At 45.2% G+C, this 134,483-nt stretch overlaps 1 protein-coding gene across 1 annotated transcript; it reads left to right on the top strand.

The window, feature by feature from the left end:
* Positions 1-17,581: 17,581 nt before the first annotated feature.
* LOC138577494 (C-reactive protein-like) lies at positions 17,582-88,355 on the top strand. The gene is made up of 3 exons (XM_069649630.1): positions 17,582-17,740; positions 84,376-84,447; positions 85,070-88,355. The coding sequence occupies exons 2-3, from the start codon at positions 84,390-84,392 to the stop codon at positions 85,726-85,728; spliced, it is 717 nt and encodes a 238-aa protein (XP_069505731.1). The 5' UTR covers positions 17,582-17,740; positions 84,376-84,389; the 3' UTR covers positions 85,729-88,355.
* The last annotated feature ends 46,128 nt before the right edge of the window (positions 88,356-134,483 follow it).

The raw sequence follows: 134,483 nt of genomic DNA, 5'->3' as shown, positions 1-134,483 counted from the left end.
CGCCCTCTGCAACTAATCCAGAACAGGACTGCGAGACTTATCCTTGGCCTCAAGCCCAGGGACTGTATCTCTCCAGCCATGAAATCTCTCCACTGGCTCTCGGTGGCTGCAAGGATCAAGTTCAAGACCCTTTTCATTGTCCACAAGGCTTTCTGGGGCTGGGATACGCACTATATCCAACGCTATCTGCCAAAATAACTTCTTTCTCGAGCCCTAAGGGTTAGCTGCTTCTCCAGGCAGAGAGTGGGGGGGTAGATCCTTCTCCCCTGCAGGTGCCTCCCTCTGAAATGGCCTCCCTGATCCCTCCCAAACTTGAGCCGGACCACCTGACGCTCTGGAAGCAGCTCAAAACGTTCTTCTTCTCCTCCGCTTTCTCTCTCTGCCTCCCCTGCTGACCTACCTGTCCGCTATACCAACTGGTTGCTTGGCTACCCTCTGTCTCACTGAGTCAAGGCTCTTTCTTGATCAGTCACCCTTGCACTGCCTCCAGGCCTACCACGCATTTAGGGGCTGTAACTGTAACCCTACAGTCCCTTGTTCTCCTTGCACTACCCAGAGCCACTCTGCCCTGGCGGCACTTACTCAGAGCATTGCTGCCGTATTTTCCCCTCCCCTCTCCCTTGCACTTCCCCCCTCCCTTTCCCCTTGCACTTCTCGTTCTCACACTTGCACGGTCTGAATGACACAAGGCTTAGTAAGATCATTTGTCTTGTCCTCCCTCAGTTTTCCTTCCCTTGTCTTGTCGTGCCTAAAAACACTTGTGTACAGGTGTGTTATATATGACTTATCATATCATAACATATCATTTTATCACAGATGCCCAGAAAAATATACAGTGCCGCAGTAAGAAACGGCTAGACTGGCAGAACCCAAATGTCAGTCTAGCCAAGAATTACACTTAGCAGGACTGCTCTATCAGAAATGCCCAGTTAAAAAAAGTCATACCAAACTGAGGAATGACTAGACTGGCTGCACCAAAATGCCTCTCTAGCCACTAATGCCACATATCATGCCTGCATAGCATGGACATGGGCGACCATTATTATTTATTGCACAACCCCACGCCCCACACATCCCTTCTCCCTCCCATCCCCAACCTTCAAAATCAGCTCATTGGCCCAGAATTACCTGCATGTCCCTCTTCCTTGTCCCAGTGCTTACGTATGAGGCTCCTTGCCTCACTGGTAAGTACTGGGATGGGGCAGAGTGGGACTAGGAGTAATGAAGATTACAGGTAGCTAAGTCAGGCATTACCTTCATGTACCTCTACCTTATCCCAGTACTTGTGCATGAGGCATAGTGCATGAGGCATAGTGCCTCATACACAAGTACTGGAATGAGGAAGAATAGGCATAGGTGAAAGATGATTACCAATAATTAATTAATTAATCAAGGCATTAAACACAAGTAGTGGTGCAACACCATTGAGCTGACTGGGTTTCAGCACTCCCTCCCCCCACTGAAATTGTGGGCTATGTTGACTTGACCTGGCTGACCTACAGAGCAGTTGCCGGACAGAAAAGGACACAGATGTTAAACGGCACCTGGGTTTTTCCGTTAACAAGGGTCCGGCCCAGCAATTACTAATGTACAGCATTTCACTGTTAGTACCTGCATTCAAATACCAAATTTTCTAAGCAATTGAAATTGCGATGTGGGTTTAGTACTTGCTTGCCTGGGGAGTGATTGGAAGGGTAGAGAGGAAACAGGAGACCAGTCATTCTCACAGCAGCCCATAAGTGGGTGCTTTCAGACCTAAAGGAGAGATTTAACTGCTTGTAACATTGAAGCTGCACTAGAATAGTCTCATTAAAATGCGTAAAGAAGTTAGATGCCGCCACATAAATACGTTTTCTCCTCCCCACCACATGTGAAGTTAGCGCCTCTCCCAACATTTGAAGGGTTAGCCTCCCTGAAATGTAGGTTTTGTTGTGCCCCTGAATACAAGCACACACACCATTCACCATATATACACACACACACCCAGCCATCCATATATTTAAGAGTGCACTCTTTCACCATACAAGCACACCGAGGCAGCCACCCGTACATTTAAGTGTTCTCCCTTTCACCACACAGCCACACACACCCAGCCACCTGCCCATACATTTAAGTGTGCACGCTTTCACCATACAGGCACACCCAGGCAGCCACCCATACATTTAAGTGTAAGTGTGTATCCTTTCACCATACATGCACACCCAGCCACCCATACATTTGTGTGCACCCTTTCACCATACACTCACACAGTCAACTATACATTTAAGTGTGGACACTTTCACCATACAGGCACACCCAGGCAGCCACCCATACATTTAAGTGTACATACTTTCACTGTACACACACACACACACGCATAACCAGCCACCCATACATTTGTGTGCACTCTTTCCCCATCCACTCACACATGCACACGTCATGGGTTGAGGGGAGTCATAATGCTTCCAAAATTCATTTGGCCTCATTAGGACCCTGGCGGTGACGGTATGAATGGTGGCGGTAGGGCACCGGCACCGTTCATACTGTCCCGCCGCATTGTGAGTTCTGCTCGCAGGTTCCCCACCTGTGTGGCACCAGCGAGCATAACTCGTAATTGCGCCGTCACCGTTAACAACGGTGCCGGCACAACCATGCTCCCCACCCCGATTCTGCCCTATAGGGGGATCGTGAGCCCGGCAATACCGCCACCCGCGAATGGGAAATTACTGGCCCATTCAGCTTGTAATGGGCCGGTTATTGCCTATTCGCAGGAGGCGGTGCCATGCTCGTAATGAGACTGATTGTTTCTTTTTGAAGTCACTCTGACTTCATAAAGAAATTATTTCTGTTAAGGACTAAACCATAATGGAAATAATTTCTTTATGAAGGCAGAGTGACTTCAAAAATAAACTATTTATTTTTGAAATCATAGGCTTCCCCCACCCCATGACATGGAGGCCTCCAGCCTAGGGTCTTCATGTCATGGGGTGGGGGTAGCCACCAGACTTTTTGTATTCACTCTGCCCTTCATGCAGAGTGAATTAAAAAGAAAATGTAAAAAAAAAGGTAGACATTTTTTTTTCTTTCTTTTTTTTACATAAGTGGGGGCCCCTTCCAGAACATGTGGTCGCGGGGCCCCCCGCACCGCAGGGGGTTGAGGGGGCCCCTGTTACACCAGTGTCCCCAACACGCCCCCACAACCACCACCCAATCATATTTCTAGCACTTCTCGTTTTTATAAACTGTATATGATCTAATTTGTGCCGTTTTGTCTGTGAATCTTGGCATGTTAATTCAAAACAAGCGTTTGCTCTCATTCATATTATATGGCTTGCTGTACAGCCATTTTCAATGCAGTCTCTGTGGCACAGTCAATAAGTGCTGTGACTTATACCTGAAAGGTTGGGGGTTCAAGTCAAACCTCCAGCTCTAACATTTTAAACGTGTTAACTACAATTTTAATTACCATAGTCGCGGGCATCATATTTCCAGCACTTCTCCTTTTCATAAACTGTATATGATCTAATTTGTGCCGTTTTGTCTGTGAATCTTGGCATGTTAATTCAAAACAAGCGTTTGCTCTCATTGATATTATATGGCTTTCTGTACAGCCATTTCCAAGGCAGTCTCTGTGGCACAGTCAATAAGTGCTGTGGCTTGTACCTGAAAGTTTGGGGGTTCGAGCCAATCCTCCAGTTCCAACATTCTGAAGTGTTAACTACAATTTTAATTACCATAGTCGGGCACTTCTGCACCAAAGAGGCCCTGCAGACAGAGGCCTACCGGGGGGTGTCCCGGTGGGGCAGTCCAGCCCTGCTGCCAGCTCCCGTGAAAGGGATGGTATCTGTATGGAGTCGAGAAACTCCTCGATTTGGGCATCGCCACCGTCATATTCAGAGGCATATAGTGACTCGTAGTATTGAGGGGAGGCTTCGCTTATATGGGGGGTGTCATAACCTAGTGTTTCCCTCACCTCCTTCACCATCCTGCTTCTCTGGACCTCCCTCTATTTCCAGGCCAGGATCCTATCCGCTCTGTCCCCCTTCTCGTAGTATTTCTGTTTGACCATTTGGAGGCTCTTCTCCGTTTTATGGAGGAGTAGGTCTTTCAATTTGAGCCTGTAGTCCTCCAGGGTGGCCACGTGGTCTCGCTCTAGGGTCTGTACCGGGGAGCCCCCAAGTTGGAGGCGCGCTATTTTTTCCCTCAGAATCCTCTCCTGGGTCTCCCTTTCCCTCTTCTGTCGGGAACCTTGAAGGCGTCCCAGAGGGTGTGCGTGCCCACCTCCCCGAGGTCGTTGAGCATAAAGAACTCTGTAATGGCATCCATGTCATGATCTCTGCTTCCAAAAGGTCAGGGTTTTCCTAACTCCCTTGGAAGCAGATCCATAACCCAGGTTCCGAGTGCCAACCAGTCCCAATTGGGACCTTTTGGACCCAGTCCTGGCGCCAGTGGCACCAGGCTCATAAATATGCCCAGTCCCAGCGCTGGAAGCGCCGGGCTCATAATGCTTGGGTGGACTTACCTTCAGCAGACCATGCTGCTTACCTGCCTGCCAGTTGAGCCTCTGATCCTCTTCTGTTTGGAACTACTTTTCCTGTTGGGTGGGGCTGGAGCCACTCCCTAGATTCAGAACACTGGAACTCTTCTGGAAGGCAGGAACTCTTTTCTTACCAGGAACTCTTTTCTTACTTAGGCGTGGCTGTGGAAGGAGACACCTAAGCACTACAGGAGGCTATTTAAACCACACCCGGTGGATGAATCTTGCTTTGCGTTATTCTGCAACCTCTGCAGCAGAACGCTCATCGTGTCTTCTGCATCCGGTCCTGGGCCTAAGGAAAAAGGCTTACCATCCTGAATCCAGTCTTCAGCAACACCTATAAAGGCAAGAAAGAACAGGTTAGCATTCCGGCATCTGAAAGGCAAAGGCTTACCATCCTGAATCCAGTCTTCAGCAACACCTATAAAGACAAGAAAGAACAGGTTAGCATTCCGGCATCTGAAAGGCAAAGGCTTACCTACTCTTCGTGCGCTCCGGAGGCCTTCGGCGCTGCATCCCGCATCTGAAAGACAAAACAAGGTGCGTTTAAAGACATTGGGGAACTTTAATACTCACGTGCCATTACTCCTTTCCACATCTAATCCAGTGGGTATTCCGGCACCCTGCAGCCGCTCCGAACTCGTACCTGCAAAATAAAAAGACAGTTAGAGCGCATAGTGAAGCAGGCAACAAGCGCTTACTTACGCGCTTCCAGGCGCTTCTATTCATCACACGGGCTCCATCTTCAACTCACTTCAGCCCGTCATCCGCCATCGCCGGAACCCTGCAAAACAAGAGACATCATTACTAAAGACTTTAAAGACATTTGAATGACTCGAAACTTACCGTTCGTGCAGTAAACGACGGACAGCAGTCCTCTGAAGTCAAGAGGCCTGCGCTACCTATCCAGTGAAGAAACTGGTTACAGCACCCTGCCCCGAGGCAGATGGAGAGCTCGGCATTCACTTACCTAAGACATCTTACTCTACACGTCAGGCATACAGTGCACAGAGGTCCAGCCAAAAAGAGCCAACCGGGTGCTACACATCACCTTTGAAGATACGGTAGTCGCCCAGTCAAGACCGGCGCCTCTGCGAGAATCAGGTGAGCGTTACAGAACGCAAAGCCTACCGCAAAACTCTCGCCCAGGCGCTATGGAAACCTCGGATACTGACCCCCTAGCCCGGTTACTTGGGGAACTAAGGGCAGAAGTGCATGCAGCTCGTCAGGAAACGAATGCTCTAAGAAGGGAACTAATTATTTCCAAGGAGAGAACAGACAATCTTGCTAGACAAGTGCTACAGTCACAAGCCGGACAGACCCCGTTACCCGCATCAGGGGCAAATCTTCCTTCAACATCCTCTATGAATCCAGTGCAGATCAACCTACCTGGGAATGTACCTCTGGCTCCGCCCGAACGATTTTCTGGTGACCCAAAGAGGTTTGCAGTATTTATCAATCAGTGCCGGTTGCACTTCTTATGCCGGCCAGCAGCCTTTCCAACTGATCAAGCAAAAGTAGCTTTTGTACTTTCGTACCTTAGTGGCAATGCGGCAGACTGGTCGATCCCTCTAGTTAATCAAGATGATCCGGTTCTCCATGATTTTCAAGCCTTTCAGCTTAGTATGGAAAAACTGTTCGCAAGACATTCACAGGGGCAGGCCTTGGACAATGAGCTTCTTTCGTTGCGACAGGGTAATCAAGACCTTTTGGCTTATATTGCATCTTTCAATAGACTAATAGTGGAAACTCAATGGCCTGAGGACAAAAGGATTACGCTGTTTTATAGAGGTCTACGTGGAGAGCTCAAAGACGTTTTAGCCCAAGTAGTGAATCCCCCACAAGACTGTTCGGATTATATAGACTTGGTCGTTCAAATAGATCACAGGCTGCAGAACAGGAAGGCCGATCGTTCCAAGTTTGATGCTCGAGTATTTTCCAAACCGCCAACTCCTTCCAAAGGAGTAGACTCCGGGGAACCCATGCAAATAGGGGGTCTGAAAGGTCCTCTAACACAAAGGGAGCGGGAAAGGAGGAAACAGTTGCAATTATGCCTATATTGCGGAAACTCAGGGCACTTTCTTCGAGACTGTCCGGTGAAACCTGCCAAGAAGGCAGTAGGAGCTGCAGTTACCAAAGTTACAAACTCTGAGCAGGGAAACGACCTCGCCCGACAAGAATAGAGGTCCTCTTGCCGAGCGTGAAAACCAGTTCCGTGACCTCGCATTTCGTGATACCTAATACCTATGGTCCTCATTAGCCCTGATAATCCGGATCGATTACATGCAATTGAAGCTTACGTCGACAGCGGTGCCATCGGCAATTATGTGGATCATGAAATGGTTTTGAGGATGAATCTAACTCTTTGTCCCAAGGCTGTAAAGGACGTCATTACTACGGTGGATGGTACGGAGATAGCCTCCGGGCCAGTAACGCATACCACTCAAGAGGTGACGCTAGTAAGTCAAGATGGACACCATGAGAAGATCGTGTTCGATGTGATCAAGGCCCCTTAGTTTCAGATTATTCTAGGAATACCTTGGTTAGAGAAACACAATCCTCTGATCGATTGGCGAGCAAGAACGGTCCAGTTTCCAGAATGTGTCTTTACTTGTCACCCTCCACCTGGTGTTGCACTGGCCGCAATTTCTTCAGAGACTCCCCAGTTACCTCCCGAATACCTAGAATACCAAGATGTTTTCCGGAAGGATCAGGCTAACTCTCTACCTCCTCATAGGTCTTATGACTGCCAGATAGACCTGATACCTGGATCTACTCCTCCTTGTAGTAGAATTTATGCCCTCACCGAGCCTGAGAACCTTCACCTTCGACAATACCTGGATCAATACCTGGCAAATGGGTTTATTCGTCCTTCCAAGTCCCCTGCTTCTTCAGCTTTGTTCTTCGTTCCAAAAAAGGAAGGAGACCTTAGAACTTGTATCGATTATCGCTCCCTGAACCAGATCACCGTTAAGAATAGATATCCGTTACCTTTGATCCCTGAACTCCTGGACCAAGTCAGAAAAGCATGCATATATACAAAGCTGGATCTTAGAGGAGCTTACCACTTGGTACGAGTAAAAGAGGGCGATGAATGGAAGACGGCCTTCCGCACCAAGTATGGGCTATTTGAATATCAGGTCATGCCCTTCGGACTTTGCAATGCCCCGGCCGCCTTTCAATATTTTATGAACGATGTCCTCAGAGAGCTCATAGATGTATGTGTTGTTGTTTACATTGACGACATCCTCGTTTATTCTTCATCGGAATCTGAACATCGGAAACACGTGAAAATGGTCCTCGAAAGATTGCGTCAACACAAACTTTTCACTAAGTTGGAAAAATGTGTTTTCAACGTGACTGAAGTTGAATTCTTGGGATTCATATTGTCACCTGGCGGAGTGCGTATGGATTCAAAGAAGGTCGATGCAGTTCTCAAATGGCCATCACCATCCTCCGTAAAAGGTGTGCAAAGCATGTTAGGCTTCGCTAACTTTTACCGCAGGTTTATCCCCGAATTCTCTCGAATAGTCCAGCCCATCACTGCCTTGTTAAAGAAAAACAAAGTTTTGAATGGTCTACCGAGGCGGAACAAGCTTTCCAGGATTTGAAGACTAAATTTATCTCTGCACCAATCTTAAAACACCCTCGCCCCGAACTCCCCTACATCGTGGAAACTGATGCTTCAAGCCTTGCCATGGGGGCAGTTCTATCACAAAAGGACCCGGTAACCAATCAGTTGCATCCCGTGGCATTTTGGTCCCGCAAATTCTCGCCTCCTGAAATCAATTACACGATTACTGACAAGGAACTTCTGGCTATCAAGTCTGCCTTTAAGGCTTGGCGGCATTATCTGCTGGGGGCCCGACACACCGTTACTGTGATTACGGATCACCGAAACCTGCAATATTTGAAGACCGCAAAAGCCCAATCCTCTAGACAACTCCGTTGGGCATTATTCTTTGCCGAGTTTGACTTCATAATTACCTATCGACCTGGTACAAAGAACGGTAAAGCCGATGCCCTTTCTCGGATGGGAGTGGAAGAACACTTGGTCAACCCTAAACCTGTACCAATCATTCCCGAACAAAGAATTCTGGGTGTAATCACCACAGAATCCATAGAGGAAGTTAAGGATAAAGCCAGGCAACTTGTAACTCCAGCAGACATACAGAATTGGCATCTGCAGGGAAAGGACTTTGCAGTAAAGGACAACTTATTGTATTTCCAAGAACGATTATACCTACCCAGCACAGATTTACAGAAAAAAGTAATCTCTTGTTATCACGACTCTTTAATGGAAGGTCATCCCGGTATAGCCAAGACCTCAGAAAAGATCAAGCGCTACTTCTGGTGGCCGTCTTGGAAAAAAGATATCAGAGACTTTATAATGTCCTGTGGAGTATGCGCCCAAAACAAGAGTCAAAAGGAAAGACCAGCAGGCCTCTTACGCCCTATTGACATCCCACCTCGCCCTTGGCATACGCTTTCTATGGACTTCATCACCGATCTACCTCCATGCTCCGGATACAATACGATTCTAGTAATCGTGGACTTATTCTCCAAGATGGCGCATTTCATTCCGCTCAAAGGCTTGCCAACAGCAGCAACTCTGGCCCGAGAATTTCTCGAAAACATCGTCCGACTGCACGGTTTTCCTTCGGTTCTAATTTCGGATCGAGGTAGTCAATTTATTTCTCATTTTTGGCGAAGTTGCTGTCGGTCGGCTCAAATTGATGTGAGACTATCGACCAGTCACCACCCTCAGACCGACGGACAAACCGAGAGGACCAATCAAACTCTGGAACAGTATTTACGCTGCATGCTGCAACAAACTGAAAAAACTTGGAAAGATATCCTTTGGATAGCCGAGTATGCCTACAATAACTCTGTCCATTCGGGAACTGGGAAAACCCCGTTTTTTCTTTTGTACGGCAGTCACCCTCGAACCTCGGAGTTGGATCCCCTCCAAGATCTTGAAACACCAGCAGTAGACTACCTGCATTCTACAATCACCCAAGCCTTTAAGGAAGCTGTTTCTCACCTTCAAAGGGCTAAAGAATAATACAAGAAAGGAGCAGATCAACATCGGAAGGAAGCCCCTCACTATCAAGTAGGGGATCAAGTCTGATTATCCACCAAATATCTATCTCTAAAAGGGCCACGCACATTCAACCCAAGATACCTTGGTCCCTATTCCATCACTACCATAGTAAACCCAGTAGCGGTCAAGTTGGACTTGCCCCCGCACATGAAGATACATCCGGTCTTCCACGTCTCTCTATTAAAACCCGTGCAACCTCAAACCCGACTAACCAAATCTCCAAAACTTATCCTAGTGGATGGAGAACTCGAGTTTGAAGTCAAAAGCATTCTGGACTCCAAGATCTCCAAATCTAAACTATTCTACCTAATTGACTGGAAAGGCTACGGCCCCCAAGAGAGATCCTGGGAACCTGCTGAATATGTCCACGCTCCTCGCCTAATCAAAAGATTTCACCGAACATTTCCTGACAAGCCAAAACCCCCGGAGAAGCCCGGTTTGGGAGGGTCCTTGAGGGGGGGTACTGTCATGATCTCTGCTTCCAAAAGGTCAGGGTTTTCCCAACTCCCTTGGAAGCAGATCCATAACCCAGGTTCCGAGTGCCAACCAGTCCCAATTGGGACCTTTTGGACCCAGTCCTGGCGCCAGTGGCACAAGGCTCATAAATATGCCCAGTCCCAGCGCTGGAAGCGCCGGGCTCATAATGCTTGGGTGGACTTACCTTCAGCAGACCATGCTGCTTACCTGCCTGCCAGTTGAGCCTCTGATCCTCTTCTGTTTGGAACTACTTTTCCTGTTGGGTGGGGCTGGAGCCACTCCCTAGATTCAGAACACTGGAACTCTTCTGGAAGGCAGGAACTCTTTTCTTACCAGGAACTCTTTTCTTACTTAGGCGTGGCTGTGGAAGGAGACACCTAAGCACTACAGGAGGCTATTTAAACCACACCCGGTGGATGAATCTTGCTTTGCGTTATTCTGCAACCTCTGCAGCAGAACGCTCATCGTGTCTTCTGCATCCGGTCCTGGGCCTAAGGAAAAAGGCTTACCATCCTGAATCCAGTCTTCAGCAACACCTATAAAGGCAAGAAAGAACAGGTTAGCATTCCGGCATCTGAAAGGCAAAGGCTTACCATCCTGAATCCAGTCTTCAGCAACACCTATAAAGACAAGAAAGAACAGGTTAGCATTCCGGCATCTGAAAGGCAAAGGCTTACCTACTCTTCGTGCGCTCCGGAGGCCTTCGGCGCTGCATCCCGCATCTGAAAGACAAAACAAGGTGCGTTTAAAGACATTGGGGAACTTTAATACTCACGTGCCATTACTCCTTTCCACATCTAATCCAGTGGGTATTCCGGCACCCTGCAGCCGCTCCGAACTCGTACCTGCAAAATAAAAAGACAGTTAGAGCGCATAGTGAAGCAGGCAACAAGCGCTTACTTACGCGCTTCCAGGCGCTTCTATTCATCACACGGGCTCCATCTTCAACTCACTTCAGCCCGTCATCCGCCATCGCCGGAAACCTGCAAAACAAGAGACATCATTACTAAAGACTTTAAAGACATTTGAATGACTCGAAACTTACCATTCGTGCAGTAAACGACAGACAGCAGTCCTCTGAAGTCAAGAGGCCTGCGCTACCTATCCAGTGAAGAAACTGGTTACAGCACCCTGCCCCGAGGCAGATGGAGAGCTCGGCATTCACTTACCTAAGACATCTTACTCTACACGTCAGGCAGACAGTGCACAGAGGTCCAGCCCAAAGAGCCAACCGGGTGCTACACATCACCTTTGAAGATACGGTAGTCGCCCAGTCAAGACCGGCTCCTCTGCGAGAATCAGGTGAGCGTTACAATCCAGGACAGTCTGGGCATGTACCTCGTCTCTCAGAATGGCGTCGTTACATCTCCAGCGTCCCCTCCGTTCTCTACACCAGTCCCCTGCCAGGGTGACCCTAACCAAGTCGTGGTCCGACCAGGGGACGGGGTCTATCCTGTAACCTGCTATGTGTGGTCGGAGTACCTCGTCCACGAGGATATAGTCTATCCTGGAGAAGGCTTTGTAGGTGGAGGAATAGTACGAGAAAGAGGGAGTCCCTGCTCGGGGGGAGGGTAGCGTGTCCACCAAGTTCAGGCCCTCAATTACCCTCTGAAAGCAGCGTGATGTGGCGTCTCCAGCGGGTCTGGGGTTTGGTGCACCCACCTGTTGTCTATCTCTGGATGGGTCTAGGACCATATTGAAATCACCTCCCACCACCAATGGGCCCTGGGCAAAAGTTTTCAGCCTTTCCCCCACTCCCTCCCAGAATTGGGCCTGGCCCTCGTTTGGGGCGTATACTACCGCCAAGGTTATGGGCAATCCCTGTAGGGAGCCACGTACGAAGAGGTAGCGGCATTCGGGGTCCCTTAGGATGGAGTCTTTCTCGAAACCCAACCCCCTAGCGATCAGAATTGCAACCCCTCTTTTCTTTCCTTTGTGGGATGCGTAGAATATCTCCTCGATTCCGCCACCCCGCAACCTGGGCTCCCTCCCCCTCGCCCAGTGTGTTTCCTGCACGAAGAGTAGGTCCAGCGTAGCCCTCCTGAACTCTCTGCTGATTAGGGATCTTTTCGTGGGGGTGTTCAGGCCCCGTACATTCGGGGTTCCCACCCCTAGGGCCGATCGGTCGTCAGCCATAATCGCTGTCACCTTTCCCTTTGGTCACCGATGTCGCATGGTTGCTCCCTCCCTGCTTACTGTGTTTTCCTGTTTGGACCTCTTTGAAATGTTTCCCCAACTTACCCCCCAACACATTCCCCGCCCTAGAACCCCCAACTTGTAAACAAACCCCCACCCCCATCCCCGGCGTCCAGCCATGTAGTTCTTCCATTCCTGGATTGTTGGCTGGACCACCAGCCGGTTCCCCCCGGCCAGGCGTCAATTACAAAGCTCGCTAACGTGAGCCCCCCCATCTCGTCTCCCCCCCGAACCTCTCTGTTTGGGCACTCTCCCGGGCCCTGATTGATACTACTCTCGGTTCCCACAGTTGTGATCCCCCCTATGCCCCCTTATACTTGCAGTTTGAGGGGGTGCAGCGAACAAAGCGTCTCCAGAGTCCTCCTGTTTTCTAGTCCTGATGATCTGCTTGGGGTCGCTGGTGTCACCCCTCTGAGTCGGCACGGTCTTCCTCCATTGGTGTTGGTGGTGTGTTCAATTTCTTGAACTTCCTCGTGCTGGTTTTTCTCCTTCTGGGGTTGGACTGCCCGGGGGTACCCCTGCTGAGCGCCTCCGGACCCACTGGTCCACTCCGGGGGGCGGGTACACCCACACAATCTTGAATAGCACCCATAATGTCTTCTTCCGGTACCAGCGTTGTGCGTTGGCCTGAATATTGAAAGGACAGGGAGAAGGGATATCCCCATCTGTAACGGACGCCTTTCTCTTTCAGTTGTTGTGTCAGGGGGCGGCACATCCTTCGTTTGGCTAGGGTGTAAGCTGAGAGGTCTTGCAAAATGTCAATCTGTGCGCCGTTATAGGTTATCGCCCCCGCCTTCCTCGCAGCCTCCTGAACTTTGGCTTTCTCCGTGTAATAGTGGAAACGGGCCAGAATCGATCTGGGGCTCCCCCATCGTCCCCCAGCCCTGTGCACCCAGTCGAACGTGAGTTCCATCGTCATTTCCTCTGCAAACAGGAGGGTGATGATGTCTCTCACCACTCGGGTCAACTCTCTCTCCGTCTCGCCCTCCGTCTCCAGGATCCCAAAGAACCTTAGATTGTTCCGCCTTTCCCTATTTTCATAGTCGTCCATAATCCTGGCTCTCTCTTCATCCCTCTTTTCCAGAGCCGCAAGCCATGTGTCGAATTGGACTTCCTGAAATGTAGAGGACGATTGATAGTTTTCCACTTGTAGGACTCTATCCTCAATTTTGTCTACCCTTTGGTCCAGTTTCTCGAACTTCTGGGCAATGTCGGATCTCATTTCTCTAATCTCCTGGAGGATGGAGGCAAAGCCCTTTTCCATCGTCATTGCGGGTTGGCCCACGGGTTCAGTGTGGGCCATGGTTCCGGAGGCAGTGGGGACCTCGGTAGTGTTCTCTGTTTCTTGGAAGCGAAACGTTTGTAGGGCCTTCTTCCAGCTCATGGGGTGTTGCCGATCCCCCGCCGCGGGGTCCACCGTGGTCTGGGGGGCCTTTGGGGGAATACCGTGCCGCCCCAGGACCAGTCCGCAGTGCGTCGCACCAGTGGGGTTTGTAGGCGATGGATTGTCCCCTGCGGGGGGGTGGGGCAGCCCTCCAGGCGGGCACTCGCCCCACCAACTGAGGACGGGGGCCTCTCTCCTGGGTCGCGGGCCGCCTGCGTGTTCAGGGTGGGCCTGGGGTCCGATAATATGAGGTACGCCTGAGGTGTGTTCCGATTCCCTTGAGCGGCGTGATCGTGGGGTCTCCCTTTAGGTCTTGAGTACTTATTGCCCCCCAGCTGCGTGGTGCATCGTGGCCCAGTGGGCCCCTGGGATTGTGCTGCGCTGACCCGGGGTCGTGTTGTTGTGGGTCTCCGGGGTGTGGGCTTTGGCCCTTTTGAATGATGGGGCAGCCCCCCAGGCGGGCCAGATGAGCGGGAGGAGACCTTCGGGTGGGCACATGCCCCACCGGGTCCAGGTGGAGGCCACACACCCGGGTCTATCTCCTTGGTTAGCTAGGTCCTGGCAGACTGCAGACGGGCACACGCCCCGTGGGCAAGCACGGGGTCCTCCACCTGCTGAAAGTGAAAAATGGATGAAGCCCACTCTCCCTCCTATTCTTCTAAGTTGGCGGAGCAGAGCCGTTCCTCAGCTTCTTGGGAGGGGGGGGCCTTGTGGGTGCGTGTCATGGGATGGAGGCCCACCGAATCACTGACCTTCTTTGCCGTTGTTGGTCTTCCCCTTGGCCTCGGGCCTCAATATGCCTGGGGTCCCTTCACCGGCGGGAAGGGGGGCCGCCACTTCTTTGGCCCTGCCGTGCCGCACCGGTCCTGGGTGGGCTCTTCGCGGCGCCCGCTGGGACCGTTCTGGGTGCTGGGGCTGCGGTCGCGGGAACGCCCAGGGACTGTCTCCGACGGGAGGGGACCAGCGCCCGATCCCCTCCACTCAGGGAGCCTAGGCCCGTCGCTGTGCGATGACCTCGTCCTCCTGCGAGTCTTTGCTAGGAGGCGGGCGGTCCAAGTCCGCGTCCCGATCCAGGACCGTTGTCTCCCGTCCTTGTGCCTCCCCGCGGGGATGAGCGGTGGGCTTTCTGTGGGGGTCACAGCACTCCGACGTGTGTCCCCCGTCTCACCGGGACGCGCCTTCTCTTCCGGGGCCTTGGCTGCGGAGTCTTCTCTCCAGGCCTTCTCCGTCACCCTGAGCTGCGAAGCTCGTGCTCTGTTTGTCCGTGGCCCCCGAAGTCCGCTCTTTCGAGCAAAGGCGGCACGGGGGGGGGTCCGACAGTTGATCCAGCGCTGTGCTGTCGCAGGGGGGGTCGGGGGGGCTCAATCCCCTTCAACGGCCCGACTTCGGCGGGAGAGCTACGCTCAGGCTGCCATCACCTGCGCGCCCCCTGGTGGCCTCTCGGATTGGTAGAGTTTAACTCTCTATTGTCTCTGTGTGCTTGCACCCCTTCTTCCCCGGGGTCCAACCCTTCCCTTTGATCCACAACTCACCTTGTTTTCTTGGAAAGTGTGCTCTCAGTCCTGCTTTCAGCGCAGGGGCGCGTTGATTGATGCGGGCTCGTTGCTGCCTAGTTACTTCACTGGCAAGAGTCCGACAGGTAAGTATAATGAGTCTTTTGAACAGTTCTCTAACTTCGTTCCTTTCCTTCCTTAGATGATGGCCGGCGTCCGGGGATGGCGACGTGCTGCTGACATGAGTAGCGCTGAAGGTGAGTGAGAGCGCGATGCGCGATGCGACCCTTCCGTATTTGTATTGAACTGAGTTATTTTTCTGTGTCTTTTAGGTGCCGCAATGTTTTCAGCGTGGATACCGGTTATGAAGAAGAAATGCGGTGAGTAAGCGCGGTATGCGGCGCCTCCAGATGTTTCCACGCTAACCTGGAGTGTCTTTTCCCTCTTGCAGATGGATGAGAAGTTCCGGAGACAGAGTTCCCCCAGAGCGGCTGGGATTCAGGTAAGCGTTTGAAGCTCGTACAGTCTTTAAAAATAAGCGAAGATTTGCTGAATGCTTACTAATGCCTTTTTTTCTGTTCTTTTCCCTTTTCCTTGGGAAGCGGCGTGCCGGGATGGGAATGACACCGCCGAAGATGCCCGCAGAACAGAATGAGCGATGAATGATGGGTAGAAGCGCCGCAAGGTAAGGCTGTTCCTAATGGTGTTCTTATTCTTACAGGAGCTGAGCGCAGAAGAAAGATGCAGGCCTACTCGAGACCGATCCGAACACGGTGAGTATCACGCTGCAGGTGCAGAAAACACAAAGCATGTTTCTCAGCCTGGGCGTGACTTAAATAGTCTCTAGGTATCCCAGGTGTCTCTGGGCTGAACCACACCCAAAAGACTAGACTGCACATGCAGTTCTGGGAACCGAAATATGTGGGGGCATCCATCTTGTCCCCATAAATGCACTAAAAGTCCAATCCCCAATGTTATCCTATGGGAGTGAGTGAGTCTGGTGCCACAAGCGCCAAGTCTGACTCCAAGTGGGTCTTTGGAGAGATGGAGAGGCCCTTGAGGGCCATGTAGGTGATCGTGGCCTGGTTCCAGCCTGACTTATTGGAGGGCTGGGGAGATGAGGGGCAGGAATCATGACAACACGTGACGCAGCTGAAGCAGACAATGGACAGTGAACGGTGGTGGGAAAGGAGAGCCGATCCCAGGCAGCTGGACGCAGGCTGCAACAAGTGTTGCAGAGTGTTGCGGCGAACGGGACATGGTCTCATAGGCAAAGGTGGTGTACACAAGTTACAATACAGACACATAATTGTTCACATCACCTTGAAAAGGTACACAGTGAGATGAGAACGCTTTCTGGTCCCAGGTGGATGGCAGGGGACAGGGACCAATGGTAAGCCCATTACTCTGCAACAATGTAGCAAGTTAGATTTTGGGGAAGAGACAGGCCAACCACCTGACATGTAAGAGCCAGTAGAATAACATACAGATGTACCCATATAGGTTATTAAACTCATGACGGACAATCCCAAGTAGCGATAGGTTTTTGGAGAAAGGCCCAAGCGATGACAAAGTACTGATGTGTTTCTAAGACAAAACCGGCCTGCGTGCAATTTACTGTGTAACATGCTGCAATCTTTCTGAGTTCTTGTATCGATCCCTGTTGGTTATGCCTGCAATAAACTGCAGTGTGTACTTGCCATCTGACTGAGTACTCCGCTATTCTGGGGAGCGAGTTAGGCCCTCTGAGTCCGTGGACCCCCAGCATCACTCTGGCCTACCTGGGAGTCCATCCCTAACAACCCCCTCCCCCGCCCCATTTGCGTTGTCGCTCCTTTCTTCAAATTCTATACAATGCTCCTGTGCACTGCTGCTGGCCGAGCTTTCATCTATTGCACTTTTTATTCCTGGTGTTGCCATTTATTTCTTATTCCTCCTCCCACAGTGCTTCTCTCAACAACTACAAGTAACATTTGACTCGGTCCAGGCCATATCTTTCTGCCCTATCTTTCTGTGCACACCGCACTGAGCGAGTGTAAATGCGGTGACGGTATCAGAGACACTGCCACTAATGTCAACAGTGGCTGGGCAGCCTGTTTGGGGCAGAGGGAGGCAAACTTATATTTGGACTTTTCCGGCCAACCCAGAGTTCCCTCTCAAATGATGTATTTCGCCTTTAGAAACCATTATATCAACACCTTTTCTGAATCTTGCTAGTAGAGGGAAATGAGAATTTCAGAAACTGCAAATGGGCAGTGCCCAGTCCTGTTTGTATTGGTGTATTTGATGGGGGAAGGCAGGTCAGAGGAAATGTTCCATTGAAGTTGGCAGCACTAGGGAGTGACGTCAATCGTGGAGTTTTAAACCGTCGGTCAGTGTTCTGTTGACTTTCTTCTCGCAAATTGATTTTCCTTTCATTCAACAGCTAAAAGTTGGATTTTCAAACTTGTATGTTCCGAATCGGATTGATTGACACATCAAGTTTACTGGCGCTCTATAAAGTGAATGGCTGGGCCCAGCCTGCTGACAGTCGGCGTTCGGAGCAAAGACTGGAGGGGAACATTTGAAAGGTAAGTGCAGTGTTTTAAGTGACCAGGGGCAGCGCCCTGGCAGTTTCCCAAAAGTTCTCCCGAGTCGGGGCCCTGCTGGGGCTCAACCCCGACAAGCCCCAGCCACAACGACACCTTATGCAGTCCCATGTAGAAGAAGAGCTGCATGGTTTAAGGGCTACCTGCATGTGTTAGCAAGTCGGATTGGGAAAAAGAAAAATCAACCTCTTCTTTTTTCTAATTCTGAAGTACTGACACCTGCAGTCAACCCTTTAACCACATAGCCTTTGGCTAAACTGGGTGCCTGATGTCTCTGTATTCAGAAACAGGGGATGGCTGGAGTACCCAGTCTCTCCTTTTGTTTCTGAGTAACCATGCAGTTAAAGGGCTTCATGCTGCATGATGAATCTTTACTCAGAAACAAAAAGAGAGCCGGGCCCTGCTGCGCCCTCCTGTCTCTGAGTACAGCAATATCACGCAGTAGTCAGCCCTTTCACTTAAGGAGCCACGTGGTTGAAGGGTTGCCTTTGGAAGTCCGCAGGCAACCCTTCAGGCACGCAGCTCCTTGAATGAAAGGGCGGGCTGCTGCGTGTGAGAGCTGGCGTGCTGGTGCACCCAGCCCATCATTTTGTTTAAAAGGAAGGGTTGGGCGCACCACATGTAATTATGCCAGTGCGGCACAGACCTCCTTATATTGGAAAGGGAAATCAGGGTGTAGTGGACAGTTTCTTGTGTTTTCGCCGACAACTGGGTAATAAATCACGTTGTGCAACCTTGTGCCATTACATTCTATGCTTAGTGTGTGGATGCTAAAATAAGGGGGGATAGCATGCATTGCAATGCAATTTCTATTTCTTTCATAAAATTACTGCGTTCTTTTTAATTTCTTTTGCATTTTTTTTTTACGAATGTGGCTCTCCATACTATTCGTCCTGCAGGGGGTTTTCAGCATTTTCAGTGCATGTGCGCTTACCAAATACATGGCGAGGCCAGGGATTGCACATCGGTGTAGGGGCCTGATTAGCCATCTCACTTTCTGCTACGAAGACTCGGATTTACAGTTTGTTTTGCATGCCCACTCCCCCAGACCCGCCTGTCCCCACCTTCTTTCCTTCCTCTCCTGAATATGAAGTTAAGGTTTAGCCGGATTTGGAGTGTTTACACGACTCTATCAGGTTCACAAAGCTCTGTGTATGTGCGCGCGCTTTCACCCAGTGCACAAACGGTGTCCCTGTTTTTAGAGTAAGTGACCGTATTGAGAACCTTCTGGGCTCTTTTGACAGTGAGGCTTTGACGCTGTTAAAACACTATTGCTGTTCAAGTAACTGTAGATTTTGGGTTTGGATTAGTAGAAGTGCTCTTGGTGTGGTTCCAAGGTCGGTGTATCACAGTACCCGCTTTAGACTTTGCATGTTTTCACATTTGATATCAAAAAGTGTTAAATTCTCAAAGAATAAATCTATCAAATGTTCAACAGATTGACAACTTGAGTTAATTGTTCTTTATAGTATTATTTATTAATTGGCAGCCCCCACCTCTCAGGCGGAGGAGTGGGAGGGGGGTGAGGCTCTCGTTTGGGGCATGTAATAAGCTAGGCCATGCACCCTAACGAAAGCCCCCCTCGAGTTAGCATCCCACTTACAGAAACCTGCTTAAGAATATTTCAGAACGTTTGTGAGGTTTGCTTTGACAGGAATAGTGGGAAGTAGAAGGATGCTTAAGAGGGCCACAGCAGAAAAAAGGCAACCTCTTTTATCAAAATAATGTAAACTGAAGGTCAATTAGGGCAGTGGTCTTCAAACAATTTTTGGCCGGGGCCCCCAGAGCTAAATTTGGGCAGGCTGGGACCCCCCAAAAATGCCAAATGGACAGTATATATATATGATAAGTTATTTATAACGCGCTTAATACCCAGAGGTTTCTCAGCGCTGACCCGGGGATCGAACCTCTGTTGCTTCGTGTCGTCTTGCTTCCAAAGTGAGCACGTTGCCGCTGAGATGTCCTCCCGGGCTGTCACCACTATTGCGTGCTGTCACCACACCCTACTCCCAGTATAGTCCCTGGGCTCCCCCACCTGCTCCCATCACAGTTGCCGGGCTCCCTCATCCCACTCCTACCCAGTCTCTGGACTCTCCCCACCCCATCACACACCATGGGCTTTCCCCACCCTGCTCCCACCACTATCCCATGGTTCCCGCCCATTCTGCTCCCACCACAGTCCCTGGGCTCCCCCATCCCGTTCCCAACACAGTCCGAGGGCCAGTGGCGGCTGGTGAATTTTTGAAGTGGAGTTGCATAACTATTTCCCCCAAAAATGCATAAGCGACTGAGCGCAATGAGGGAGCTTGAACCAATCAAGGGAGGATCTGAGCTTTTCCTCCGTGATTTAAAAAAGAAATAATGGGTTCAAATGTTGGATTGTAGAGCATACTTTAAAAAAAGAAATGGGTAAATAGCCGAACAGTTTGCAATTGGAGCTGGGGGGCCCAGGAGGCAGGCATGACATTTTTTACTGGACATCTATGATAGATGTCCAGTACAAAAATACCATCCCTGTCCTCTGGGCCCCACTGGGCCTAACACAATCAACATGATTATGTGTGTATGCAAGGCATTGGGGTGCCAAGTGGAAAGCATGTTTTTTTTGACTGGACATCTATGAAAGAAATCCAGTAAAAAAAATACCATCCCTGTTCCCTGGGTGCCACAGCGCCTCAGAATGAGAGCTGATTTTGGCATGTGGGTAGGGGGATTGTGCAACAAAGGCATTTAGGCATTTTTAAAATGCCTTTGTTGTACAACCATCCTTCCCCCTCAATCCATAACTTGCCAAAATCAGCTCAACGGACCAAAACAAACTAACACACACACACCACATTCATACAGCAATCACTCCTTCATTCACACGAGCGAGCATCCATCACCATACACTCACTCATAACACAAGCATACACGCATCCATACATGTTTAAATTAGAAAAAAAAATAGCATAAACGTACCTTCTGCATTGTCCTGCATGTGGGTGCTGAAACACCCTGCTCCAGGCTGCTCTGTATGTATGTGCGAGGAGGCGCAGCAGCTCACCCTTGCATACAGACATGCAGTGCCACAGCTAGCATTTACAATGAGCTATGCAATGCTGGCGAAGCAAAACACCCCAGCCTTGCATGGCTCAGTGAGCATGTGCAGCTGGGGCACCGAACTGAACTGTTACAGGGAAATAGTGTTTCCCTTTGACAGTTCAGCCAGCCCAGGAGCACTCCCTCCGCTGGAAAAAGCAGCTGAGGGAGTGTTCATTGTTTCACTTGGCTGGCTCCTTAGCTCCTCCATAATGGGTGAGTGGGCCACTGGGTGGGGGCCCCCTCGCCATTACGGATGAGCCACCAGGCTCAGTCTGGCCTATACGGCAATAGGGCAATGCATGTTTCAAAAATGCAAAATGCTGGTGTGGGCCATTTAAAATGGGGCACCTTTTTGGCCAATGTGGGCCAGTTTGATGAGTTACTTCACTATGCACTTAGATTTTGACCATTGAGCAGTTAGTAATTATGACCATTGTTACTGAATAATTATTCTTTAAATATCACAATTTACTTACACTTTAACACAAAGCACCCCCTTGGGTACTATTCAAAGAGTATGTGACTAAAGGAATGAATATCCATTTACAACTGCGGCCCACTTTCATTGGTGCCTGGGACAGTTTCATGCTTCTGCCCGACCATCCATGTGAGCCGCCCCAGGCATTACTTCCAATCCAAAAAAAAAAAAAAATATATATCTTTTTTATTTTATTGATTTCATGCTGGCCTCTCACGGGCCCCCCAGGGATGCGGCCACGGCCACCTGAATACCGCTGAATTAGGGGGTGATGCAATCGTTTCTCGTACACTTGGACCCACGACGGGGCCCCCATAACCTAAACAAGATATATTTATTTTATTGGAGTACTGTTTTGATTTGGCCAAAGGTGATCTTTTATAGGGTCACTTCATTGCATTGCATATTACACACGTTGCCACTGTTACTTAACTTTGGGGGTAATTCATAGAAATCAGCACACAAGTAGCGCACCCGGCTGGCGCACACAGTGAGGTGCGGCAGTCTGCGCCACCACTGTGTGCGCCAAAACCCATTTAGGCGCACAGCGTGTTCATGGATATTAACATCCATAAGCAGCCGTGGCGCAGATTGGCAGAGCGACCCTGCAGCAGCTCCAGTTATGCCCCAACCCCGCCCCATGCGCCAAAAGCATCGCACAAATCCAGTACATGGCGCAAAGGCCAGTGGACCAACATACAGCCCCCCAACCACGAAAACGCGTGTAAATCTCCCTGCGCACACCCCAGAATACACGTACCCCGCTCGTGCCAGGCCCATCGCGTGTAAAACTCCCCGCGCACCTTTCTGAATACATGTACCCTGCTCACGCTAGTGAAAATGCATGTAAAACTCCCCGCTCACCCCCTGGAATACACGTACCCCGCTTGCGCCAGGCCTATCACGTGTAAAACTCCCCGTGCACCCCTCAGAATACACGTACCCCACTCGTGCCAGTGAAAAAGCGTGTCAAACTCCCCACGCACCCCCTGGAATACACGTAAACCGCTCCCGCCAGGCCTATTGCATGTAAAACTCCCCGCGCACCCCTCGGAATACACGTACCCCGCTCGCCCCTGCAGAAAATGCGTGTAAAACTCCCTGTGCACCCCCTGGAATACACGTACCTCGCTCGTGCCAGGTAAATTGCATAGAAAAAGCACTCCCCTGTGGCGTGGGCTGCCTGTGGGGTATTCCCAGGGTGGATAGCCTGCCTGCGGGGCATGGGGAGGGTGAGTGGGCTGCCTGTGGGGCATGGGGAGGGTGAGTGGGCTGCCTGTGGGGCATGGCCAGGGTGGATGGGGTGCCTGCGTGTATTTCGGGGGTGCATGTGAAGTTTCACACGCGATAGGCCTTGGGCGAGCAGGCAACGTGTATTCCAGGGGGTGTGCATGACGTGGCCTCTAGGGAACCCTCGTGCATGGAAACACGGCACAATCACCACACATGAACTGATACACCAGACGCGAGGTTCAATTCCCAAAATCTGGGGTTATTGCAAAGCAAATAGTCTCAGTTGGCCGAGTGGGTCTCACGTCCCGCAACGTGTGTCACCCAGACCTTGTGGGACGCAAGAGAGCGAGCATTTTACATCAGTTACATATATACAAAATGATCACCAAATTATCAGTAGTGGCACATTCAAAACCGCCCATAATGTATCTTTCTTTGTAATGGTTTGATGAGTGACAATTATGATGAATGTGACACCCTTAAGACATTTATTTAGCAACAGTTGCAATTTGCAAAGATGCAGACACCGTTCTTTGTTTTAGGGAACATAGTGCTCTTGTTCTACAAGCAAGACACATTCCAGGCCTCACTATCTTCGAGTTTCTATTCGTGAGCTAGAGGTCAGCTCGCTCTAGAGGGGCTCAGTGAAGGGGGCTGCAAAAGAGAGTATAATTCAAGCCATTAACTGCCTATTTCTACAGTTTCTGCCGTTTCAGCGAGACTAGCTGGCATGTGCTTAGTGATTAAATGGCTTACTGCTTACTTCCAAGGACTTGTGAGGGAGGAAACAGGGGCATTGCTGTCTGGGCTGTCTGGGCTAGTTTTTCAACATGTAACTTGTGGCCTTGCTCTGTGCATAAGCAAAACAAAATAGAATTCACTTACAGCAAAGCATTTTGAACAGAAAAGCAAGGAAAGCGAAAATTACAAAATGGCGAATTCTATTACTACAAAATGGACCCTCTATGGTTATGCTGATGATTCTGTACTGACGATGCTAGATATATGATGCGGTTGGTTTGCAGCCAACATAATATATCGTCTATGCTATGGTAGGGTATTTTGTAGACTTACAAACCCTCCTCTTGGCCGTAAGCCAAACGCATGAACCATGCATCGCGTCTTCCTCTGACCATATGTCTGATTCTGAACTCTGCATACTGCTATAATCGTCAACTTCATCATCAATATTAATAGCCATCAATTCCTTCACAGTCTGCATTTCGTGTTTCGTGATTGTATTTACATTGGGAGTACTTTTTTGTGTCACCATGTGTATGCATTTCATCACTTACTTCAGGGCTAATTATTTGTAGACAGTGTATGCAACAACAACATGTTAGGAAGATTCCAAGGACTGCTGCTAATATTGCAGCTAATTTCCATCCCCATGAGCGTACTAATTCCCAAAACCAGGAGCCTATGTTCAGCTCCCAACTACCCGCTGGGGGGTGGAGGTTGGAACTCAGGACATGTAACTTTTTTATTGCCTCAAAAATCGTAGGGGAGGAGTCACTCAAAAATATGCAACACGATGCCCCCACGATTTTGCAAACACCTCCACGATCAGCCAAAATTATATCAAGAGCCATTCTATTTTGAAGTGTCATTAACCTAATATTAACCTAATAGCTTTTTCCTCCAGAGTCATATTATACAATGTGTCCGTTGTTCCATTTATTGTTCATTCTAAAATTCTGGACAGTTGTCTTATATTTAACAAATTAATTAATTAATTATTAATTATAAATTATATCATGTTGCGGTATGTGGGTGCACACCCAACCATATACTGGCTATAGCTTCTGCTATTAATCCTCCTTCCTCTCGTCGTGGCCTCGACCTAGATAGTTTGGCTATGTCTGATGTTTTTGAAAGGAACACTCCCGGGAAAAGGATCCCCAAGTAACAGGTACCTCCCTAATTGCTAGGCAACCATGGATAAGCTTTTTCCCCCACATATGAAGTAAACAGGATCGCCTACATATACTGGCTCCTCTTTTCTCTCAAGGACTGCAATATTCATGCACCTGTTGTTTGTCTCCACTAAATTGGAGCCTTTCTTTCGCAAGCAAAATGGAACAGTACGGTAATGTATGAGGGGAGCACTGTATCTTTACACCCTAGCTGGTTCATGTGAAACGTGATTACAGATGATTTATATGGCCATTTAATCTATCTTGTGGAGTTACTATCTGTGTTATCATTCTTGTCCTGTGGAATATAGAGCAGCCTACACGTTTCATTACCATTTCTTCAAATTCGTTCATGTTTGTTTTATCTAATCGACCCGTTTCACTCTTATTCCATTTTCCATAATATAATGCGCTTAATGATGCATAACATGCTGAACTTAACGGCAATGGCTGCACATACCAGCCTATTTCTTTTCCACCATGTTGCAGTATGTGGGTGCACACCCAACAATTGTTTTTCTCAAGATTGCGTATGTCATGTTCATTATCAGAAGTAACGTGTTACTCCCATACCCTTCCCTATGTCTTTCTTCCATTGGGGACAATGTGTAAGAAATTACATGGACTGGGCTCTCGGTGAAAGAAACATTCCTAATAGGCATTAACACCCCTATTGGATGTATTTCCTCTAAGTACCATAATATCAGGACTACTGATATCGGTGCTAGTGGACTCATTATGCACATGAATATCATAATGATTAGCATACATTTTTTTCTACAACTCTTTCTCGGCACACTTATTGTCTCTATATCTACTACATCATCAGCATTGGTGCAGGAGGGGGCAAAAGCTGGTGCAGGCATCTTCTTGATTCTTCTTCTCCAACAATGTTCGTCGTGAATACTTATCACCGCTGCATTTGGTGAAATTCCAGTAAGTTTGGAAATGTTAACAAAGTATTTAGGCCCGTTATCAGCAGCCTGGATTGCTAAACGTTAGGCAAGATTATCGTGCTTCTTCACATTGCTCATAGGACTCGAGAGCAATCATCAATTGCCTTTGTACCATATGAGCCCCGCTTGTCCGCACGGGGTGATCAACACATGGATTTTTTACACATAGATAGCACCGAGAAGCCGCGTTCAAAAGTTGTCAGATAGGCACAACCCCCACGCTCCGCTCCCCTAGGCCTCCGATTCCCACTTCATCCGTGATGGGAAATAGAGGCAACATAATCAAACACGAAGATCAGATCACTCTCGATTCTGAGAACGGAGGTTGTACCGCATTGCTCCGGGTACTGTGTGATCAATGAATAGCGCAGGCACACTTCCAGATTCAGGCTCAGTGTCAGCCTGTGGCGCAGCAAGTGATGGTGGCCGCCAAAACGTTGATGCAGGCTTCGTATCAACCTGTGGTGATGCAGATTCGACTGGGCAAATTTGAGGCACACCCAGCCCTTTCTCATCTTTAGCAATTCTTTCAGACTTGGTCTCAGGCTCAGACAAATTTTGTGGCAAAGAACTGGCAATTCTGTCCTTCGCGTCAGAGGCAGCTGCTTCTTTCTGCCTGGATCAGGCAGTTCTTTCAATGGCGATGGAACTTTCTTAGTGTGGGTGGCATGTATCCATGCTTTCCGACCGTCCTCATGAACTGCTGATTGCGTTGCCAGGAGAACTTGATATGGCCCACACCATCTTGGTGCAAGCAATGACTTTCTTTCGAAGTTCTTTATAAGGATCCAGTTCCCTGGTTGCAGAGAATGCCCCCGACCAGTATATCTGACAGGAAGAGCCTCCTGCACCTGCTGATGAATCAAACAAAGCTTTTGCATTAAGATGTTACAGCATGTACTAAGCACAGGATATTGCACTTCATTTAACCGTTTGGGCCGTGGTGCACACCATACATTAGCAGGTCTCCCATCACAATTTCACAAGGTCAGTGCCCAGTCCTCGCTTGCACCGATGTGCGAATGCACAACAAAGCTAAGGGTAGCGCATCCGTCCATCTCAGCTTATTCCCTGTGCATATTTTGCCTATTTTGCTCTTCAAAATGCTGTTCTGACGTTCAAAAAGACCCGGACTCATTAGGTGTCTGGCGCAATGAAATCGTTTATCAATCTGAAGGCCTGCACAAATCTGTAATATCATGGCGGCAACGAAGTGTGGGCCGTTGTCTGACCATGTGACTCGTGGCAGGCCGAATCTGGAAAAATACTCTTTTAACATCACTTTAGCAGTACTCATGGCTGTGCAATCCTTCATTGGATACGCTTCCACCCAATTACTGAATGCACCACCAAAATATATTTCAGGTTCTGACATCTTTCCATCTCTATGAAATCAAAATGGATCACCTCAAAAGGCATAGAGGGGGGGCAAAACTCCCTGTTGGAGAAGCTGTTCCTTTTCCAACATTGTGTTGCAGGCATACAGTTCTCAACTAGTCTTTCTGCATTCTTTCTTATGTGCGTGTTCTGCCATACCATAGTTAAATGCTGTACTATTTTTTTCGCACAGATGTGCGTGGGACTGTGGGACATGGTGACCATTGCAGTTACATAGGAGTTGGGCAGCATCCATTTTCTACTCTCCTTATCCACCCAGCAACCTTCCAAGTCTAATTCTGCAGAGCCCTCAGCCCACCCTTTTATTTCCTCAGCAGTTGTGTCAGCCTGCATCTCTTTGACTGTAACAATCCCATTTTCTATCATGCAGGGGTTCTATGTGATTTCATCGACGGACTTTTCATCGCAGGTTTTTTTGCCGCGGATTTATTTTTTAAAAAAAAACATCGATTTTTTTTTTGGGGGGGTTACCTCCACAAACCCCTAATCCATTTAATTATTTTAACATTCCCCTAGGCACACACCAAATGTATTTAATTTTTAACCCCAAAAAAAAAATCGATGTTTTTTTTTGGAAAAAAAAACCGCGGCAAAAAACCTGCGATGAAAAGCCCGTTGATGAAATGAAGGTATACCCATGCAGGGCACTTCCTCTGACTGTACTATCAGCATCTTGGTGCTTAAGTCAGTGGCAGTTTGTTTTGCAATTTTGTCTGCAAATGCGTTTCCTTCTCCCACTTTACATGTTACTTTTTTACGCGCTTGGCATTTCATTATCGCCAGTCGCTTTGGACACATAAGTGCAGATAGCAATCGCGCTTCAAAGGGCCATGTTGGATTCTAGTTCCATGTGATGTTAGGAAACACCTCTCCTTCCAGAGTCAGCCAAAATTGTGCACCACCTCAAAGGCATACTGACTGTCAGTATGTATATTTAGATTCAAATTTTCAGAAATTTCACATGCTCTTGTCAGTGCTATTATCTCTGCTGCCTGCGCTGAATTGTGTGGAATCCTTTTGCTCTCTACAATCGTTTTTAGTGTCGTGATAGCATAGGCAGCAGTTGATGTGCCATTAGATAATTTGAAACAGGAGCCGTCACAAAACAGTTCTCCATCTGGTTCTTTCAGTGGGGTGTCTGATAGGTCAATTCTTCCCTTTGTTTCTTCTTCAGTAACCATTAAACAATCATGAGGAGGTGATTCATTTTCACCTATTTCTTCACTGGGCAGGGGCATTAATTCTGCAGGGTTCAAAGTGCAACACCTCTGAATCTGTATATGTGGTGCGAATAGGACAATTTCATATCTAGTCAATCTAGGTGATCTGAGGTGTAGCGTCTGCATTCTGTTTAAGAGAACGTCTGTGGCGTGTGGCAACATCAAGATTAGAGTATGCCACAACACCATTCCTTCGGTTTGTTTCACTGACGCAGCAGCTGCAGCAACAGCTCGCAAACAACGCGGCAAAGCGCATGCTTCAGGGTCCGCCTTGTTCCTGTGTCAAAACAGCCAGCGCGCAGCTTTCATTTTCATGCACAAATAATTTAAAAACTTTTTCATAATTTGGTATGCCCAAAACTAGGGCGGAACACAACGCCGTTTTGAGCAGATCAAACGCTTTCTGACATTCCTCACTCCATGGCAAAGGCAACACAACATCCTTCTTTGTCAATGCCACCATTGGCTTCACAATCATTGCAAAATTCGCTATCCATTGGCGACAATAGGAAGCCATGCCTATTACGGCTCTGACTCACTTCTGTGTTTTTGGAATAGGCATACCAGAGATACTCTCTATCCTTCCCAGTGTCAGTCTCCTCCCCTCTTTCGAAAGTAGGTAGTCCAAATAAGCCACCTCCTTTCGACAATATTGGAATTTTTCCAAACTAGCTTAATGGCCATGTTCTGCTAAATGTGACAACAACAAAACGGTACTCTTTTTACAAATCTCCTCTGTATCAGCAGCAATTAACAAATCATCTATATACTGCAATAGTACACAACCCACTGGTAATTCTAACATCTCTAATTGCTCTTTTAATGACCTGCTGTAAATACTTGGACTCTCCGTGTAACCTTGTGGAATTCGTGTGAATGTGAATGAACGTCCTCCTAGTGTGAAAGCAAATAGGTATCTGCTATCTGGGTGTACTGGAATGCTAAAAAATGCATTCTTCAGATTGACTACACTGAAATATGAAGCCGAAGCCGGAATCATGGTCAGAATGGTAATGACATCTGGGACCAACGGGAACTGGGGATCAACTACTTTATTCAATGCACGTAGATCAATTATGAAACGGAACGGTATTTCATTACCTCCTTTCTTATAAACTGGAAGAATAGGGCTGTTACAGGTGCTGCCACTAATCTCTTCAATTACGTTTCTTTTAATCAAATCTGAGACAATACACTTTAATGCTTTTTCACCCTCAACTGAAATGTTATACTTGGGAATCTGTGGCAATGTTACTCCCTCTTTCAAAACAATTTTTATTGGCTCTATTTTCAGACATCCAACATCATTATCATTCTTCGCCCATATACAAGTCCGCACCTTACTTAACTGTGCTGGCAACTGTTTAGACAGGAACTCGGACACTGGTACATTTTGTAGTGCTATTGTCAAAAACACTCCATCAGGACTACAATGGATAATCGCACTTAATTTCTTTAACAAATTCAAACCTAACAGGTTCTCGCCACAATTTTGTGTCAACAAGAACGGGCAATATTCAGTGAATGGTCCTAGCGTTATTGGTACCGATTGGGACACAGGATTAATTACTGGGGTGCCTGCAAACCCTACTGAAACATTCTTTTGCCCTGGCAGTGGTATCCCTGGAACCAAATGGTGATCTATCAAGCATTTCTGTGCACCTGTGTCCATGAGAAAAGTGTGCTCCTTATTCCCAACTTTCATTTCTACGTAGGGTCCTTTCTGGTTAATTGGAATAGACACTGGTTCTGGCCCCTGCCGTGGGCTATCCTAGCGAGGGAACATTAAATCATCTGATGTATAGTCACCAGAATAGTATGTGCTTGGTTGAGTATCAAAAATGTTCCCGTCCTCACCTCCATTGTACTGATTATTATTTTGGTTTTGGTTCTGATTCTGGTTGCTATTCCCTTGATTATTCTGGTTCTGCTGCGTACTATTATTTCTATCTTGTCCATGTGCTCCCGGGCGACCTCTGTTCTGTCTTCTCTGGCCATACCCAATTCCTATTTTGCAAGTGCGGACATTGTGCTCGCCAATGATCTTCTCCCCTACAATATGCACACTGGTTTAGTCCAAGTGGACCTCCATGCATGTTCGAATTACTTCCTCTCCCTTGTGCATTCCCTATTCCTCTATTATGACCCGCTACCTGCTTTACTAACACCCTTGTTTTTAGATTCACCCTATCTTTCACTTCTTTCTCTTTCTCTGTATTTACTCTGTTCTCATAATACTGAGCCATGTGTAATACCTCACTCAGTGATTTTGCCTGCCATGCACTTTCAGATGTCATTATCAAGTTTTGGATCGGAGGTAACAATCCTCTCACATATTTGTCAAAAGTCTTTTTCCCGCCTCAGTACTTAAATCTTGCCCACTATAATCTGTAAATACTTCCTCAAATGTGTTGAAATAGTCTGTAGCCAACTCATCTTTGCCTTGTACACATGCAGTTAGTTTGTCCCATACAATTCTCTTCTCTGGAACTATAACCTTCAATCTCTGTATTATTCGTGCTGGTAATGCTGCCATATTTGACAATGGTTTTTCGTCTGCCTTCCTATCCGCATCCTCTTTTGCTAAGTTCTCCCACGTCTCGCCAAAACTATCCTCATCATCTACTTTTCTTATCTGTTTCCATATATCTGCTGGTACAATTACTGGGAATATTAAGTCTATATCGTTCATAGTAAAAATTGACAATATCAAATAGGACTCGATTTCTTTATAGAATCCCGCTGGATTTCTTCTCAAATCAGGGATTGTTTGTTTTATATTATTCACCTCTTGTCTGGAAAAAGGGACATGTACATACTCTGCTGTATAATGTGCTTCTGTCACCTGTGCTGGTTGATCACCTGTTGCAGGAATTTCGACTTTCGGCACAGAAGTGGGTGGAACCTCCCTCATGGGAAATATTGCACTTACCTTTCCTTCTCCCTCTCTTTGCTGACCGCACTACGGGTTAATCTAGCACACGCACTTTGTGCAGACCCCACTCCTCCCATTCTGTCTTCTCTGATTACCGTGGATTCATGCTCGGTGGGTGGAGGGGGGAGTGAAATTATGGGCAAAGGAGGGGCGGGAGCGGATGGTACAACTGGAAGGGGGAGGGGTAGCTGCAGCTGTAATGGAGGCTGGACGATGGGGGTGGGCTGAGGCAAAAGTTGTGCAATGGGCACTGGTACGATTATGTAAGTCTTACTTTTGGGACGTTCTTGTCTTTTTTCAATTAAAATTGTATTTATTAATTCGTCTGATGAATGCAATTCTTGTTGGGGATACATTTTATCTATTCCCATTTGGAGACTTCTATCGGCCCTTCTAATTTGCTCATCCCATTATTTTTCTTCCTGATCCAGTGCTCTATCTTCCTTTGACCTGTGCTTATGCGCATGTTTCTCCCTGCTCCTCAAACGGAGCATAGCTTCCTTCCTCCAGTCTCTAATGACGTCAAATGTCACAGGGTGTGCTTTCTTGCGCAATAATACTGATTCCAAATAATCTATACGCACATCTCATAACTCCCATTTTTAGGCCATTGCAAGTCTTCTTCGTGTCTAGTTTGCCTGTGCCAAATTTCACAAAACATTTTTGTCCCTATTCCATACTTCAAATACATCTCAGTTTCCTAAGATTGTCTACCGCAGTGGAAAAATCCCACTAAACAGGAAGACAATTTCCCGGGCATGTTTTAATCTTTTTCGTACCTTGCCCTGGGCGTTTGATCTTGCAAGAGCAACAATCAACCAATATCAAGGCTATTAGAATCGGGGCACGACTCACCTGATCAACCAAGTCGTCTCAAAGAGACGCAATTCGTCCTTATACCAATAATCGTCATATTTGCATATCTGGCTCACTCTGCCTCATTTCGGGATCCTCGCCTTCTCGCTCTATGGCCAGACACATCGATCAGGGACTGGTTGTGCACAGATCTGCAAAGGAGTCTCTCATCACTTTCACAAGGGTACCCCGAACACCTCTCGATCCCGCATCGACTGTCTCATCCTCGCTTCGTTCTTTCAGCCTTCTTCAAGTTACCACGTACATGATGGAGCAAGTGGGGGAGGGTCCCTATTCAGGCGCCATTTTGACGTGGCCCCTAGGGGACCATAGTGAATGGAAACAAGGCACAATCACCACACATGAACTGATACGCCAGACACAAGGTTCAATTTCCAAAATCTAGGGTTTATTGCAAAGCAAATAGTCTCAGTCAGCCGACTGGGTCTCACGTCCCGCAACGTGTGTCACCCAGACCTCGTGGGACGCAAGAGACCAAGCATTTTACATCAGTTACATATATACAAAATGACCAGCATATTATCAGTAGTGACACCTTCAAAACCGCCCATAATGTATCTTTCTTTGTAATGGTTCGATGATTGACAATTATGACGAATATGACACCCTTAAGACATTTATTTAGCAACAGTTGCAATTTGCAAAGATGCAGACACCATTCGTTGTTTTAGGCAACATAGTGCTCTTGTTCTACAAGCAAGCTATGTTCGTAGGAGAGACACATTCCAGGCCTCACTATCTTCAAGTTTCTATTCCTGAGCTAGAGGTCAGCTTGCTCTACAGGGGCTCAGTGAAGGGGGGCCGCAAAAGAGAGTATAATTCAAGTCATTAACTGCCTATTGCTACAGTTTCTGCCATTTCAGCGAGACTCGCTGGCACCTGCTTAGTGATTAAATGCCTTACTGCTTACTTCCAAGGACTTGTGAGGGAGGAAACCAGGGCATTGCAGTCTGGGCTGTCTGGGCTAGTTTTTCAACATGTAACTTGTGGCCTTGCTCTGTGCATGAGCAAAACAAAATAGAATTCACTTACAGCAAAGCATTTTGAACAGAAAAGCAAGGAAAGCGAAATTTACAAAATGGCAAATTCTATTACTACAAAATGGACGCTCTATGGTTATGCTGATGATTCTGTACTGACGATGCTAGATATATGATGGGGTTGGTTTGTACCAACATAATATATCGTCTATGCTATGGTAGGGTATTTTCTACACTAACACGCGGGGAGTTTTACACGCGATAATCCAGGCGAGAGCGGGGTACATGTATTTGGGGGGTACGCGGGGAATTTCACAATCGATAGGCCCTATGCGAGCAGGGTACGTGTATTTCGGGGGTGCGTGGGAAGTTTCACACACGATAATCCAGGTGAGAGCAGGGTACATCTATTTAGTGGGTACGTGGGGAGTTTCACACGTGATTTGGCATTGTGGGCGTTCCCGGGTGTGCGGTTTCCCCCCTCACCATGCCCTGCAGGCAGACCACACCACAGGGGACTACCCTACAACCCTCACCATGCCCTGCAGGCAGCCCACATGGCACCATGCACTTGTGAGCGCACTTGTGAGCCCCGACTCATGTCCCCCTCCCACCCACCCACCCTGAGAGACAGGCACCTGTCAGCAGGCCCGACCCATGTCCCCCCACCACACCCCCAGTGACGGGCACCTTCCAGCAGGCCCCGACTCATGTCACCCCACCCCCAGTGACGGGCACCTGCCAGCAGGCCCCGACTCATGTCCCCCAAACCCACCCGCAGTGACAGGCACTTGCCAGAAGGCCACGACTCATGTCCCCCCACCCTACCCCACACATCATCACGATCCACACTCATGTCCCTTATGGCCACCCAAATCCCACCCGACACCACCCCAGTCAAAACACCCAACCAAGCATTCCATCCTCTCCATATTGAAATCCCCATATCATGATAGATCACAAATGACAAGTATGCACATCAATACATGTCCGTCAGACACACACAATGGGGGCACGTGAATGAGAAAACCCACATTGTGACATGCACGAAACCAATGAGAGAATACCACACAAATGAAGTATGATACAAAAATGTATTATATACAAAATTGAAGGAATGAAAGAAAATCACACAAGAAAAAAAATAATAAACCAGAGGCCTGGATGCCCAAAATGAATGAAAAAATGTGAATGCTGAATCCAATTAAATCCAAATTAAAATGGCTCCAAAGCGTTCGTCCATTAAACCAAATCCAAAGTGTAAATAATTAAGAAAACCATTGCTCAATGGTAAAAATAAATTCAAGGAAGTCAAATCCAGTCCCAAACTATATACAATGTAAAAATCCAGGGTCCATGAGCCCACCAATCCAAAGGAAACCTACCAAAAAGCCTACCTAATAAATAAGTATATATCACTCCCCGACCAGATGACAACATGGGAGGGGAGCTAGGCCTTGTGTCTCCGGCTGACGGTGGGATCCCTGCCGCTTTGCTCCACAGCACCGTCTCCGCCCTCTTCATCAGTTGACACTGTAGACAGGAAGAGACAGAACACAGGCATCAGGGCACTGTACAATGGTCTGATACACACATGACAGTTGCGTATGAGTGGCAGTGTCAAACTTCACACATGGCATCACACTCCCCAACACACATATCATTTGAACCCACACACATGCGCAAATTAAGAGGAATGTTGCAGCAGGCAGCACCATCCATACACATACAACAGCATGAGCATCCGAAGGTTAGCCTGACGTCACATGCAATATGGGGAGTCCCGAACACAGGCACACACGCCACCAGACATACAAGCATCTGTACATCTACACCACCTGTCGCAGTGAAATCGTTGCCGTCCATGTTACATCTGCCAATCAGCCTCCTACATGTCGGTGTCACATACATCCATGGTGTATCACAGTGGCACACATGTCAAATACACACACACGCACATGTACATTGTGCACATACATGAAAGTGGAACCAGCGTCCATGTGTCACACCACAACCATGCCACAGTACATGCACATAAATTTAAACATGTGTGCACCAAGACATGCATTTGGGCACCATGTATTTGTACACATACACCATTGATGCGCCTCACACATGACTGGAGTCACATGCGGCAGGATCATGTCCCTGTACATACACATCCATACATGGGCCTTCCAAGACATATGTGCAACCTGCACACTCCTGCCACACCTCAACATGCACAGTGTCCAATCAGTACGCATGGACACTTACCGCTCGACTCTGGACGGGTCTGCCTCTGAAGGATCTGGAGGTGGAGCGCTGGGTGTATGCGTTCCAGGACCCTCATCTGGATGCTGGTAAGGCGGACCCGGCACCCCTCTGCATGCTTTGCCTTCAAGAGGCACCAGGCCTTGCTGAGGGTCATGGACCTGAAGTCCTCCCAGTGCTTCCGGACGTGTTGCATGTCGCGGGCTGCCACCCCCTCCACGTTGATGGCAGCCACGATGTCCTTCCAGATCCTCTTCCGTCCTTCATTGTCGGCGCGTGAACTTCCAAAGAGGGCATCATAATGCCCCAGGACTTGCTCCACCAGGATGCCAACTTCATTCTCAGTGAAGCTGACAGCCCTCTGCCTCTCTGCTGGGGGGTTGCCACTGGTGCCAGATGATGCTGTGTTGGACATGGCAACCCCCGAGGCAGGTGTGGGTGGGCAACTGGGTCCTGGGGCTGGGCTGTGGAGCGATGGAATACCAGTGGGGAGTCTACTGTTCCAGCAGGGGTGGTCAAGGAGTGATTTGGCACATGAAAGAAATGCACATCACTGTGTAATTTGAGGAAAGGCCCTTAGCGCGTAAGCACATCTGTGACATCACACATGCGGGTGTTTCCCTCCACACGGTGCATGTTGATTGTAGACGTGCAAAAACTGCACGTCCGGGTGTCACTGCATGTAATTGGAGGAAAGGCACTTAGCGCGTAAGCGTGTATATGATGTGACACGCGCGGGCGTTTCCCTGGCACTGGTTGAAGATCCCACGAGGGTTTCCATCGCTCTGTACGTGCTTTTCGTGGGAAGAGGTGCATGTGTTTTCCAGGCATTGGGGTTCACACGCGATTACTTCACATTGGGTGGGTGTTGGCTACGCGTTCTTCTTCTACACACAAGGCAGACGGTGAGTCGCACACGCTATTTTTCCCACTGCGGGTGTCCATGTTTGTCGTGTACCCCTTTTTTACAGGGATACAAGCCTGCATGTTGATCGCGTGAGTATTTTTTGGGCCCCTGGCTGCCACAGCGTACTGCGTGTGTTTTTTTACATGTACGTGGGCAACAGGGGTCGCTTATCTCTTTTTCTTGCTTTTCTGGGATGCCTTTGCGTTGCGTGACACGTCATTTCACCTAGGGGGCCACAGAATGGGACATTCATCGTAGCTGTATATACGTGTTTTTTTTTTGTGCACACTTTTGTAATGCGCAGGAACGCTACCGTCTGCCTTCGTGTGGTGGACGTGATTATGCCTGTGCATGTCTTTGGCCGTGCACGGGTTTCTTGTTGTTATGCATAATATTTGTAGTTCCTCAAAAAAGTGTGCACTTCTTTTAAACATCAAAATACAGTCATCATGAACCGGTCAGCATTCATGGGTCATTTCATCAAGCTTTATAGATCTCCACCCCCAAAGGCCATAGCAGCAGTTATGACCACAGAAGGCTGCTTTAAATACCCAAGCACAGTGGAGGCGTTTCATGAAGTTGCATGGGCCCATAATGCCAGGTACAGCTTGAGAGGGGGCATTTATAAGGCTTGTATACCCTGAGCCTCAAAAAAGTATCAAATATGTATACTTATTAATTTCACAACCAACTCACTGCAACTGCATAGGCTGCTTTAATATGTAAAGAAGCAAAACCGATCACATGGAATTGGATGCTCGGAGGTGTGAGGGATCAGAAATGTGAGGCAGACGCAAAGGCATTAATTAATTAATATTTGCCATTTATTAAAATAAATGTGGTGAGGTAAATGCCTATCTTTCCCTAGCCTAACAAAGATGTCTGTACCCGGCAAACTAAAACCAAGGAAAGAAGATCTAGTGTCAAAAAAGTCTCTGACCCTCATACTAATACATAAAACAAGATAATACAAGGAATGATCAGTGATGACGTTCTGATTCAACAAAGTTCTGTTCAATGCAACACAAACATGTCTTTTCCCTCCACTGTGTCTTTCCACTTAAAGTAAAATGCCTCTTTCACAAACAATTGTTCAGAAATCAAAACACGTGTTGTCCTCCATAATATCCTTCTTGGTAAGGCAAATGTCTCTCTTACCAAACTCAAGTTCATAAACCAAGGCAATGATTTTCTCTAGGATGTAAAGCAATTGTTAGCATATCACGCTTACTCTTCAAATTAGATACTTTTGTCAGGATAGCACAGCAACTACCTTTGGTGGGAAAACAGTTTATCAAAATGAGAATGAGGTTAGCAAGTTTTTTCCACTGCACCTTTTTGCCACAACAACACTTCTTAAAACATCATCTTCTTTCCAGGCATACTCACCTGCCAGGACTATCAATGATCCCTTTCCTGGTACTCACCTACCAGGAAGAAAATCTTCTATCTACAATAGTTTTTAGTGGCCATAATTGTTCCAAGATTCTCCACACCAGTATCCCCTGTGAGGAGGGCTGAATATTGGCTGCCTCCCTTTATAATCTCTAGGCTGTTGGTAATGTGGGTTACAAGTTTCCCCAAGGTGGTATATCGTAGAGGGGGTATTGCATTCAAGCTTCCCCTTTACTGCTTCTTCCCAGCCTCTTGGCTGTTGGCAATGCTGGTTTCAGGTTTCCTCATGTTGTTATCCCATAAAAGGGGAATTGTGGCTGTGTCGCTTCTTTATTTTATTTGTCCGGTATTCAAAATAATAGTTTTCTAACAAATATCCTGCTTGGAGTGCCCCGGTCTCACCTTTAGCTTCAGGCCAACTCACCAGTCTTCTTTGGTGCCTCCACTTCTGCTTCTGCTGTTGAGGCGGATCCTCTGCATTCTGCCTCCTTCGCTGACATCTCCCGTGTAACTTCAGCGGTCTGCACAACCGTTCTTCTCCGGAGCTGTGCCAGGTCCATTGGGCCAACGCATCCTCCCGCACACAAAAGGTGCTCACATTGACTTGAGAGCACATCACCCAAGCGGCTGGGCTTCTCTTCCCTTCACCTTCTATGAAGCTGCATCCTGATGGGTGCACTCTGCAATGCTGCACGCCTTCTTCTCCCGCGTAGGCTCCAGCTGGCACTCTCTGGCAATCCTAGGACTTCGGACTGCCTTTGCTACTGCTTCCACATCTCTCCAGCTGCCATTAATTTTGGGATTTAAATGTCCCGCTCAAGTGCTTGGTTCTACAACAACTAGGTCGCACATTCTGGTTATCAGTACTTCTGATCCTCATCAACTCCTGGTCCTTCTTCCTCGTCCCAGTACCACTGGCATTATGGATCTTAGAGTCCATAGTGGATTGTATAGCAGTTACACCAATTTGCTCAATTTTACAATAGTCCATCCATGCTGCAGGGAGAACAGGGGTATCATGAATTGAAGATGTCACCACTTCCCCCTGATATGAATCTCCTCCCATGTTATCCTCCCACATAATACTGCCCCGAGGGTCAGGTAGCGGCTGCCTTCCCCTGACTACATGAGAGGAGGCCCATACCGGAGTCTCAGTGATGATCTCACTAAATTCACCACAGATGCCTGTGCTGTTGGTAACCCTGCAATGTAGTGTTCTCAGCAATCTGCAGGCTCCTAGAATAATTCTATGTGCTCTAATTAAGTCTTTTAGACCTATCCCGTGGACCGTACCCAAAATTATGGGCCGTGAAGACCAAGTTAAAGACTTGTGTGGAGTGAGGGCTTTTACCAAGATATTCAGGGCCCTTAAATGCTAGTATGGTGTGAGGGTGTGGTCTATAAAGCTAATATGTTACAAAAATATTTTAAAATAAATGTTTATTAAAAAAAGAAGGAAATCCGCCTGGAGTCGTTTTTGGGAAATGGCTAGTTTCCAGCAACCACATCTAAACGTGATGAGGAGTAGGGGCAAAGGTTGATTAGCAGCCAGGGTGTGTCTGCCAGCTGTGACCGGCAAAGGCTGCAGCGAACAGAGCCTACCCCACACCCTAACAAGCAAAGTAGTGGGGAGAGTGGACAGTTTATTTCACATGCCCAGGCCGCATCTGTGAAGTGCGGCCTGGGTACAATGAGAGTGGTGCTGGGAGGAGGTCCTCCCTCCCTCGCTAAGAAGGTAAGGAGTTGGGGGAGGGGGGCATGTTCATTTATCTGCCCATGCTGCATCTGTCAGGTGCAGCCGGTGCAAGGTGGAGATCTTCGCTGACAGCATGGCTGTCAATGCAGTGTTCCCATGATGAGAGAGAGCACCTCACTAAGCGCCATGGGGTGCAGGCAACATGGCTCTCAGCGTAGCATTTCCGTGATGAGTGAGTGCAGTGCTGAGAGCCATGGTGTCAATGCAGTTAGCCCTGGGCCTTCCCCTGTTGGCTAATCTAAGGGCTGTATGGAATTTGAGAGCCATGCAGGCTCATTAGCACTGATAATATTTTTTATTTTATTATTTAAATGTATAAAGCACACTAGAAGCCCGGAGGCATCGAGGCACTAGTCCAAGGAAATGTTACATGGTCCAAAGATTGCTACTGGTTGCAATAAGGGTAGCAGTTAAGAGCAGACAGAACAACACTTTCTTTTGGTTACATGAGTTATTTATGGATATAGTGAGTGGACAGTGAGCACCCAGTCATAGAGGGTGATGGCCGGTTCAAACGAAAAGCATGGTCTTGATCGCTTTGCGGAAGGCTAGGTGGGAGTTTATTCCCAATATTGACCAATTGGATGTGCCACTTCACTCTCCCAGGATATAATGACTTTTAGAGCCCATAGATTGTTGAATGAGAACACCCATTCAACATTCCAAGGGATATAATTAAGCTTTATGGCTCCTGCCCCATAGCCTTACCAGGAGCAAAGGGTACTGAAGACTGAGTTAAAGGCCCAAGCACAGCAACAACATTTAAAGAGGTTCATGGGCCTGTAACCCTTGCCACGGCCTAAAAGAGGGTCTACAAAGCTATTGTTATCTGGATCTTTTTGTGAGGGGAGGCTATATGCCTGGATTGGTTGCTGGGAACTGGCTCTGTTGCCAGAGAGCATGCAGCAACATGATGACAGGAGAGGGGGAGGTGGGTTTTGGTAAACTGTGCTGGACTGTGTCTGCTGGATGCAGCCCTAGTGGCTCATAAAGACTAAGAATTGGTTACTGGGAAGATACCACATTATTCCCTCAGACCATAATTTACTATAATCAATAGTGCACAGAAAAGAGCTGTGTAAACCAAGCAACCTCTCTGTCTTCACAGAGGTGTGATGTAAATAAAAGTCAGGCATGAGAGCAGGGCTGCACTTGCCTGTTGGAGGTGGGGGCTCAGGAGTGGAACTAATTCAGAGGCTGCATGAGAGGGACTTACAAAACTGGGCGGGCATGTTAGGAACAGCAAAGCTGTGGTCCTTAACTCTGGAGACAAGGTTGACCCCAACAAGGATAATCAACTCGTGCCCCCTTCCAGGCTGCGTGCTGGACCCTCAGGTCTCTTACTGATGTTTCCACATGCTACTGCTGGCTGGGGTGTACATTGGAAGTCAAAGCAAGCAGAGGAACAAGATGTTGCCCCCATCCTCGTTTTCCCTTGCAACTTCACAGGGCTGCAGCCATGAGCAACGCATGAGGGGAAAGGCAGCCCAGTTACGTTCAGAACCATGTGAGAGACTTCCAAAATTCCAAAAGGGGAATCAGTTCATCCTCTATTATCACTGCAGCAGTGGTTCACTGTTGTTTCCATCACAGGACCCACCACTCTTGCATTGTTATAAGGGAATGCGACTGTGCGCTTAAGGGGCAGGATGTAAGAGGAGGAAGAGGAGGAGCCTCAGGGAGGAAGGGGCAGTTAGGAATAAAGTAGAGGTTCAAGCTGCGGAGTGTTGTGTGTCCTCCTTATTTTATATATATATATATATATATATATATATATATATATATATATATATATATGTATATATATATATATATATATATGTACATATTCAGTAAAAAAATGTTGTTAAAAGGACGTTATGGTTACAAGTAAAATCGAAAAACCCCTGAAATTCTCCAGTTATGGGCCCTCATTAGGACTCCGGCGCTAAACCATGGTGCTGTTAGCACCATGGTTCATGCCGGAGTCCCCCATGGAGAAAGGGGGAATTACCACCCCATTCCAAGGTTGACGGGGCGGTAATTCCCCCTTTCTCCATGGCTCTTCCCCATTCCCATTTTTGCCCTATAGGGCTCAATGGGAATGGGGAAGGCGGCAATTACGGTACCGCAAATTGCGGTATCGTAATTGCCATCAAGGTCCCTACTTTAACGGCTGGTCCAGACCAGCTGTTCAGGTTGGGAGCCGCAAAGGGACCTCGTAGTAAGGCGTTAAGGGGTTAACGGTGCTGCAGCCTTTTTCGGCGACGTTAACCCCTTAACGCCTGGGTCATAATGAGGCCATGGTAAGCTAAGCAACCATAACTTGCGCCTCCACCGTGCACTGCTAAGACTAACACCCAGGACATCAAAGATGACATCACAAATATCATTGATGACATCACTGATGACATCACATGTGCATTTACTTTTCATACAAGGGGTGTGAATGTAATGTTGGCAAAAAAGTATCAGGGATTATCGGGAGATGTGTAATAAACTACATACTTCATCACGCAATGTAGCGTTCTAAAGAACATTCCATTCAAAACCATTCAGTTTTAGTTCAAGAATAAAATTGCAAAATTACATGCAGTTTCATTGAGTGGCGCAAAAGTTATAAGCCATCCAAAAACTGCTTTTCCCCAACCCTTTAATGCAGAAATAGGTACAGATTTCCCAGGACATCAGAAGTGTCCGCGAACACCAAAGGGCTCTCCCAGGACATCCAGAGTGTTCGTGGAACTTTGGGGAGTGAAACAAGCAGTTTTTGGCTTTTTATGGTCATATCCAAGTGAATCCTCATCCCCCACCCCTCCCCAGAGATTGTTTGTCAAGTTTGACAAGTGAAATGCAGCTTTTTCTAAAAAAGTTTTCACCGCGCTGTTCGCGGACCCCAAAAAAGTCAGCAAATCCAATATGGCGGGGGTTTTCAAGAAAACAGACACATTTCACGTTTTCTCATCATCCAATCGGTGTTCGCGGACTACGCAAAAGTCAACAAATTTTTCTGGCCAAACGGAGGTCAGTCTGCGGACAGCACAGCCAATCAGAGGCCAGTCCGCAGACCGAACAGGGAAGTGAGTCCGTGGAGCGGACATAGATATCAACATTTTTTTTGCTTTACATTTTGGTAATTTAAAAAGAAACTACTGGACAGATTTACACCAAATAAAAAAAGCACGCTTTCGGGACCAAGCCGCCACTCCTGCTGCAAATTTGGTCTAAATCCGTCCAGCGGTTTGGGCTGTAGGCGTGAGCCACGTTTGTTCCCATTATGCCTATGGGAAAAAAATAAATTTTGGGACCCACCTATAACTTTGCCCCACTGGACCAAACCTCACCAAACTTTGCAAAAAAAATCAGAGTGGGCCATATACTTTTTTTTGCAAAGTTTGGTGAGAATTCATCCAGGGGGAGCGAAGTTATAGACCGCCCAAAAAGTGCTCTTCCTATGGAAACACCAACTTAACCATAACTACAAGGCCACGACCATAGCCGTGTAATATATATATATATATATATATATATTCAGTGAAAAAACTTTGTTAAAGGGACGTTATGGTTAAGTTGCGCTACTAAAAACCTATGAAATTCAGTGAAAAAACTTTGTCAAAGGGACGTTATGGTTCCAAGTAAAACCGAAACACCCTTGAAATTCTCCAGTTATGGTAAGCTAAGCAACCATACCTCGCGCCACCACCGTGCACTGCTAAGACTAACACCCAGGACATCAAAGATGACATCACAAATGTCATTGATGACATCACTGATGACATCACATGTGTATGTACTTTTCATGAAACATGTGTACAAGGGATTCTTATTATAATGTTGTAAAACAAGTTTCAAGGATCATTGCAATAAATATCATACCCTAATTAGTGCATTGAACGATGCATTGATATAAATAGCATTCTATTATGGGGTTCTATCTAGTATACTAAGCTACTCATACAGAAACATAACATTGTGTGCAGCGTACAAGATGAAGGTATAATATTCGTAATGTTAATATGTTGAATAATGAAATGATAATTGTTTTTTTAATACATTTTTGTGTACTGTGAAATATGTAATAAGTAGCTAATAAAACACATGTATTACATAATTGCATTACTATAGACAAAACACAAAGACACAAGAACACATACCAATGTGGGAATATACAGGGAAAGTGAAGTTAGCAAAAAAGCACAAGTAGTAACAGAAACAATTCATAACATAACTGATTATTTTCATTTAAATAAATTACTGCTCTGTTTCAAAGCTGCTATTTACCCTATGTATATGTATCACTTGATGTGATTTGACCCTAAGGAAAGTAGTGTGAGTACAATGTATACAAATATGATCATATACAGGGAAAATAAAAAACAACAGAACTATCAGAAAGTGCTCATTAGTCTATTGATTATCTTTATGCACAAAAAGGATTGCTGTCTTTCAAGCTTGTGTCTTCCCGTATGCATATGTTTCATATGATGTGACTGGACTCTAAGGGAATTACTGTAAGAACCTACTTGAAGGATACGTCTACAAATAAAATAACATTTTTAGTTTCTGACTGTTACTGAAGAAAACCATGTGGCCTAGACATGTCAGCAAAAGAAAAAAGAGCGAGCCAGACATGTGATGTCATCAGTGATGCCATCAATGACATTTGTGATGTCATCTTTGATGTCCTCGGTGTTAGTCTTAGCAGTGCACGGTGGTGGCACGAGTTATGGTTGCTTAGCTAACCATAACTGTCGAATTTCAAGGGTTTTTCGGTTTTACTTGGAACCATAACGTCCCTTTGACAAAGTTTTTTCACTGAATTTCATAGGTTTTTAGTAGCGCAACTTAACCATAACGTCCCTTTAACAACGTTTTTTCATTGAATTTCGTAGGTTTTTAGTAGTGCAACTTAACAATAATGACTTTCACTTTATATACATATCATATGGAACTGACTGAATCTCTTCTACTGTACTTGATGTCCGCAAACTAATTTAATGTTCGCGGACATGTTCGAAGAACAGTACCACTACCTAAAAAACTCTGGGGTGGTATGTTTGATTGTTATATCATAACATAGGAACATTTAACAAATTTTAAAAAAAGCACACAAACACATTATATGTACTAATACATAATAAATGTAACCCATATATACAACACACTAACCATTCATTTAAATGCACTATGTTCTAAAATGGAATATACCACAAGAAAATAAATTGGCTTCCAACATAATTACCTCACAAACACAACAGAACTGAGAACAAGAGCAGACCCACTGGGTACATAGGACATATCTTACCTGAAATAGTAAGTGTACTTAATTTTATTCATATATTTATAAACTTTCTGTATTAGATAAAAAAATATATTATCTTTTTTTTTTTCTCTCACAGAAATGTCTAGTACTCTGGAATGGCTAGAGGAACATTTCCCACATGAAGAAATGTCACAAGATAGTGAAACTAATGGTAAACACTTTATAATATAAACCATTTAAATATTATTATTTTGTATACATTTAACATATATATTTTTTTTTGTACAGAGCATAACAAAATAGAAACTACCTCTGAAGAAGCTGTTATGGAAAACACGCTTGACAACATAAAAGAAAAAAATGATTTATTGTTGACCAATTTTAATAATTTGAAAACTTTTGTTGAAGATCATTTTAAAACAAAAACGTCATACCATTCCCCCACATGTACTTGTCCCCCTCACCATATCCCAGTCAATTATCCCCAAACCCTCTCCATAACCCAAAACGTTTTGATGAGACTTCCATCCCTTCTTCACCTAATAACAATCATGATGAAACCCCTAATTCTCCTGTTTTTGTTTCTGTTTCTGCCTCACCTTCTCTGTCATAAATTATTAATATATGTTAAATAAAGTTTAATTTTTATATTGTGTTGTAAATAGTTTAGTTTTTTTAAAAAAAAAACAATGTAGGTGTCCGCGGACAGTGCAGGTGTTCTAAAATGTTCGTAAATAAACGAAAATGGAGGTGTCCTGAAGAACACTATACCTGTTCGTACTGTTCGCTAGCAAGATGAAACTATTCTAAGAACAGACGCGGTGTCCTGAAATGTTCGTAAAAAAAAATAATTAAAGTGTCCTAAAGAACACTATATCTGTCCGTAGTGTTCGCTAGGAAGATCAAACTGTTCTACACACCTGGTGTCCTGAATTGTTCGTAATTAAGCGAAAATGGAGGTGTCTTAAGGAACACTATACCTGTCCGTACTGTTCGCTAGCAACTTGAAAATGTTCTAAGAACACAATTGGTGTCCTGAAATGTTCGTACATAAACAAAATTGAACGTGACCTGAAGAACAGTATATATGTCCTTACTGTTCGCTAGCAAATTTAAACTGTTCTAAGAACACATGCAGTGTCCTGAAATGTTCCTTTCACGTGTGACGCAATTTTAATTAGTTCAGGACCCGAACAGTGTCCGTAGAACATCAACGCGCATGCACTAGCCAATCTCTGTGCATTTGGTGTCCTGCGAACATGCGCTTCCTTCGCGGACTTGTTCGCGAACGGATCATATGACCGCGCCCACGCTGATCGCATGTTCTGAATGCGGACACTGTTCGGGTCCCTGAACAAATTTAAAGTACATTTTCAATTAATCCTGTAAGAAGATTCAATTCAACACTACAGCTAAGTAAATGCGTAGTCTGGGATACTGAATGGAAACCCTTATTGATATATCTTTATGTCCAGTTCATGAGTTCTGGATGACTACCCCTATATAACACCCCTCTCTTAGAATCCACCTGACCCCACTGAGCCAAGAAGTAGTTCTGTTTTGCAAGTTTAAAAGGTTTATTTTAAAAAAAAATTAACAGTATATATATATCACACTTTTATAATGAATTAATAATTAATATCACACTTAAAACATGAGCAGTGATCAACAGTGAATAATGTCCTACTAGTACACTGATTTGGTTACCCAGGAGTAGTATAAAGATGAGGTAGCACACTTGTGAATAGGAACAGAAGAATAAGGTGGTAGAGAATGCTTTATATAAGTTCAGATGGATGCAATGTTGAATGGAAATGGAGTACAGAAAATACTCAATATGATTTCAACAAAACAATGTAATCACTTTTCTCTGGCAATCCACTCCCCCCCTTATGCAATGTAAGGAAATGAAGAGTAGCACACAGTTCTCAGACATGCAATCAAATGTAATTTAGTTCACCCCAGCAAGCTTAGACTACGGATAGAAGTTGAAACACAGGCCCAAAATGCTTTTATATGTGCTGGCAATGAAGTAAGGAATATGCTGAAAATGGTTTTAATTCCCTTTAGGAGGTTCAGGGTGAGTGAAAGATACTTGGGATGAGCTCAGGCTCCCTTTAACAATGCTCTAGGAGTAACCAGCAGGTTAAACGAATTTTTGGCAAAGGAAAGCAAGGAAGCTGCTGTTTTCACACGTGGCTGGATTTTTAACCAAATCGCGAATCGTGGCAAAATTCGCGAATGAGTGAATCACGATTACGGCAAAAGTATAAGGAGTAGCAAGTCGGTTCTAGGTTCATTGAAAAGCTAAGATTCTAAGATTCTAAGTGACAGGTGACAGCTATGCGGCTGCAGAATTGACAAGTGACAGTTAGGAGGCAGTTCTACTTAGATTTAATAGATTGAATTATATCACTGGAAACTAAGAGATTTGGTTTCACACCGTCCTAGCTGTACTCACAATGTATTTGGAAGGTCTAGGTCTCACGGATCGGGTCAAGATGGCTTCGGTTCTGGTTTCGCCCCGGATGGTCTCTGCGCACAGCGTCTGGTGTCTGCTCTGCTGGTCTGGTCTGACACTGCTCCTGGCCCGGCTCCTGGATCTCTGGGTACAGCGTCTGTGCACAGCTCCTGGATCTTTCTGCACAGCTTTCTCTGGACACAGCGCTGATCTGCACGGCTCCTGGATGCTGCTACCGCTGTTAGGTTTGCTGGATGCTGAGGCCTGCTGAGAAGAGTTCTCAGTTTGTGGGTTTAGGCCCTTGCTTTGAGTTCTGAATCAAGTTCTTTGGAGTTTTAAAGTCTAAGTGTTGGATCTGGTATCTTCTGGATGTTGTGTGGTCCGGCAGAGCGCGTTGCAGCAACTGGATTTGAATGTCTCTACCTGTCCCAGCAGTCTCTTTTTATGTGTTTTGAAAATGGGTGTGTGCCTGAGCCTAGCAAAGCCTACCACTCTCTACTTGTCATTGGCCCAATTCTCCCCTCTCCCATGATTGGGGGAAGGAAATGTGAGTCAGAGTGATGCTGTAGGTTTTATGGGTCAGAGGATCCTCCCCTGGTCAGTTTGCCCATAAATCTATATTTGATTCAAATACATATTGCACAGATACACATTTGTTTAAAATTACATGCACCCATCACATATCACATGAGGTATACTCTGTTCAAACTCTGCTCTTCCTGGGGGCTTGCATCCAGAAATGGCAACATTTTGCACTTTTTAACTGGTTTTGCAATATCGGACATTTACCCAAATTTACACACATGTGCGCAAGGAGTGTGGACATTAATTGATGAAGTGTCTGATTTTTAACATGCAGACATTTGTAGTGAAACCCTATTTTCTGCTAGCAACCCCCCAGATCATACCACCAGGTCCTAAAACCTCTTAAAATGTGGGCAGAAAAATCACAAGAATTATGGTATCATTTAGATAATTTTGACAAGTCCGCACCATGAGTTATACATCTTTCTTAAAATCATATTCTGGCCAACAGGGGTGTGTCTTCCCAGGTCACATGGTGGAGAAACCAGTCTATCCACTTTTTTTAAGGTCAGCCTGTCCTCAGAGGGGCTGCCCCTCCCCGTTTCTGCCAAGAGGAAGCCACTTTACGACCTCCCCTAGAAACCATCTGCCTGAGTCAAGGAAGGGCTTTGTTCAAAAGGAAGCCATTTACGACCACCCTAATAAACCATCTGCCTGGGCCCAGGACAGGCCTTTGTTCAGCTCCCTGTAGCTGCTCCAACCCTAATCTAATCAGAGAGGTGAGAACTCCTTTTGGCAAGGGGAAGAGTGGCTGAGCAGGTTTTAACTCCTGTGGGGGTAGATGTCAGGCAGAATTCAGTTTCATTAAGCCAGGTTTCAGCTAAATGTCACTTTTTGTCCCCCAGTTTAAGTCTATTACAATTTTTACATACACATTAAATAATTACTTCCTTCAAGTCATTTCAGAGTATAGTTTTACATTGTATCCACCTCTTAGAAAGTCTTTCCTTGGTCTGGTTTTGTTTCATTTGTTCAGTTTTACACACAAGTCTGGTGGTTTTAAAACGCCGGCTTTCAGATAGTGGTGAGTACTGGTAATGCAACCATTTTTGGGATTTAAGAAAATGAATTCCCCACAGGTCTAGGTTGCTTTTGGCAATCAGCATTGCCATTCCCAATGGTTTCAGGCTACTGTGTGGGTAGCCCAATGGTGGTTTTAGGCAGTCCCCTCCTGTGCTCACAACATAGGCAAAAATGGGTGGCAGCCTATTCTTCATGCATTTCCCTATGCATTTTCTGGGAAGTTCTGGCCACCATGATGTTTTCCATGCCAGTACTGCACAGTTTTCCTATTCTGGCATACATGTGGGCTTTTTGGCCATCTTGGATTTTCTAAGCCCACAGCACTAAATGTTGCAGCATGATAGCTCAAATGTGGGTCAGGACACCCAACAAAGCCCCCCCACGAGACTGCACTTTGAATTTGAGTCGATGGGGAGTCGGGTGCACAGAATGTTTTGACCCACGCACTGGTATGTCCGCATAATCTTCTTCCAATTCTGCAAATGGCACAGTTCAGCATCTTTTCCTCCATCCGGTACTGATCGATCGGTTCTCCTCGCCGGTCCTGATGGGAATATTGGGCGGTACCCCGGGTCCCTTGGGTCTCTGCTCCCGGTCTCCGGATCGTCCTCCTTGGCCAGTCTCCAGGTTTTCTTTCTTCTAGGACGACAAAGGAAGAGCGGCAATACCTATTCATGGACATTACTCCCCCACCATTGATATAGTGGGGTGGCATATATATTTTAGAACTCAACAGATATGAACATGCACATTTTTTTAAATTAAGAGACAGGAACACATAAACTTGAGAAACACAGAATTTGATAGGCTATATGTAGGATCGTTTAGGGTTGGAATTGAATTACTCTGGAGCGGTACCCTCTGGGATTACAGAGGACTCCTCCAGTTGCTGCAAAGTGTGCCTGGGATGGCAACACTTCAACTGGTTTATGTGGACCCACTTGTCTTCCCCCTCTGCCAAACCGCCTTTGGGATGCGGATCTTGTAGGCCACAGGGGAGATCTTGTCTATAATCTCAAAGGGTCCCTTCCATGTAGGCAAGAATTTTCGCTGTTTGGCCTGGTTCCTTTGGAAATTGTATAGATAGGCCCGATCACCCACCTGATATTCCTTTCGGGTAGTTTTTAAATCATAGTGGGTCTTCATGCTCTCGGCTGATCTTTCTAGATTCCGCTGAGCATAGGTAAAAGCATGCTGAAGGTGTTTCCTTAAATTCTCCACATACTCATGAGTTGTGGAGGCATTTATCAACGTTTGCTCTTGGGTTCTGTAGAGCAAATGCTGGGGAAGCACCATCTTGCGTCCAGTCATCAACTCAAATGGTGACATTTTGGTTGCAGATGAAGGGGTAGATCTGATGGCCATTAGGACCAGAGGTAATCGGATATCCCAACTTGGCCCAGAATCTGCCACAAACTTCTTTAATATGCTCACAATGGTTCGGTTGTATCTCTCCACTGCTCCAGAAGAAGCTGGCCTGTAAGCAATGTGTAGCTTCCTTTTAACCCCCAGTATCTCCCACATCTTTGTCATTACTTCACTGGTGAAGTGGCTACCTCTGTCTGACTCAATCCTTTGAGGTAGACCAAAACAGGAAAAGATGTGGTTAATCATCAGGGCAGCTGCTGTTTCTGCCTTCCAGTTTGGGGCTGGGAGACATTCCACCCACTTGGTAAACAAGCATGTCACCGTCAACATGTACTTATTTCCCCTAGCAGAGCGAATCACGGGTCCTACAAAGTCAATTTGCAAATCTGACCATGGGAGTGTCATTCCCCTCTTTTGGAGAGGTGCCCGGTGTGTGAGGGATGTTGGCTGAAATTGTTCACACACAAGACAACCCTTCAAATATTGGTTGAGGTCCTGGCCCATGTGTGGCCAGTATGCAACCTCTCTTAAGATTTCCAGTGTTGTGTGAAACCCCCTATGACCGGCGGTGGCCGCATCATGGGCGTGACTTAACATCAGGCTTCGGAATGAGGTAGGAACCACCCACTGGTCGTGGCCATCTTTGGATTTCCTTACCAGCAAACCGTCTTGGATTCGGAACATTTTTGGACATTTCATCAGCACTCTTAGGTCCTCTTTCCCAATGTAATCGGTATCCGTCAGGGGAAAGTTCTCAGGGTCCGCAAGGTGTTGGTAAAACTTACCAATAATTGGATCCCCCTTCTGAGCTATAATCAAATCAGCATCAGGGGTCTCCTTGCTCCATTGGGCAGTTGAAAGATCATTGTGAGCATTTGTCTGGGACCTAGTGATAGCAGTGACCTGGATTTCCCCCAACAGGAACTCTATTTCGATTAGATCCCCTTGGATGGCCCCGGTTTTGGCCAGCTGATCAGCTAAGTCATTTCCAGTTTTGTCTGGTCCCTCTACTTTGGAATGACCCTTGATCTTTTTCCAGTAGATGGTCATCCCATTCGATGTGACCAGATCATCAATGTTTTGGATTAACTTCACATGTTTCAGGGGTTTGTTATTAGCGCATAACATGCCTCTGGTTTTCCAGTTGACCAGGTGCTCCACGAACCCGTTCCGTACATAATCCGAATCTGTGATTATTACCAGTTCGTGGAGTTGATGCTAGACAGCAGTGAGGATGGCCTGATGCACAGCCATCAATTCTGCCACCTGACTACTTCGGGGACCAATTTTGTATCCAGCAGAGGGTTCTGGGAACTCCTTCACCCATGCATTCCCTACACCAGCCACCAGTTCTTTCTCCCCGTCGTTGTCAACATGGTAAGAGCATCCATCCACATAGACAGTGGGCATTTCCTCACACTTGTCTTCTTCAAAGACTTTGTGTGGGGAATTAAGGTATGCCTCTGTGTTGTCCTTGATTTTTAGACTTTCGTCCTCGAGACAGTTTTCTCTGGCACAATCATGCAAGTCAGCCAGACCTTGCGCGAGGGGACTCTTCTTGTTTTGGCCATATCCGACCTCCACAGGAAAGCCTTGCATTGACAGAATCCAGGAAGTAATTCGGGAATTACTCACATTTCCGGCCCGAATTCTATCACTTTGGAGATATTGCAGAGGCTGGTGTGGAGTCTCCACTATGATGTGTTCCCCCTGGATAAACGGGCGGTAATTCTTCAATGCCCACACCGTTGCCAGGAGTGCCTTCTCACAATCGTTGAATTTTTCCTCCACAGAGGATAAAGTTTTGCTCACATAGGAGATTACTTTATTGACCTTGTCATGCTTTTGGTATAATACTGCCGTCAAGCACGTATTAGAGAACCCCGTCACCAGGAAGAACTCCTTGTTTCTGACAGGGTAAGCTAGGCAAGGCGCTTGTGAGAGGCTTCTTTTGAGTTGTCTTACCGCCTCGGATTGTTCTGGACCCCATTCCCACTTGACCCCCCCCTTCAAGAGATGAATCAGGGGTCTAGTGATCTCTGCGTAGCCTTCAATGAACTTTCTGCTGTAATTAGTCAGTCCAAGGAGGCTCCTTAGTTCACGCAGAGTTGTGGGGTCTTTCAGTTTCTGAAGTGCTTCCACTTTCTTTTCCTGGGGACAGAGACCCTGAGGAGTAATCTCATGCCCCAAGAAATTAACACGGGTTCTACACCACTGTGCTTTCTGAAAGGAAAGTTTTGCTCCGGCGGCCCTCAACTGGGTCAGAACATAACGGATCTCCGCTATGTGTTCCTCCACAGATGAACTTTTGATGAGGACATCATCTACATAAGCCAGGTTACCCCTTGCACCCAGGTCGGGCATGGCCTTGTGTAGGAAAATGTTGAATTCATTGCCGGAGTTGAGGCATCCGAAGGGAGTCCGGGTCCATGTATACTGCTGGCCCCCAAAGGTAAAAGCCAGCTTGTATTGGTCCTCCCTACTGACAGGCACAGTCCAGTATTCATTGGTCAGGTCTATTGCAGTGAATACCTGTGACCCCTGGATCTGGGCCAGCCCTTGGTCAATGTAGGGCAGAGGCCATCGGGAAGTATGGACCCGTTTGTTGAGCTCCCTGAGGTCGGCGCAGAGTCTCCACTGGCCGCTTGGCTTCAATATTCCCAGCACCGGATTATTGAAGGTGCTGTGTATTGGACGAATTATTCCCCGGGTCTCAAGGTTCTTAATTATTTCAGTAAGGGACTCCATGGATGCGAGAGGCAAACGATATTGCGTCACAAACACTGGAGTCATTCCAGGGTCCGTGGGAATTGTTGTTGTGTGGATGTTGGTGCGACCACAGTCATATGAGTCTACCGCAAAGAGATCTTGGAAATCCAAGAAAACTTGTTTCAACTTTTGCTTTTGTTCCAGAGTCACACAGGCATCAGCTAGGTTGACTCTCTCTTCCACCATCTGCCTGAAGCCTGGAAAGACTTCTGGTTTGGCTATCTCAGTGGCCTCCTCCAGCTGGGTGGAGAGGTCCCTGGTCAGAGTGCTGATTTGGACTGGAGGCCTCAGGTGGGAAAGGCAACCCTCATGGACCTGGAAAATCACCTCATCCCTCCTGAAGTCACAAGTCACATCTTCCTTACCATAGGGGCAGGAAGTGTACACCAGGAAGTTCCCCCCATGCCGGGTAAAAATCCTGTCTGGTGTTGTACTGTCCTCACTGTCACTGTCAAAACAGTCCTTGGGGATTGGTCCTAACAGTTCATTTCCTAGATCAATGGAAAAATGTCGGTCATCAACCGCCATTCCAATAATGGTGCCTGCGGCTAGAGTAATACTCTTTAAGTCGCTGTAATCCACCTCTATTGGAATGGTGTCATGTTCTATGTTGACTAATGGTGTTCGGTTTACCCCCAACCCTTGCTGTTGGAGAGTAGCGTTTAGATGTATGTAAGCATCAGGGTTTTTCAAATGTTGTCCTCTTTTAACTTTCACTTCCAGGGAGAATTGTCGGGTCCTTTCTGGGATGGTGTCTTCCTCTTTAATCTGAATTTCAACTGCATAAGGTAGCAATTAAGCTGACCTAAATGCTTTTTCTGGATCATCAAAGCCCATGGGATTATCCGCTAATCGGGACCAAGCTTTGAAGTTTATTAGGTCCAAACTAATGGCAAAGCGATTGAGAATGTCACTGCCTAAGTAAAAGGCGGCAGTGGCGTCTCGCACGACCCAACAATTATGGACTATGCTCTTGTTGCCAATGGAGATTTTGAGCATACACCTGCTTGGCTGGAGCTGTTTGGAACTAGGTGCTTCCAGGTCCATTTCCCATTTGTCTATCAGTTTGAATGTGGGAATGGCTGGATCTTTTGGGAGTTGGCGGAACATGGCTTCGCTAATGAAGCTCTTACCATTGTTCACGCACACTCGAGCGAGAACAGAGTCCTTCCCATCATTTAACTGAACGGGGATGAACAACTGCTCTCCAATTTGCTGAATATCAGCCAGGCTCTGAGCTGATTTCACATCTTTCTGGACTATAGGAGTGGGAGTTTCTGATTGTGGATTAGTAAAGAAGTTCAGGGTGTTTCCTTCCAGTGTGGGATACCACCTTAAACTGGAAGGAAGGTTGATTTTCAGAAATAGAGAGGACCCCCCATCACCAGTCTGTTGTCCTACTGCTATTACTGTCACGTCTGGAATTTGGTTGTTCTGGAAGTGAAATTCTACTTGGTCAGATTTTTGTTCAACCATGTGGCAGGTGCCGTTTAAACTAACATGGTTGACACTCTGTTTTAATTTTATTGTTCGGCTAGTCTGGGTCCAGAGTACCTTGTTTACACAATCTATCAGGGGTGACAACCTTCTCAGGAGGTCATTCCCTAGTAAACAAGGGGTGCCCTCTGGAGTCACTACTATGACCGGGTGTTTCACCTTGTGTCACCCAATTTTGATGTCCAAATCTGCAGTCCCCTCGACAGGAATTTCCTTCCCGTCAAAGTTCTGCAGTTGTCCAGGAAGAAAGGTCAGAGGAATACGGTAATTCTCCCCCCTTCCTGCATTTAGTTCCTCAAAGGCCCTTTTTTCGACAGAAGGGTAGCTTGGGATCCAGTGTCCACCAGTGCCAAAATTGTACCCTGCCGCTGTACTTGTACCGGGGCATAGTATCTGCCCTCCTTCTCCTCAAGGGGGCACAGATAATGCACATTTTTAGACAACTGGTGGGCTAACTTTCTGGTTTTGGACATTGCTAGCGAAGAGATTTGGGCAGATTTCTGTGGAGTGCCTTGGGAATCTGAAAGAAAAAGTTGGCAACTGGAGATCAGAGCCATCGTGGGTTCCCCTGGTTCCGGTTCTGGGCCGTCCCCCCCTTTTTGGAGGCAGTCACCAGGATGGGTTTGAACCAGGGGATTTCGGTATTGTGGGTTCTGGGATGAGATGATGGGCGTCGGTAGCTCAGTCTCCAATCTCCCCAGTCTGGATTGGAATCCCTTGGGACCCATTTTTCCTTGGGAGGAGTTCCCCCATCTCTGAAGGAGAAGGTCCTTTCCCCAGGATCCTCTGAGGATCCCTCTCCCTCAAATTGGAAGACCTGTACCTCCTCCACAAAGTGGGTCTGTTTGGGTCCTTTGTTTCTCCTACCCCCCCCTCTGCTCCTTGGGAGGCAGGCTTTCAGGGGTAGGAGATTTTGTTTCCGGTTCCTGGTTTTCCAGGGGCTGTTTACAAGTTGGGAGGAAGCTTCCTCCAAGGCTTTACACCCCCCTTCCCCTTGTGCCCCCTCCCTGGGAACCGGTGGATTATCGGGGTGCTGCCCCCGTCATTGTTCTGCAGCACCAGGTCCCGAGTTTGGGGCATTCTGCGGTGGCATGCTCATCTGAGGGTTCTGTTGAGCCCTCAGTATGTGACCCAGATCTCGTGCCATATTTTGGACCTGGCGCTCAAGTTGTGAAACCCGCTCAGGCTGATACGGGGCTCTATTTTCTCCCCTGGGCTGATCCCGGGAAGGGTAGCTATCCCTTCTCTGGTAGTACCTCTGGTTGGGAAGATTTGGGTACCCCTCCACCCTTGGCCTCCCCTCTCCCGGATTAGGTTGTCTGGGCTCAGAGAATTGGGGAAAGAAGGATGGATGATTTTGGGGCAGGAAATTTGGCGGATACCTGGGGAAAAAGTTCTACCCAGGATTTGGAGGATTTCTGCCCTCCTGGGGGAAGTTAGGAGGGAAGTTCCCCGGGTCAGGTGCGTGGCTGGATCCCCCCCCCTTGGGCTGGAGGAGTCCACACATAACCCAGGATTGGTCGGTTTCCCTTGTAGTGGGGACTTACATAGTCAGGGGAGTGCGGGACCCCATTTGTGGGACTTCCTCCTCGACTCCCTGTCTGTGACTGGCCCGAGGGCCTTCTGGGCTGTGAATTATTTGGTGCAGGCAGGTTTTTAGGCCCCCCCACCTCCAAATCTAAAACGGGGGCAACCTTTACCTCTGCCACCTTGGCAGCAGCAGGGGTGCTGTTGGTTTTGGGGTTTTTCGGCGCGTTATTTTTATTTTCGATAGGCTTCTGCACCTCATAGATCCGAGTAGCCTGTTCAATGACCCAGTCTAAAGATCTTTTCTCATGAAAATCTCTCACAAGCTGGGTCATTATATATTTAGGGAGATCATGGAAAAATGTATTGACAAACTCTTTGCTGTCTGTGCGCACCCTTCTGGTGGTCTGCGCAAAAGCACGCTTTAATTCTTGCACAAACTCTTGTGGGGCCTGATCCTCCCCACATTGCAAATTGTAGGCTGCCTTGCGAGCCTCTTGAGGATTTCTGTGAACAGAAAAATGTTTCAAGATGGCCGCCTTATAGGTGGACCATCTTAAATGATTTTGGTCCTTCTGCCCCGCAAAGAAACTGGAGTATTCTGGGGAGAATGTCCATTTGACGTACTGGATGCAGCTACTGCTGTCCTTCAAATGGAAAGTCTCCATCATTTGCTCATAGAGCTCCAAGTATTCCCAGACGGAATACTTGGCGTTCTTATGATAAGGCGTGATGACACTCCTTATTGCCTTTATTTGCTTCAATGGGTCCTTAAGCAAGGCCCTTTTTGCCTTATTGGCCTTTTTGGTTCGGGTAACCCTGGTCCATTCATCCTCTGACTCAGAGGCACTGCTCCCAGAGGTTCCTGTCTGCTCTTCCAGGTTTTCCCGGATTCTGCGAGCCTGGGAATGGCTGGCAGAATGTGGAGACCTGGTCTCCTGTGTCCTGCGCCGTTCAGAGGAGTCTTCAGATTCCTCCTTGCTGCCAGGATTTGATGGGTAGCCCCCCCACTGGCCTAACTGGGCAGAAGTTTTCAGGATGCCCTTAATGGGCCTACTCTCCTGGGGTTCCCCACTAAATTGCACTGTGCTTGGGTGCCCATACCCGGATGCCCACCCCTCCATTCCTTGGAGGTACTGGCCTATGAGCCCCATACTTCTGGTTGGATAGTAATCTGCCATCCCTGTGGCCCGGTGCTCATGTGCGCGAGGGGACATGGGGGTGGCAGAGTCCAGGGACTGAGAGATATGAAGGCCTCTGGTACTAGGGCTCCTGAGGTTATGTTCAGGAGTCTCCCTCTCCCAGCGAACCTGGTCTCTATCTGCCCCTGCTCCCTGTTGCAATGCAAGAGCCTGCGCTTTCAGTTCCTCAGTTAAGGCCTTACTAGACTCTATCAGTCTCTCCTGCATCGCTACCTGTTGTTGGAGCCTATCATTGTGCTGACAGAGAGCCTCATTTTCTCTCTGTGCCTCCTGATTGGTCCTGGAGTACTGGGCCAGTCTTTGCTGCAGGAGGCTTACCGCCTGAGTCCAGTCCCTACTGGCCTGCTCCTTTCTTGCCAGAGCCACCTCCACCCTCCTGGTGTGTTCTAACAAGTTCTGGTGTTCTTTTTGGAGGTCACCCAGTCCCTGTTGGGCCAGGTGATTTTCTTCCATTTTCCTTTTTAAATGGCAGACTTCCTGGCCTAAGGTGTCCCTTTCCTGACTAAGAGTCTGCATCTGTGCCGCCAGGTCGTCCCTTTGCCTTTGGAAGGCACCAGCTTTCTGGTGCTCCTGAACAAACTCTGCCTGGGTATCCAGGTCTTTCAGAATCAATTTATTGCTTTCCTCTTTCTCTCTGTCTAATCGAATGTGCAGGGTGGCTACCTGTTCTGTGCATGCCCTGTTGAAGTCCAGTTGTTGCTCCAGCTTTTTCTGGCTCTGCAGAAGGGAGTCCAACCCTTCTTGCTACTCCTTCCGCAAGGCCAGAAATCTGGTATCCTGATTAGCCTTCTCCTGTTGCAGTCTATCCATGTCCTCTTTTATTTTAATGATATACTGCCTACTATCATTTTCTGACTCCTGGCTCCCCTTCAGCCTCTGCTCAGAAGAGACCAGGTCAGATTGGACCTTCTCTAACGCCATCTGTCGCTTATTCGCCAGATCTTGGCTTTCAGTACATTTATCCTGCATGTCTCCCATATATAGGTACAGGTATGCCGCTATCCTGGCAATCTTATTGTGTTCATCTTTGGCTTTAGGAGCCATATATAGTTCACTCAGGGCCACATGTAAGGACCCTGATCTCTCCATATGTCTGACTCTGTTTCAGTGACCTGTTGCGTGATGGCCTGCAACCAGACCGTTTGGTCCTGGTGAGTCCACTCACCTCTCACAAATAGCTTATGTAAGAGGTGCTCCCTCGCTATTTTCATGTCTACCAAGGTCGTCATTCTAGAGATTGATCTCTGTCCTGACTTACAGAAATTAGTATTTTATTTTTGCAAAACAGACCTTTTCCTTAGAGTGTCCCTTTGAAGAGTGCTTTACAGCGTAAAACAGCGTGGTGATCCGACCGGATGTATGTATCCCGTCAGTTAGCACACTGTATTAAGCTGCACAATTGATAGATTTAACCCAGACGTCTGGCTCGAGCCCCCACTTTGTAAGAAGATTCAATTCAACACTACAGCTAAGTCAATGCCTAGTCTGGGATACTGAATGGAAAACCTTATTGATATATCTTTATGTCCAGTTCATGAGTTCTGGATGACTACCCCTATATAGCATCCCTCTCTTAGAATCCCCCTGACCCCACTGAGCCAAGAAGTAGTTCTGTTTTGCAAGTTTAAAAGGTTTATTTGAAAAAGAATTAACAGTATATATATATATCACACTTTTATAATGAATTAATAATTAATATCACACTTAAAACATGAGCTGTGATCAACAGTGAATAATGTCCTACTAGTAAACTGATTTGGTTACCCAGGAGTAGTATAAGGATGAGGTAGCACACTTGTGAATAGGAACAGAAGAATAAGGTGGTAGAGAATGCTTTATATAAGTTTAGATGGATGCAATGTTGAATGAAAATGCAGTACAGAAAATACTCAATATGATTTCAACAAAACAATGTAATCACTTTTCTCTGGCAATCCACTCCCCCCCCCCTTATGCAATGTAAGGAAATGAAGAGTAGCACACAGTTCTCAGACATGCAATCAAATGTAATTCAGTTCACCCCAGCAAGCTTAGACTACGGATAGAAGTTGAAACACAGGCCCAAAATGCTTTTATATGTGCTGGCAATGAAGTGAGGAATATGCTGAAAACGGTTTTAATTCCCTTTAGGAGGTTCAGGGTGATTGAAAGATACTTGGGATGAGCTCAGGCTCCCTTTAACAATGCTCTAGGAGTAACTAGCATGTTAAACGAATTTTTGGCAAAGGAAAGCAGGGAAGCTGCTGTTTTCACACGTGGCTGGATTTTTAACCAAATTGCGAATCGCGGCAAAATTCGCGAATGCGTGAATCACGATTACGGCAAAAGTATAAGGACTAGCAAGTCGCTTCTAGGTTCATTGAAAAGCTAAGATTCTAAGCCTTCAGAGGAAAGTTAAACCAAGTTTCTAGCCCAAACGGTTCCAAAGATATGAACGATTTTGTAAAGGTCGTTTTTCGAATTTAAAGTAACTCAAATTGACAGGAGACAGCTTTTAAAAATTACAGGTGACAGCTATGCGGCTGCAGAATTGACAAGTGACAGTTAGGAGGCCGTTCTACTTAGATTAAATAGATTGAATTATATCACTGGAAACTAAGAGATTTGGTTTCACACCGTCCTAGCTGTACTCACAATGTATTTGGAAGGTCTAGGTCTCACGGATCGGGTCAAGATGGCTTTGGTTCTGGTTTCGCCCCGGATGGTCTCTGCGCACAGCGTCTGGTCTCTGCTCTGCTGGTCTGGTCTGACACTGCTCCTGGCCCGGCTCCTGGATCTCTAGGTACAGCGTCTGTGCACAGCTCCTGGATCTTTCTGCACAGCTTTCTCTGGACACAGCGCTGATCTGCACGGCTCCTGGATGCTGCTACCACTGTTAAGTTTGCTGGATGCTGAGGCCTGCTGGGAAGAGTTCTCAGTTTGTGGGTTTAGGCCCTTGCTTTGAGTTCTGAATCAAGTTCTTTGGAGTTTTAAAGTCTAAGTGTTGGATCTGGTATCTTCTGGATGTTGTGTGGTCCGGCAGAGCGCGTTGCAGCAACTGGATTTGAATGTCTCTACCTGTCCCAGCAGTCTCTTTTTATGTGTTTTGAAAATGGGTGTGTGCCTGGGCCTAGCAAAGCCTACCCCTCTCTACTTGTCATTGGCCCAATTCTCCCCTCTCCCATAATTGGGGGAAGGAAATGTGAGTCAGAGTGATGCTGTAGGTTTTATGGGTCAGAGGATCCTCCCCTGGTCAGTTTGCCCATAAATCTATATTTGATTCAAATACATATTGCACAGATACACATTTGTTTAAAATTACATGCACCCATCACATATCACATGAGGTATACTCTGTTCAAACTCTGCTCTTCCTGGGGGCTTGCATTCAGAAATGCCAACATTTTGCACTTTTTAACTGGTTTTGCAATATCGGAATTTTACCCAAATTTACACACATGTGCGCAAGGAGTGTGGACATTAATTGATGAAGTGTCAGATTTTTAACATGCAGACATTTGGAGTGAAACCCTATTTTCCGCTAGCAACCCCCCAGATCATACCACCAGGTCCTAAAACCTCTTAAAATGTGGGCAGAAAAATCACAAGAATTATGGTATCATTTAGATAATTTTGACAAGTCCGCACCATGAGTTATACATCTTTCTTAAAATCATATTCTGGCCAACAGGGGTGTGTCTTCCCAGGTCACATGGTGGAGAAACCAGTCTATCCACTTTTTTTAAGGTCAGCCTGTCCTCAGAGGGGCTGCCCCTCCCCGTTTCTGCCAAGAGGAAGCCACTTTACGACCTCCCCTAGAAACCATCTGCCTGAGTCAAGGAAGGTCTTTGTTCAAAAGGAAGCCATTTACGACCACCCTAATAAACCATCTGCCTGGGCCCAGGACTGGCCTTTGTTCAACTCCCTGTAGCTGCTCCACCCCTAATCTAATCAGAGAGGTGACAACTCCTTTTGGCAAGGGGAAGAGTGGCTGAGCAGGTTTTAACTCCTGTGGGGGTAGATGTCAGGCAGAATTCAGTTTCATTAAGCCAGGTTTCAGCTAAATGTCACTTTGTGTCCCCCAGTTTAAGTCTATTACAATTTTTACATACACATTAAATAATTACTTCCTTCAAGTCATTTCAGAGTATAGTTTTACATTGTATTCACCTCTTAGCAAGTCTTTCCTTGGTCTGGTTTTGTTTCATTTGTTCAGTTTTACACACAAGTCTGGTGGTTTTAAAACGCAGGCTTTCTGATAGTGGTGAGTACTGGTAATGCAACCATTTTTGGGATTTAAGAAAATGAATTCCCCACAGTTCTAGGTTGCTTTTGGCAATCAGCATTGCCATTCCCAATGGTTTCAGGCTACTGTGTGGGTAGCCCAATGGTGGTTTTAGGCAGTGCCCTCCTGTGCTCACAACATAGGCAAAAATGGGTGGCAGCCTATTCTTCATGCATTTCCCTATGCATTTTCTGGGAAGTTCTGGCCATCATGATGTTTTCCATGCCAGTACTGCCCAGTTTTCCTATTCTGGCGTACATGTGGGCTTTTTGGCCATCTTTGATTTTCTAAGCCCACAGCACCAAATGTTGCAGCATGATAGCTCAAACGTGGGTCAGGACACCCAACAATCCATAATATTTTTCAATAAAATCTCCCCATGGCACAAGTCCCACATAGTAATCCTGAGTTTCTACATGCCTTTTGAAACTTTTCAAACTTTTTTTTGTGTTCGATCTGTCCGCGGACAGCGCGCATGTCCACCGACCGCGCACAAGCACCCCTATAAAAGACCACGCCTTAGAGCTTATTCTCATTGTGTTTCTGGCTATTCTTTGAAACACAGCGATTTTTGCTGCCAACTGCAGATTTCCATCGCATCTTTGATGGCATCCCTGGCTGCTGAACTGCCACCTGGTGCTGCACCTGCTTCAGCACCACCCCCACCCCCTCCACCACCACCACCTCCTCAAAGGCCTGAAGAGGGGAACAGGAGTGAGGATGCAGAGGAGGAAGAAGAGGATGATGAGAATGAGCTAGAGGAAAACCCTACTACCCGCACTAGGCGTGAGTCTTGGGTGTGGCGGTTATTTACCATTCATGGTAACGTTCCTAAGGCTTGTGCGAACCGTGTTACCTGCAATGAGTGCAAAATGATACTCAGTCGTGGGAAGCACGGTAAGTACAGCTTTGGGACCACTACTATGAAGCGACACCTGAGGTCATTTCACTCTGGGGCTATTCGCAGGGTTGTACCTTGCGAAGAACGTAGCAGGTTGATTTCCTCTACTTCATCCTCTGTTTCTGATCCTGTCACCACAAGGACCACCTCTGTGGGACAGCGTCTTCCTTAAGCTGCCTCACAGGCCATACAGAATGCTGATGACCCTTACCTTTCGAGGGTCACAGTTGTATGTATGTACTGTGACACAGTACTCTGCAGGGGGGAGCGACTTCATAGTGCTTTTGAGACTATCGTCTCAGAGCACGAGAAGATCTGCTCACTACCCAAATAAAACCCACTCTACATCTTCCTCTCTCAGCTCACCCTTTCTTATCCCTGTGGTCGGTGTCCCCCCCTTTACCTTCCTTTCCCCTCCTCTTCTAGTGTGTCGTGTATAAAAAACCAAAAAAATGCAAAATATCAAAAATAAAAAAAAAAAAAGGCTCTTTTCAGAGCCGCTTTTCACAGTTAAAAAATAGAAGTGAAAATAAATGAAGCAGGGCCTTCTGTGTTTTTTAGAAGTCCGCGGACAGTTCGCGAACATTTAAAAAATTGGGTTGCTAACCCATCACAAACATTGCATTTGTCTCTGGGAAGAAGTGGTGGCTCTGAAAATAGCCTTTCGGTGGTGTTTGTAAGTCAAAAATGATAAATGCCTAACACCTACTTCAAAATGGTTGTTGTAATTCCAAAAAAGGTCGCAATGCATTTTGTACATTTCTCAGAAAAATCTGATTGCCAGTATGAGTAAGATGGACTCCATCTCTGTGAAAAATGTATGTACTACGAAACATAATATTTTCATTGAGAAAAGAGGACATGCCAAAATCTCTTAGAAAGGCACAAACAGCCTTATTAATATTGCACCTTGCTTTTTCCATTTGTGGACCAAATGAAGAAGAATGAAGCCACATTTGTCTCTGTGCAATCCGTGAAAATATCACTTGAGAATTAGGAAACATGTCCATAACCTTCCCAAGTCCTTCTTTCATAGCAAATTGCAAAGAAATTCCAGTCACATGTCCTAAACTGTTCCCTCCACAATGAATTACAACATTACAATTCCACATGTGGGAATCCAAGATCTACAGCTACTCCACAGCTTTCTGCATGCACCTTCAACCATCCACGAATCTCCCAAAATCCAAACAATCTGTTATCTGAAACACACAGCCTTAGCTATCTTTTGTTCTCTCAGCAAAAAGAGTATCTGAGAAACTCTCTCCTGGCACAACACACCCACTAAACTTTCCTGACCAATCCCTTTCAGTGCTTATTCTCATTTGCATGACTTCTGAACCCAAAAATCCCCAGATGTAACTCACGATGTCCGCGAACTACCGCCATGTCCGCGGACATATCGTAACATGAACAGCCCTTCTACCATTTCCACTTCACTCTCTCTGCCATTCCCTCATTGGATGTAGCTAAAAATCACATGACCATGCACCAATCACATTCAAGACCTCTAGATCTAACTGCATCATCATAGATCAGCACTGCAAATGTACTGTGAATCTCTCTGAGTACAAGTGTCATATCATTGGCAAGCACCATCTACCAGAAATACTGTACAAGTCTCCAAGATTTCTACTTGCAGCTCCATGCATATCCACATGCATGAACACAAACTTCAGGTATGCATATTTTCTGTACAGTAGATGAACACATTTTCAAACAGACTTTTAGCTTGTGTAATCTGTAAAATGAATTTACTGTATTTTTTCAATATCCTAAAATCAACTATCACTTATAAACCTTTATACTATTTACTTTCTTTATACACACACACTAAAATCATGTTAAACTAACATTTTTTAAATGAAATATATAGACTACATATATTCAAACAAAATTGCATGCAAGCACAATCTATGTTTAAATCTTTAAAAAAATACTTATACAATTTCATATTTTTTTGTTTTTATTTATTTATTTACTTAATTACTTTAATTTAGACATGACATTGAGGCGCTATTACCTAGAACAGCTTACTTACAGAAATAGTAGTATTCACTGGTATATTATAAATTTCACAAGACATAGTAAAGATATTTTTTTTGCTACAGTTAGTCATTCAATACAATTTGTTCATTAAGAACATATCATATGTACTGAACTGATGCAATGTATCTTATGTAAATAAATGAGTTTAATGGTTTTAAAGAAGGCACTGAGGATTTCAATTAAAAGAATCAATATCTAAATTAAAAACAGCGCTATATACAAACAAAGTTACTAATTTGAAGCTTTTACAATTGCAGTGAAGATCAGTCTACTGAAAAGAAGCAGCCGAATTCGAAGAACAAAGAAGAACTAAGAAGTTACCTGTTAATTTAAGAACAAAAGTAAGTAGAATATCACCATAATATTTGTATTATTAATCAAACATACTATAACATTAATACAAGCTATTTTGGTGCCTAAAAATAGAGATTGTGTACCATTTTGTCCAAAAATCTCCATGTCTTAAACAACGATTTAGAGCCAGAATGGCCCACGAATTCCTATTTTTGGACCCACAAATTACCCAACTGAACCGCTACAATTTTCATATTATAGAACAAACAACTGTTTTAATTGTATACATTAGATTTACTATTTGTATTTTTCCACACCAGTAGTTTACTTTTTTGTCATCTGAACCCCAGTTTAGTAACACATAAATTCAAGAATACCTATCCCTACTAGTTGTAGTTCCCAATGCACAATCACACACCATTACATACATCTTTATCATTTTACTCAAACACTCATGCACACAGCACACATACATTCCAGAACACCCCAACCCATATCTTCTTTATTTTTTTCAACAGACCCTAAAGAATGCCTACCAAAAGTCAAGTCCATAGAAAGCAACGCAAAAGTAGAGCAAATGAAAATAAAAGTGTCCAACATAAGCATCCATCTCTAGCAGAATTTGTAAAATAAAGTTGAAACAAAACAGCTAATACAGTCATTTAGTGAAACACAAGAAGTTTCAAGTACAAAAACTTTGCCTAGTCTATCAAAATGTAAAACAAACCAAAAAACAATTAAGAGAAAATCAGCTATCACTACAGATAAAACTACTTCTTCAAATTTTAATATAGTGCAAAGTAAGCATATCAAGAAAAGTATTTAAGCCAAAATGTACCGTCACAAAGTCCTTCAAAATCTTATAAAAACAGGAGAGAAATCAGGTTCAATGCTTAAAACCTATCGTAGGAAATTAATCTTAGAAGCGTTGATGGACAGTGCAATTCTTCTGAAAAGAAAGTTATTTATTTTACTGTTAAACAAAATGAAACCACTAACAAAACTAATAACTAAATTACAAAAAAGACTTCTCAATAAGCGAAATGTCAACAGAAAGAACTTCTTAAGTATCTACGGAGGTGAATGGAATCACACTACGAGCACAGAACCATATTTTAATGAAGAAGCGTACAAACAAAAGCAAACAAATACAATTGCCATACATAGCAGTGGTCGAGGTTATGAAAACGTGAATAATACCATAATGGAACAAGAAGTACTCCTTACAAAAATATGCCCTGAAAACTTAGTTACCCCTCCATTCAACTGAATCAGAACTTCTAGTGTACAAATGGCCATGCACGTCAATGTGTAACATTCCCAAACAATGTTTCAAATCTTTACGCCAATTCCTCAATAAATATGTAAAAAGCAAAGACAAAATCAAAATTAAATTACTGCAAAATTTGGATACCTGTCCTGTGCGCAAGTACACAGGACTACAAGGACATTCATTGGCCTGCATTACAGGACCTACTTGTAAAACCACTTTCCATGATATCAAAAGGATATCAACACATCATTCAACTATAAGAAATCTAGTCTATAAACTGTACTATGCTAAAAGTCCTGCTTTAGCACTAGCAAAGTTAAATAACATCCTTCTACATGGTACAGCAAAAGACCTACTTGAAGAAATTCACTATATCCAGAAAAAATATTTTGGAAGTGAAAGCCATTTACAGAATGAAATAGCTTTAAACCAATTAAGCAACAATTCTACACATGGCATCTTTTTGCTAAACACATACAAAAAAGAAATACTAAAATTTAAAGGTACATCATCTGAAGTACCAAACCATGTATGTGTATGTTGCCGTAGAACTTTTTATAAAAGTAACACAAAAACTGTAGACCTATCATACAAAATAGAAGACAATGAATATTCTAAATGGTTTGAATTAGCTCTCTACCTTGTAGCAGAAAACAAATATGAAATAACTGAGCCCTTAATACTTTGCAGTTACTGCACTACAAAACTTGACAGCAACCAAACTCCTTCATGTGCTATCACAAATAATTTGGAATTATACCCAGTACCAAAACCCCTACAACAACTACATTTATATGAGAGAATCATAATTCAAACAGTACACCCATTTCAAGCAATAATACGCCTTCAACCAAAAACAGCAAAATTACCTCCTTCTGAATTGCTAAAAGGCATTCGTGGAAAAGTTGTTTATTTACCATTAGATCTAAAAGAAAATGTGCATACTCTAGGAGTGCAACGTCCAATGCAGCAATCTTTAATTATCTTAGTAAATGGAGTACCTACAAAAGACAAAAAAATATGGCAATAGCTGGTAGATTTATATAAAGTTAGACAAGCCTTCCAATATCTTAAAGAGAATAATTAATATTACAAAGAAATTAATATTGAAGAAAACTTGAAAGATACAACTGAAATAATTCAAGAAACACAAGAAGCTGGTCAATTTGAGCTACTAGATCCTGCTACAATATCAAATACTTTAGACCATTATACAAGTCATCCTTTGCACTGTAATGACACCGTAGAAGATGCACTGGAAACTTACCAAATGCGTCAAACAAAAGGATCGCCAATCAGCATATGGGAAAAAAGTATAGAAGCACGTGCTTTTCCTCTACTCTTTCCTACTGGCAAAGGAGGAAGGTATGATGATAGACCTATTCAAATATCAGCTTCAGAATACCACTCATTCCAGATGTATTCTGAAGATCCCAGATTCAGACAAAATGTGGAATACATATTCCACCTACTCTTTGAAAGTGAACTAGCAACTTTATGTTACAGAGTTGCACACATATTAAAATCAGGATCACACTTTCCAAATATGACAGCTACACAATTATTAGAAAATGTGCAACAAAAGGATGAGGTTTTACAATCAAATATTACAAATCTATTAGCAAATATGCGTGGTACTAAAGAGTACTGGTTTCAACGTCATGGAGATGTACGTTTTATGATCAGAAACCTTGGCCCACCCACTTGGTTTGTTACATTAAGTTGTGCAGAATATGCATGGGAAGATTTACATGATTTCCTACGCATATCAAATAAAAACAAAACAAACATAGATATACTAACACCTGGAGAACTTTGGTCTTTGGATCCTGTTAACGTTTCAAGATATTTTCACCATCGCTTCGTTGCTATGCTACATTTTATTTGTAATAAAACTGTTCCTCCCCTTGGAGAAGTGCAACACTTCTTTTGGAGAAAAGAATACCAAGCCAGAGGAGCACCACATATCCACATGCTTTTATGGATTAAAGATGCTCCTAAATTTGGTCAAGACAGTGATGCCACTGTTTTACAGTTTATTGAAAAATATGTCACTTGTGAAATTCCATCAAAAGGCACAAATAGTGATCTTCAAGCACAAATTTTACAATTTCAAAGACACAAATGTGGCAAATATTGTTGTCGCAAATACAAAAACAAAGGGAAATACTACACCAAATGCCGATTTGGTTTCCCTAGACCAGTTACAAATGCAGGTCAAGTGAACAACCTCATGTCTTCAGTTAGACATAGTGTTAAAGGTAAATCACCTAAGTATACATATTACATAAAAAGAAAAGAAGAAGACAAATATATCAATTATTATAATGCAATCATTGCCCACGTATGGAATTCAAACATAGATGTGCAGTACATTGCAGACAATTCTACTGCAGTTGCACGATATGTCAGAGCATGCTTAACTAAAGCAGAAAAGACCGAGCTCCAAGACCTCTGGAATGACCTATCATCAGATAAAACAGTATCTCAGAAATTATACAGTTTGGGCATAAAAATGCTCACCCATAGAGAATGTGGATCATATGAAGCAGCTGATTGTTTAGCTGGTACTGCATTGTATTGTAAATCTGAAAATATAGTATGGCTAAGTCTTGGTCCAGCTGAATCTAGAAAAAGAGTTCTAAAATCATATGAAGATATATAAACAATAGCCAAACATGATCCCAACAGCCAAGACATTTTAAAAAACAATTTATTAGACACATACTACCCAAACAGAAGTAATACTTTGGAAAACATGTGTCTATACCACATAGCCCAAAACTACACATACAAAAATAATATGAAACCCGATGAAAAAAAAGGTAAATATAGAGTGACAAACTGTGAAGGCAGCTTAGTTAAACTCACTAAACCAAATTTAATTAATCATATCAAATTGTCATTAAAGACTCCTCAACATAAAGAAGTATATTACATGTCCCTGCTACAACTCTTCAAACCATGGAGAAAAGAAGAACAATTACTAGATAACTATGACTCATATGAGGATGCTTTCAAAGCAAATGAAAGCACTATAACTGATGTAAAATTTACACAGTACAAAACAATGTTGCACAATGAACAGCAACACGAAGAAGAACTCCAAGCCCAACTAGATAAGGACACTCCTGACAGTAGTCAACCTTCTGTAACAGGAAGCCAAGAACCACTGGGAGAACCACTAATAATAAATGAGGCAGAATTAGCTATGATAGAAGTAGAAAACACCATGTGTCAGTATGAAGATAAGGAAGACTTAACTATACTACAATCAAAACTAAACAATGAGCAAAGTAGCATTTTTCAAGAAGGAACAAAACAAATTGTACATGGTGTAAAACATGAAAATAAAGAATGTTCCTGCCATAATTACAAACCTATACTACTGTACGTCAGTGGTGAAGCTGGTTCTGGCAAAACATTCCTAATCAAAATCATTAGTAATTTCCTTCAACAATTGACAAACAACAAACTGTCAGCTGTTGTCACTGCCCCCACAGGTTTAGCTGCCTACAACATAGGTGGTGTTACATTACACCGATTACTACTATTACCAGTAGAACACCAGAACAAATTAGACTATTACAAACTTTCAGCAGAAGCTGCAATGGAATTACGCAGAGTATTGAAACAAATGAAAATGCTACTAATAGATGAAGTGAGCATGGCCTCCAACCTGATGTTAGCTTTGATTCACCTCAGATTACAAGAAGTACTCAAAACAGACTATGAAGAGCTCTTTGCAGGAAAACACATTATTGTTTTTGGAGATCTGCTTCAATTAACACCAGTAAAAGGTGAGCCTATTTTTAAAACATTAGGACACAAACTCTGCCGTAAAACTGTTGGCAGCATTGGAAATGTCAACCTTTGGCAACATTTCCAATACAGAGAATTAACAGAAAACATGCGGCAATCTGCAGATCTCACTTATGCCAACATTTTAAAAAGTATCAGAGTTGGTATACTTTCTAAAGAAGCAGAAGGAATATTGAAAACCCGGCACATTAATGCACTTTATGGCGATAATGCATGTGCTACAGATGTTATGGAACAATTAGCCCACAAAAATGTCAATTGTATGGCCTTAATGCCAACTCTTGCAAGCTGTTTCAAATTCAATGAAATCATGCTAAGTAAAGAAATACAACCAATCATGGAAATTAGCGCCACAGACAAACTAGATGTACATGGTATGACACTACCCATGTGTGACCAAGCCACAACAAGACTAAATAGTTTAGAAAAATCCATCTCAAACACAGCAGGCTTAGAAAAGATATTAAAATTATCCTTAAATTGCAGAGTAATGCTTAAACGTAACCTTGACGTGGACCAAGGACTAGTTAATGTAGCACTGGGTACAGTTGTTGGCTTTCAAACATACCCACGCGACAACAAAATTCAGTTTGTCAATATTCTCTTTGACAAACTTTCAGAAGTAAAAAGGATAGGACGCTCAACAGCTAGATTCCTTCTCTTCAAAGATATGTATGTACGCAGAGAACAATTTTCTCTAACTCTTGCATACGCAGTCACGATTCATAAATCACAAGGTCTTACCCTAGACAAATCAATGATAGATATTGGTAACACAGTCTTTAAAGAAGGCATGAGCTATGTAGCACTATCACGCTTACGTACACTTGACGGTCTATTTCTAATCAACTTTGATGCAAGTAAAATAAATGCTTATATTCCTTGCATTTTAGAATACAATAGAATTCGCTCACTATACACCCCCCACCTAAACACATATTCTGTTCCACAAAAAGTAAAACGTTATAAAAGAAAAATGAATCAAACAGAAATGCAACAGGATGTCACTGCAAATCCTCCAAAGAGAGTAAAAGAAACTAATACTTCATCAAGTACCACAAGCAAAAAAGAATCAATTAGGGAAAGTAAACCAAGTACTTCTTTAAAGAAGGAAGACAAACTACAAAAAAAGCAGTTAGATACAGAACTACCTGGACCATTTAAATTCTCAAATATAGTTGGTGTAAGTTGCTACTCAAATGTAGCAATGAATATTCTATTTCAATTACCACCAATTGTTGACAACATTTACTTACACAGTACAGACCCATTGTGTTTGCAATTGTTAGTACTTCACAGAAATGCAGCAAGCAATCCTGACAACACGTATAGTGTTTTTGGAATAAGACAACATTTGGACTACTGTGCTGGAATGGTGAAATTCACTATAAATTCACAGGAAGATCCACGAGAATTTCTAATGTACTTACTACAAGTACTGGAAAACAAAAACATACCTATAAATGAAATCTTTCAGATTTCATACACGTGGAAACATACATGCACTCTCTGCAACAATGTGACACAAGAAGAAATCCCCAATGAACTCTTCATATATATATCAATACCAAATTGTGAATCCATTCCATTTCAGCGACTTGTACAAAATGCAAACCATGGTAGATTATGCTCTACCTGCAATTCAGATAATCACTCCACGTTAGTAATACAAACACATAGTAAATACATAACACTAATGCTTCTACGTTACAATGCAGATGGTACCAAAAACAACTGCAAGCTGACTGGATTCACACATGGTCAAATATCACTTGGTAAGAAAACCTTCACAACAATAGGTATAATCTACCACGCAGGAGCCACAACCAATTCAGGGCACTACACTGCATGTATAAAAAAGAAATGTGGATTGTTTGAATGTAATGATAGTACCATTACTCTAAAGCAGAGATTACCAGGAAATCTTACAAACGCTTATTTGATGTTCTTAAAACCAAAATTTGATAACTAAACTGTATTTAAACCCTAAGTAAACTTGTGTTAAAGAAATATAAACTGTTAGAATACTCCAAAAGCTATCTAACTGCTCAAAGATTCTACAACAACTAATCAGATAAATGAATACCACTAAATTAGACCAAACAATATACAGTTAGAATATGCCAAGTGGTATATAACTGTCCCAAAATTTAACAATATCCAAATAGATAAATCAATACCACTAAAATATATATAAAAAAATAGAGAGTTAGAATACGCCAATTGGTATCTAACTGCTCCAAAATTTTATAATATCAAAACAAATAAATAATATGTTACTGCTCCAAAAAAATACAACAAGCCAAAGTATTAAGCATTAGCCAGAAACAACAAGTGAACACTGAAAACAAACAAACAAATAAACTGTAGCATAACAGAAAAGTTTTTTTTTTAATCCAACATGGATTTTTTTTTCTCCCACAGACCCAATGATCTTAGCAACAAATACAGAAACTGAGCAAATTGCACAGTACTCTGATTTGTAATCTACTAAATATGAGGGTCCAAAAAAAAAAGTATATTGATTATACAATGTAATAAGTCATTACAAAATACTAATACTAACATGCTATTTTCTTTTATCACAGAAATTAACAAGAAAAACATGGACTCCCGTTACTAGACCAAACAGTAAGTATACAATAATAAGGAGAAACATAGCAGCATATCACATCCATAGTATCTAATACCTTTGTTCCTTATTCATTTGTTTTTCACCCAAAGTTATTAGCAAATATGAATGTGATATGCTGCGGTGGTTGTTGCCAAATGGCCATGCACCCATGACTCTATGCCCTGACAACAACCATCGCAGCATATCACATCCATAGAGTCAAACATTTCAACTATGGTCTATGGAACCTTTTAATGTCCGCGGACATTATGAGTGTTCTTAGAACACTTTCAACTTGCCAGCGAACAATACGGACAGCGTTTTTAGGACACCCCCTACGAACATTTCAGAACAAAGCGATAGTTCTTAGAACACTTTCAACTTGACAACGAACAATATGGACAGTGTCCTCAGGACACCCCCATTTTGTTTATTTGCGAACATTTCAGGACACTGCGAGTGTTCTTAGAACACATTCAACTTGCCAGCGAACAATACGGACTACGCCTTCAAGACACCCCCTATGAACATTCCAGGACACTGCGAGTGTTCTTAGAAACGTCTTCAGAACACCCCCATTTTGTTTATTTGCGAACATTTCAGGACACAGCGAGTGTTCTAAGAACACATTCAACTTGCCAGCGAACAATACGGACTACGCCTTCAGGACACCCCCTATGAACATTCCAGGACACCGGGAGTGTTCTTAGAAACGTCTTCAGAACACCTCTATTTTGTTTATTTGCAAACATTTCAGGACACCGCAAGTGTTCTTAGAACAAATTCAACTTGACAGAGAACAATACGGACAGCGTCCTCAGGACACCCCCTACGAACATTCCCCGGACACCGCAAGTGTTCTTAGAAGCGTCTTCAGAACACCACCATCTTGTTTATTTGCAAACATTTCAGGACACCGTGAGTGTTCTTAGAACACATTCAACTTGACAACGAACAATACGGACAGTGTCCTCAGAACACCCCCATTTCGTTTATTTGCGAACATTTCAGGACACCATGAGTGTTCTAAGAACACATTCAACTTGACAGAGAACAATACGGACAATGTCCTCAGAACACCCCCATTTCGTTTATTTGCGAACATTTCAGGACACCATGAGTGTTCTAAGAACACATTCAACTTGCCAGCGAACAATACGGACTACGCCTTCAGGACACCCCCTATGAACATTCCAGGACACCGGGAGTGTTCTTAGAAATGTCTTCAGAACACCTCTATTTTGTTTACTTGCGAACATTTCAGGACACCGCGAGTGTTCTTAGAACAAATTCAACTTGACAGAGAACAATACGGACAGCGTCCTCAGGACACCCCCTATGAACATTCCCCGGACACCGCAAGTGTTCTTAGAAGCGTCTTCAGAACACCACCATCTTGTTTATTTGCAAACATTTCAGGACACCGTGAGTGTTCTTAGAACACATTCAACTTGACAACGAACAATACGGACAGTGTCCTCAGAACACCCCCATTTCGTTTATTTGCGAACATTTCAGGACACCATGAGTGTTCTAAGAACACATTCAACTTGACAGAGAACAATACGGACAGCGTCCTCAGGACACCCCCATTTTGTTTATTTGCGAACATTTCAGGACACTGCGAGTGTTCTTAGAACACATTCAACTTGCCAGCGAACAATACGGACTACGCCTTCAGGACACCCCCTATGAACATTCCAGGACATCGGGAGTGTTCTTAGAAACGTCTTCAGAACACCTCTATTTTGTTTATTTGCGAACATTTCAGGACACCGCAAGTGTTCTTAGAACAAATTCAACTTGACAGAGAACAATACGGACAGCGTCCTCAGGACACCCCCTACGAACATTCCCCGGACACCGCAAGTGTTCTTAGAAGCGTCTTCAGAACACCACCATCTTGTTTATTTGCAAACATTTCAGGACACCGTGAGTGTTCTTAGAACACATTCAACTTGACAACGAACAATACGGACAGTGTCCTCAGAACACCCCCATTTTGTTTATTTGCGAACATTTCAGGACACCATGAGTGTTCTAAGAACACATTCAACTTGACAGAGAACAATACGGACAGCGTCCTCAGGACACCCCCATTTTGTTTATTTGCGAACATTTCAGGACACTGCGAGTGTTCTTAGAACACATTCAACTTGCCAGCGAACAATACGGACTACGCCTTCAGGACACCCCCTATGAACATTCCAGGACACCGGGAGTGTTCTTAGAAACGTCTTCAGAACACCTCCATTTTGTTTATTTGCGAACATTTAAGGACACCGCAGGTGTTCTTAGAACAAATTCAACTTGACAGAGAACAATACCGACAGCGTCCTCAGGACACCCCCTACGAACATTCCCCGGACACCGCGAGTGTTCTTAGAAGCGTCTTCAGAACACCACCATCTTGTTTATTTGCAAACATTTCAGGACACCGCGAGTGTTCTTAGAACACATTCAACTTGACAACAAACAATACGGACAGTGTCCTCAGAACACCCCCATTTAGTTTATTTGCGACCATTTCAGGACACCATGAGTGTTCTAAGAACACATTCAACTTGACAGAGAACAATACGGACAGTGTGCTCAGAACACCCCCATTTCGTTTATTTGCAAACATTTCAGGACACCATGAGTGTTCTAAGAACACATTCAACTTGCCAGCGAACAATACGGACTACGCCTTCAGGACACCCCCTATGAACATTCCAGGACACCGGGAGTGTTCTTAGAAACGTCTTCAGAACACCTCTATTTTGTTTATTTGCGAACATTTCAGGACACTGCGAGTGTTCTTAGAACAAATTCAACTTGACAGAGAATGATATGGACAGTGTCCTCAGGACACCCCCTACGAACATTCCCCAGACACCGCAAGTGTTCTTAGAAGCGTCTTCAGAACACCACCATCTTGTTTATTTGCAAACATTTCAGGATACCGTGAGTGTTCTTAGAACACATTCAACTTGACAACGAACAATACGGACAGTGTCCTCAGAACACCCCCATTTCGTTTATTTGCGAACATTTCAGGACACCATGAGTGTTCTAAGAACACATTCAACTTGACATAGAACAATACGGACAGCGTCCTCAGGACACCCCCATTTTGTTTATTTGCGAACATTTCAGGACACTGCGAGTGTTCTAAGAACACATTCAACTTGCCAGCGAACAATACGGACTACGCCTTCAGGACACCCCCTATGAACATTCCAGGACACCGGGAGTGTTCTTAGAAACGTCTTCAGAACACCTCTATTTTGTTTATTTGCGAACATTTCAGGACACCGCGAGTGTTCTTAGAACAAATTCAACTTGACAGAGAACAATACGGACAGCGTCCTCAGGACACCCCCTACGAACATTCCCCGGACACCGCAAGTGTTCTTAGAAGCGTCTTCAGAACACCACCATCTTGTTTATTTGCAAACATTTCAGGACACCGTTAGTGTTCTTAGAACACATTCAACTTGACAGAGAACAATACGGACAGCGTCCTCAGGACACCCCCATTCTGTTTATTTGCGAACATTTCAGGACACTGCGAGTGTTCTTAGAACACATTCAACTTGCCAGCGAACAATACGGACTACGCCTTCAGGACACCCCCTACGAACATTCCAGGACACCGGGAGTGTTCTTAGAAACGTCTTCAGAACACCTCCATTTTGTTTATTTGCGAACATTTAAGGACACCGCAGGTGTTCTTAGAACAAATTCAACTTGACAGAGAACAATACGGACAGCGTCCTCAGGACACCCCCTACGAACATTCCCCGGACACCGCGAGTGTTCTTAGAAGCGTCTTCAGAACACCACCATCTTGTTTATTTGCAAACATTTCAGGACACCGCGAGTTTTCTTAGAACACGTTCAACTTGACAACAAACAATACGGACAGTGTCCTCAGAACACCCCCATTTAGTTTATTTGCGACCATTTCAGGACACCATGAGTGTTCTAAGAACACATTCAACTTGACAGAGAACAATACGGACAGCGTCCTCAGGACACCCCCATTTTGTTTATTTGCGAACATTTCAGGACACTGCGAGTGTTCTTAGAACACATTCAACTTGCCAGTGAACAATACGGACTACGCCTTAAGGACACCCCCTACGAACATTCCAGGACACCGGGAGTGTTCTTAGAAACGTCTTCAGAACACCTCCATTTTGTTTATTTGCGAACATTTCAGGACACTGCGAGTGTTCTTAGAACACATTCAACTTGACAGAGAACAATACGGACAGCATCCTCAGGACACCCCCTACGAACATTCCCCGGACACTGCGAGTGTTCTTAGAAGTGTCTTCAGAACACCACCATCTTGTTTATTTGCGAACATTTCAGGAAACCGCGAGTGTTCTTAGAACACATTCAACTTGACAACGAACAATACGGACATTGTCCTCAGAACACCCCCATTTCGTTTATTTGCGAACATTTCAGGACACCATTAGTGTTCTAAGAACACATTCAACTTGACAGAGAACAATATGGACAGCGTCCTCAGGACACCCCCATTTTGTTTATTTGTGAACATTTCAGGACACTGTGAGTGTTCTTAGAACACATTCAACTTGCCAGCGAACAGTACAGACTACGCCTTCAGGACACCCCCTACGAACATTCCAGGACACCGGGAGTGTTCTTAGAAACGTCTTCAGAACACCTCTATTTTGTTTATTTGCGAACATTTCAGGACACCGCAAGTGTTCTTAGAACACATTCAACTTGACAGAGAACAATACGGACAGCGTCCTCAGGACACCCCCTACGAACATTCCCCGGACACCGCAAGTGTTTTTAGAAGCGTCTTCAGAACACCACCATCTTGTTTATTTGAGAACATTTCAGGACACCGCGAGTGTTCTTAGAACGCATTCAACTTAAAACGAACAATACGGACAGTGTCCTCAGAACACCCCCATTTCGTTTATTTGCGAACATTTCAGGACACCATGAGTGTTCTAAGAACACATTCAACTTGACAGAGAACAATACGGACAGCATCCTCAGGACACCCCCATTTTGTTTATTTGCAAACAGTTCAGGACACTGCGAGTGTTCTTAGAACACATTCAACTTGACAGAGAACAATACGGACAGCGTCCTCAGGACACCCCCATTTTGTTCATTTGCGAACATTTCAGGACACCGTGAGTGTTCTTAGAACACATTCAACTTGTCAGCCACAACCCCATTCATATTTGCGAACATTTCAGGACACAGCGAGTGTTCGACAAAGTCTTCAGAACACCCCCATTTTGTGTATTTGTGAGCAATTCAGGACACCGCGAGTGTTCTTAGAACATATTCAACTTGACAACAAACAATACGGACAGCGTCCTCAGGACACCCCCATTTTGTTTATTTGCGAACATTTCAGGACACTGGGAGTGTTCTTAGAACAGTTTCAGTTTGCTTGCGAACAAAACGGACACATATTGAGTCCTCAGAACACCCCCCATTCAGTTTATTTAGAACATTTCAGAACACCCGTGATGTCCGCAGACAAATTGAACACAAAAAGAATGTCTAACACATAAAAAACACAACTTTCATCCTATCTCATACACTCCCACCCTCCCCAAACACTCCTACACACCAACACACTCTACTAAATACACATTTTGAACAAAGTTTCACCGCGCTGTCCGCGGACGACAGTGAATCCAAGATGGCGTGGCGCTACCGAAAATCTGATGTGCTTCACGCTCCACGCCGTCCAATCAGCGAACACGTTGCATGTCCGCGAACATCATGCAAGCCGATTGGCCAATCGGGACACTGTCCGCGGAGCAAACAGGGAAGTCCGTCCGCAGACCGAACACAGATATCACAAATTTTTTTTTACCTACTTTTTGGTCATTTAAAAAAAAAACTACTGGACGGATTTTCACCAAATTTGCAAAAGCATGCTTTTGGGACCAAGCCGCTGCTCCTGGTCCAAATTTGGTGGAAATCCGTCCAGCGGTTTGGGCTGTAGACGCGAGCAAATTTTTTTCCCCATTCAGTCTATGGGAAAAAAAAAAGTTTTGGGACCCCCCCTATAACTTTGCCCCCCTGGACGAATCCTCATTAAACTTTCACAAAAAATTCAGAGTGACCCAAATACTTTTTTAGTAAAGTTTGGTGAGGATCCGTCCTGGGAGAGCGAAGTTATAAGCCGCCCAAAAAGTGCTCTTCCTATGGAAACACCAACTTAACCATAACTACATGGCCACTACCGTGGCCATGTAATATATATATATATATATATATATATATATATATATATATGCACATGCACTAACAGATAAGAACTGGTGACGAGGATAAAAGAAACTAGAGCAGAGAAACAAACGAATACCAGCAGTGAGCCGGTCCGCTAGCTCTCCATGTGGTGTGCCATCCCAGCAGCCGTCTTTCACTGTGGGCTAAAGAGAAACCCACTTGCCGGTAACCGACATCCTTCGCAAGCCAGTCTGCTCGCTCTCCACAGCTCATAGCCACGCGCTGTGCCGGCGGCTACGCAGTGTGCAGTCTGCCTCCCGGTGATGGCGATCCCGCCCATCGACAAGAAGCAGCAGGTCTTCCGCCAATAACAGCCTCCCAGCAAGACCGCCTGTGTGCCTGCTTGTTTTACCACGTCAAAGCGGAGCGGAAGATGGTCAAGGAATCGAGGGTCCTCTCGCGGTGCAGCAAAATAGAAGGACTGAAATAAAAGTAAAATAATAATAATAGAAAGATACGATCCACACAAAATGACCGAGGGGCAGGGGCAGAAGATAAGGAACGCAAAAAAAGGTACACCAAAGACAAATAGTTCACACCAAGGGGGTCACATCAGCAGCTGAACGCTAATGGCCATGTGCCGCTACTAAAATACTACTGCGTCAACAGCAGGGCTTACCCACCCATAGACCCGCCCAGGCCCACACCCCGCCATAGGCCACCCGGACAGGAGGCAAGCAACGCTGCCCACAGTAAAAAGTTAAGGGAATGCAGCGAGGACCAAAGTACCACTGTCCAGTTCCCATCACCAGAAGGAAAGCACCAGCTTGCACAGACGACATGGTGGACCAAGCAGGAGACCTCGGAGGGGCACAGCAGGTAACAGGGAAAGTGGCATTCCTAAGAAAGCCCTGCCCATTCAACCTTCAACCACAGCTGGACAGGGGTCCCAGATGGTCTGAGCCTGGCGCTTCTATCTGGGGAGACCGGGTCTAGCTGCCATCTTGGTTCCAGCTGTGATATTCCAAGGCGGGTTTTCGGGCTTCAGCAGTGCCGTTCCGCAGCGTCTTTGACAAGCAGCCCGGTCCTCCATGTGCACACATTGTTCAGTGTTTCAGAAGTGCATATTATGCCGGTAATTTCTATATGTAGGATCTGTTATCAGGATTATCGGCGGGAGCTCCAACAGCGTACGTTCACTCTACATGAGCTCAGGCCATGCCCTGTCGACGTTTAGATCCAGTATAACATTGGAAAAATAAAGGGGGGGGCAATATGGACATTTTTCACTACATATGGCCAGGGTGCCATTTCCCCAGCCCACAACATGTATGTAGCACAGGACAAACCGGCTGCCCTGTAAGGGGCAGAGCTATGGGGCCATTTGATCAGTAACAAATTGGGCCTGGCCGAAAGACGCTTTTTGAAAAGGCTGCTTGGGCTGCCAACAACGTATCCGGGTAAACCTATCTACTTGGAATTGGGCCTTAGGGAAATCTAAAGTGATGCCACCCTCAGACCAGTATCTTATTGGCTCAGATTATGGCTAACACCCGAACTGAAAATCTATCGTGAGGCCCTAACATACATGCTGGGAACTGAGGGTGGCAGATCCCTACCCTGGTTAATACATGTTAAAAGATCCCTGGAGGATAGGAATATGGGAAATCTGTGGGATAATCCGTGGAGCATCACCATGGGTGATATGGAAAAAGTGAAAAGAACCTCACGGGATATAGCTGAGGTTGAATTGATAAATGCCAGCAGCGAGCTGGCCATGGGAGCTACATATTTGGCCAGCAAGCCGGTCCTGGGGTTTGAGAAATATCTAGATCTGGTCAACCACCCTCTGGCACGTATTTTATATGTGAAATTCGAGTTTTCTCAATTGAACCTGGATTACTCTACCAAAAAGTGTGAACCTGCTGGAAATGATTTATGTTTGGTGTGTGGTCTTGGTAAGGAATCTATTGGCCATTTCTTGTTCTTCTGTCAAGGGTATCGAGTGGCCAGGTGCAAGTTCCTAAAGACAATATGTAATGCTCATGGCATACGCCGAACAAGTGAAGCCTTAATGCTCTTTAGGTGAAGCAGCGACATACATGTAGTGTTTTTGTAGAAAGCATCATCCATCAAGCATGGCGTATAAGAGCAAGAATATTGAAAGCTGAAGAATTCGGGAACTAACACATGATCATGTTAATATCGAGCTTATTATTTATGAAATCTCATATACACTTTAATGACTTTGTACTTTGATAATGCTGCTAACACCTTGTTCAATGCACTTTTTTGCAATGTTTTGCACGTTCTGCCAGGATTGGGCACAATTTTGGACACTCCTTTGCCCTTTGCATCCTGACGATGCTGTTAATACATTAACTAGTGCAACTTTGCAAATTTTGCACACTCCTTTAGGACTGGGCATAATGCTAGGAAGTGGTATTGTTTACTTTGGTCTTTCCTGGACAGCCTGTTTCTTATATTGCATTGCATTTTGGAAAGATCAGATTTTAATAGTTGTATTGTTTTTAGAATATTGTTTCCCATTTTATTCACTCTCTGCTAAAATGATGGTATGCTAATATGCTAAATATGACGTATTAACCATTGTAGTATGTCTACCACATCTTTCTCTTTTTCCTTTTTTTAAATTTGATTGTGATAACGTGTTTTTTCTGGCTAATGACAAAATGTCGAATAAAAGCTGTATGAAATTAAATGAATTATATACAGCACACTATCTGAAAACAATTGGCGAAAAGGCCAGAGCGTTTGCAATTTATTTGTAGGCTAACACCAATCTAAAAAACCAATACATGCAAGTCACCAACAGTGCACAGGAACATTAATGCTTTAATTAATATAATTCTTTGCTATTAAAAATGCCATGCCACTATGAAAACATGTCCAACTGGCTGAAGAATGTAGACCAGTCTAGACATGTAATAACATATTACAGTAAAGCATGCCAGGCCACATTTAGACATAACTAGACTGGTTGCAACAAAATGCAAATGCCCAGAAAAATATACAATGCTACAGTAAGAAGTGTCTAGATTGGCAGCATGCAAATGCCAGTCTAGCCAGGTAATTACACTAAGCAGGACTGCTTTATCAGAGATGCCCAGTTAAAAAAATGTCAAGCCAAACTAAAAATGACTAGACTGGCTTTATCAAAATTCCTCTCTAAACACTAATACCACATAGCAAGCCTATTTAGCCTGGACATGGATGACCATTATGATTTATCACACAATCCACATCCCAACCACCCCTCCCAATCTCCCCCACACAGCCCCTCTCCCTCCTACTCCTTGCCCCAACCCCTAAAATCAGCTTCTTGGCCCAAAATTACCCCACGTCCCTTTTCCTTGTCCCAGTGCTTACATATGAGGCTCCTTGCCTCATAGGTAAGTACTGGGATGAGGAAGAGCAGGTCTAGGAGTAATGAAGATTACAGGTAGCTAGGTCAGGCATTACCTCCATGTCTCTCTACCTCATCCCAGTACTTGTGTATAAGTCAAAGTGCCTCATACACAAGTACTGGGATGAGGAAGAATAGTGCTATGAGTAATGAAGATTACCAATAATTAACTAAGGGATTAAACACAAGTAGTGGTGCAACACCATTGAGCTGGCTGGGATTCAGCCCTCTGCCTTCCCACCCCCACCTTGACATTTTGGGCTATGTTGACTCGACCTGGCTGACCTACAGAGCCGTTGCCGAACAGGAAACAGATGTTAAACGGTGCCTGGTTTTCGCTGTTAACAAAGGCCCAGCCATACTAACGTAAAGCATTTCACTGTTAGTACCTGCATTAAAATGCATAATTCTTTAGGCAATTGAAATCTTGATGTGGGTTTAGTACTTGCATGCCAGGGAAGTGATTGGAAGGGTAGAGAGGGGACAGGAGACTGATTATTCTCACAGCAGTCCATAAGCGGGTGCTTTTAGACTTAAAGGAGAGAGTTAACTGCTTGTAACATTGAAGCTGCACTCGAGTAGTCTCATTAGAATGCATAAAGAAGTTAGATGTCCCACAAAAATAAGTTTGCCCCTCCCCCACCGCCCGTGAAGTTAGCACCTCTCGCAACATATCAAGGGTTAGCACCTCCCTGATATGTAGGTTTCTTTGCGTCGCTGAACGCAATCACACACACCATTCAGCATACACACAAAAGCACACACAGCCACCCATATATTTAAACGTATACCCTTTCACCATACAGGCACACCCTGGCAGCCACCCATACATTTAAGTGTGCAGCATTTCAACCTTACAGGCACACCCAGGCAGCCACCTATACATTTAAGTGTGCACCCTTTCACCATACACTCACACAGGTTGCCACCTATACATTTAAGTGTGCACCCTTTCACTATAAACTCGACACGCACACCCACCCACCCATACATTTAATTGCGTACCCTTGCACCATACACTAAGTCAGGCCGCACACATACATTTAAGTGTGCACCCTTTCACCATACACTCTCATAAACACACATCATGGGGTTGAGGGGAGCTCTATTACTTCAAAAAGAAATGGTTCTTTTTGAAGTCACTCCAACTTCATAAAGAAATTATTTCCGAACCGTAATGGAAATAATGTCCTTCTGAAGGCAGAGTGACTTCAAAAAGAAACTATTTATTTTTGAAGCCATAGAGCACCCCCACCCCATGACATGGAGGTCTTCTGCCTAGAGGCTTCCATGTCATGGGGTGGGAACAGCCCTCGAACTTCAAAAATAAATAGCTTCTTTTTGTAGTCCCTCTGCCTTCATAAAGAAATTATTTCTGGTATGCTGTAACAGAAATAATGCCTTTATGAGGGCTGAGTGTCCAAAGAAATAACACTTTTTTATTTTTTAGTCCAAGGGGGCCCCCTCCCAGGACATGTGGTGGTAGAGACCCCCGCACCGGAGGGGGTGCTGGAGCCCCCGTTATGCCAGTGACAACAATGTTGACTAATGCAAACGTCAAAAGCAACATAATAGTTGTTAAAGTGCTCAGTTTGACCAGGTCTCAAATGATCGGGAAGTCATTTTAAGGATCCCACATGTTTTACAGGCTAGCTTTTTATAGTGTAATTTGGTCGACTAACATTGGTCGACCTTTATTCAACTTTTTCTTTGCATTGGGGGATCATCCAATGAAAAACTTCCCCATCTAATCATGTCAGATTCGTGTACATCCATCTTAAAGGTTCCTTTGCTAGTTGTGATTCTTAGTTCAGGCCAGACAGTTCTTAGGCCCTGCATCAAATATTGTTTTATTATTGCAAATAATATCCTACCTGCCACCCTCTTGATTTCCTATCCCACAGCGCAGTCACTGGGACAATACGATAACAAGCATTGGCAATGCCAACAGTTTTGGCTTTTTGTGTAGTCATGGGAAAGGCACTTGCCAGGCACTGCCGTAGTGGTATTAACTGCCCATTGATGGTAGTAGGTGCAAAATGATGCTAGTTCCTGGGCATCTAACAGCAGTGCCTTGCAAATGCTTTATACTTATACACAAGCTCAAACTGTTGGCTTTACCAATGCTGGTTTTTAATGCGACTTTGGCGAGTGACACACATAGTGCTTATAAATCAAGTGGCTGAAGGCAGACCTGGTTCAGACATTTTAATTACACCAGTAGCGTGTTTACAGTCCCAATTACGTCATTAACTCTCAGAAGACTGCTTTGAGAAACACTGCCAGGCACTTCGAGTGCAATGCTTCATGGTAAAGTGTGAGTAAATCGAGCTGAAAGAGTTTCCATGAGGGGGTGTTTTAGGTGTGGGGGGGGGCGGGACAGGAACTGGGTGGGAATGGCCATAGGGATTAGCATGGCCATGGGCAGTCGATGGTTGGGCAAATAACCAAAGAGAACAACCCCCTCAAGCTTTGTGTTCCTCCTCATATGCCATCTCTCCCTATCTGTGCTCTAATGCAACAGTTTCTTCTGTTGGGCGCTCTAAAATTACTCAGCCTGTTAACCCTTTCTTTATAATCTGGAAGTTTAGCAACAATGTTACAATGTGTGCTCTTGGTAACACACATCTACATGCCCTAGCCCTGTGGAATGATATTAATTATGTTTCTGCTTGACGTTTCAGAAACAGGCGAGAACATGGCTCTGTGCTTTCTCCTCCTTACCAGCATCCTGGGAGCTGTTTGCCAAGCCACAAGTAAGTGTTTCAAAGCACTCGCTTTGTTTCCTATAAATCAGATTTGGCCTTTTTGTGACTGCTGCGCCCATCTTGGGATCCAGAATCCTGCTATGCTTTTTGATTTTCTTCATGGCAGTCGATGGTTGGGCCGCCAATAGCACATCACTGCTCTCTTGCACTGTTCCTGCTTCCTCCCACTAACTCAACATCCCCTCCTCTTTCAGAGCCACCAGAGGGCCAAGGGACCACTCCGGTGGTGATAGTGCGCGCTACAAATGTCCTTTAACATTAACATTAACATGTACGCATTGCCACAAGGTGCTCTGCAGTGGCTGGTATTTACATATTGATGCTATGCAAATTACAGAACATAAATACACCTTTACCCTCCCCCATTCCTGCTCCCCCTTATCTCACTCACTCCATCCTTTCTTTCATTGCTCCTGTGCGCCTCCTTCTTGTGCTCTCTCCATAGCTGTAAAGCGTCCTGAAAGGGCCTAATGGCGGCACATCGGCACTACCCCAAACACAGAATAAATAAATCCCATAGTATGTGGGAACACCTCCTGGACACCTGATGTGTAACATATGATTCTCTTTATTGGGATCTAATGTTCAGGTTTCTCGTCTTTCTTCACAGACATGGATGGCCAGGTGTTTCTCTTCACAAATGTATCAATCGACAACTATGTGACCCTGAAGCAAGAACTGAGTGTCCCGCTGAAGAGTTTCACCATCTGCCTGCGCGCTTTCACAGAGCTGACCCGGGAGTACAGCTTCCTTTCTGTGAGAAACCCAACAAAAGCCAATGCGTTCCTCCTCTTTCACTCGAAGTATCCAGAAAGACCCATTGCCATCGATGTAGATGGCAAAGAAATGGTTTTTACGGCCACACTAAACACACCGGAGAGGAGGCACATATGCAGCACCTGGGATTCTTCAAGTGGGGTGACTCAACTATGGATCAATGGGAAACCACTAGTCAGAAAAGTCATGAAGCGAGGGGCCACGATACAAACTCCTCTCAATGTGATAATTGGGCAAGAGCATGACTCTTTTGGTGGTTCCTTTGACAAGAATCAATCATTTGAAGGTGAAATAAGTGATGTGCATATGTGGGATCATGTCTTGTTGCCCGCTGATATACAGCAGGTCTTCCTTAATAACAAACACCTCAATGGCAACGTCATCAGTTGGAGGGACCTTCCCTTTGAGATAAATGGAGATGTTCTCATAGTACCAGTGCAGAAGGGTGTCTGTGAGGACCAGGCATTAACAGTGTGCCAATGCAAAATATAGGACAATAAAGAGGACGATCCTCAGCAAGTTGGCGTAGATATGCCATATAGTCTGCAGTAAAGTTTTCCAGCATTGCTTTGTGCAACCTTGCAATCAAGATAGCAAATAGGCTGGCTTGTTTTTGAGGGTCTGCTTGGCAGCTAAATATCATGTGATCTTAACACTACAAATCAAACTAGAAATAGGCTGTCACCCCACTCCCCGGTATATTAGGTGTTCCAATTAACAATTCCCCTTCATTAATCATGGGCAGCTCCATTGCACTGCTGAGCTCGCAGAGAGTGTTAGGCATAACCACAGAAAGAGTTGATTCATTTCAGCTGTGTATTTCTTTTGACTGTATTTGTGTTCCATGAACTGCAACATATGCCACTTCCTGGTACGGCAACAACTGAAGGCGGAGGTAACTTGCTTGGCATGGGAGGTGAAATCTTCATTTGAGGAGGGGTACGAATCCCCTTCAGTGCCATGGACTGATAGTCAACAGTCCCTGAGGCAGGGTGGTCATGCAGCAGCGCTATGGGGTTCCCCGAGAACATTATAAAAAGTGGCTTGAGTGCTGCCTGGAAGTGCATGAGGTATTCGACTGTTCTTTGGTCTCTTGGGAAGGGGCGGAAGGTGGGAGTGATCAGAGAGAAGAACACATCTGAATTGTATCTGATTGTGGCTCTTGGAACTGCGAGGATGTTAATGTTTGTAAGCTTTTGCGATGGTGTGGGTAGGTGACTGTGCATTCTTTTCTTGTAGATTGTGCTTGTGTGGTTCTTGCATTTGAACAAAAGAATGAAGACCTTGACGCTGATTCTAGATTCCACTGGAAGCCCCTGGACATGTCCTGGGTCTGATGCCAAAGATGATGTTTTAGGTATGAAATTAGTCTGCCTCAGGTTCTTGTGGAGGCTTTGGGCTCTTGGCATTTTGTATGCAGCCAATCCAGCGTAAAAGGCATTGCCGCACTGTCAGTGTGCATTGATGATGGTCATTGCTATCATATGGTTTTTGCCTTTAACAAGAAGGAGGGAATTTACGATGAACTGGAAGAACGATATCTTCACCGCCAATTCCATTTTGCACGAAGGCCCCTCCCATAGTCCCAGGCAGAGGTTGGGAACCATGTTCTGAATGTGATCTGGTTCCTTGAAAAAGGTGGGTGCTGGGAAGAGGGTTCCCAGACTGTGGAAAATGTGTGTGGGGCCCAGGAGGAAGATTTCTGTCATTGAGGCATTGAGTTTGAAGCAGTGGATATTATACAGGCTTCTATTTCAGGTCAGGTTTTGGAGATGTGGACAGTTCTTTGCTTTTTGTCAGACGTGGAGAGATATGTAGGCAAGCTGTGGGAGAATTAGTGTTACTATATAAGGTGATCCTGTTCCTTGAGTAGATCCATCAGGTGTCCATGCTAGCGACGTGATACCCATTCGGAAGGGCCAGAAAATGTAAATGGTAAAGTCTTAATTTGATTTCTAAAAGTCATCAGGTTTGATGTTGATGTGCAGCATGAGGTGTGAGATTTGGAGACCCCATTGGTGGGTGAGGAGTGTGGGGCGCCTGGTAAGCTAGACTAACACTTAGTTCTGTTTTGGTTAAGAAGGAAGGGTATCAATTTATGATCCGTTCAGATGTTCCTGCTACTGACTATAACCAATATGGTATGTTGGTCCGCCATGTTGTCAAAAGTGGCATCAGAAATAGAGGTGTCAGCATGGAAAGAGCACAGTTGATGGCAAATGGCAAAGGGTGAGCCCATGCTCAACTTAGGTGAATGGCATCAGCAAAAGCCCGGTTGACAGTGATTGTGGAAAGAGTGATTTTGCTAGTTGGCCTGCAGTTGTGTTGTCATGTTTCTCTTCGTTCTTTTGGGTAGCGTAAGACTAGAGAGACAGACTCATACTGTAATCAGAATCCTGTTGTGATTGGGTGCACAGCCAAGTGATGCTGTTCTAACCATCCCTGGATGTTTTTATGAGGCCAACACTGGACGATCTAGGAGTCCTTTCAGACTCTATCAAATCACAGGAACTCGAGGTCAACATGGCCTTGTGGAGGCAACACTGAAGGTTACACAGAATGTGGCGGTTTGCTTAAAGCCAGTAAAGGTGTTAATGGTAAACAGGACACTTTTGGTGGCCCTTCCAAAGTGTGGCTCTTCTTCCATCTCCTCTGAAAACCTCTTGGTGTCAATTTTAGTTAAATGACAGATTTAGAAATCTCCCGTTTTTCCTGTTTGAATTTACAAAGAGAGTTCAAGACATTGCTTCTTCCCGACAGAAAACAGAGCAGACCACACACGACAGCAACCTCTCAAATTACTTGGGCGTCACTTTCACTTCAGACCGTGTTTAGCTTTTTAATTCACATTTGATAGGCAGACACCCCCATTCAATCTGTTTATATCTGGGTTGGAATTAGAGCTGGGTGCTGGCTTCCTGACCTGTCCCTTCCCAGGGGGTCCAGTGCTCTTGGAGATGTGCCAGACCATCATTATCTAGTTTCCTCTCTCTAGCATCTATCCATGAATACATCTAGCACTTCTGTACAGTTTTACCAATGGTTGATTCCTTGTGTGTTTGCGCAATGAATCATTGTACCTCGCAATAGATGCTAATAAAGTAGAACTGTTTGCAGAATGCCTCCTTTGTTTCTTGTTTGTTGGGGTTTCCTGCTGTGGCAGCCGGTGAATTTTTGAACTGAAGGAGTCTAAATGCACTTAATATGCTGGAGCGATGGAGTGCAGTGAGGGAGTCCGAATTAAACAAATGGTCTAGGAGGGTTCTCCCTCCTTTAAATTGTTTAAATAATGGGTTAAAATGGTGCATTTTACAGGACTTTCTTTGAAAAATTGCGTAAAAAGCCACATAGTCTGGGGAAGAAAGGGACAGATTTCAGAACAGTCACAATAGGGGTTACAGCCTGCAGAAAGGTCACGTGGTCCACACTTCTTACCTCTTTTGGTTATATGTGATTGACGTCAGCAAACTCTCCTTTGCTTTCTCCACACGTGTCTAGCAGGATACAGAACCACATTCTGATGTATTCACATTCCAGCACTGCAATTTTCATCTAAGGAACCAGAATAATTTACCCGAAACTCAACGCCTCTGTGAATCAGTCCTAATTTACAGGTATGTGGGGTTCTTCGAAGTTGCTGAAGCTGACATTGCAGGTGGCAATAAGGTTGACCAGTCCATGCTGGCCTCATTTGCAAGAACATACATGAGAGAAGAAGCGGTCCCACCTTACCTGAATACATGACTGAGCCAGCCCCTATCCCAGGTGCAACAAGATATGGAGATGATGAAGTGCAAACAACTATTGATGACCACCTGCAAAATCATAAGACACTAAATAAGGGTTACTCATTTGATATGCAATGTCCAGGAGGGTGTTCTGCAGGCCCTATCCAGCGGAAGCTTTCATTGACCCACGATGCAGTTGGATGGATGGGTGCAATAAACACAGAACCTATTTAACATCTATTTGGCCATAAACCAGTTTTCTTTCAAATCAGTGATGATCTTTTGAAGTAATCAGTATCTTCTCCTTCGCCTTGTTATGACATTGGAAAAGGTGTTCAACTAAAAATATTTCTCTTGGCAACTGGAGTCGAAATTAAGAAGTATGCAGATTGGTAGCGTGTAGTGGGCCACACTCAGTGCCATTCATGTGATAGACAGAAACCAGTAGCACTAAAGATGAATGGGCACATGGCCGTGAGTTTCTTTTCCCTCTTTTTGCTTGGCTTAAATGTGCAGACTAAGGGTTATAGCACCAACCTCTCTTCTTAAATTACTGCTTCAGGATTATAGAGCGCAGTTCAGTTGTTGAATCATAAACCAGCAAGACCATCTGCCCTCTTGTAATTGCTGATACTGTTCATCTTCCTCCTCAAATATAGGCATTCAATGCTTATATGAACCCTGGTTGTCTGATTCGCTGCTACCAATTTGCTTGGGGTGCAATGGTTGGGGGAAATACTTTAGATAGTTTTTCGTCAAAGCAAGTAGCTGAACATTTTCAGCACTGAGTCGAGTATTTGTTTCAGACACAATATTTCCAGCTGTGCTAAAGATTTTCTTTGCAGAAAACACTGTTTGGGGTCTTTCACCATCTTACACGGTTATCTGGAAAGACCAGGCCCGGTCTGCTACTTTTCTCTAGCGCTGGAATGTATCAGTGGTAAGTGGTGTGAGAGCTTCCCTGACATAGCTATTAATAGTATAATGTACAGAGGACTCGCTGGACACAGCCACAGGATGTTCTGTGGGGACATGAGTATCTTGTTTTAAAAGGTTGTCTTAGCATGCATTGTCTGAGTTGATACTCTTAATAGTTCACTGGGGATTGTGGCTGGAAGTGGTGGGTTGGCTCCTAGTGGGCTGGTCACGATCGCCTGCCAAACCTTCCATGTCTCCTAGTACAGTAGAAACACGCAGGTTTTATAAGGTAAACCATCAATCAATCAAACAACACTTATAAAGCAAAACTTCACCAAAGGCACAAGGGCACTAAAATAAAAAAACAGACATAATGGCAAACCACAAAGAAGCTCAGGCAAACAGATATGTTTTCAACTGAGCATTGAAGAGACCTAAATCCTGGATCTTATGGAAAAATAGAGGCAGAGAGTTTCACCATATTGGGCCGGCCACTGAGAAAGCTTGGCCACCACATCTTTCCAACCAGTAGGACAGGATCTCAAGCAAATCTTGGGAGGCTGAATGAAGTAAGCGATTGGGAGATACTGAGTGATGTTCTCTTGTAGTGCCAGACAACCTCTACCCTACAATGCTCGATGAATCAAGCACAGGGATTTAAGCTGGATCCATGCTTTGACCGGAAGCCAGTGAAGGCTGCGTCGGGCCACTGAGATTGACATTCGGTAAGAAATGCCTTTAGCTAGTTAGACTGCTGCAGCCGATTAACTAGATAAACAGGCTGAGCTAGAAATAGGGCGTTACAGTAATCAAGACTACTGTTTATTGCTGCAGTTCTGAGGCAGGCATGGTATCACAAGTAAGGACACAGACTCAAGAGGTACACGTTTCAACACTTTAATTGAGTTTGACTGGGGTTGGAGATTTCCTAACTGTCCCTAATGCTATAATGGGAGTTATTGCTATTGTTATATAACTTTTATAGGGCGAAACTCTCCCAAAGGCCTCAGTGAGCAGCAAGACTGAGTAGAGTAGAGCCGAGTTAGAACCAGAGGGACTTCAGTGAAAAGAGAAAGATCTTATCATTTGAATTGAAGAGAAATGTTTAAAGATATCTTTTAAATAAGGATAATTCAGAACAGAGACAGAGAGAGGTGGGGTGGCGATTCCATAAACGCAGGGCAATGGAATCAAAACTGATGCCACCAAAGTGCTTCAGCTTTTATCTGGGAGACTCACGGCTATTAGAGCAAAGTGAGCAGGTGGAACATGAATGCTTAATACAATCCTTAAGATAGACTGGTCCTTTATCATGAAGTCATTTATGAGTGAGAAGCAGAACCTTGTATGTGATGCGATGTTTGACTGGAAGCCAGTGCATGGAAATGCGTGCCTCAGTCACTTGATTCCTTCTGGAGAGACCACATACAGCTCAGGCCATGTTGGACTTAGAAGTACCTGCCAACAGGCTGTTACCATAGTCGGGTTTGGAGTTGACCAATGCGACAGCAAGGGAGGCAGTGTTAGATTCAGATAAAAAGGTTCTGTTTGCCTGATCAAGCGTGTAGTATAGGCACAGGATGCCTTCACCAGACTGACATGTTTCTTCATATTGAGTGAAGAGTCAAAGTAGACTCCCAGAGTCTTAACACAAGGACTAGTTTTGTTAGAGGAGCCAGTAATATCAAATATAGCAAATCTGGTATTCAGCTTCTGAAGACGCTGAGTAATACCTACGAGTATAAGCTCAGTTTTGTTTCCATTAAGAGCTAAGGAATTATTTGTCATCCAATTTTCAATTTTAGCATAGATGTAGGTCATTTTCTTAAGGTCCTTGTCATAGTGACCGGTAAGTTTAATTATGACCTGATTGCCATCGGAAAAATGTGTATAGTCTACGCAGAGACAGTCAAGAAGTTGGAAGAAAGGACGTGTATACTAGTTAAAAAGGGTGGGGGAAAGGTAGGCTCCCTGTTGGACACCGCATGTGAGAAGTTCCATGGGGGGATTTGAAGCCATTAGAAGCAATCCAGGCAGATCTAGGACCTAAAAAAGAGGCCAACCATTGTAGGGTGCTACTGGAGAAGTTGGCAATGTCTCCCCCCCTCTCAAGCAGCAGGGAGTGGTCTGCAAGAGCAAACGCTGCTGAAAGATTGAGAAGCATAAGTAGCACAACCTGACCACTTTACAATGTGGCATAGATTAGCTTTCAAATCAACCAGAGCAATCTCAGTGCCATGAAGAACACGAAAGCCAGACTGAAGAGGCCCAAGTAGATTATGGTTCTCAATGTGTTGTTGTTATCTGAGAGCATGCAGCCCTATACAGAATCTTCAATAAAAAGATAAAATGAGTAATAGGACGGTAGGTGCCTACCGAAGTTGGATCAAGGGAGGCTTTTCTAATCCCAGGAGAGATCCACACCTTTTTTAGTGAGTCAAGGACAATAGATCTAGCAAAAGAGGAGTTGACCAGGCGCATAACCTGAGGAGCCAGATATTCAAAGGATTCTTTAATTTTAGAAGGGGGAAAATATCATCAGTACACGAGGAAGGCCTAAGATGTGAAACAATATCAGAGAGATCAGTGTCACTGATCTCTCTAAAGTTAAAGAAGGGAGAAGTGGAAGCAGGAGGTTGGATATGGTGAACAGGACTGGGCATGATATTAATGGGCAAGGAAGGGGAGGAATGCAGCATCGCAATCTTATTGTGATGAGAATTCAGTTTATCATTAAGGCCCTGTTGTATGTCAGAGCACCATTGGTCACTCTTAACCAAGGCAGGGTAAAGATTATCCTTCCCTTCAAACTACGTGAGAATAGTAAAAAGTTCTTTATGGGATGAATTAGCAGTTTTAATACGTTCTTCATAAAAGTCCTGTTTGGCAGTCTTGTAATCAGCCGCCGCCTTACGATACAAAGAAGGGTGCAGGCTGTAGCTTTTTTCCACCATGTCTGTTCCTTTTGTCTCTTGAGTGTTCTAAGAGTCAGGATTTCCTCAGCGAACCAGGATTTTCCCAGAGTTTCAGTTTTTACTCTTTTAACAGAGGGAGGGGCAAGTGTGCTCATAATAGTGGAAATAACCTCATTATATTGATCAGAAAGAGTAACAGTGCAATTAGAATATAAGAGGTTAGCTAGCCAGAGTAGTCTCGTCTATCAAAGTAAAATAAAATAGCACAAGTCTCTCATTCAAACACAGGAAAAGTCTGTGTCAGAAACCTGTACTCACCCTCACGCTTCACAATAACTAATTGTGGGAAAATTGATGAAATAAGAGGGTGCCAAAAGAATGTCAGAATGGCAATGAAAGTGGCTCACCATTCCCTTCCCTAAATTCAGTTCACTGGGGGTCTTACAAAGTTTCTTCAAGGTGGATAGTTTGCACAGTTCAAAGATTTAGCATAAATATGTTAGGCTTCCCTCGCCTATTTAAATGTTCATGCATCACAGTTCTCTTCAATTGATTCTCTGGACTTCCCTCACCCGGTTTCACATTTCTCAAACAAACAGGTATTCACAAAGTTCCTTCTTAATTACTTTCACAGACTGCCCTTGCCTGTCTTCAAACACTTAAACGTGGCTGAAAAACTTTCCAGCTAAACAGCTCTGTTTACAGAGCTCGGGGAGAACTCCCTTGCGCAACCTTTGTACTTCACTTTCACAATGTTCATCTGTCAGAGACGTTTGCAACCGCACAGTATTCTCACACCTATACGTGACCACTCTGACAATAGAGTTGACCTTTCAATGTCTGTGCCTCTTGCACTTTTTTCGCAGAACGGGCACTCGGCCACTCTGTTCCTTATTTCACTAAAGCATATAGTTCATTAGAATGGGCCCACAGATGCTCTGTTCCTCATTTCACAAACATTTCAGTTCACTTTCACTTTAGCCTTTCAGGATCTCTGCATGCTCTCTTTCCCTCATGCCCTTTCCTTCAATGGCTTTCAACACATTTTGCTTTCATCATTAACTGTTCTGAAATCTTTCAAGAAGCATTTCACAATGTACCTTCTCACACGGCACCGCTCCGTTACTTTGTTTCTCATCGGCCCCCTCGCCGGCTAAAGACATTCAATTTTTCAATTCAATGTCTTTATCCTTCAAAACACAGCCTTGCGTGTAACACTGTAGCTTTACACAATCGTGCGTATCACAAACCGGGCTCTCCCTTTCTTTGAACTCAACAGCTATGATTGCTTTTGCGCATCAGGGTCTTGCCCACCTGCAACTCAGACACTTCCGGGCGGACTTGCGGCCCCAGGTAGGAAACGAGCAGTATGATGGTGCATGGAATCGAGGGATTAGCCGGCCCCTCTGGTCCCTTCTCTGAACTCTCCCTGCTTCTTTGAGACGCTGCTCCCTCACCACACTTTCTCCTGCCTCAACCTGCAGCCTGACAGCATCTCATTGTCCCATTGTCCCTGGCCTGGTTCTCGGCAGCTCTCTCTCAGCTGCTCCTCCGTTTCGCCAACCAGCTTGCATTCCTTCCTTCCTTCTTGGCCCCTGCCTCGCTCTCTGTGTCTTTCTGTGCTCCACCTTTCATAGTTTGAAAAACGGTTCATGAGTTTCAGGTGTGTGTTATTGGGACTGAGTGCTTGACCTTGCCAGGCCTAATTAGTGGAACAAGGCCAGTGCATGTTACTAGTGGTAATCTTCCTAGCCTTTCTCTTCCTTATCTCAGTAGTTGGGCTGATAAGGAAAGGAGGGGAGTTATGGGAGTTGTAGCATCCCATAAAGTCACAGGGAATATGTGGTAAATAACTGACAGGAAATGGAGGATACCATGTCTCTCCTTCCGGTGTCTACTCCCCACTCTCAGAGGACCCCTACCCAGGTGGTCCTCCCTCGCTTGTCTGCCCCCAGGGTCGGGATCCAATAGCAATGGACTTTCTCTGGCCACCTGAATAAGGGATCCCCGGGGACTGAATCGTGAAACACCTCCAGGTTTTTCACACAGTAATAACTGCCATATTACAGTCAGAAGGAATATAGGCCAAAAAAGAAACCCACACGACAAACTGAGCTAGCTTGAGCCACAAATGACAAGGAGGCCAGGATCTTAACACCTAGGTTTATCACAACTTCCACAGGAGAAGGCAGGGGACCAAGATCGGGCCTTCCAAAAGTCAGATGTCCAGGACTGAGTTGCAGCTGGTGGCCCAACCACCAGTACCTCAATTTTTCCCTGTTAATCTCGAGCCAATGTTGGTGCATCCAGCTGCTCACTGCTGTTAAGCAGGCTCTTAAACAGTCAGCAGTACCGTCTCGCTCATGATCCATTCGAAAAAGGACCTGAGTGTCAATGGCATAACAAATAAAATTAAAATTAAAAGATGATTCAGAGAAGCCAGGGGTTGAACATAAACATTAAAAAGGAGAGGGGAAAGACCAGACCCATGGGGGACCCCACAAGCCAAAGCTTCAGGAGGTGACCTAAAGGAGCCGAGTGAGACCGACTGTTTGCAGGAGTCCAAAAATGTTTTAAAACAGTCAAAAAACACTACCAGAGATGCCAATAAAACAGAGCATAGCTAAAAGGATGTTATGATCAATAGTATCAAAAGCAGCAGACAGATCCAATAAGATGAAACCTGCCACGCCACCCTAATCTTTGATTTGGGCCGGGGCATCCAAAACAGAAACCAAGGCAGACTCGGTGCCCATGAGTGGGCGAAAACCCAATTGCGCAGAGTTAAGAAGTAGGTAATCTTCTAAGAAGGACCTATACTGTGGAGTAATTACCAACTCCAACAGTGTCATGAAACAAGGAAGTAACGAAATGGGGCGGTAATTTGCCAACATTGGAGCATTTAGAGATGGCTTTTTTAGTAAAGGGGTGATCAATGCACGTTTCATAATAACAGGGATAGGCCCATGCAAAAGTGATGAGTTTAGGACTTCAGAAAGAAGCCCCACCTAATTCCTCAGCTGTAGATTTAAAAGTAACGAGCAGAATCTCATCTAACGGGTAAGCCGATTTCAAATGTTGCACAGCTTTAACTGCCGTGGAAGGACTAATAAATTGAAAACTGTCAAACCTCTCTCGTGGTGTCCCTGCCTCAGGCAATCCAAGAGATAATGGCGATGATATGACAAACGCTTGGTTCTGAATGTTTTTCTGAATAGCCTTAATCTTATTTATAACGAAGGCAGACAGATACTGGCCCAATTCCTGAGAAAGGGGCGCTGCCGATGCCAGTTCTTTCCTAAAGAAGAGTTTCAAAGTAGGGTCAGGATTCATACGACATTTCGGCTCAGCACAGCAGACATTTGCCCACCATGCCTGGAGTTCCAAAGAAAACCAGGTAGCTGAGGGACGTGCAGTTTCCTTTACCAATTTTAAAAGTGTCAACTTATTAGAAGCTGCCGAGCAGGCTCTGATAAGCTGAGGTAATGGTAGTGGTTGAGATCCATTACTCTCTGTAAAATAATATGACTTTATTAGTTCTGCCAGCATCACTGGTTCAACATGGTGCCATGCTCTCCACAATACTTTATGTTGAATTGACTTTATAATAGGTAGATGAAGAGCAATCTTAAAAGGGATCAATCAATGGGCCGTCCACAACAGAAAAACCTGGTGAAACGCAACATAAATCTGGGGATGAGAGGATTAGATCAAGGGTGTGCCCCTTTATATGTATAGACATTGTGACTAATTGTGGCAGTGTTAGGTTCTTCCTACAAGATAAGATAGAGACTGCAGCCGAGCATTCAGGGGCAATCAGCCCAGAAATTAAATCTCCTAAAATACACACATTATATGTAAAAGGGCCAGAGCAATATATTTGGAAAACAAGCCTTTTCAAAGGTTGTCAGACTAAATTAAAGTGTGCGATATACGATGTAAAAATGAAGGGTAAAAGTGGCGTAGGCAAAATTTGCACTCGTATGGATTCATTTTCTACATCCAGAGTCCAAGGTAAAATTGAACAATTTAAAAAACATGAAAATTAAGGCAACACCTCCACCAAGATGGCCGGCGCTGTTCTCTGTATATAAAATAGCAATAATTCTGTTACACACACTAGAGAAGGGGAAAAGTCTTGCAGAAATTAAAACATTTCTAACTTATGTGCTGACAAATATTGTGCATGAAGCAAACAGGCTTGCAGTACAAGTATACCGTTTAGTTGAGGACTACACTTTATTCCGGCAGGAAAAATGGTACACTTGGGTGTCAAACCCAAAAGATTTTGGTAGCTGTGTCGTTTTAAACCGAGTGTGAGGTAGGGTTGAAAACGTACAATGTTCTGTGTCGATCAGTTTTCTAATTGTTTGTAATTTGACAGCAGCTAAAGCATTAGGTCAGCATAAAAATCTCCTTGGCATTATGCTGTGACTCAAACTGTTCTTTTAACAAATGTATTAGTAGTATCATTTAGTGTGGCATGCTATATGCAAATGTCGCAAGTACCTTCTTCAAATGTTCTTAGAAGATTGTTCGGTACGCTAGCATGGACAACTATGATAACATTAGGCATAACAGTATCTGTCACTAAATGCTGCATGGTGTACTCCTTCAGTGTCTGCTCAGACATTCTGTAAAAAGTGTAAAAAGTGCAGTTACACATTGTGGGCTGTGAATAATCCTGCGGATACCTCACCAAAACTCTGCCTAAAGTCTCATTCCAGGTGGCCAGGAGAGGGCAGACACTTCCTGTTCAAAATCCTGGGAGTGGTGTACTGCAGGAGGATCACCTGGGTGGAGACAGAGCCAGGGTAGTAAGGAGATTTCGTGGGGTGAGACACAGTATTTTTCCTTCTTAAAGGGATACTCTTACCACCATGCCAGAAGAGGTTATGGTTTAATGCCGTTTTAACATCTCTCAACCCCGTAGTAAAATTGAGATGGTACAGTCTAAGGTTGAGAGCTATTGAGGATTCAACGAAGGCGGGATGGTTCGCGCACAGACTGACGCTATCTGCGCACGAACCATAACGCGGTGAACAACACTAGACTCCAGTAGGACAGATCTTTTCAGATGCCTTATAGTGACTGGTCGACCGTGACACAATTGTGCGATTGAACTCCTATGCTTGTGACCCGTTCCCAGTTTAGTTCTACTTGACTGAGAACTTGCCCTACAGGTCCATACACATTTCCCAGGATGTACATTCGGGAACAAGTGGCCAGTTTCAAAGTTGAGATATTGGTAAAATTATGGATTCAGTTTGCATAATTCTGTATTCCTGTGTGTATTATTGCCTTATTGCTACATTAAAACCTTTAAGTGGCAAATATTCCAACGGGAGTGCGCCGTCCTGAAGAAGATGGGCATCAACCGTGAAACAGCCTAGATGCTCCGCACCATCGAAACTACTTCCTGTGTATATGTCAGACCTAGTGTATATAGTAGGTCATGACAGTAAGGTAGTCGACGTATGGCACCCCTTTTTCTAATTAGGAACTACTATTGCCTTGTCCATATATTTTTGGGGTTTTCTCTACATTGTTAAATGCGGCCATAGCCTCTGACCACCAGCCGGGTGACCCTCTTCAGCCGACTTGAGGTTCAGACAGCTTGGCAACATGAAGTTAATACTGACTGAATTTTCAGTCTGGTTTTATATTGGCACTTTGTTTCACTATGCACTTTATTCTACAACAATATGCTGCTATTTAGAGATGAGCTCGTAACAAAATTTAAAATTTAATATATATGTTTTAAACAAATGGAATTTAAATAAAATATTCATGTTTTTCAATTATTGTTTGGTTTATATGGCCTGATCTGTGATTCCGAATTTCGGGGGCCCCCTCTCTCCCCAACCCATTGCCGGTCACCACTTTAACTTGAATTTTGTTTCCGCTGACACACTCTCTGTTCACTGTAACCCTACCCTACAACATATTACATCAAAGAACACATCTTTAGAGTCCCTAAAAATAAACTTCCTCCTCAATATCAAAGGTGAACTACAAGGAATGGCGGAAAAGTTACCTTCTCTACCCCTTCTTCCTCTTATATGGTGGAAATCCAGATTCCCTCTTTTAAAAATACTAAGGAAATTAAACCTACCCTTAAAAATATACTGGAAGTGGGAAAAACTAACTTTCTAATGTGAACCACATGTCCCAGAATCCCACAAGGAACCAAGACAAAGAAGAGGGCTGAAGAGGCATGTAGTAGCAAAGGACATGCAAGTAGGCCTTTGTCAAGATCAGGCCATTAATAGTAAGGTGTGAGAAGAGGTTTGAGAGCCTCCACAATAATTCTAGGTACTTGTAATTTGATTCAAGTGTGTGTTTCTCTAATAAAGTTTCTAATGGAGATTGTAACAAGTGTTTATTGATTTTGATGACACGTGTTCTGACCTACGAGGTCATTTTCAAGGCTGGTTATTGGCAATGAGTACAATCAATTTTACATGTCATCAATATTAGTGTCATCCAATCAGTGTAAGTAAAATAGATAAAATACACACATTACAAAAAGAAAAGAGGGATTGTAATGAGGAGACAGTTGTGTACACCAGTGTCATGTGTGTTTGAAGAAGTACATAAAGACAAGCATGTAACACAGGGCATACAGAGAAGGAGCGGAGAGGAAGGAGAGAGGAGAAGATGATTAATGACTTAGAATATTAAACCACCTGAAGGAGGGCAGGATGGTGTTCTAAATAATTAATGAATAAGGTGACCTGGGTTTACCAATTGGTTTATAAAAGACTTTTGGATGCGTCTTGTGTTGAACCAGGGAGGTGCCCCTATAGTTGATCTAGTGGGTAATCCACGGTCCTCAGGGGAAGAAGATCCTGTGCGTACAAGTGGAGGTTGGTTTATAAGAACAACGTTTGGTTTTAAGATCAGGGTGCATGTGAGTTAGTAAATGGTTATACAGTGGCCAGTGGATGAGACAAGGCGCAGGGAGCAGTGTGTGACCTCCGAGGGAAGGCGTACCCCTCTAAGAAGTATGGTGAGTGACTATTGCTGAGGAAGTGTCATCTAAGTTGTTGTGGTTGTGTATAGTCAGATTAGATTTAAAACAGTGCCTGAATTGCAAGTAACCTGGGAGCAGTGTGCTGTTTATGGGGGAAGCATGTGCCTGAAGGTGCATTGTCCTACACGAGATTAGGGCTACCCCAACGCAAAGTATGGTAGGTGACCATAGCTCAGGAGGTTGTGCTGTCGGTGGTAGGAGTTATGTGAGGTAGTGTTTGTACTAGGTCAAGCACTGCAATGCAGGTGACCTGAGTGCAGTGTGCCGCTGTTAAGGGAGCTGTGCGTCTGATATGGGTGCAATCACTTAATATGGTGTTAGACCATCCCCAAATGCCCACTATATTCTTCCTACTTAAAGTGCACCAGGAGTTCATTTATATCCTGGAAGGAAGGCCAACTGTGAGTGCCATTGTTTGGGTCACAGAAACCGATAGCCCAGTATATCAACACCATCATCCAGAGAGATGTCACCAAGATTCCCACTTATATGCTGGACACCATGCACATCTTGCAGGTCTTACTGGATCTAGAGTGGCAGTCACAATACATGCTTTTTACACTTGATGTTCAAGATCTTTATACCTCGACCGCCCACGATCTAAGATTAGAGGCTATAGACTTTACATACGCCAATGAGTCTGCATCTTTCCTTTCGCACATAGAGATGTCATAGAGATGTTGAAGAAGCTACTACTCTTTTCACTTTCAAACAATGTGTTTCTTTTTCATGGTATATATTACAGACAGAACAAGGGGGTAGCTATGGGGGCCAAATATGCCCAAGCCATCGCTAACCACTTCATGAACAACTTTGAGAAGGTCAATGCTCTATCCAATGATAAATATAACTACAACATTGTGAAATGGTACAGCTACATTGACAATGTCATTTTAATTTGGTCCGGCACAGAAGAAGAACTAACTGAGTTTCACACCTATCTTAAGTCAAGCAAGTTTGGTATTCTACTTACATCCGAATGCAGCCATACCACCATTGACTTTCTGGATATTCGCATCAATGTGATCGACGGACAACTTAGCACAATGACTTCTCACAAGCCAACAGAAGTTAACTCTGTGGCTCACGCCAGCAGCTACCATAAGAGAAGTGTGATTCAGAACTTCCCAAAAGGGGAATTTATAAAAGCACGATGGAACTGTAAGAACGAACCAGCATTCAAGGATGTGAACTTCTGAAGCAAAGATTCACAGTCATCTTTTAATACAGATTCAAAGGATACACTGGAAGGCACCCAGAGCTGCTTAAGTCAGTTTGCTTATGTAGTCTTTTCAGAATGACGTAATATTTCATACAATTTCAGAATACATATCTGATCGGTCCCTTCAGCCAGAAATAAACCACTTCTTGTCTTTGATTGGTTGGTTTATCTGTCACTCAACAAGGCACATCAGCTCATTCTTGGCATGCTCTATCTGACTGACATGTAGAGAAGGAGCTAAGTCCCCCCAACCATCTCACCTTGCTATATTGCCTATATTTTGGGAACCAGAGTGTGAGACACCTGGAGCACCAATGAAAATACTGATACCGAGAAGAATCCTGGAAGCAAGGTTCCCATTGAGAAAGCCATACCTGCATACAAGACAGTATGATGGCCATTTGAATGAAATTCCAGAAGAAGCAGAACAGATGAATGGAAGAGCAAGTGGTGACGTCACATGAAGCAAGATTGACATACATAGATGCAGAGATAAGAGAATGTATATATTTTATAAGGCATCAAGAAAGTATCAAGGATAAGTGACATCTCGGGCTCGAGATGAGGAAACTTATGCTACAGAAACGATGAAGATATCAAGTTATTTTATGCATGTACAGATGCAAAAAAACACAAGCAGATGAAGTATTTTTGAGGCTAGCTATGTAGTGAATAGATTGCGGCAAGCACCAACGTATACATATATGGGAGCAAGTAAAGTGTGGATGATTCCACTATGTGTAATAGCAGAGCTGGACCAGAGAATGAAGGCCTGTTTCCAGTGTGTCGCAGTTGAACAGCAAATTGAAATACAGAAATGAATTTCTGAGGGGCGAGGTTGGATGAGCACCAAGAAGCCAAGGTCGTATCGAGCTGAGATGAACAGAGAGTAGTTACAAATCGTGTGAAAGAACGAAACTCCTGTTCAGAAGACATGGATGAAAACAGGGAGGTCTATTAAAAATATTATTAATATTTTAACTGCACCAGAGCTCAAATTTGTGGTCTTCAGTCACGTGGAAGTATGAAGTTGGACAAACATGATGAACCACACCTACGCATGGAGGCAGAGCGTGCCTTCACTCCCCTGAATTCTTCAGAGCAAAGAACATTTCCAAGGCCGAGTTCAAAGCCTTAATTGACATGCAGACTACTGAGGTGATAATAGATGATATGCTAATTGGTGGGAAGCAATGGTTATGACTGACGAATGACGAATGTAAGAGAGCCAACCAATTGTAGGGGCCTGCGTAATTAAGGGTCCTATAGTTTGTGTAACCAATTGGACGTTGTGTATTTAGTGACGTTCAAAGTGACCTGTTTGAGGGGAGGGCTTAGTTGCCCTCCTGATGTTAAGGAGCCTAACACTCTATTAGACTAGCATGGAACGTATACTTATATGTTCCCTTAGACCCAATCACAGTTGCCACTAGGTTTCTGTAATTTAGCACATAAGATGACGTTAGTGAATACGTAGGTTAACGTCATCAATGAAGAGTTTTTACTATAAGTATGATGTTTTTTATGAGAATCGTTGAGACTATGCTGTGAGCCATCCGTTGATGTCTGTTGTACTCCCTGTTTTAGATAATTGACATTAAAACAGTCAACTTTGCCAACTTCCTGAGTCATTTTGATTATTGATGTTTGAGTATCTTCTGCATCCCCATTCATCCCATAGTATTGCTACCTTGTCCTAATTGGCTGGGTCGACTCCCACAGTTCACGTGGTAGCAGAGTGATGATGGTTAAAAGTCCATCGAGATAGTAAGCTTTGGGTTCCCGGCAATATCGAATGTCCTCTGCCATTCGGCTGAAAGGACGTGAAGCTCCATCTAGATAGCGGAAACAGTTTTTAAGATAAGCCTTGCAAGCACAGGTTAGACGGGTCCCTTGTTTTCAGGCAGAAACCCCTCCCCACGTCTACAGGAATCTTAATGGATGGAAGGTTGAAGCAGCTGATAAAGAGGTGGCGATCCTGAGAGCCGGAAGTCAAAAAAATGAATGGTGAGTAAAAAACTGAGTGAGGTGGCAAAATTGTGAATGGGCAATAAGTGAAAAGAGTGATAAGGGGAAAACAAATAACGGAGGGAGGTTGGGGTAAGCGACTCGAGACAATGAATGTCGAGTTATTAAGTGATTGACTTGAGGAGAGGAGCAAGCAATTGAGAAACTGTGAGATGAGGATTCTAACAGTAGAATAAGCCCAGTGTCCTGCGTCATAAGCACGTAACAGAAGGACCCGTATCTAGAGTCCCATTTACGGATGACGTAGGCTACGGACTCGTTTAAAGACTTATCTAAAGAGAATGGTTCACATCCCAATCTGGGCATTTCTAGGAGCAAGGATACATCTCGAGGATAGTAGACTGAGATATATGTGGCCGGTCAAGTATGTTTGTTTGTTTGTTTGTTTTATGTGCTGAAAAGATATATGTATGGTGAAGAAATAATAGATGAATTAAGAGATGTAAAAAAAGGAAATAACAAGATTTAAGAGTTCATTATTTATTTGTTGAACTTGAAATGATGGTGTTTAACGAATAAAGTAGATTAGAGTAAAACATGATATAGAGGGTTTGGAGCTTTGACGATTGGTGCACGCTAATATTGTTTTGTTTTTCTGAAACATGCAAAGTGTAACGGTGAGTATTGACAGTCAAGTGTGACAAGACAGAATGGAGGATATTACTCCACTTGCACATCTCTGTAGACAGCTGCCAAAACATGCACCTAAGCTTAAACAGTATGGTACGGAATGGGTTAAGGGCACGGCAGATAAGATATTCATGCCGTGGTCACAAGGGGGATCACTATCAAAGGCAGTTTTACCGCCCATGATGACATATTTGCATGCAGCATACACGGGAAAAAAGCTAGCTTAGAGCTCTGGAAAATGTACCAGGGGGAAATGGAATACTGGATACTTAGCATATGCAAAGAGGGGGGTGAGGAGCCTTCTGCTCCCCCCGCCGCACCTGAAATAAATGGTGATATTAAGGAAAATGACGCAGTGTACATATTAAGAGAGCTTAAGGCAGCAGCGGGGTACAGCAATCCAGCATGTGAGTCACCTGCGCATAGCAGCGATGAAAGCCCACAGAAGATTCCTGAAAGAGATTTGATCTCTAAAGTCCCAAATGACAAAGAGAGAAAAGACAATGAGAGAAGTGGTCGACCAAGTACATCCTTAGACATAGGATGGGAAATAAAGAGATGGAAAGGAGAGAGAAATAAGACTGATGAGGTAGCGCTCATACAGAATGAGTGGATGGGTGGCCAGATTTTGCTCAAACTTGATGGTAAAAGCATTGAGGAGGTAAGGCAAAGGGAAGATCGAGATGAACAGGACAAAAAGGACAGGGAACGAGAAGAAAGATTGAAAGAAGATGGGCTGAAAATGAAATATAGGCAAAGACTGGAAGAGCTGCATCAGGACGAAAAACTGAAAAAGCAGGAAAGAGCAGAGGAACAAAGAAAATAAGATAACAAACAGAGGGCAATCGAAAAACAAGAAAAGCTAAAGAGAAAGAGAGAGGAGGAGGAAGAACAGAAATTAAGGGATAACAGAATGCAAAGACATAGAGATGAAGAAATACATAGGGCAAATGAGAGAATGGATATGAAAAGAAAGGAAGAAGAAGGGTTGAGAGAAGAAGCGAGGAATCGAAGAGCGCTTGATGATGAAATAGAAAGAAAAAAAGGCATAGGGCACGTGATCATGAGTGTGTAGAAAAGGAATTAATGGAGCCCAATCCGGAAGTGGCATGGGAGGATATAGAAGAATTCTTCCCAGCGCATGAACCAATGCCTTGCCCGTCTAGAGCAAATCTAGAGGATGAGTTTGACTCTAGGAGCATTGGGGACGTAATCGATAAAGTCTATCATGATATGAGGGCTAAGAAAGAATTGACAGTAAAGGGCAAGAATAATCGACTTTTGAGTACACAGTTGTATGACAGAGAGGGAGGCTCATGTAGTTTTGAGCCTAAAGAGTTGTCTTTAGACATACTAACTCTGAATAGAGACGAAGAGGAGAGAAGCCATACAAATTGGGGACAGGATATGTCAGACGAAGACAGAGAAACCTACTGTGGGGAGGAGAGAGGTAACGCATGTGGTCCTGAAGGAAGATTTTCAATGGACAAGGAAGTAAGATGGTCGGATTTAGATATCTGACGCGGCTAGGTCAACCTAAAGGGCGATCCCATGGTGAGAGGGGGGACTCGCCGCCTTATGAGAGCAGGTTAAGGGTGCTGCCAGGAAGAAGGCGGTGCACAGCCATTGTCCCTGCTATGAACAGACAGACGACGGGAGACGAATGTGAGTTTGGGATTTCGCAGTTTTCCTTGTTAGAGAAGGGAGGAGCCAGACCACAGTGTATACCTTGGCCACAGATGGATACGGATAATTTTTTAAGTGTAAACTCCTGAGTTAAACTTCCGGCACTGGGAAGTGGATACACGAGTTTGAAAAAATGACAAGAGGAAACACGTTATCTATATGGGACATTCAAGGTCTTCTAGTCGCTATCCTTGGGGAGAGAGAGCTGATGATGTTTGGTCAAGGGCAGTGTATTCAAGTGTTACTGAGGTGAACATGGCTCATGATGGAGCACCATTCAACAACTGTGGGGCGGCAGTCTGGAAAGCGCTTAGAGTGCTGTATCCGGACACCTCAGATATGGGAGCTATAATAGAGAAAAACATGCACGAAGGGGATGATCCTCTTGTTTACATTCAGAATTTTCAGGAACAGTAGAGCTTGGAGACTTGCGAGCCTTGGGGAAAATCTATACCTGTATTTTACCATATATTATTCCAAGGGCTGCCAGAGTCAGTGCAGAAGCAGCTAAAAAAATTGGTGGGCATGGAAGCAAAGCCATGGTCGGAAATCCAGCTGACCATTGTGCATTATTGTAAATTGTTGCAAGAGAAGAATCGAAAGAAAGACGATGCTAGGGAAGGTGAAGAGGCAACATTGGTGCAGAAAAAATATCAAAGTACGCCATTGAAGGGGCAATGTTGACCAGAGGGGAAGGGTTCGGTTCACGGCAAGCAGCAGGCATGCCACAGGTGAATAACCAAAGGCAGTACGATCAAGGTAATAATGGGTTTGTACCATGAGGTAGGGGAGGCTTCAGAGGTAGAGGCTTCCAGAATAATCAGGGACATTTTCAGAATATCCAAGGTGGGTTTCAAAACACAGAGAGTGATAGTCAAGGCATGCAGGAAGGGCAAATTAGGAAACCTCCTGTATGTTGGACATGTAGTATGTCAGGACATCTTGCATGCATGTGTAGAAGTGAAGGGTTTGTGCAAAATGGGCAATTCTTAAGAGGGTGGACCACATACACGCCTGCCTACACTCAACAGAATGGAGATGGGTTTGCTCAAAATCAGTGCAGCAAACACAAGCGCAGAGAGTACAGCAAGAGTTACAAACACAACAGACAACAATGAATCTGCCGCAGGGGCAGTCACAGCATTCACCTATGCAGATACAGCAAGGTACCAGCACAGGACAGTTAATGACTCCTAAAATAGGAGGTGTTACTGTCGATGGAGGAAATCCTTTTACAGGTACAGGGATGAGAATGTATCCGCAATAGGACATCTCACTGGGAGACTTGATGTGTTCGATACTATCAGTGACGCCCAATCCTAAAGAGGAACCAAGGGTTGACGTCACTGTAGGAGGCAAATCTTTTTCTTTTTTAGTAGACACGGGTGCAACACATTCATGTATATGAGAGGGGAAATTTACATTATCTGGTAATGCCATGAATACTCAAGGTTTCACAGGAGCTACAAGAAGAGTTCCTTTTTTTCTGAAAAATTGCCAATCTCTATAGGAGAATGCGACATGTCTGTACCGTTGTCATATTCGTGACAGACACCTGTCAATATAATAGGTTGGGATCTAATGATAACATTGAACATGACGATTTCGTTCACTGATGAAAGCATAGTGTGTTCAATGCCAGGAATGCATTATTTAAACGTGAGTGACTTTATTATGGCGTCTTCAGGACAAATGGCCACACGAGGAATACCATTACAACCAGAGGTTTTTCACTATGGGGTACGCATTCTTTTAACATGGCTACCAGGTTTAGTTGGAAAAACTTTGAGGATACCTGATACATTTTTGTTTAGACCAAGGATACCTATGGATGAGAAGGGGGGACGAGTCTTTCCCTTAGAGCTGCATGCAGTCATAGTGCAAGGAGAAATGGCTTTGCTTGATGGAACTGATGATAAAGGTATACTATGGTGCACAGTGATTGCCATTGGGGAAGGTTATATATTGACTAACATCACTGATGAGGATATGTTAAGAGACCATCCGTCAGATGACGAAGTAGTATTCGTAATAAGTATTACTTATTGGGTGAGAGCAATTAAACGTGAGGTTCCTCAGAAAATGTTGCCAGCATTGAAGCGCCCCATGTTTTTCAATGAAGACATAGTGAAAGTGCCTGCTTCATCATGGACAACATGCCCATATGACATAGGCCAATTGAAAGGGGCTGGAGAAGTTAAGATTAAATTGAAACCAGGAGCAATTTTACCTTGAGCACGACAATATTCCCTGTCTCGAGAGACAGATGAAGGTATTTTCAAGACGATGTCCGCTATGATGGAACAAGGTATCTTAGTGACGTCAGAGTCAACATGTAATACGTCAGTGTATCCGATTAAAAAAATGTAAAGGGCGGTCATGGTGTTCAATTCAGGACCTTAACCCGATTAACCAGATTGTAGAGGCCGAGTTCTCTCTAGTTCCTAATCTTGTAACAATTCTATGAAGTATCCCTGTTGAGGCATGATATTTCACAGTGATTGACTTGAAAAATGTGTTTTTCTCAATGCCATTGCATAAGGATTCTCAAGATATGACGTCATTTACGTTCAGACAACAGAAGTTAATAAGCACAAGATTGCCTGAGGGGTACTGTGAGTTCCCATCGATTTTCAATAGAGTCCTGCAGATGGACTTAAGCAATATCGATTTGCAAAGTGTGGTTGTTGCAATACGTAGATGACATATTGGTCTGTAGCACTAAGGTAAGAGTGCAGGCGTGATTCTGTTCAGCTGATGATTATTCTTGCAGTGAAAGGATATAAAGTAGATAAAGAGGAATTACAGTATTGTCAAGAGGAAGTGCTGTACATAGGCCAGATAATCTCGCATGAAGGAAAGACGGTTACTCCAGAGAGAGCGGAGAATATTTTGAAAACATCAAAACCACACATGATAAAACACATGCAGACATTTTTGGGATCATGTAATTATGTGAGAGCATGGGTCTTTGATTACAGTTCATATATAAAGCCCTTGTTGCAGGCTCTGAAAAAAGCACAGGCAACTCAGATTGTGTCCTTCAATGTATTCCACATCTTTCACATGTAATGTCCACAGCTGTGCTGCTTCAGAAAATTTTCGGCAGAGGGCGTTCTGCGTCAATGGCATCGGGTCGATGTCCCTCGAAGGCCTCCGTCGAGGGTGACGTCACCGGATGTTATGAATAAGACGCACGGCGCCCATAGCCTCAGTTCCATTTTTTCTGCAAACATGTTTGCTTCAAGAACTCATCGCGCCTTGTGTTATCTTCTCTGAGAAAATGTCTTCATCTTCTGCCCCACCGACGTCTGGTTTTAAGACATGCCAGGACTGTAAGTAAAACATTTCCATCACGGACCCGCACCGTATCTGCTTGTGGTGTCTAGGCGAAAGCCATGATACCGACTGCTCAAAGTGCCAGTCATTGACTGCCAAGGTGTACGGGAGTGTAAGGGGAAGTTGCAGGTAGGTCGGGTTTCCAAACCTCGTAAAACCCAAAAATCTATGGGTATTTCCACCGACAATTCGAGGGGTGACTCTCCCCGTTGGAAGGAATCCAGCGGATCTCGGTGCCGGAGTGGTTCCCGCCACTCGTCCTCCTCATTGAGGCACTCCCGGAAGTGGCGTCGCTGTTCGCCTTCCCCGTCCTCATCGGATGATGGCCCTGCGAGGAAAGTGGCCTGTCCCACTAAATCCTCTACTCCAGAGGAACGCAAGGCATTCAGGGAGCAAATGCTGGCGATTTTTCAGTCCCAGGGCACAGTTCCATCCACGCCTTCAATGGAAACCGGCAGGGAACGGTCTCGGACCAATGCTCGTGCGCCTTTGGGCCCAGGTACCCGTTGAGGTCCCATTCGGACAAGGCTGCGGTGGATCGCCAGAGGCGTGCCAGATCTAGATCTCGGTCTTTGTCCCCAACGAAAATGCAGCAATCTGGAAAGGGCTCGAGGACGGCGTCGACACGTCAGCGCCCTGTCCACCTAGTGAGGGTGTTGGGGCTTTACATTCCGGCTGGCCCTTGGGGCCTTCAGAGTCCTTGTCGACGTCAACGCCATTGGGGCAAAATGGTCAGAATTTGCTGTTGGAGGCTGTTGTGGATCCTTCGAAAAAGGTTAAGACTGCCAAACTGTTCTTGACTCCAGGGCCACTCCTTCTTTCATTCTCTGCAGGAAAATTATGAGGATGAGGATGAGGAGAGGTCTGATGTGGAGTTGGAGCCCTTTGATAATCCTGGTGTAACATCTGAGACTCCGGACATGTTCTTTTCTGAGGACAGTCAGTTGGAGGATCTACGTCAATCTCTACATGATGCCAGTAGCCTTGACACATCTCCAGAGATGGAGTTTGGTAGGCCAGAGCCTGGGGCTCATGCTGAATTCTCCTATAGGAGGTTGATGTCGAGAGTTGCAGAGTACCTAGGGTGGTCCGGCCCTCCAGTTGCATTCGATCAGGATGACCTGACTGACATTTTAGATCAGGGTCCGTCCACTGACCCAGTGTTGCCTTTTCATTTGGCATTACAGATAAGGGTGGCGGCCACTTTGCAGACCCCTGAGTCTCTTCCGGCAGTCAACAAGTCATTGACTAAGAAATACCACCCATCCAGTAGCGACCCCGGCTACTTATCCACTCACTTCACTCCCGAGAGTTTGGTGGTTCAGGTGGCCACGCCCACCTCGAGGCAGGCGGTGTACCCTACCATCCCTCCTGATAGGGATGACAATCTTTTCGATGGTTGGGCATGCAAGGTATTTTCAGTTGGGAGTATGGCACTGAAATTGGCCAACTCCACCTGTTCCTTGGCAAGGTTTTCACACACTTTGTGGAATTGTGTCTCTCTAGCGGCTGAGCATATTCCCGAGGGGGAAGAAAGGGATGGGTTCCTTGCGATTGTACAGGATGACAAGGATGCCATGTGCGAATCCCTTCAGTTTGGTTTGGACACGGCTGAAAGTGTTAGCCAGTCCATGGCTGCGAGCACCAAGATACGCAGGTTTGCGTGGTTGTGGAAGTCCGGTTTTGCTCAAGATGTGCAAGCCCGTCTTCTCAACATGCCCTTTGATGGTTTGCATTTTTTTTTGGCAGCAAGGCTGATGAGAGCCGCGAGAGGTTGCAGACCTCCAAAGCAGCTGCTAAATCTTTGGGCGCAGCTGTGCGTAAACCTCTGCCTTTTCATCATAGGGGACAGCAGTAGAGGGGGGGTTCCTTTCGTTACTACTCCTCTTTCGGTAGAGTGAGAGGAGCCACTATTCAAAGGGGCTACCGTAAAAAAGTACCTGTGGTGGACGGGGAAGAGGTGCCAAAATCGCTCAGGCAGCTGCCTCATTGCCTTCAGGCGTTGGCGCAACCGCTCCAACACAGCTATGAGGCCAGGTCCCATTGTTCACCGGTTGGGGGCAGACTTTCTCAGCATCTAGAAGAATGGTGAGACATTACTTCAGACGTGTGGGTTCTGTAAACAATAGCCCACGGCTACTGCCTTCCCTTCCTAAAGCGGCTTCAAGACAATCCACCAGGGAATCTCTCTTTGAAGCTTCCGGATCCAATCCTTGTGCAGGAAATCTTGACCCTGCTGGAAAAGGTGCTATAGAACAAGAGGAACAATGGCTGGTATTCCCCATATTTTTTGATTCCGAAGAAAGACGGAGGACTGAGACCCATCTTGGACTTGCATTGCTTGAACACATTCCTCAGGAAGGACAAGTTCAAGATGGTCACTCTTTCTCAGGTCCTTCAGGCCCTTCGACTTCAGGATTGGTTGGTGTTTCTGGACCTACAGGATGCTTATTTTCATGTGCCGATTCATCCAAAGTACAGAAAATACCTGAGGTTTGCGGCTGGCAACTCGCACTTTCAGTTTCAGATCCTGCCATTCGGATTGACCTCTGCCCCAAGGGTCTTCACCAAGCTAATGGTGGTGATGGCAGCGTATCTCAGGAGAGGGGGTTCATGTCTACCCCTATCTGGACGACTGGCTGATCCAGGTGCGTTCTTCCAAACAAGCTCTCGATCATCTCAGCCTCACCTGCCGCTCCTTTCACAAGCTGGGCTTCTCCCTCAACTTCAAGAAGTCGCATGTGACACCTTCCCAACACCTCCAGTACATCGGGCTGTGTTGGACATGGCCTTGGGGAAGTGCTTGCCTCCTAAGGTGAGGGCTCATCACATTGTACAGATGGTCAACAAATTTCAACATGCCCAGATTCATCCGGCTTTCTAATTCTTAAGGTTGCTCAGCCTCATGGCATCCTGCATTTTTCTGGTGCCAGAGGCCAGATTGAGGATGAAATCCCTTCAATGAGATCTCAAGAGGCAGTGGTCCCAATTCTCAGGCAAGATTTCAATCCCATTCAGATTCCACTCTCGGTCTAGCAGGATCTTCTGTGGTGGGCCAGCGAAGGGAATCTGATGAAGGGGGAGACTTTTTGGCAACCGTGGCCGGAGGTGACGGTGGTGATGGACTCTTCCCTCACAGGATGGGGGGCTCACGCCAATGAGCTGACCACCAGCGGTCGTTGGTCTCTGTCGGAGTCCAAACTCCACATAAACCTTTTAGGGCTGAGGGATTTTCTGCCGTCTGTGCAGGGGAAGAGTGTCCTGATCATGACGGACAATACAGTGGCCATGCCTTACCTTAACAAAAAAGGGGGGTAGGGTCACTCCCGCTGTGCAGAGAGGCGATGCAGCTCTGATTCTGGGCGATACAGCAAGGAATCTCGCTCTCGGCAGTTCATCTAGCCGGAGAGGAGAAATCGGCGGTGGATGCTCTGAGCAGGCAGAGCACAGTCTCCCACGAGTGAGAGTTGGCTCAGGAAGTACTTTAGGAGATCTTCACCCTTTGGGGTAACCCTCAAGTGGATCTGTTTGTGACCGGTGCCAACCGGAAGTGTGAGAGATTTTGATCAGCATTTGTCATGGATTGGTCAATCACACTTCTGTATGCGTTTCCTCCAGTCCCCGTCATTCCTCAGGTGCTAAGGAGGTTGCAGAGGTTCAGGTCCCACATGATCCTCATTGCTCCGGATTGGGCCAGGAGAACGTGGTACCTGGACCTTCTGCAAATGTCCATCTGTCCTCCATGCCGTCTTCCCCACAGAGAAGACTTTCTCTTGCGAGAGCGGGGTCGGGTTCTCCATCCAGAGGTCAAGACTCTCAACCTTCACGCTTGGTTTCTGAAAGGTTGAGATACAAGGATTGGGACCTCCCGGAGGCCAGGCGGCCAGCAACCAAATCCCTGTACCGTTGGCATTGGCACAGGTTTTGCGACTGGTGCAGAGGAAACAATGTTGATTCTTTTCAGTGTTTCATTCTGATGATTCTTTCCTTCTTGCTTTCTTTGGGCCACAGGGGTCTTCAAGTGGGTACCATTAAAGGTTACCTGGCAGTGCTTTCTATCTTCAAGCACTCGTCTGAAGAATGTTCCAATTTCTGAAAGTGCTCACAAATGTGTTCCCGCCGTCCCCTTTTCAGGTGCCGGTTTGGTATCTCAGTTTAGTCTTGAAATTCCTGATGGGTGCTCCATTTGAACCTCTGCACTCTTGTCCTTTGAGACTGTTGTCTTTGAAGACGGTTTTCTTTGTTGCAGTTACATCTGCTCGCAGAGTGAGTGAATTGCAGGCACTTTCATCTAAGCCACCCTTTACTGTGTTCCACAAGGATAGCGTTGTACCGAGGGTACGTCTGTCCTTCCTACCTACGGTAGTGTCTGAGTTTCATTTGAGACAGAAAGTGGTACTTCCTGCTTTCTATCCTCCCCCTGATCCTGGTAAGGAAGAGGAGAGACTCCATAGGTTGGACCATAAGAGAGTTTTGAGCTTTTTTATTTCTAGGATGTCCAGAATCAGAGGGGACGACCAGCTTTTTGTGGGGTACACTGGACACCGTTTGGGCAAGGCTGTTACCAAACAGACCTTGCCCAGGTGGATTATCCACACCATTACTGAATGTTACAGATTGGCTGGCAGATTGGTGGGCAAGCACCCTCTTGAGGGGTTGAGAGCTCAATCTCTAGGGGCGTGGCTACTTCCACAGCCCTGCAGCGGGGAGTTCCTATTAAGAACCTTTGTGATGCTGCAACGTGGTCTTCCATCCACACCTTTGTCAAGTATTACTCCCTGGATACACTCTATGGTCAGGATATGGTCTTTGGTAAAGCAGTGCTTTATTCTGCCATCTGATTGGGTATTTTAAATTCTTCTCCCTCCTCCAGTCACTGATACTGCTTTGGGAGTCTTTCAAAGATGTGTAATACGTTGGAGGACACAATCCATTCGAAGAACAAGTTACTTACCAACTGGTAACATTCCTTCGACTGGATGTTCCTCCTATGTATTCCACATCACCCTCCCAACCTGCCCCTCTGAAGAATTTCCTGTGCTATTGCAGTCAAGCAAGCATTGTGTATGGGCATGTCACACGTTGTGGAGGGAAAAAACATGAACTGAGGCTACGTTCGCCGTGCGTCCTATTTATAACATCTGGTGACGTCACCCTTGACAGAGGCCTTCGAGGGACATCGACCCAACACCATAGACGCAGGACGCCCTCTGCCGAAAAATTTCCGAAGCACCACAGCTGTGGGCATTACATGTCAAAAATGTGGAATACGTTGGAGGAACATCCAGTCGAAAGAACGTTACCAGTTGGTAAGTAACTTGTTCGTCAGGACTGAAGAAATGGAAGAAGGGTTTGATGAGTTGAAAAAGGCAATTTGCACAGCTCCAGATTTAGGGATTCCCAATTATGCTGAGGAATTATTTTTGTTTTCATACACAAATGGCACTGTTATGACAGCAGTACTCATGCAGAGAACCACGTTGGGGTACAAGCCACTTCCATATTACAGTGGGATTCTAGACCCGGTAATGAGGTGTCACTTTCCTTGCGAACAATCTTTGCCCGCTGATGCGTTCGCCATAGAGAAGGCTGCCAGCATAGTAATGGGATGTTCCATGATGTTATTTGTTGAACATGCATTATTTGCCATTTTGCGAAAGCCTAAAGGCATGTTGACTTCTCAAAGGGCTTCTGCCTACGAGGTAGTTATAGCAAATCCAGCGATTAAAATAGTTTGATGTAAAATAGTGAACCCTGCCATGTTTGTGACAGAGCCACTGGCAGAGGACGAACATGCACATGATTGATCGAACTATGAGGAATTCTATGATGAGCTCCCAAGGGTGAAAGAAAATGCGTTGGCAGCTGCAGAGATTCTCTTTATTGACAGTTCTTCAAAAACGATCAAAATGATGGACAGAGATATACAGGTGCTGCTGTGGTAAATCACACGGCCAATGGGGAGTTTGAAGTATTCATAAGTGCACGACTACTGTCTCACTTTTCGGCACAAGCTGCAGAGTTAGTGGCACTGATTGTCATGCTCGAGAATCACTTAGACCAGGAAGTAACTGTGTACAGTGACTCTGCCTATCTGATGTTAACAGTACACACAGGGCTAGTAGGTTGGAAAAAGAGGGGCCAGCTCCGGGCGGACGGCACTCCAGTGCAACACGCTGCCTTATTGGACAGGCTTATTAAAGCACTACAACTCCCAGTAGCCATCGCAGTCATTAAATGCGCAGCTCACACTAAAAGGGCAGATTTTATTTCACGTGGAAATCAAACTGCCGACGAGGAAGCAAAACGTGTTGCATGTTCAGAAGATGTCATGAAGTTTGACACACCTGATGTGAATGAAAGCATGGTGGTGATGATGAGTGTGCCTGATTGTCATAATGATCTATCTAAGACTCAACTAATGGAAATTCAAGGGGAAGCACCGCAGCATGAAAAAGACCTATGGACTCGGAGGGGGTGTTCTTTAAACCCTTCTGAGGCACTGTGGGGATAAGAAAGCACTGGTAAACCGGTGATGCCTGTAGCCTTATTAGGGGATGTGTTAGAACAGCTACACTACCCTGCACATGTCACTATAAACAGCCTTGCTGCAACAATTGTAGAGGAATGGTTTGTACCGAATTTGGTAGAACACGTTGCATTTTACGTAGTAAAATGTATCATATGTCAAAGGTTTACTGCTGGGCACACACTGCATACAGTTAGAGGAGTTATCCTGAGACCTAATGGTCCTTTTCACCATTTACATATCGACTATGTTGACATGCTACAAGTCTGTAATGGCTACTGATATATGATTGTGGTAGTATGTTCCTTTTCACAGTGGATTGAAGCTGTTCCGTGTATACACCCAGATTCCACCTGTGCAGCAATATTTCTAGTACGAGAAGTGTTTCCTAGATGGGGAATATGTGAAGTATTGCGATCAGATAATGGCCCTCATTTTGTTAATGAAGTCTTTGAACAAATAGGCTTGTTGTTCAGTATAAAGCATATGTTTTCATTGGCTTATCACCCACAAGGGAACAGTTTCTGTGATTGACTCAACGGCCTGCCACTGGCTTTGTATACATTGAGAAATCAGCCAGGTTCCGACCACCATCTTATACCCCATGAAATAGTGACAGGTAGGTGGATGAGAACACCGCTCACACCTCCATCTAGAACTAGAAGTGATGCCCAGTCGATAGCAGAATTGTTAGGAAAGGAGTTACGTACTTATTAAACATGTTTGACTACAAGTATCTCTGTCATTTCAGATCAACTCAAACGGAAGGGGCGTGGGGCTCAGAACACAGATGGAGACAATCCAACAACCAGATCTGCAGAACTACATCTTCCCAAACTTTTCCCCGGTGATGCGTCATTTCCTGCAAGATCCTAAGTCTGGTCCGATCGTGAGGAGATTGGTCACAGCCATAATAGAGCAAGTTCTCCAGCTTCCTGAGTACAGTAGGGAAAACACAAATGCCCCGATCGGATGATAATGCACATAGACTGGTCAGCACGGTATTTTATCACTTGATTGAGGAATGCCAACATCTTGTTGGAAGACAAACTGATGTTCGAACCTTCTTGAGAGACCCGAGGAATACAGGGGTGCTTAATGAACCATTACGTGACATCATCAAACAGGTCCATCTTTATTCAGAGAGAATGCTGAGAACATCTTAAATGAGGTTTTCAAGTACAGACATCGAGAACATACATTCTTTTGTGTTTTATTATCTACTCGAGAAACGCTGATATTTCATCTGGCGAAAAGATGATTCCTTTGTCTACATAAAGAACCCTGCTAGTCGTCCTACAATCAATCAGCTGATCGAGGAACTCGTGGAGAAAATTCAGCAGCTTCCAGAGTATTGCATGATGTTGCCCAAATAAAGGTTGTTTTTTCCTTCTTTAAAAAAGATTAAGAATGGGTAGCATCAATAGCAATAATGTCATGGCAGGCCACGAGAGACCTCTACGATGTGCAAGGCACTATTGTTGTAAAAAGTGGGCGTATCCATACGTCATTTACACACGCATTTTGTTTATAGTGATTGTTAGGAAAGATTTCATACGTGAATGTAATTTTCCCTCCATGTGTTAACCCCCAAACCTTTGGCTGCTGTTTAAAAACCTGTAACTGAACTTTGCCAGAGAAGCACAGCCCTCAGCTGCACTTCTCTGGGCTTTCGCTCACTTGCTATAGGCAAACTGACATGCCCTTAAGACAGTCAGTACTGGGAGACTTTGTTTCCCTTAGTCCTTTCCTCATGTTGCAACTTTTGTGCAACATGTATCAAGTGTACAATGTAACTTACCTTACAGTACACTTGGGCCCTAGAAACTCTCGCTGGACGTTTTACGAACTGTGCAGATGTGTCAGGGACAGGACTGGTGGCAGCTATCATTTACATATATTTTTAACCCTTTCTTGCCATGTTAAAATGGCGTAAACCACGATTGGCACGAATAGGTGTCCTGGCTCCAATATGGCCATGCCACGAGGTTCTTTGTCCTGTCCTTTGGCCATCTTGCCCCTTCACCTTCCCCAGGTTGAGTCGACCCGGGTCAGTCCTTATTTGGTCATGCACTTTCCCGCAAAACCCAATGCTTTCGCGGGCTTCTGCATGCCTTGTGTGTGTGCCTCCACGATGTGGGCTGGGATGTCTGTTCCCAATACACATCTTGGGTGCCAGAGAGTCTGAAGTGTCTTGAATGCCTGGGACCACCAGGGTCCATGATTGGTCCATGTATGGAGTGAGTGTTTGTGAGCAGATCTCCCATTGAGTCCTCTCCGTTTTGGCGCGAAGGGAGCTGTCATGATGCCTGCTCCCAAGGAGCCAGGTCAGGCCCAGCGTCCCCGGAAGCAGACTTCATACTCACCAAGCAGGACCCAGCAAACCCCTATAGGGGCTCTTTGGACCTTGTCCTGGCACCTTTGGTGCCAGGCTCATAAAAGGCATCTGTCCTGGCGCCATAGGCGCCAGGCTCATCATGGCAGAACATATGGTAATGCTTGGGTGAACTCACCTGAGGCAGACCATGCTGCATACTCACCAGAGGCAGACCATGCTCTCTGAAGCTCCAAGCCAACTAAGGCTGGGGAGGAACTATTTTCTTTCAGGAACTCTTTTCTTACTCGGGTGGGGCCAGTGGAAGAACACTCACCTGAAGCTCTTCCAAGGCTATTTAAATCACGCCCGGATGGCCACACGTGCTTCGCGTTATTCTGCATCTGCAGAAGGACGCTCACTGAGTCGGCTCCTGCATCCTGGCTCCTGCCACGCCCGCCAGCACCTGGAACACCTGCAAGGAGAGAAAGGCAAGCATTAGGACATTACTTACCTTCATCCAGCATCCGGATTCTTCACTCCGTCGATCCTGCAAAAGAAAGTCAAGGTTTAGAAACGCACCTCATCGCTCGCTGCAGTGCCGCTTCTACTTACCTTCACGTGGCGCTGTCTAGCTCTTCAGCGGTCATAGGCGACATCGGCCGCATCCCAGCACCTACGGAAAAGAAAGACAATAGTTAGAAGCGCTCCGCTTCTCACGCTGCCGCGCCGCTTCCATTTACCTTCACGTGGCGCCGGCAACCTTTTCAGCGCCCATAGGCGACATCGGTCGCATTCAAGACCTACGGAGAAAAAGGACAAAACAAGGAGAGCAACGAACTAATTGCAAAAGGACAGATTACTCACTTTAAGTCTTACCTGAATTTTGTTGGGACCTCAGTTCCCTTTTCGGGTCGGAGCGGCTTTTCTGGCTTTTCCGTACCCCGGCCCCTATGGGGAAATAAGACACACTCATTAAGGTGTCGGAGCAAACCACTACGGCACACCTTCATTAAAAGTACTCACCTGAGCTTACCTCGGCGAATCCATTCCTCCACACGGATTCCTCACCTAGTCCCTGAAAATTAAACAAAGGCCAAGGGACAAATAAGACTTGATCTTTTGAACTATATACTTATGGCAACATTTTGGTAAAGGCAAGCAGACATCGAACCCTCGCCAAATCCGAGATCCAGTGAAGTAACTGGAAATCTACGCGCCCCTGCGTCAGAAGCAGGATGGAGAGCTCGTCCATACAGAAATTAAGGTGAGAGTCTGCGGAAGGCACAGCTAGGGTTCGAAGAGGGTGAGAAGGGGAAAAAGGGGGGAATCACACACACAATCTAGCAGACAGTTAACTCCCTTTTCCCATCTACAGAAGGATTATTCTTCGGGCCAGACAGACGAGGTTTGGGGGTCCAGTCCAGTCCATCTTCCAAGCACTACGCTTTACCGTGGAAGAAGTTGTAGCAGTCCAGAACGGGTCGGCGCCTCCGTGGGAATCAGGTGAGCGTTACAGAACGCGAAGCCTACCAATAACTTCCTACCCAGGCGCCATGGAAACTTCCGAGACAGACCAGCTGGCCCAGCTATTAGGGGAATTACGGGCCGAAGTTCATTCCGCTCGCAAGGAGACGAATGCCCTCAGGAGGGAGTTAATTGTGTCAAAGGAACGAACTGATGATCTTGCCCGCCAGCTGTTGCAGAGTCAAGCTGGTCAAACTCCTCTACCAAGTTCAGGGGGTAGTTTCACCCCCGTGGCATCAACTAATCCAGTGCAAATCAATCTACCTGGAAACGTGCCACTGGCCTCGCCTGAACGTTTTGATGGAGATCCCAAAATATTTGCAGTATTTATGAATCAATGCCGATTGCATTTCCTCTGCAGACCTGGGGCCTTCCCGAATGACCAAACCAAGGTAGCCTTTGTACTTTCTTATCTCAGCGGCAGCACAGCTGATTGGTCAATCCCATTGGTTACTCAAGACGACCCGATCCTTCAGAACTTTCAAGCCTTCCAGACAAGTATGGAAAGACTTTTTGCGAGGCATTCTCAGGGACAGGCCCTGGACAACAAACTCCTATCTCTACGACAGGGTAATCTGGACCTCTTAGCTTACATTGCGACCTGAAATAGGTTAGTTGTGGAAACAAGATGGCCCGAGGATAAGAGAATTACGCTATTCCATCGAGGTCCACGTGGAAAACTTAAAGATGTCTTGGCCCAGGTCGTAAATCCACCCCAGGACTGCTCGGACTATATTGACTTAGTGGTCCAACTGGATCACAGGCTTCAAAACAGAAAAGCAGATCGGTCCAGGTTTGAAACCCGGGTTTTTGCCAAAGCCCAGGTTCACCCCAAGGGTGTCGATGCTATTGAACCTATGCAGATTGAAGTAGTCAAGGGACCTTTGACCCAAACGGAGCGTGAAAGAAGACGGCAAATGCAATTGTGCCTCTACTGTGGAACTTCAGGACACTTCTTACGAGACTGCCCTGTAAAACCGCCCAAAAAGGCGGTAGGAGCCACGGATAAAGATCTTGTAGAATCTGAGCCGGGAAACGACCACGCCCGACAAGCGTAGAGGTCCGCTTGCCGAGCTTAAAAACCAACTCTTTGACCTCGCACTTCACCATGCCAATGGTCCTTGTAAATCCAAAGCAGCCTGAACGGTTGCATGCAATTAAGGCATACATCGATAGTGGGGCTATAGGAAACTACGTGGATCGTGAATTGGCTTCTAGGATGAACCTCCCTCTTTGCCCTAAAACCAATAAAGATGTCATCACCACTGTGGATGGAACCGAAATCGCCTCTGGGCCGGTAACTCACTCCACCACGGAAGTGACATTGCTGGGTCAAGACGGGCATCGGGAGGCAATGGTGTTTGACGTAATCAAGGCTCTGCAATTTCAAGTAATTATAGGAATCCCTTGGTTGGAAACACACAATCCTCAAATTGATTGGCGAGCAAAGAGGATAACCTTTCCAGAGTGTGTACAAACCTGCTATCCACGAAATACAAGCATTGGCCTAGCTACCGTAACTCCTGTCAGTTTGCAAATACCGCCAGAGTACCAAGAGTTTCAAGACGTCTTCCAAAAGGAACAGACCAATACTCTACCGCCCCACAGGTCATACGATTGCCAGATAGATCTACTACCCGGTGCAACACCCCCTTGCAGCAGGATCTATGCCCTTACCGAGCCTGAGAATCTTCATTTACGACAATATCTGGACCAATACTTAGCCAATGGTTTTATTCGTCCGTCTAAGTCTCCTGCATCCTCGGCTTTATTCTTCGTACCACAAAAAGAAGGCGATCTCAGAACTTGTATAGACTACCGTGCACTGAAGCAGATAACTGTCAAAAACAGATACCCATTGCCTTTGATCCCTGAACTCCTTGACCAAGTGAAAGATGCCTGCATATACACTAAGCTAGATCTCCTGGGGGCTTACCATCTAGTGCGAATCAAAGAAGGCGATGAATGGAAAACTGCCTTCCGCACTAAATATGGGTTGTTCGAGTACCAAGTTATGCCTTTTGGACTGTGCAATGCACCGGCTGCCTTCCAATATTTCATGAACGATGTCCTCAGGGAACTCATCGATGTTTGTGTTATCGTATACATCGATGACATTCTTGTATACTCCTCTTCAGAATCAGATCATCGAAACCATGTCAGGGCAGTCCTCGAGAAATTGCGCCAACACAAACTATTTGCTAAACTTGAAAAATGTGTTTTCCATGTCACGGAAGTTGAATTTCTAGGTTTTATCCTGACACCTAAAGGAGTCCACCTGGACTCACGAAAAGTGGATGCTATCCTCAAATGGCCATCACCCAGTTCTGTAAAAGGTGTTCAAAGCATGCTTGGCTTTGCCAATTTTTATCGCAGGTTCATTCCGGAGTTTTCACGGGTGGTTCAACCCATCACTGCACTCTTAAGAAAAAATAAACATTTTGAATGGTCTAAAGAAGCTGAGCAAGCCTTTCAAGAACTAAAAGCTAAATTTACTTCTGCACCCATATTGAAACACCCGCGCCCGGATCTCCCTTATATCGTCGAAACCGACGCATCCAGTCTAGCTATGGGAGCTGTCCTTTCTCAAAGGGACCCAGAGACTAACCAACTGCATCCCGTTGCGTTCTGGTCCAGAAAATTCTCAGCTCCCGAGATTAACTACGCCATCACGGACAAAGAACTGTTAGCGATTAAATCTGCTTTTAAGGCCTGGAGACATTATCTCCTTGGCGCAAGACATACCATAACGGTGATCACCGACCATCGGAATTTACAGTACTTGAAAACCGCCAAGGCTCAGTCATCTCGACAGCTCCGTTGGGCTCTGTTTTTTGCTGAATTTGATTTCATAATCACCTACCGTCCTGGCTGTAAGAATGGCAAAGCGGATGCTCTATCCCGAATTGGAATGGGAGACACAGTCACTAACTCAGAGCCTGTGCCGATAATTCCCGAACAGAGGATCTTAGGTATGACTTCTTCACAATCGTAGAAAATACCCAAACTAGAGTTAAACAACTCCTGGACCCAACAGACTTGCAGGACTGGGTTCAAAAGGGATCTGATTTTACTATAGATAACCATTTACCTTATTTCCGAGGACGATTATTTCTTCCACACACGGATTTACAAAAGCTAGTTGTTTCTTGTTATCACAATACACTAATAGAGGGACACCCCGGCATTGCCAAAACTGAGGAAAAGGTGAAAAGACAATTCTGGTGGCCTTCTTGTCGAAAAGATGTAAAATCATTTGTGATGTCCTGTGGTGTGTGCTCCCAAAATAAAGGCCAAAAGAAAAGACCAGCCGGTCTTCTTCAACCGTTAGACATTCCACCATCACCCTGGCACACCCTGTCATTGGATTTTATTACGGACTTACCCCCCTGTTCAGGATATAACACTATTCTTGTTATTGTGGATTTATTCTCCAAGATGGCACACGTCATTCCATTAAAAGGTTTACCTTCAGCTTCGGTTCTAACTAAAGAATTCCTTGAAAATGTTGTCCGGTTACACGGATTTCCGTCTGTGCTGATTTCAGATCGAGGAAGCCAATTTATTTCCCACTTTTGGCGTAGATGTTGTCAATTGGCACAAATCGATGTAAGACTATCAACCAGTCATCACCCCCAGACCGATGGTCAAACAGAAAGAACGAACCAGACTCTCGAACAATATTTACATTGTATGCTCCAACAATCTGAAAGTAACTGGAAAGACATTCTTTGGATAGCTGAATATGCATATAATAATTCTGTGCACTCTGGAACTGGGCAAAGTCCTTTTTACACTTTATATGGGCTTCACCCTCGAACCTCTGACCTGGATCCACCTCATGATCTCGGAACACCCGCAGTGGACCAGCTGCATACCGCAATTACCAAAGCCTTCAAAGAAGCAACTGAACATTTACAACAAGCCAAGAAAAGATACAAGAAAAGTGCTGATCGGCATCGAAGTGAGGCACCTCAGTACCTGATTGGGGACCAAGTCTGGCTGGCTACCAGACACTAATCACTCAAAGGACCTCAAACTTTTAATCCCAAATACCTGGGACCATATTCCATTACGGCCATAATCAATCCTGTGGCCGTTAAACTGGATTTACCAGCTCATATGCGAATACATCCTGTTTTTCATGTGTCACTTTTGAAACGTGTGCAACCTGGAACCAGACTAATCAAGCCTCCAGAACCCATTCAAGTGGAGGGAGAACCTGAGTTCAAGGTGAAGAACATTTTAGATTCTAAAATGATAAGATCAAGGCTTTTCTATCTAATCGATTGGAAGGGTTACGGGCCTCAAGAGAGGTCATGGGAACCCCATGACCATGTACATGCTCCTCGTGTAAATGAAAAAATTTCACCGGACCTTCCCAGACAAACCGAAACCCCCAGGGAAAACAACCTTGGGAGGGGCCTTGGGGGGGAGTGCTGTCATGATGCCTGCTCCCGAGGAGCCAGGTCAGGCCCAGCGTCCCCGGAAGCAGACTTCATACTCACCAAGCAGGACCCAGCAAACCCCTATAGGGGCTCTTTGGACCTTGTCCTGGTGCCTTTGGCGCCAGGCTCATAAAAGGCATCTGTCCTGGCGCCATAGGTGCCAGGCTCATCATGGCAGAACATATGGTAATGCTTGGGTGAACTCACCAGACCATGCTGCATACTCACCAGAGGCAGACCATGCTGTCTGAAGCTCCAAGCCAACTAAGGCTGGGGAGGAACTATTTTCTTTCAGGAACTCTTTTCTTACTCGGGTGGGGCCAGTGGAAGAACACTCACCTGAAGCTCTTCCAAGGCTATTTAAACCACGCCCGGATGGCCACACGTGCTTCGCGTTATTCTGCATCTGCAGCAGGACGCTCACCGAGTCGGCTCCTGCATCCTGGCTCCTGCCACGCCCGCCAGCACCTGGAACACCTGCAAGGAGAGAAAGGCAAGCATTAGGACATTACTTACCTTCATCCAGCATCCGGATTCTTCACTCCGTCGATCCTGCAAAAGAAAGTCAAGGGTTAGAAACACATCTCATCGCTCGCTGCAGCGCCGCTTCCACTTACCTTCACGTGGCGCTGTCTAGCTCTTCAGCGGTCATAGGCGACATCGGCCGCATCCCAGCACCTACGGAAAAGAAAGACAATAATTAGAAGCGCTCCGCTTCTCACGCTGCCGCGCCGCTTCCACTTACCTTCACGTGGCGCCGGCAACCTTTTCAGCGCCCATAGGCGACATCGGTTGCATTCAAGACCTATGGAGAAAAAGGACAAAACAAGGTGAGCAACGAACTAATTGCAAAAAGACAGATTACTCACCTTAAGTCTTACCTGAATTTTGTTGGGACCTTAGTTCCCTTTTCGGGTCGGAGCGGCTTTTCTGGCTTTTCTGTACCCCGGCCCCTATGGGGAAATAAGACACACTCATTAAGGTGTCGGAGCAAACCACTACGGTACACCTTCATTAAAAGTACTCACCTGAGCTTACCTCGGCAAATCCATTCCTCCACACGGATTCCTCACCTAGTCCCTGAAAATTAAACAAAGGCCAAGGGACAAATAAGACTTGATCTTTTGAACTATATACTTACGGCAGCATTTTGGTAAAGGCAAGCAGACATCGAACCCTCGCCAAATCCGAGATCCAGTGAAGTAACTGGAAATCTACGCGCCCCTGCGTCAGAAGCAGGATGGAGAGCTCGTCCATACAGAAATTAAGGTGAGAGTCTGCGGAAGGCACAGCTAGGGTTCGAGGAGGGTGAGAAGGGGAAAAAGGGGGGAATCTCACACACAATCTAGCAGACAGTTAACTCCCTTTTCCCATCTACAGAAGGATTATTCTTCGGGCCAGACAGACAAGGGTTGGGGGTCCAGTCCAGTCCATCTTTCAAGCACTACGCTTTACCGTGGAAGAAGTTGTAGCAGTCCAGAACGGGTCGGCGCCTCTTTGGGAATCAGGTGAGCGTTACAGGAACTTTGGATAAGAGGAGACTGAAAACACCACTACCATGTCGATCTCCTGAGTTCACACAAACAAAGGATAAGGAGCCTTGTATCCTGCAACAAGAAGTCAAGTCGAGGAACTGCTGGTGATCCGCTGGAAGGTTTGGCACCCTGAGCCTGCTGTCGTCCTGCGAGACCCCTCTGCATCTGATCATCCTAGAAGGTCTGCGAAGGTGCTTGGACCCATTGGAATAGTGGGACCAACTATTCTCGGCACCTTCATCAAACCCTGCAAGTAAGCCTCTTCGGAAGTGTCCCTGGGCCAACCAGTGGGCTGACCAGCTTACACGGGACGTTTGCTCTGTCACCGCCGCCGTTTCGGGGAAGCCCTCGAAACTTGGCCTACTGCTAGCTGTGTGTCCACGGCACCCTCACACCGAATTTCGTACACTTGGCATTCCCAGGTCTGAAGTGAGACGAGTGCACCCGGACCAGAGTAAACAGTAGAAATTCACTGCAGGAGTTGTGCCTCCTGCCAGTTATCTGGTAAGAGTGGCTCAACATTCCAAGCTCCATTGGTACCACTCCCTGTTGTGGGAGTACCATTTGAAAGGGTAGGTATCGACATTGTTGGTCCCCTTGACCCCAGACATCCTCAGGCAATAGGTTTATCCTGGTGCTGGTCGACCATGACACCAGATATCCTGAGGCCATCCCATTGAACACTGTGACTGCCAAGTCGGTTGCAAAAGCTTTACTGGGCATCTTTACTAGGGCTGGTTTCCCTAAAGAAGTTGTGTCGGACAGAGGCAGCAACTTTTGTCCAACTATATGCAGGCTATGTGGAAGGAATGTGGGGTCACCTATACATTTTCTTCCGCATACCACTCCCAGACCAATGGTCTGGTGGAAAGGTTTAACCGGACCTTAACAAGCATGATTGGGGCTCTGGAAGAGCCTCAAAGAAGAAAATGGAATCTTCTATTGCCATGCTTACTGTTTGCCTAGAGAGAGGTACCACAAGAGGGTGTTGGCTTCAGCCTCTTTGAACTTCTGTTTGGTCACCCTGTAAGGGGACCCTTAGCCATAGTCAAGGAGGGATGGGAGATGCCCACTCCCCCTATTACTACCAACTTAGTAGATTATGTGTTAGGGCTCAGAAAAAGGATGGTACTCCTAATGGGTCTGGCTAGTGACAAGTTGAAGGCAGGACAAGCTCTGGTGAAACATTGGTATGACCAGAAAGCTTCCCTCGTCAACTTCACACCTGGTCAGCATCCCATAAGGCCTAGGGCTTTACAGGACAAATGGTCAGGCCCTTACAGAGTTTTTGAGCCCCTGAGTGAGGTCAACTATTTGGTGGACCTCGGAAGGCCTGGACAGGCCCAAAAAGTGTTCCATGTAAATAGGCTGAAGGCTTTCATCCCAAGAGTTGAAATCGCAGCACTGCTATTGGCTTCAGATGTTGAGGAAGAGGAGTCTGAACCTCTCCCTGACCTTTTTTCAAAGCAGTCCTTCAGATAGCTCCTTTGAGGGTGTCCAAGTGGCCCCTCACCTGACTTCTGATCAGCCGGCTAAGGTGAAAAGTTTGCTTAGGCAATTTCCCCCCGTTTTCACAGTCCCCTGGTTTGACACCTTGGTGCAAACATAACATAGACACAGGAGACAGTGTACCTACCAAAAGTAGAGATACAGGATGCCAGACAAAGTAAGGTCTTACATTAAGACCGAGGTCAATAAAATGTTGGATATTGGGGTGATTTAACACTCCAGTAGTCCTTGGTCCAGCCCTGTGGTTTTGGTTCCAAAGGCAGGTACTTCTGAATTGAGGTTCTGTGTGGATTATAGGGCTCTGAATGCTGTCACCAAGACAGATTCACACTCCTTGCCTAGAACAGATGAGCTGGTGGATACCTTGTGTGCCTCAAAGTACTTCAGCACGATTGACCTCACTGCAGGCTATTGGCAAATAGCCCTTGCAGAACATGCCAAGGAGAAGACAGCTTTCTCAACTCCAGAGGGTCTTTACCAGTTCCGGGTAATGCCTTTCGCATTGAAGAATGCACCTGCCACTTTCCAGAGGCTTGTCAATCATGTGTTGAATGGGTTGGATGAATTCTGTCTTGCATATCTGGATGATATAGCAGTTTTCAGTGCCACCTGGGAAGACCATCTGAAACACCTTGGGATTATGTTACAGGCTCTTCAGAAGGCCTATTTGACCATAAAGGCCAGTAGGTGCCAGATTGGGCAAGGATCAGTGGTCTACCTTGGACATGAAGTAGGTGGAGGGAGGATACAGCCTCTACCCAGTAAAGTACAAGCAGTACAAGTACAAGACTGGCCTACCCCCACTACACAGACCCAAGTGAGAGCCTTTTTAGGACTCACGGGGTATTACCGCAACTTCATCGCAGACTATGGTACCATAGCTGCCCCTCTAACTGCTCTCACTACTCCGAAGAAACCCAAGAAGGTAACCTGGGTTGAAGAGTGTGAGAAGGCCTACAATGGCTTAAAAGACTCCTTGTGCCAGGCCCCTGTTCTCAGGGCCCCTGATTACCAAAGACCTTTTATTGTGCAGACAGATGCCTCTGACACTGGGATAGGAGATGTACTATCAGAAGTAGATGAGAAGGTTAAGGAACACCCTATTGGCTTCATTAGTCGCCAGCTTAAGGACAGAGAGCTCAGATGGTCCACAGTAGAGAAAGAATGTTTCTCTGTCGTGCGGGCCCTTAGGAAGTTGAGGCCCTACCTCTATGGGACCCACTTCACTGTGCAAACTGTCCATAAGCCCTTAAAGTGGCTAATGAACATGAAGGGAGAGAATCCAAAGTTGCTTAGGTGGTCCATAAATCTGCAAGGCTTTGACTTCACTATTGAGCATAGGCCAGGTGTCCAACATAGCAATGCTGATGGGTTGTCTAGAATGTTTAACCGACCTGAACAAGAAACTCATCCAGGGGTGGATTAGTTCCCCCTGTCCTTAGTCTGGGGAGGACGAGTGGTAGGAAAAAGTTCATATGTGAATGTAATTTTCCCTCCATGTGTCAACCCCCAAACTTTTTGCTGCTGTTCAAACACCTGTAACTAAACTTTGCCAGAGAAGCACAGCCCTCAGCTGCACTTCTCTTGGCTTTCGCTCACTTGGTATGGGGAAACCGACATGTCCTTAAGACAGTCAGTACTGGGAGACTTTGTTTCCCTTAGTCCTTCACTCATGTTGCAACTTTTGTGCAACATGTATCAAGTGTACACTGTAACTTACCTTACAGTATACTTGGGTCTCTAGTCTTCCCAAAGGCCCTAGAAACTCTCGCTGGACTTTTTACGAACTGTGCAGATGTGTCAGGGACAGGACTGGTGGCAGCTATCGTTTACATGTATTTTTAACCCTTTCTTGCCATGTAAAACAGCGTAAACCGCGATTGCCACAAATTGGTGGCCTGGCTCCAATATGGCCATGCCACGAGGTTCTTTGTCCTGTCCTTTAGCCATCTTGACCCTTCACCTTCCCCAGGTCGAGTTGACCCAGGTCAGTCCTTATTTGGTCATGCACTTTCCCGCAAAACCCAATGCTTGCACGTGCTTCTGCATGCCTTGTGTGTGTGCCTCGAGGATGTGGGCTGGGATGTCTGTTCCCAATACACATCCTGGGTGTCAGAGAGTCAGGAGTGTCTTGAATGCCTGGGACCACCTTGGTCCATGATTGGTCCACATATGGAGTGCGTGTTTGTGAGCAGATCTCCCATTGGGTCCTCTCCATTTTGGCGCGAAGGGAAATTTAGATAAGAGGAGGCTGAAAACACCAGTACCATGTCGATCTCCTGAGTTCACACGAACAAAGGATAAGGAGCCAAGTATCCTGCAACAACAAGTCGAGTCGAGGAACTGCTGGTGATCCACTGGAAGGTTTGGCACCCTGAGCCCGCTGTCGTCCTACGAGACTCCTTTGCATCTGATCGTCCTAGAAGGTCTGAGAAGGTGCTTCGACCCATTGGAATAGTGGGAACAACTATTCTCTGCACCTTCATCAAACCCTGCAAGTAAGCCTCTTCGGAAGTGTCCCTGGGCCAACCAGTGTGCTGACCAGTTTACACGGGACGTTTGCTCTGTCACCGCCGCCGTTTTGGGGAAGCCCTCGAAACTTGGCCTACTGCTAGCTCTGTGTCCACGGCACCGTCAAACCGATTTTCGTGCACTTGGCATTCCCAGGTCTGAAGTGAGACAAGTGCGCCCGGACCAGAGTAAATGCGGTTGCCGTGTTACCCTGCTGTGGTAACGACCTGTGCACGTTCGCTGCATTTCTGACCCCTCTCAACCCTGAATCTTGCTAGCACAGAATCGACATCGTGTTGAGACATCCTGCTTGTCACATCCGAATCTGCCAGCAACGTGAACTGAACTGGCGAAATCTGGGTCTGCCTGTGTCGGGGACCAGTGAGTAGTCCATACCCCAACTGGTGGCCCCTCACGCAGGAGCCCATTTCTTTGCTAAACAGTGACTCCCTCCCACACTCTCATCCTGCCTCTGCCCGCAAGTGGAGGTCCTGCTTGAGTAGTGGGGACTTGTTCTTCATCGCCTCACCCACCTTCCTGAACTGTCAGAGACCTTTGAAGAGACCCTATTTTGTCCATTGGCACCAGCACGTGCAGGTACTATTGAGCATAAGGCTCCTCTCTTCGTAGGGCTTGGACTGCCTTGTAGTTAGGTGTATTTCTGATGATGAACTGGGTCTAAAGATTACTTGCACTGCCTGTTTTCCTCCCCATCTAGGTGGTCTACATATTCCCTGCTGATAGCTCTTTAGACCCCTCGGGCTTGTATATATATTGTATTGATTGTGATGTGTTGGTTTACTTTAGTATTACTGTGATTCTTTGCTATGGTCTACTTTACAAAGGCCTTGTAATAAATGTGTATATATTTTTAATATAACACTTGTCTGGAGTAATTTGTAAGTGTCCTTGCTTTGTATGCTCATTGAGGTCTTTCCGTCACCCTCACCCCTCTTGAGACTTAGTCTTGACTGCCGCCATCGCTACCCTGATTGGTCTGGCTTGTCCAGAGGTTACCCTGTTCCAAGAAACTAGGCTGGCCTTCTGAACCTCTGCCCCTCCAGGTCAGAGTTCAGAAATCCTTCTTAACAGTGATACTTCTCTCACTTACAGTGCACACTGCTTACTATTTTTATCCAAATAGAGCAAGGATTCCTTCGTATCTTACTATACAAAAGGAGGGTACAGATTTGGCAACTACAAAGCAGCCAAGACTTTATGTTATTACCCCTACTCCAGTTCCGTGTAGGAGTGCCTGGTCCTATGACAAAAGTCACTAGACATCTTTCCCTAGAAAAAGTTGTTATAGAGTTTTTCCTTGAGCACCAGAAACAGGCTCGAAAGGAGAGGCAAAGAAAGAGTTCATTTATGAGCAAGCCTACACAGGTAGCACACGTAAAAGCACCGAGTATACTGACAAATGTTCCTATGGTTGGTCCAGTAAGAAGGAATTATGCTGATATACTTCATGAGATGATTATAGAGGCTCACAAGAAAAGAACCAGACCCAAGATAAGTGCTAGAAAGGATGATCATGTGTTAAATGATTACTTGAACAGTACAGCACATTTGGGGAATAACATATGGTATCAGCATATGAAAGAAATGGGAAGGAGAACCTCAAAGGAGGAATGCTTTGTATGTGCACTCCTGCCTTATAGCATGGGGAAGTCTAAAATCTTCATAGCTATTGAAATAGACTTCCAAACAGCACATTGTCTATCACACATAGCACTCTTTCATACAAGGGGTCAGTTCATGGGCCGAAATGCCTATCTCAAATGGGCAACAGAATGGACAGATGCAGATGAAGATGATTATGTGCAAGACACAAAGACAAGAAACAGGGCTCATACCAAGAATCACGTGATCAGATATGAAAAGCCTGGAGTGAAAGGAGCTGGAATCAGATGGGAAGTAAACAGAAGACTTGAAAGTCCAGGAAAAAAAGCAGAAGAAATTCATAGTTGGAAGAACAGAGGCCAAATGCAGATTTGGGAGTCAGTGCTTTCACCTGGTGGATGGGAAGAAGGAGTGGTCATTTGCAGAGCATGGGTGATAATTGGCCACCCTGAATCGAATATTGGCATCGTGGAACATGAATGCAAGTCTCTTTGGCCGAGACTTGCCAAGCTACCGACATGGGTCGAGGAGAAAGGAGGACCTTTGCAGATAGTACCTTTGGAAAGTGCAAAGCTGTGCTTCAGAAATAATGGCATAAGAAAAGTTGTAGAGAATCAGAACTGTGGCCGAATTTGTGACATACCAGGAATGAAAATTGGAACAGCAGTGATAATGGATCACTACTGGGCTTGTGGATCCAGACCTTATATGAAGCTACCCGAGAATTGGGGAGGCCTTTGCTCAATAGTAAATGTCCATGTTCCAGCATTAGTGATTCCTAAAAGGTTCTTAAACCTTGACAGTTTCCCAAAAGCAGATACTCACCTGAGAAAGAAGAGATCTGTAGAGCTGATAAGTAGAATGAAGAGAGAGATCTATTCCTCAGCCAAGTCAATAGAAGCTTTTGACTCCATCCCATATGAGCACAAACTGGTCAGCCAGACTTTGTCGATATTCACGTTGATCTTTATGCCGAGTATCCAGATTGGAGCAAATACCAAATGGCTGCAGAATACCAGATGGGAATTGCTGCAGACGATGAACACTACCATAAAGGGATTCAATGCGATAAGAGAAGAACTGAGAGCCATATGACTGAAGACTCTTCAGAATAGATATGTCCTGGACATGATCACAGCAATGGATGTAGGTGTTTGTGCAAAAATCAGGGAATCATGTTGCACATTCATACCTTCTCATGATGACGAGAATTGCACCTTGATGGAGGCCATAGATATGCTGCCAAAGCTACACGTGCAGATGGTAGATGAAGTGGAAGACATTGCTGATGACAGTTGGTTTGGATCACTCTTTTCCTGGGTTCCACAATGGATGGCAGATATTTCCAAGTTTCTTGGAGCCCTGATAGTGCTGGTGTTGCTTGGATTCTGTGTGATTAGGATAATAATCTCACAATGCAAAAAGACTGCCAAGTAAGCAATAGGGATGAAGATCATGATTGATGTTGAATCCGGATGGAAAGACAGATATCTGACAGATGAAGAAACCAGAGATTTCGTGAAAACCAGTATTCATGCACCTGAGGGAACAAAGTTCCTGTATCGGAAGACCCATTAGAGGTATGTGAGAGGATGGATCTATTGTAGTCCAAGTGGACAGTGCATGATTATGAGGTGGAACAAAGTCGAGCATGTGAAATCAGCTGGATGCCTGAAATGAGTAATCAAGATCTGGGTCCCGAAGAAGCAGTTCTTCAGACAAGGATGTCTAGATGTGAAGGATGAGGGGAGAGTGGTCGATAAATCACCCAGAGGGCAGAGTGTAGAAAAGGAGCTAAGTACCCCCTGAACCATCTTGCCCATATTGCCTATATATTGGGAACCAGAGTGTGAGACATGTGGAGTACCAGTGAAAATACTGATAACAAGAAGAATCCAGGAAGCAAGGTTCCTATTGAGAAAGCCATACCTGCATACGAGACAGTATGATGCCCATTTGAATGAAATTCCAGAAGAAGCAGAACAAATGAATGGAAGAGCAGATTGTTGACATCACACAAAGACAGATTGACATACATAGAAAAGATGCAGAGATAAGAGAATGTATATATTCTTTAAGGCATCAAGAAAGCATCAAGGATAAGTGACATCTCGGGCTCGAGATGAGGATACATGCTACAGAAACGATGAAGATATCAAGTTATTATACACGTGTATAGATGCAAAAAAAACGCAAGTAGACGAAGTATTCTTGAGGCTGGCTATTTAGTGAATAGATGGCTGCAAGCGCCAACATATACATATATGGGAGCAAGTAAAGTGTGGATGATTCCACTATGTGTTATAGAAGAGCTGGACCAGAGTAGCAAGGCCTTTTTCCAGTGTGTCGCGGTTGAACAGAAAATTGAAATACGAAATGAATCTCTAAAGGTCGAGGTTGGATGAGCACCAAGAAGCCAAGATCGTATCGCGCTCAGATGACCAGAAAGTAGTTACAAATCCTGTGAAAGAACAAAACTCCTGTTCAGAAGACATGGACGAAAACAAGGAAGACATCAGAGGTCTATTAAAAAATAGTATTTTAAATTCACCAGAGCTCAAATTGTGTGAAGTTGGACAAACATGACGAACCACACCTATGCATGGAGGGAGAGCGTGCCTTCACTCCCCTGAATTCTCCAGAGCAAAGAACATTTCCAAGGCCGAGTTCAAAGCCTTAATTGACATGCAGACTACTGAGGTGATGATAGATGATATGCTAATTGGTGGAAGCAATGGTTATGACATGCTCACCAGCACCTGGAAGTCCGGCCTGCGTGCTGCTAACGTAGGTGGAAAGGTACTGACGAATGTAAGAGAACCAACCAATTGTAGGGGGCTGCGTAATTAAGAGTCCTATAGTTTGTGTGACCAATTGGACGTTGTGTATTTAGTGACGTTCATAGTGACCTGTTTGAGGGGAGGGCTTAGTTGCCCCACCTGATGTTAAGGAGCCTATCACTCTACTAGACTAGTATGGAACGTATACGTATTTGTTCCCTTACACCCAATCACAGTTGCCACTAGGTTTTTGTAACTTAGCACGTAAGATGACGTTAGTGAATACGCAGGTTAATGTCATTAATGAAAAGTTTTTACTATAAGTATCATTTTTTTATGAGAATCGCTGAGACTATGCTGTGAGCCATCTGTTGATGTCCGTTGTATTCCCTGTTTTAGATAATTGAAATTAAAACAGTCAACTTTGTCGTTTTGATTATTGATGTTTGAGTATCTTCTGCATCCCCATTCATCCCATAGTATTGCTACCTCGTCCTAAAGGGCTGGGTCGACTCCCCCAGTTCACATGGTAGCAGAGTGGTGATGGTTAAAAGTCCATCGAGATAGTAAGCTTTGGGTTCCCGGCAATATCGAATGTCCTCTGACATTCGGCTGAAAGGACGTGATGCTCCCTCTAGATAGCGGAAACAGTTTTTAAGATAAGACTTGCACGCACAGGTTAGATGGGTCCCTTGTTTTCAGGCAGAAACCCCTCCCCACGTCTACAGGAAGCTTAATGGATGGAAGGTTGAAGCGGCTGATAAAGAGGTGGCGATCCCGAGAGCCGGAAGTCAAAAAAACGAATGGTGAGTGAGGTGGCAAAATTGTGAATGGGCAATAAGTGAAAAGAGTTATAAGGTTAAAACGAAGAACAGAGGGAGGTTGGGGTAAGCGACTCGAGACAATGAACATCGAGTTATTAAGTGATTGACTTGAGGAGAGGAGCAAGCAATTGAGAAACTGTGAGAT

Source organism: Ambystoma mexicanum, chromosome 1p (assembly GCF_040938575.1).
Source record: "Ambystoma mexicanum isolate Mex_15411 chromosome 1p, UKY_AmexF1_1, whole genome shotgun sequence".
Lineage (NCBI taxonomy): Eukaryota > Metazoa > Chordata > Amphibia > Caudata > Ambystomatidae > Ambystoma > Ambystoma mexicanum.
This window is presented reverse-complemented; position numbering and strand designations above follow the sequence as displayed.

Bases quoted from the DNA above. Each gene is read 5' to 3' on its own strand.
- LOC138577494 (XM_069649630.1), top strand. From the start codon at position 84,390: ATGGCTCTGTGCTTTCTCCTCCTTACCAGCATCCTGGGAGCTGTTTGC. The intron at 84,448-85,069 runs GTAAGTGTTTCA...CTTTCTTCACAG, and splicing joins AGCTGTTTGCCAAGCCACAA to ACATGGATGGCCAGGTGTTT.